This window comes from Thermobia domestica, chromosome 2, assembly GCF_964235325.1.
Source record: "Thermobia domestica chromosome 2, izTheDome1.hap1.1, whole genome shotgun sequence".
NCBI lineage: Eukaryota > Metazoa > Arthropoda > Insecta > Zygentoma > Lepismatidae > Thermobia > Thermobia domestica.
The window spans coordinates 299,302,897-299,447,075 of NC_137455.1; the positions used below are offsets into that span (position 1 = coordinate 299,302,897).

General features: G+C 34.1%; 2 protein-coding genes across 2 annotated transcripts; one reads left to right on the forward strand and one right to left on the reverse strand.

Moving 5' to 3' along the window:
- The first annotated feature begins 24,262 nt into the window (after positions 1 to 24,262).
- Positions 24,263 to 24,745, forward strand: LOC145679462 (uncharacterized). Its single transcript, XM_081750042.1, has one exon. The coding sequence runs from the start codon at positions 24,263 to 24,265 to the stop codon at positions 24,743 to 24,745; it is 483 nt and encodes a 160-aa protein (XP_081606168.1).
- A 9,115-nt stretch (positions 24,746 to 33,860) lies between these two features.
- Positions 33,861 to 74,733, reverse strand: LOC145679463 (uncharacterized). Its single transcript, XM_081750043.1, has 8 exons — positions 74,647 to 74,733; positions 68,485 to 68,509; positions 63,252 to 63,417; positions 61,712 to 61,865; positions 55,968 to 56,095; positions 51,263 to 51,365; positions 38,468 to 38,753; positions 33,861 to 33,955 (listed from the first exon to the last, which is right to left on the reverse strand). Exons 1-8 carry the CDS (start codon positions 74,731 to 74,733, stop codon positions 33,861 to 33,863), a joined length of 1,044 nt encoding a protein of 347 aa, XP_081606169.1.
- Between the last annotated feature and the right edge of the window lie 69,446 nt (positions 74,734 to 144,179).

The window sequence follows — 144,179 nt, forward strand, 5'->3', positions numbered from 1 at the left end:
AGCTTTGTTACAATTTTGTCCTTTTAAATGGTGTTTCCTCCAACATGATAATTCCACTTAAATTTTTATAATTGTGTTCATGTATAATACTATGAAAATTATTGTATTCTTTAATGCTTAATTTGAACGTTATTACAATTTTGCCTTGTTGAATGGTTAGTTATTCTTTTCCTCCAACATTGTCATTCCACTCAAGTGTTTATAATTATATCAGAATATAATAATTTAAGTTATTTTGAAGTCTTTAATGTTTATAAATAGAGACCGGATGTTTATTCACGAATAATCTAGAAAATAGACAGGCAAATAAGCACTAAAAATTTAAAAATAGGCAGTAAAATAGGCACTAAAATGTAGCTCGAAATAATGAAGATAAATACTCGATACTATTAGAAAATACATTCAATTTATAAATAATGCTCAAATAATATAGAGACATGCTGCTTCGTGAATATCTTGTCTTATTGTATGTATAAAAACGAAGCTTGTAATGCTTCCTTATATACTGGGTGAACCTGGAAGATGTGCACATACTTCGGGAGGTGATTCATGACATCAAAATAATACAAAAATCATCTTGCATGTTGTGGAATTTCGCGTCTATTCGAGTGACAAGGTGAGCAACTTGGAAACGAAAATCGAATCCTAACAATTAGAGCAAGACATAAAAGTATGCACATACTTTGGGAGGTGATTCTTCACATTCAAGAGGACTTTTTGTCTTATTTCATGTCACTAATCACCTCCCAACGTATGTGCACATCTATCTATTCCGTTCCAATTGTCAGGATTCGATTTTTGATTCCAAGTTGGCACCCCTGTCACTCGTACACGACGCGGAATTCCACATGCAACAGGATTTTTTGTCTTCTTTTCATGTCACGAATCACCTCCGAATTTATGTGCACATTTATCTGTTCCATTCCAATTGTCAAGATTTGATTTTCGGTTCCAAATTGGCATCACTATCACTCACACACGACACTGAATTCAACAAACTACAAGAGAACTTTTGATATCATTAATCACTTCGGAAGTATGTGCCCATCTTTTAAGTTCACCCTGTGTATATATTGTAACGTACCACGTGCTTGTGTTTACAAACACATAATATACTTATATATGTATGTATTATTTATGTTATATAAATTTATATTTTCCCAATGAAGGCTTATTTTGAAAAAAATGTATAGAATAGCAACATTAGGCACTAAAGCAATTATTTAGGCATTAAGGGTCGAAAATGGCAAAATAGGCAAAATAAAATTGGCTCAAACCGAAACTATAATCCCCTATATAATTTTAAAACGTTATTTTAGATCGTATCTTTAATATTAAAGAATAGGCATTTTGCCTAACATCCAGTCTCTAGTTATGAATATTAATTCATGTGAATAGATAATTCTTTTTGAAAAAAATTAAAATCTAAGAGTATTAAAAAAAAGAAAATATAAATCTCAAAAAATAATTCGCCCCTCCGTTTAATAGTTTTTTAATATTTTGGGTTCTAAGTAGGTCGATGTTAATTGTTGTTAGTATCTTGTTTCAGATCTCTTCCAGAGTATTCGAATCAATTTTTAGTTGATATTCTTTAATAGTATTAGTTGTTTAATGTATGTGTATGATTAGTTATAAGTATTATTTTCATATTTTGCTTTTATGCTGCTTCTCTTATTATTGTATGATGCAGAATGTTAGAAGCGAACTTGATTACATCAGTATAGATATACCCGATTCGGAATTTGTAACGATTGATGCTACTGGACAACCTAGTTTGAAATCAGATTTTGGTTCATTAAGTGTGAGTTTAACTTCACTTATGCGGAATAATACAGCTTCTAGATATTTTCCTACACCGGTTAGAACTAATTTAGGTTCATCTGTTAATAGTTCAGCGGGAACTTATGGCTTTAGTCTTGTAGCCAATCCTTCTAGTATGAATTTTTCGAGAGCTGGTAAAAGAGTAACTTTTACTGAACCGCCTTTTAGAAGCAAAATGGGAGTTTCTCCTCCGAATTTATTTTTTTCTGGAGATTTTCATTCTCGAAATAGATACCTAGAATTGGGAAATTATTATAGAAGAGTTTTTAATATACTAGGTTCTACTCCAACAGTGGGTCTTAATGATATGTATGATGGTAATACAAATTTTTGTTCGGAATTTAGAAATTTAAATGATGAAAATTTTGAAAGAGTAGTTCAAACTAATTTGAGTTCAGATTATCAGCATTCAGTGTTGAATTCTGAAAATAAGCTAATGGTAAAATACACCCATTCAAGATCTTTAGCATATTTATAAAATAGGTTTATCGGTATTAAAAATGTCAATGGAAATGATAGCTAACAAATTTTTGAATTGTTATTCAAGATAGAGAAAATCTTGTTGAGAAGCAGCTATTCACTCAATATGATTTTGTCAGTACTCATTCCTAAATGGGATGGTGTTGTACTGAGGGTAGTTACTTCTGCTTTACACGACCATATAGATTGGAATGTTTTTAAACGTAATTTATTAACTTGATTTGTTACTCTAACCGTCGTGCATTCTTTGGTGAGTGATAGGGTATACAGGAAACAAAAATTATCTGAGCTAATGAACGAATATGTAAAATCTGTTTTGATTTCGATGAACGTTCTAGGGTTGAATATAGAGGAAAGCGAATTAGAATCATTCTAACAGGAATGAAGCCATATCAGCGGAATAGAATGTTAGGAAGTTTTTTCCCTAATAACAGATTGGAGATATTAGATATAGCTGAACGATTTGTTATGAGTACCCGTGAACAAATAGAATACAATAGGTCAATGGGAATTAAAATTAAAAATCAGATGGTTTTGTCGAATAGTAAGTCTCAGGTGAGTGAAGATTATCTGAAAAAGCGTAACCATTCTTTACCTATTAATGTAAAATCGAATCAATTGAAGAGATGTTCTGAGATTTCGATAGCTTCAGAATTCTCTAACTATAATGGCAATAGAGATCATTTGGAAATAGTAGGAAAGAAAATTAATGACAAAATTCCGTCGGAGGTGGATGGTTTAGTGGCAACGTTTGTTGTTTTCAAGATAAATAATATCTTAACCAGTGCTTGTGTGGACGGCGTATCCAGCTTTAATCTTGTCACGAGATCTTTGGTTCGACGAAGTGGTGCTGGAAGTATACACGTGCTGTTGATGAAAGGACAGTTAATGCCCCTTCGGAATTGAATTTCTCTACTGGAGAAGAAATAACTTTGAGCGTGAATCTATCCGGATATTTTCAGACTGTGAATTTTTGAGTGGTAAATCAACACTCGTGTGAATGTTTATTAGGGATGCCCTTTCTTAGTTCAACGTCACCTGTGCTAGACTATAAGAACAAAGCTGTACTTTTGAATGGGGGAAGAAATAGAGTACGATTGACCTTTCAAAAAGATTTATTGAAAAGTCGGTCTAGATCTGTGGATCCTTAAGGCCAGCTGCAATTTGTAGGAAGATCTGCGGTAAGGACTCCAGTGAAACAGAATTCAGCAAGTGTCTCTTCTATTTTGATCCGAGCCGATTCCAATTCAGATGGATATTGTGAAAAGGGATTGGACGAAGTTGAGAATTTGGACGAAGTTGTTGATCGATCATCGAACTGTTCAAAAATTAAAGGTTCTTCCAAGAAGTCTTGGAAGAAAAGAAGTCGAAGAAGAAGACTATAGACCGTGAGAATAAGATGCTGGTCAAGTGTGTTAGGTTGATGAGACTGTTATAAATCTTTCCCCTGCATCTAAGATAAAGACGATACAACTTTAAAGTTCATCTAAGGCATCCAATTTAGGCATTGAGCAAGCGGAAAATTTCCACAAACTTGTGGACAGGAATCGGAAAAATATCATTAAGGATACTCCACAGGGAGAAACCATAAACAAACGATCTCAACAGGTGAAAGACCTGTTAAATATACAGGGAGAAAAACCAATTAAGGAATACTGGAGATATCGTGATCAAGAAGTTACCTCTTTCATTGATTCGATTACCAGGGAATATTCTGATGTTATTTCAGAGCGTGTAGGGTGTATTAAAGATTTTATTGGTCATATTTATCTTACAGAAAATAAACCTTTTAAACAGAATCTGTTTTTTCATCCCTAAAAGTAAAGGAAAATATTTGACGAACAAATACATGAATTGGTAGATCAAGGAATTTTACGGGAAGTAGACCATTCAAACTACGAAAGTAGTTGTTTTTTGGTAAAAAATAAAAATAATACTTATCGAATTGTTGGTAACTATGTTAAAGCTAATACACTAATTGTTAGCGATCCTTCTCTGCTCTGAACCTAGAGGAATGTCTTACAGGGGAATCAGGGAAGAAATTGTACTCTAGAATAGATTTACACCATGCGTACAACCAAATTGAATTGGATGATAACTCTAGAGACATTACAACCATCATGACTCCGAAAGGCTTATATCAATATACACGATTTCCAGTTGGTATTGAAACTGCAAGCAACTTGTTAACTCGTGTTATGAAGAAAATGTTAGGGGATTTAGAAAAGAATGGCCTTAAAACATATTTTGATGACGTGTTAATATTTTCTGATACGGTAGAAGAACATAAAAATACGATTAGAAAGGTTTTCGATAGGTTTACCAAAATAATGAAACGGTTTCTCCTGCTAAATTTTTATTTTTCTATACAAAAGTTAATTATTTAGGTTATGTTTTCTCAGGAGACCAACTGGAAATTGATCCGAAAAGAATATCGGCAATCAGGAATATTCCTCCACCATGAAACCGAAGAGGTCTCATGAAAATTGTAGGTGTCTTTAGTTACTATTCTAAATTCGCCCCAGAAATGCAAAAGTTAATGGGGCCTTAGTAGATAGGGAATGGGGATTCTGCAGACAAATTCAATATTAGCCCATTTAAACTATATGTCACCCTATCATCTCTAATAACTTCTAATCTACCCTAGTAATTTCTAGCGCACTTCCTATCCCAAATAACTTCTATCACATCTTAAATAACTTCTATCTTACTCATAATAACTTCTAATGCATTCTATCACTAAATCTAGTTATAAAAATCATTAAATCTGGTTACAAAAAATCACTAAATCTAGTTACAAAAACAAAAAATCACTAAATCTACTTACAAAACCTGGTTATAACCGGTTTTGACTTCAAAAAATCACTAAATCTAGTTACAAAATCTGGATATAACCGGTTTTGACTTCAAAAATCACTAAATCTGGTTAAAAATCACTAAATCTAGTTACAAAAACAAAAAAATCACCTAATCTAGTTAGAAAATCTGGTTATAACCGGTTTTGGCTAAAAATCACTAAATCTGGTTATAAAAAGTCACTAAATTAGTTAAAAATTAAAAAAAATCACTAAATCTAGTTATAAAAATCACTAAATCTAGTAAAATGAAATTAAAAAACACTTTTATGATATTACCATAAAAGCTAACTAAATTCTACATAATTACATAATAGTTACAAATTAGTATATTGATAGTTACAAATTAGGATATTGATAGTGAAATCTTCTGCTAACTTCATTCTCTATTGAAAATAATGATTTCTTAAACTCAGTCCATTGATCATAGTTCAAACTGAATAAACATCCATTGATTTCAAATACTACTTGCGTTTGATCTTGTACATCTTTCACAATCACATTGAATGAATTAGTAAGAATAAATTTCTTCTGAGGATCCATACTAACAGCTCACTTTTTTATAAGATTATTTTTATTTGCATCAATTTTGTTACATACAGAACTCAACAGTTGGATAATTGTCTTTTAAACCAGTGTATTTGATTTTTATTCCATCTTTAACGATCTCATCAATCATTTTATCTGTTAAGTGTTTTGTAAATCTAAGTGGAAGAAAAACCTTGAACTCCTCACACTCAACTAAAATGCTCTTTCCATACTTAGTTTTAATCTTTTCCATTTTCACAATCTTATAATCTGTATTTAATTCTAATTCTCTTAATCCAACAACCTGTTTTTGTTCAAGACTTCCAAATTTATTTAAAAGTTCAATATGACTCGCCATCGTATTTATTATATTAAACTTTTTAAAAATCAGTTTCTAATAGTCTCGAATTTCATTAAGTATGTCATTGATTCTGTTAACAATATTTCTTACATTTTCATCTGTTAATTCACCATTCATGAGCTTAATTACATTAAGCTTATCTTTAAACAGTCCAATTCGATTTACCATATTTTTATAATATTCTTTCCTTGAAGCTATATTAAACCGTGTTGATAGACCAGTGATAACAGCAGAAGCCGAAGCAAATGCAGTTGTAATAATTGAATATACTGTAACAGGAATAAACACATTGATGAACCCTGTAGAAGCTGATAATAGAATTGATAATGTAATAAGAGTAGTATAAACACATTTTATTCTTTTGAACTTCCTTTTGCTTTTCATTAATAACTTCTCAAGATTTAATATAGTATCTTCAATTAACGCAATTAAATTCACACGTGGAATGTTATCTGGAATAGTCATTTTATTAAATAAGTTTTTTATGATATTGTCATAAAAGACACTTAAAACTAAACACATCTAATAAACATATAATTGATTTATATCTTCTCAATTATTTTTTCTTTCTCAACATCATACTCTAAATTTTTCTTACCAATCATAACAACATAGCAAATTGTTTTATCTGGTACATCGCTTTCAAAATTAACAGTCAGTTTGAAATTAGTTCTATCACTTACAGTTACTGATTTATGCTTGCTTATGTTAATTACGAACATCGGCCTATTTTCTAAAAACTCTTTAGGATAATAAAACATCTCAGTATTTCCAATTGTAGATCGCTTATATACCGTATACATTTCATAAACTTTCAAATACTTATGTTTTGCAAAATCTAAGTTTAAAGATTCTAATGGGAATGATTCATTTCTAGAATTACGAAAATGGATATTCTGAACTTTACAATAATCAAAATAGCTAGAATCTCTTTCTTGATTATCATTCCTATTTCTCTGGAAAAAGGCAATTATGAAATTAGGCATATCAAATTCACCTGAGTTAAATTGTGTGGTTAAATCGAATTCTAAATACTTTCCCCTAACTGATTTCTGTAAACATTGATATGTGTTGAATGAAATAGGAATCTTACCTTCCTTTAACATATTAGATCATAGCAAGGTGGCATAGTTAGGTTCATAATTAACAATAGGCATTCTTAACTCCATATTTGTAATCTTAATTTTACCTGGATGCGGTTGATTATCTTCATATGTTCCATCCTGTTTTTTGTTTTCCAAATAGCAAATGCATTATCATCAGAACCACTTCTTTTAAATGTATATTTCAAACCTCCTTTCCACATAATATCTTTAAAATCTGAACAAAATCCTGGCAAAAGTCTGAGCAAAAATATTATTTCTTCATCTGTTCTTGCCCACGTAATTCCTTCCCATCCACATTCATCATAGTGATTTGCCTCTGGTTTTGAAATCGTACATGTATTTACAGCTGTTGAAGTTAAACCAGGATAATCTATAATATCTAATATCTGTCCATGCTTACTAACTTGAATTTGAGAAAACAAATGTGGGAAGAAATTATTAATAAGTCTAATATTTTGACCATTAGTATATTCTCCATCAGCATCTCTACCTCTAATTTCAAAAGTTACATAAATATCAGCATAATAAGGATGTATGAAGCCAACACGCACATCAATATCAAATTCAATAGACCTGTTTGGCTTATTTAAATTCTCGATTGTTTTTTGATTAGGTTTAAAGGATTGTAATTCATATGATTCTATCTTATCCATATTTATTATAAAAAATATTTGTAATTGTTTTATGAATTAAGCTCATAAAATAAACCCATAAAACCTAAATATAACTTCTCCAAATATCCTTATTCCTATTCATCTGACTAATAATTTCTGAAAAACTATACCCATCTGTAAACATTTTTACCACTGTAATGCATAAATGTCCACGTTGTATACGGCTGCTATTGTACTCTATATTATGACCAAGATATTTTACGAGTGTTTTTGGTGGATTACCTTCAAATGAATCAAACACATACTTTCTATTTCCTTTTTTCCAATAACAAATCCAATGCGTTCCTATATTTTTAGACGTATCAAAATTAAAAATACCACACTCATTCTTCCTTGGTTGTTTAGGCAATTCATCACTCATAAATACACCTCTAAAGTTTCTTATCTTAAGTTTTTAACAAGTTGTATTAGGTCTAAATTACTTAAAGGTTTAATTTCTTCTTTTTCTTTACTGTTTTGGAGTTTACGTTTTTTGAAAGCTTACCACCTTGTTTTTCTTCCATTGCTAAGTTATGTCGCTTTTGTTCCTCTAATTCCATTTTATTCTTTTCTGCATCATCTACAGTCTTAGCAATAGCAGCCGCACCTCCAGCAACAGAACCTAGAGCACCTATTAAAGCTAAAATCGTTGGAATAGTAAATATAAAACCACCATAATGAACTTTATTATAGTTTGTCTTCATTTCTTTCTTTATTTTCTTAAGTTGTGGTATAGAAAGAGATAGAGACATACATTGCCCTTTACTTAGTTTTGCTTCCTTTTGTTTGAGTTGTTTGTTAGTTAAAATGTGATCTATATTTAATTGTTTAAGTTCCTGGTTAGGAATAGTAAATGTAAAACCTTTTAACTGCATATTTATTATATAATTAAAAGCTTTTTATGAAAAATTTCCATAAAAAGTACATATAAACCTAAATCTAGAAATACTTATAAACCTAAACCAAATCTTACTTTCATTACTTATAAACCTAAACCAAATCTTACTTTTGTATTCATCGCTAAAGCAGTTCCAAGAGCAGGTAGTTTTTCATTTATTAAATTAGCATCTTTAGCAAAAACTCTTTCCCAAGCTTTATTTTCTAATTCCTTATCTGCAATATGTCTTGATTCTGTATCTTTATTATCCCTATAGTATATATCATGTTCTTTACAAGCCTCATCTAATGGGTTAATACCTTTATCACCTCTTTCTAATCTTTCTTGAAGTTTTGTACCCGGACCACAATACTGAAATCCTGGAATATGCAACTCAAATGGAAGTTTATTAATCAAATCATTTACTAATCCTTTTCCATACTTTTCACTATTCCAAAATTTTGGTGGTAGCGTATTCAATATCTTTATCAAATAACCTATACCTTTTGGATCATTAGGAATAAATTGTATAAGTTTAGAATTAATCATATCCATAATACCTACTTTCTCATTATAAAAGTTATCATTTCCAGATTTTTCTTCCCCATCAATAACAATCAAGCGATCAATCAGTTTTCTCACATCATCCATCGATATGTATTCTTTTGATAATTTGTTATATACCTTTATTCCTTCTCCAGATTTTGGTGTCTTTTTTGAAGGTGTTGTTGGTTTTTTATATTTATCCCAAATAGGTTTAATTATCTCTTTATATTTTTTACCTTTACTAGATTTTTGTTTTCTTGTACTTGGATCATTATTATGAAATGCAACACTAGAATCAATTACTATTTGTTTATATTTTTCTAGATCATCATCATTATAATTTGTTGGATTATGTTTTGTCAATAATTCCCATAAATCTTCTGTTCCTGTATAATGTCGATTATTAATAACTAAATCATCGCCATGTATTTTAACTTCTGCATTTCCTATCATATGCATAATTTTCCCATTTTCATCATATGGTTGTATTCCAAAACTTTTATCATCTCTAGTTGCATAATATCTTGAGGCGATCTTACCAAAATGAGTTGTTGCTAAAGATTCTATTCCTTCTACATTATATTTAATTTGTTTTTTCATGTGTTTTATTTCTTCTGTTATAGGCGTATCACTTTCACTTATAGGACTATCATACATAGGTGGTGTTTCTAATAAACTTGAATCCACTCTCGCACTTTTATGTACAACTGGAACTAACTCTTGAATTAGATTTTTCTTTTCTTCTGCTACTTTTGATATATCTTGCCCTAAATCTTTAATTGCATCAATAACAGGCTGATCTTGTTTTTTAAATTTCTCATACTTACTTCGATTACTATGTTTAATTTCCTTAAATCTTTTAATAAGTTCTTCTTTTAACTTAATATACTTCTTAGCTTTATTAACATCCATTTATTATATAAAGAAAGAATAAAAACATAACATAACATAACATAACATATACGTTCACCTGCATTCATATACGTTTAGTTTACACTTTTATAAATTCTTTAATTTTATCTCTATATTTACCATTATTCACCCTCCTAGTCATATCTATTGTTAAGAAACCATATTCTTCACTCCAACACTTGCTACATAATAATTGTAATTTTTCAAACGACATATCAGATGCAACAAATTCATCATATATATGTTTTAAATTTACATTGTCTTGTCTAAATATACAAAGAAAGTTTAAGTTGTCTCTAATTAATTGTTTTGCTACTTTAGAATATGTTTGCCCAAGATAGAAACAGTTCAAACCCTTATGACGACCTCGAGTAAAATATTCTCTAACGTGGTTTTGTTCTTCTAATATGAAATCATCAAATACTACCACAGAATAGTCCTCACATTCATCTAATGGAATAATCTCTTAATTGTTTCCTTTTATTATTGCTACTGTATCTTTAATATTACGTTCTATATCTCGAAAAAGTTGTATTAAGTGTTGGTATTTAGGTTGATTTAAACTTTTAGAATAGATATAAACATTTACATATTTTAACCATTTAGGTGCTAACAAAAAATTATCAATCATTAACGTCGTTTTACCACACCCACTAGTCCAATTATTAAACATCTTACATCATCAGGTAACAACTCACCATTCCTCTTTCTCTTCGCCGTTTCTTCTGTTAACCTTACTTTAATATCCCAATTATCCATATTAGTTATTTATTATATAATAAATGAAAGTATTTAACTTAAATGGTTATTCATCTGTATTAAACATGTCATTGAATTACCCATTTGAAAACGATTTAGAAGTAGCTGTTGCAGGATTTTACACAACATACTTAACTCCAAACATTACAGAAAAGAACAATAAATTAACATTTTGCAGTGAAGAACCTGAAGTTACAAGACAAGCCATAGTTCAACCTGGTCAATATAGTTTAAAAGAATTAGAAGAATATATTAAATCAAACCTTCCATTCTACACTGATGAATTCAAAGATACTTTTGAAATTACTGAAGACAGGAAGAGAAATAGAGTTAAAATATTTAGTGAGGTTTGTGTTATAACCTTAGATATCATTAATACTGTATTAGGTTTTAGTGAGAAAAAGTTAACTAATAATATAGATCATGTTGGAGATAAGCCACCAAAGTTTCACTCATTTGATACTATAAATATTTATTGTGATTTAGCAGAAGGTATGATTTTAAAACACAATGACACAACACACAACGAAACAGACTTAATTGCAACATTTAGAACAAATGCAGAGTTTAGAGAACCAATTATATATGAACCTAATGAAAAGATATTTTTCCCAATACATCACAATAAATTTAATAATTTCAAAGTTTCAATTAAAGATGAGAATGGTGATTTGATTGATTTTGGTGGAGCTCGTATAACTGTTTTACTTGCTGTTAAATAATTTGAATTGTTATATAATAAATATGGACATCTTTGGTAATACTAAAAGGAGGACTACAAACCTCAATCATGTAAGTGAACTTTTTACATCAAATAATATAACATGGGTTGATTTCAAAAATAAAAGACTTGTTAATGTAGGTGATGCAATTGAACAACATGATGTAGTAACTTTACAACAGCTAGATTTAATAAATAGTAATGTTAATAGTCAATTGGAAGGTGATAGAAACAAATTTGAAGATGTATTAAAAACATTACAAGACACATATATAAAGAAAGATGATTTTCAAAAGATTAGGATGGATACTACTAAATTAATTATGCAAAAAGAAACTATAAATTTATTATGTCGATTGAGAACTAAAAATGTTAAGGAACCAATCTTTAGAATATTTAATCTCTCTAATGGTTACAAATTTCTCTATAATGGGAAAATAATGCACATGGAATTAAGTTTGGATAAATACTTTCTAGAGATATATTTAGGTGATACTTTGATTGAAAATGTACCTGTAAACATTAAAAAGGGTGATATAATTACGTTTCAAGCAAATAAAAATTCAGCTATGGAAGAAGGACAATTATTGTTTGTTGTAATATACATAGAAAGAGAGCTTTCATAAAACCATTTGCTATATTCAATCTATATAACAACATTCTAACTCAATCTATATAACAACATTTTAATTTAATCAATATAACAACATTCTAAATTGAATTATACAGATGAATTATAAATTGCTATATAGATTGAATTATTGATCGAATTATAGACTAAGTTATAGAATGTTATATTGATTAAATTATATAGATGAACTGTGTTTGAATTGTAGAAGTTATTATATAGATTGAATTATACAGATGAATTATAAATTATTATATAGATTGAATTATTGTTTGAATTATAGTATTAATCAATAACAGCATTAATTATAGTATTAATCAACAACAGCATTAATTATAGTATTAATCATCAAATACCGACACCCGTTAATTATAGTATTAATCATCAAATACCGACACCCGTTAGTTATAGTATTAATCATCAAATATCACAACAGCATCAAACAAACATATGCTTGAATTATAGTTTGAATTAGGCTGATCTTTAGAATGATGTTGTTAGTTGAATTATAGTTTGAATTAGGCTTATATTTAGAATGATGTTGTTAGTTGATATAGTGTTTGAATTATAGATTGAGGTTAATAATTTTCCATATAATAAATAGTATGATGTATTGTGTTAAGTGTAAGAAATCAACAGATACAAAAATAGATAACATTAGAATAGAACAAACAAAGAATGAAAGATATATTAAGAAAGGTATATGTGTTGTAGTGGTGCTAATAAATCTCAATTCATTAAAAAGCCCGATTGACTATATGAAGGTGAAGGTATTAGAGAAGACATTATAGAAGAAATTCATAAACCATCTAGAAAAAATTATCCTAGGTTAAGTGTTATTGTTAAAGGTATAGATGATTTATGGCAAGCAGATCTTGTGGAAATGGATAGTGATGTGTTAAAAGGTGTTTCAAAATTAAATAAAGGTTATAAGTATTTGCTAACGATTATAGATGTGTTCTCAAAATATGCGTTTGCTGTTCCTGTTAAAGATAAGAGTGGGAAGAATGTTAGAGAAGCATTTGAATCAGTGTTAAAAGTAAGAAAACCCAACAATTTACAAACTGATCAAAGTAAAGAGTTTCACAATAAAGAATTTGAAGATGATTATGAAAAACAATATTAATCATTAATCAACATATAGTGGTAAAAAAGCTTCTGTTGTTGAAAGATTTAACAAAACACTTAAACAAAATATGTGGAAGAAATTTACTGTTCAAGGTAATTATAAGTGGTTAAAAATATTGCAAGGTTTGGTTGATGAATATAATAACAAAGTACATAGAACAATTGGTATGAAACCTGTAGAAGTGAATAAGAAAAATGAGCATGTGATATTGAAAAAAGTGTATAAGAAAGAATATAAGTCTGTTAAGTTAAAGTATAAGATTGGTGATTATGTTCGTATAAGTAAAATTAAAGGTTTGTTTGAGAAAGGTTATACACCAAATTGGTCAACAGAAGTATTTGTTATTAATGAGGTTATACCATGTAATCCACCAACATATAAAATTAAAGATTTAAACAATGAAGAAGTTAGAGGAAGATTTTATGAACCAGAATTATTGAAAACTAAATATAAGGATGAGTATTTTGTTGAAAAAATATTGAGAAAGAAAGGTAATAAAGTGTTTTTTAAATGGTTAGGGTTTTATAATTCACACAATAGTTGGATAGGTAAAAGTAATGTAATATTATAAATGTTATAATTTATGGTTTAATAATTCACATAATAATTAAATAAATAAAAGTAATATAATATTATAAATGTTATAATTATAGTATAATAATTCACATAATAATTAAATAATATACTATTATAAATGTTATATTTTATGGTTTAATAATTCACATAATAGTTTGATGAGATAAGGAAAATGTTATAGTATAAATTTAATGTGTTTAACTTTTATGAATATTTTCATAAAAGGTAACAAAGTGTTTATTAAATGGTTAGGGTTTAATAATTTGCATAATAATTAAATAAATAAATAAAAGTAGCATAATATTATAAATGTTAACTTTTATGTCTATTTCATAAAATGTAATAAAGTGTTTGTTAAATAATTAGGGTTCATTAAATGGTTAGGTTTAATAATTGCATAATAATTAAATAAATAAAAGTAATATAATATTATAAATGTTTTCATAAAAGGTAATAAAGTGTTTGTTAAATAATTAGGGTTCATTAAATGGTTAGGTTTAATAATTGCATAATAATTAAATAAATAAAAGTAATATAATATTATATATGTTTTCATAAAAGGTAAATAGGGTAAGAAGGTGAATGATAATTATGATGATGAGCGAGTTTATGAAAATGATTCAGTTTTTATCATATTAATAATGACTTTGATGGGGTGATCCCATAAAAGCCCTATACTAACACAACACTAATATATGTAGATAATGGCAGGAGTGTACAAGTATTAGCAGTTGTGTTAGGAAAAATAAGTATGCTAATGTAGGTATATATAACATGAAAAAAATATTATGAAAATGAACTTAAAAATTTGGTAAATATATAAATTAACGATACAGTATTTTTTCATATGAGTATAAGTAATGTTAATTTTACTGGTGAGTAGATGAAGGAGATGTCGATTACAAAACTAAAACTAATATGTAAAGTCAAAAAAATTCGTAACTATAGTTCTTTAAATAAGAGTGAATTAATGAAAAAATCGAACAATATCAAAATGAACCAGATGAATTGAAAGTTATATACACAATGAAAGTTGATGAATTAAAAAACCATTGTAAAAGGAAAGGAATAAAAGGTTATTCTAAATTAAAAAAGGCTGAACTTATTGACCGTATTAAAAAATATGAAGATGAACAAAACAGATCACAAATTAGAAACATATTTCCATTTAAACAAGATGTTTTTGAAGAATCGAAACCACAACGAATACCAATTAAAGTAGAAACAAAGGAAACAGCAATACAGAAACGATTACAAACTATCACAATTGAAAACATAGGAGGATATAAAGATCCAGTGAAGTTTTTAAATATATGTGGGAAAGTAGTTATTAACAAAATCAAGGAAGAATTAAAACACCACCCATTAAAAGTCAACCTTGTATTCATTTGTGATTATATTAAAGATAAAGAAGTACAAGAACGCAATTTTAAAACTATGAATGAAAGAATATTACAATCAACTGACTTAGACGAATATATAACCCATGCTAAACAAAAACTATGTAGAGAGATGGAGGAATTTCAAGGTAGAGGATCAGGATGGACATTACATGAAATTAAACATTTAGAAATCAGACTAAATAAATATGTACCATTACGAGCTTCTTCCTATATTGACCTTCCTAAACCAATTAAAGATAAGAAAGCAGTAATCAATATTAAAAATCAAGATAATAAATGTTTCTTATATTCAATTGCGAGTTATTTAAAACCTATTGATAGATGTTCTCAATATCAACGACCTTCACACTATCCAGAAATTGTGAATGAGTTACAAGATAAATATTGTAATGGTATTGAATTTCCTGTACAATTAAAAGATATAATAAAGTTTGAAAAGAGAAGTAACATATCCACTAACGTGTATAGTTATGATGATGAATATAATATATACCCACTTAAAATCACAAAAAATAAACAGGACAAACACGTTAATTTATTATATGTAAAAGATGAAAATAGTAGTCATTTTTGTTGGATAAAGGATTTATCGAGATTAATAAGAAGTCAAGTAACAAAACATAAGGAGAAATTGTACTTTTGTGATAGATGCTTGGTAAGACATTTTAGAAATGAGAAGCAATTACTACAACATGAGTTATTTGTAAGGAGCATGAATCTGTTAGAATAGAACTTCCAAAACCATATGATAATCAAATACAGTTCCAAAATTATAATAGATCATTTAGAGTACCATTTGCGATATATGCAGATTTTGAATGTTTGTTATGTAAAATGGAAGTAGACCATAATTGTTCTAAAACTGTGAAGTATAAAAAGCATTTACCAATGAGTTTCTGTTATTATATTAAATACTCAAGTGGTGTGTATAAAAGTCCTGTTAGTTATATTGGTTTAGATGCTGCAAAGGTGTTTGTGGAGAAGTTAAAACAAGAAGCAATAGAAATAAAGAAAATATATAACAAAAAAGTTGAAATGAATAACCTAACTAAAGATGAGAACGAGATATATAATAATTACAATAGTTGTCATATATGTGAGAGAAACTTGAATGATTTACCACCAGCAATTGAAAAACAAATAAATATGTTAAATAAGAAAATACAATTCGCTAAAGATAATGATAGCATGATTGAAAAGTTAGAAGAATGGAAACATGAATTAGGAAAATGTTTAAAGGATATAAATAAAAATAAAGCAAAAGTAAGAGATCATGATCATTTAACTGGGAAGTTTAGATGTGCAGCTCACAGTTATTGTAACTTAAGCTATCGAAATCCTAATTTTATTCCAGTATTTATTCACTACTTAAGTGGTTATGATACTCACCTGTTTGTTAAAGAACTTGCTTATGATAAGAATGAAATAAAACTAATTGCAAATAATGAGGAAAAATATATAACATACTCAAAATATGTGAAGGTTGATAAAAAGAATGGGATTAATTTACGATTTCTAGATTCATTTAGGTTTATGTCAAAGAGTTTAGCAGAACTAGCAAATAACCTTACAAAAGAACAATATAGAGAAACGTCAAAGTACTTCCCTAATGATTTGGTAGATTTAGTAATTAAAAAAGGTGTGTACCCATATGATTATATTGACTCAATTGAAAGATTAGAAGAAACAAAACTACCTTCAAAAGAAATGTTCTTTAATAAACTTACTAAAACCCACATCAGTGATGAAGATTATGAGCATGCGGAAAATGTTCGGAAGTTATTCAATATTAAAAATCTAGGTGAATATACAGAACTTTATAACAAGACAGATGTATTAATATTAGCTGATGTATTTGAAAGTTTTAGAGACGTGTGTTTAAAAGCATATGCTTTAGATCCTGCTTGGTATTTCACTGCTCCTGGTTTATCGTGGGATTCAATGTTAAAGATGACTAAGATCAAACTAGAAATGTTAACTGACTATGATAAAATATTAATGATAGAAAAAGGTATAAGAGGTGGAATTTCACAATGTAGTAAGAGATATGTAAAAGCAAATAATAAATATATGAAAAATTATAACAAAGACAAACCTTCAAAGTATTTAGCTTATCTAGATGCAAATAATTTATATGGATGGGCTATGAGACAATACATGCCTTACAAAGACTTTAAATGGGTTCAACCTTACATAAACATAATGAATATTCCAGATGATTCAGAAACTGGCTACATATTAGAAGTTGATTTAGAATATCCAGAATACTTACATGATAAACATACAGATCTACCATTAGTTCCAGAAAATATGTGTCCACCAGGATCGAAACATTCAAAATTATTAACAACGTTTTACAATAAAGAAAGATATGTTATTCACTACAGAAACTTAAAATTGTATATGTCACTTGGGATGATATTAAAGAAAATATATAGAATATTGGAGTTCAAGCAATCAAACTGGTTAAAGGAATATATTGATCTAAATACAAATATGAGAACAAAAGCTAAGAATGATTTCGAGAAAGATTTTTACAAGTTAATGAACAATAGCGTATTTGGTAAAACAATGGAAAACATTAGAAAGAGGCCATCTATTACCTTAGAATGTGATCCAGCCAGGGTGGAGAAGTTAATAGCGAAACCGAACTTTGATTACAGAACAACATTTACTGAAGATTTGTGTGCGATACATATGAAAAAAGAAAAATTGACCTTCAACAAACCTATATATGTTGGTATGAGTGTGCTAGATTTGTCAAAACTATTAATGTATGACTTCCATTACAATATTATAAAACCTAAATACGATATCGATATAGACTTATGTTACACGGATACTGATAGTTTTATATATGAAATTGACACAGATGACTTCTACAAAGACTTAAAGGAAATGGTTGATCTATTTGACACAAGTGATTATGGAAAGGATAATCAATATGGAATACCACTAGTAAACAAAAAGGTATTAGGAAAGATGAAGGATGAAAACAAAGGTAAAATAATGACGAAGTTTATTGGATTAAGATCAAAGATGTATGCCTTTAAAGTTGAGAATGGAGAGGAGAAAAAAGCGAAAGGGATAACAAAATGTGTAGTAGCAAAAGAGTTACAATTTGATGATTATATTCAAACCCTATTCAATGATGTGAAAACATATAAAAATATAAATCTAATTCGAAGTTGTAAGCATGATGTGTATACCATAGCTGTAAATAAGTTAGCATTAGATTCAAATGATGATAAAAGATATATACTAGAGGGTGGTGTAAGTACATTAGCTTGGGCGCATTATAAGATATAGTTAAAATGTATTTATGTGTAGTTTAGTTTTAGGTCATATTTAATTAACTTTTATGTATAGTTTAGTTTTAAGTAAAATTTAATTAACTTTTATGTGTAGTTTAGTTTTAGGTCATATTTAATTAACTTTTATGTATAGTTTAGTTTTAGGTAAAATTTAATTAACTTTTATGTGTGATGTAGTTGATAGGTGTTAGTGAGTAATTATGTATAGTTTAGTTTTAAGTAAAATTTATATTTTTAAGTCATAAAAGTTGTTTAAGTAATTTTATCCTTAGACATAAACAACCAGTAACGCGTTAGAAAAAAATATAAGAAAATAGAAACCATTTACCGTTTGAATTTTTAAAATCGGTTAATATTTGATGAAGTTACAGCAAACTCAAAATTTCGGGAATTTTTTGCGGGTTTATTTTTGAGTTTTCGGGAAAATGTTATTCTTTAAAAAAGTCTTAGAATTTTGTTTGACTTATGGTAGTTTTTCTATTTTTTCGATTTGTTGAAAGTTTGTGGAGATATTGAAAAGGGAAAAATATCCTGTGGGTTATGCAACCATTTGTGCATTCTAGAAAATTGATTATGTTGTTAGTATTCATTTGCCGTTTGAATTTTTGAAATCGGTTAATTAGGGACCGAGGTATTAAATAATAACGTTATTTGGGGGTGGGACTGCAAGTGTTGCCAACTCATTTTTAACAATTATCATATTTATTAGTAATGGGGTGAATTCATCCGTATATGTTTTAAAGCGATATCTTGAAAAATTAAAATCCTGGAACGTTCCGAAAAAATATATTGAGTTGGCAACCCTTATATGACGTAGTCTAACAGCTATTATACATCGTCATCGGTATACAGCTCCCTCTGTTGAAAACAAAAAGAGTGCTAGCTAAAAAGTTCCGTTGGTGTTAGGATAAGGAAAGAGAATCGTATTAGATGGTCCTGTGCTGGTACTGGAATCGTTCAAATGAATCAGTGACAGATCACCTGCTCCCGAGTTGTATGTATTCCTTCTCATTAAGTTTTTAAAGCTAATTATTAACGGACTTTCACGATTTAAGTGTCAAATGAAAGCTTATAAACTGGTGATTAAGATGCAATAAATATATTTTCTGTAGGATTCCATTGTAAGTTTTTAGATTTAAGTTTTTATGATTTTTGAAGGCAAAACCGGTTATAACCAGATTTTGTAACTGGATTTAGTGATTTTTTGAAGTCAAAACCGGTTATAACCAGATTTTGTAACTAGATTTAGTATTTTTTGTTTTTGTAACTAGATTTACTGATTTTTTGTAACCAGATTTAATGATTTTTATAACTAGATTTAGTGATAGAATGCATTAGAAGTTATTATGAGTAAGATAGAAGTTATTTAAGATGTGATAGAAGTTATTTGGGATAGGAAGTGCGCTAGAAATTATTAGGGGTAGATTAGAAGTTATTAGAGATGATAGGGTGACATATAGTTTAAATCGGCTAATATTGAATTTGTCTGTAGAATCCCCATTCCCTATCTACTGGCCTTTAAGTGAGCTTAAGTCAGTTAATAAAAGGTTTGAATGGACCTCAGATCATCAAAAGGTTTGGGATAAATTGAAATATGTATTGGTGGAGAGTGTAGTATTAAAAGCTCCTGACCTTAAAAGCGTTTTATTGTTAATGTCGAAGAGTCAGGAAAAAGTATTGCTGGGTGTTTGCAACAAGAAAACAGCAGGGGGCAGATCCAACTTGTAGCGTGCTTCAACAAAAAATGGTCAGAAGTTGATAAACACCGCAGAATTTACGAAATCGAATTCATTAGTTTAGTGAAGATGATTGCCAGTTTCCGACATTACTTGGTGAAAGAATTTGATGTGCTTACGGACAATAAGGCTCCTACATGGATCTTAAGAAATTCTAAGAGCCTAATGAAATATGGGCCATTAGTCGAGACACTCTGTCAATTTTCTTTCCAGATCAAACATGTTAGGTATTGCGATAACTTCGTAGCTGACACATTGACAAGGGTCTATGATCCATTTGAATTTCGAACTATAGATGGCTCAATGGCACTAGCTGCATTTAATGAAAATGTGAGATTAGCACATATGTGGAGGCTTCCATTAATTAAAGAATCCATAGACGTATTGCAAAGAGAAGATTCTGAGCTTAAGGAAATTTTAAAGAAGATCGAGGAGGGTGAGTCTGTTTTAGGTTATATTCTGAACAAGAAAATTTTAACGAAAAGAACTCTTTCAGTTAATAACCCTTACAAGATCGTAATTTCCAAGAATTTGTGGCATGTTTTAGTGGAATATTAACATAATGATAAATTGGTTGGCGGCCATTCTGGCATTTTTAGAACATTGAAGAAGTTGTCGAAAATATTTAATTGGGAAAATATGAAAAATGAAGTTTCAGAGTTTGTTCGATGCTGTAATCGTTGCCAATTAACGAAAGAGGAAAATCAAAAGAAACTAGATCATTTAATCTCCGAGTATAGCAAGAGAATAGGTTCTCATTGGATGATAGATATTATAGAAGTATTACCATCCTCTAAAGGTTTTAAATATATCCTAATAGGAGTAGACAATGCTAGTAGGTTTATGGTGCTGGAAAAACTGAGAACATTGACTTCAGTATCCATAACCGAGAAATTAATGGATATGTTTACTAGGATGGGTTTTCCAGAGGCTATATCAACGGACAATGCTTCAGTTTTCATTTCTGAGTTCTTCAAAAAATTTGTTTGGACTAGGCATAAAACACATAAAATTAAGTAACTGTAATCCAGAAGGAATAATTGCTGAACGTGTTATTTAAACCTTGAAAGCTTCTATTCGTGCTTCTCATAAGCAGCACCTATGCGCAAATCTCACTCCCGATTTACAGTACACTCTAAATACAAGCGAGCATTCTGGCCTAAAGATGGCTCCTATCGAAATATTTTTCGGCCGTCCTACTAACACCCCTTTGGGAAATCAATGGGACATCACTGAGTCGGATATAGGGGTAAATCGACCCATGATCTCCGGTTGAATGCCATGAAAAACATGGAAAAGTCGTGGAATAAGAGAAAGAAAATGTCTCAGAGAAGAAGAGAAGTATCGTTCGGTCTCGGAGATAAAGGTGTAATACGTGCCCACGTTAAATCCTTGTTGAAGACTAAATTTCAAAGTCCTTATGTTTAGTCCTAACTTGTTTATTTAAATTGTTTAGGTTTGTTTAAAGATGTTTGTTCAATGTAAATTGTTAGCTATAGAAGAAGAAGAAGCAAGGTGTAAATGCTTGTTGAAACTGTGCATAGCACCAATGTGTGTGAGTGAGCGCGTAGCTTATAGCTGCAACATCGCAGTGTTCAATTAGCATTTTATTTTAACTCGGAAATTGTAAGAAATATTAACAATATTATTAAACCGAATTATTAAAGAACGAACCAGCGTTTCTGTGATACAGTCCATCATAAAGATTTGGTCCTCTTACCCAGATATTAATACGTGTTTATGTGTTTTATGTTACCTACGTGCTAAGACTTGTGTGCTAACAAGAAAGAGAAAAACTGTGTGGGCGACAATGGAAGCTTACAATTTCCGAAAGCGTGTTTTAAAAGGAAAGGTCACTCGTGCTGAAAACTGCATATACAATATCACAGAACAGGAAGATATTAGTGTAGTTCATGTCTACAAAAACGAAGTGAATGAACTGTCACGTGAAACAAATGAGCTTTTGTTTCTAGTCAGTAACTTCTGTGCCGAAGAAGAAATTTATTTCGTGCAAGAAGAGGAGCTTGCTGCCATTGAAGATAGACTTACAAAGCTTAACGTGAAATTAGTGGAAATGCAGGGTAAATTATCTCACGCTTCTTCTAGTGATGTGAATAATCAAGAAAAGACAAGATAAATTCGACTTCCAAAATTGTAGTTGCCATGCTTTAGCGGGAACTAAAATGACTGGCTTTCGTTTCGTGATTTGTTTATCGCAGCAGTGTATAATAATGAAAAATTGACGGTGCACAATAACTTCAGTACTTAAAAACTAGTCTGCAAGGTGAAGCAGCAATACTTGTTCAATCTATACAAATAAATGGCGATAACTATAAAGAAGCTTGGGACCTGTTAAATTTAAGGTATCAAAATAAACGAGAATTAGTCACGTCTATCTTGCGGCGGTTTGTAAATCAAGGTCAAGTGCATCAAGAATCAGCTGGCGCGTTACGTCGGTTGTTGGATGCAAGTGTTGAGTGTGTGCGATCGTTATCAGTGTTGGACATAAAAGTAAACGAATGGGATCCTTTGCTTATTTTTCATATAACAGAGAAGCTAGACAGTGAAACAAAAAGACAGTGGGAACTTTCATTGTCAGACAGTGAACTACCAATATTTGACCAATTGGTGAAATTCATATATCATAGGTGTTGCGCATTAGAAAGTAGTACTTCAAATGCAAAATCAACCCCACTTAGTGAGCCAAACAAGAGTAATAAAAAATCAACAATAGCGCATCATGCTTCAGCTCCATTTTCGTGTTGCCAGTGCAAAAGCAAAAATCATCCTTTGCATAAATGTAATGACTATCTTTCGCTGTCAGTTGACGAACGTCTTTCTTTAGTCAAAAACAAAGCATTGTGCTTTAATTGCTTACAATCTAATCATAAACTGTCCAGTTGTAAATCAGCATCCTGTCCTAAGTGTGGCAAACGTCATCATACTTTACTTCATTTTCCAAATAAAGAGAGCTCAGGTGTTTCAGTGGGACTAATTTCTTTCAAGTGAAACTAATGTGCAACATGCAGTGTTATTACAAACTGCAGTAGTGATGGTGAAGGATTCATATGGTGATTTACAACCTGTAGATTAGCTAGTGAAAAAAGCTTTGTGTAAGAAAACTGCTCACAACGGCTTGGTTTACAAAACCAGCCTGTGTATGTACATGTTTCGGGACATAGTTCCAGTAATGTTACTCGGGCAAAAGGTGTTGTTAATATTGTGCTTACCTCAAGTTATGATGTTGAATCAGAATTTTCTGTAGAAGCGTTAGTATTGCCAAAGATAACAGGCATGTTACCAAAACGGTATATTCATAAAAGCAAGAAGTGGTCGCATGTTAACACGTTAACATTAGCAGATCCGAATTTTAATGTACCTGACAGAATTGTTCTGTTATTAGGTGCAGATATTTACCCTCAATTGCTTTTGGTGTGTGTGTGTAGTGGTGTTAATGGTTCTCCCGTAGCAGTGAATACCAAATTAGGATGGGTGTTGTTTGGTTCTATTGGCGACGATGAAGTGCGACGTAAAGAATTCACAGCATCAACATATCATATAGAGTGCAACAGTAAATGAATTTTGCAATAGTTTTGGGAATTGGAAGATATTCCTACACAAAATATAATGTTATCAGAAGAAAATCAGTGTGAAATTTATTTCGAGAAGACCCATCAAAGAGATGAGACAGGTAGGTTTCATGTGCAGTTTCCGTTTCGCGACAACAGTGCAAGACTTGAAGAGTCACGTGAAGTGGCAATTAAACGCCTTAAGCAAGTAGAAATTCGGTTGCAGAAGAGGCCTAAGATGCGTCAGTTATATGTAGATTTTATGCATGAGTATGAGTACTTGGGCATATGGAGATTATTCCAGAAAGTGAAATACTGAAACCAAACAGCGAAGTGTGTTATTTGCCTCATCACGCAGTGTTGAAAGATTCCAGTTCTACGACAAAGCTTAGAGTAGCTTTTGATGGTAGTTGTAAAACTTCATCTAATGTGTCATTGAATGATAAGTTACTTGTCGGACCTAGGTTGCAGTGTGACTTAATTCCATTACCTGTGCGTTTTAGACAACATAATGTGGTATTGACTGCTGATATTGAGAAAATGTATAGACAGGTGAGAATCCAACCAGAGCATAGAGACTTCCAGCGAATTGTGTGGCGTGAGAAACCTAATCCTCCGACCAAAGATTACAGACTTGTGACAGTAACTTATGGTACAGCTTCAGCACCGTATTTAGCAGTGAAGAGTTTCCACCAATTAGCGAAATATGAAGAAAATTTATTTCCTCTTGCAGCGGCTGTAGTAATGCAAGACTTTTTGTTGATGACTTAATCAGTGGTGCCAACTCAGTTAGTTAAGCTATTCAGTTACAACAACAACTCAGTGCATTATTGAAGAAAGGAGGTTTTGAACTGAGAAAATGGGCATCCAACAGTCCCAACGTTTTGGACTTTGTACAATCTCATTTGAAACAAGCGACGAGTAGTTTAGACTTTGATAGTAGTAATTCAGTGAAAACGTTAGGAATTCAGTGGTATCCATCAAATGATGTATTTTCGTATAATGTCAATCTTGTGTCAGTTAAGTCAGTTGTAACTAAGCGTAACATTTTATCAGAAGGTGCAAAGGTGTTCGATCCATTAGGTTTGATTTCTCCAACTACTATTATTGCGAAAATATTATTGCAAGAAATTTGGAAACTAAATTTAGAATGGGACAGTCCAGTACCTGAATGGATTTTGAGAAAATGGAGGAATTACACTCAGAGCTTTCTTCATTGAAAAACTTCAAAATCAATAGGTGTATCAGTATCACTAAGCTACGAGAAGAGAGTTAATAGGATTCTGTGATTCTTCCGAAAGGGCCTATTGTGGAGTGGTGTATATGAGGTCTGTATCTCAAGACGGCCAAGTGAGTGCGAACATTGTTATGGGAAAAACGAAGGTTGCTCCAATCAAACAAGTGTCTTTGCCACGATTAGATCTCTGTGGTGCATTGCTATTAGCTAAAATGATGAAACTCATATTAAATTCATTGCGTTTGGAAGTGCATGATGTAATTGCCTATTCTGACTCTACTGTTGTGCAACCGTGGCTGAATTCGGATTCAAGCAGATGGAAAGTGTTTGTCGCGAATCGTGTAGCAAAGATTCAAACTCTTTTGCCATCAGTGAAGTGACTCAAAATGGATTCAAAGAATAATCCATTAGACTGTGGTTTTCGAGGTTTATGACCTTCTGCCTTACTTGCACATCACTTATGGTTCTCAGGTCCGGAGTGACTCAAAAAACCCATTCTCCCAGAGTGTAATGAATATACAGTGGATTCAAAGTTAGTCAACCAAGAGGAAAGAAAACACATAGTTTGTATGCATGTTCATGTTGATACCTCCATTATTGACAATTGTTCATCGTTGGTGAAATTTGAGCGTATTGTTGCATATTGTAAGCGCCTTATTAATAATTGTCGTGTGTCTCAAGGAAAGAAGCACACAGATCCACTTACACTAACAGAACTTTTCCATTTATATATTGTTTCAATTTTTACCGTTCTTTCAAATATTACTAATTCATCTTTTGTGTGTATCTTGAAATAGATCGTTCAAGGGCGGGGCTATGTTTAGTCCTAACTTGTTTATTTAAATTGTTTAGTTTTGTTTAAAGATGTTTGTTCAATGTAACTTGGTAGCTACAAAAGAAGAAGCAAGGTGTAAGTGCCTATTGAAACTGTGCATAGCAGCAATGTGTGTGAGTGAGCGCGTAGCCTATAGCTGCAACACCGTAGTATTCAATGTGCATTTTATTTTAACTCGGGAATTGTAAGAAATATTAACAATATTATTAAACCGAATTATTAAAGAACGAACCAGCGTTAATGTGATACAGTCCATCACCCTGAGGGATAAATGGCTCGGTCCGTTTGTTCTACGTCGTTTCTTAACACGAAGTTCTGTCCTTATTTCGGACGAAAGTAATAATTTGGATTCGTTTAGATGAAGTGATGTTTCAGAAATTGAAGTATATCGAGAACCTAGACGAGAGAATGAATAGAAAACAACAGCTGGAAGATATATGAAATTTGTAAATATATTTTGGTTAGGATATGTATTGTGAATTTAAAATTATTAGTCATTTGTTTATATCTTGTTATTAATAATCTTATTAATATCTTGTATATAATTTGTTTGTATTAAGTATGATATTTATTTTGAAATGACATTTCATGGCCATGAAATTTCAAAAAAAAAAAAAATATATATATATATATATATGAAGAAATTAGAAATCTCTTTGTAAATAGGAATTTTCTAAAGGTATTTGAAATTTTTAATGTAAAATATATTTCAGAATAAAAAATTTAGAGAATTTGGATTTGATAATATTGGAGTTTTAAGGTAATTGTATATATGTAATTATTTATTAGATTTAAATATTGGTTTGTTTGTCTAATATTGTATTTCCATCATTTATTCTAAGGAGCGGTGGTGGAAGCAAACCATCTTTTCGAGTTGCTACAAAAAACGAAGAATGGATGCGTACAAGGAAAAAAATAAATAAAAATAAATATACATATTTATATTATTAATATAAAGTATAATTAGTTAAAGTAATTAGAAGTTCATTCTTGTCAAAAAATTCTGAAAGAAAAATTTCTTGAAATTTCTTGTTAAAGAAAGAAAAATTGAAAGGGAAAATGTGTGGAGGAATTGATTGAAATATACTGTAACTATTGACAACTGGAGAAAAAACGAGCTATGCACGCGAACCTTTTGGAGTGGGGCTTAACTCCCCTAATTTTACGTACCAGCGTGATTCTTGGTTACGTTGTGTAGTTTTTTTGGTTTGGAGATGTGGTGGTTGTTTCCGTTACGCGTTCTCAGCTTTGATTGCTTTGACAGCTAGGATATGTGGTTTAATAGAGTTAGTGGGGCAACTCGGTGTTGCATGCCAGCGAAGTCAATACTGTTCATTATTCTTTGTGAATTGAAAGTTATATTTTATTTCACAAGAAGGAATAAATTATTAGTGATTCTAGAAGAATTTGGAGAGAGAAAAAGTGATACTTTTGAAGCAAAAAAGTTACAGAGCCGTGAGGGTTTTTGGTGGGCAAAGAGGAATGTGAACATATAGTGAATACAAATCCCTCATATTAAGTCAGTTTAGGTGCTCTCAGAGCTACTTCAAAGTAAATTTTACGTCTGTTCTCTCATTTAGATCTTTCTCAAATATTTCTTTTCTTATCAAAAAAAAATTATAAAGAGAGAAATTTAGTAGTGTTGGACAATTCCCATATTGGACTATTAGAGCAATTGCTGGATTTGACCTTGTTTCAACCAGTATATCGAAAGAATTTTCCATACGTAAAGTTCTTGAAAGTCGTAATTTATTACTTGCATTGTTCAGAATCGCGATAATTTTGAGAACAAATTGTCTGGCACTGAGCAAAGAATTGCTTTCTTTATTAGTCATCAATCCACTCAAAAGAAGCCAAGGTTTCCATTGAAGGGAGACGGTCTGAAGGTGAAAATCAAACAATATAGATACAGATGAGTGACAAATTTGATTTATAATCAACAAGTAGTTGTGTCACGTGATCAGTATTAATATGGTGTGGTTGTCTGTAGAATTGGTTCCAAAAGGGGATAAAATTCGTGGACCTTTGCATTTGTTTCATTTCTTAACAAAATTCCTTCCAACTAAGTGGGAAAATACATTTTTATTCTGACGGATACCACGTGATTGAAACTCGAGCCATTCCTGGATCCAGTATTTCAAAATCTAATTTGTTTTTCTCAGCAGCTAATATATTCTGTTTTTATATTGAGACCAAATTAATAACTTTTCAAAGAAAACGAATATTCTCGGTTTTTCTCTCCGGTTTTCAAGAGGTTCAAGAATTGATATTTTAAATAAGAACTTAGTTAATAGTCAATTTTTGAATTAATACTAAACATGGATTTGTAATGTGAAATTGTAAGAAGGCTGATGTAGATAAACTTTTATTAGTTAAGATTTGACAACTGAGATTAGAATTTAGTAGTAAACGTGATAGAGAGGAACTAAAGATTTGATCTTTGCTAAAAATTCAAGATTTCATTAATTATTAATTATTAATTTTTCCTTCATTCTGAAGTATTTTGATAGATTGATATTTAAAGAATATTTGAGATTAAAGCCAAAGATAAAGTTAATTTGATTGATATTAGTCAAATTATTAACTGATCAGAAAATAGTAATTTCTAATAGTTATTTACTTAATGTTTTAATATTGTGTGTATGTATTATTCAAGCGTTTTAGTGCATATGCACCACCCTCATATTACTTACAATAAAATTGTTATTTTTCGAAAAATTGAAACATTGTGTTTGATTGTTTGATCTGTTTATGTTTGAAGTGTTTACCTTGTTTACTTTTTGAAAGTGAAATATTGGATCTGCGGAATATCCTGTGCATCGAGGTGGATTCATGATATGGGACAGCCCCACACAAGCCCGCTCTGCCTGGTTTTATCCGAGTGAGCCCATATTGACAGTTTGTGTTATTTATTGATTTTCTTTTTTTCTTCCCAAACTCTTGATTTGGATTCGAATGGACGTGGCTAGGCGGAAGTGGGCGTTACAAGCGCCAATAACACTTCCAATATTCTTCCACTACTGGTGAAGTGTCCTGACTTAAGGCTTGTCTTCATGAAATGAGGGCCGAAGACAGAAAGAACGTAAAAATATTTGAAGAGAAAACATAAATAAACATAGAAATTTTCAGCTTGGAGAAAGAAGGCTAAAGTAGCCAAGCCTTGATTAGGACAATTATTCTAAGAAATCTTGTGCGGTACCAGCAACTGGACAGCAGTTGGCTAAATCATACTTTGTTCTTTAAACCTAATTTTGAGATATTGGTTACCGAGAAAATTGGCAATGTATTTCACATACTTGCTGGGTTACTTAAGTTAAGAAAAATGTCGCATTAAGTCTTTTTAAAGTCCGATTTGAAAGACATTTCGTTATTAACACCGTGAAATTAGTAAATTTTAAAGCGTAGTGTTAAGTTGCTAGTAATTTAGAATCTGGGAAGGTCATATATAATCTAGAAGTTGGTTAGTTACAACCAAGTTTCGGTTTATTTAATCAGCTTGTATAAATGCTAAACCTCTCCGTATAAGTTGTCTTATTGTGAATCAATATAATTGTTATAATATTGTGAATTCATATACGTATATATATATATATATATATATATATATATATATATATATATATATATATATATATATATATATATATATACTGACGTCGTTAGGAGGGTGTACGGTGACAAGGGTTCACCGATTATGTAAATCTGTTCAGGTCCTTCTACACTCCAGGTTTTCGAGGAATATATCGTGTTCTTACAAATCCAATTTTAACCCACAAACGCCCAAGACCAGTTTTATTCGTTAGCAACTGCATTGAACAATACCGTGTTACATCGAAAACCTGAGAAGAAAACTAAACGAAATTCGTACAACAAGAGAACGGGTAGTGTGCCTGAAGTGGAACAACGGGGGTTTGGCTAAATGAATGATAAAGCCCATGTAACGTAGTGAAAAATAAAGTGGGTCACTGGTCGCACAAGAGGCGTTTGTGGGATAATCTACACTCCAGTGATAAATGTGGTGAATTATAAATTATATGAGCAAATAAATGCAGGTGGTAAGTGGAGTTAAATACTACTTTAGACAAAGAAATGACAAAAACCAATAATCCGGAGCAGATTTTGAATGTGACTCTTATCATAATATGTGAATGTGCCACAATACTACTTTCCTACCAGACAAACTTGTGTCTTCTTGGGGTTCAACTAATTACGCTCAAATCTAGAAAGAGAGCCTTGTGCAGTAGAATAGGGAATTACTATTTATTACAAGGATTTGTTTATCAGAGGTTCACGTTCTTTAATCCTTCATGAAATCCATGTTACGGAAAATCAGTTCGCATAATCTGCAATCCATTTCGTAATTAAATTAACCTTAATATATTCGAACTTTCTCTTCTAAGCTTAAATCAAAATGATATTACATGTACCAGATTTTAAGTATATGGCAGAAATTCGTCAGTGGGTCTTTGGTTCATATGACATCATATACTTGGTTAAGGTTCGAATCTCAGTCCTACCTGTGTGTATTTTTAATTCTTGATAGATAAAAAGGACGAGCAATAAATATAAGCATTTCAATCATTTGTATTTGATAGTAATCACGTAATTCTTTTAGTTCAATTTTAGTGTTGTTTTTGCAATCACTAAATTTCTTCTTAGACAAAGTAAGAGACGAAAAGTTATTGTATGTCAGTTTTGTATCCATGTGATCTAGATAGCAGTGTTTGCACTACCACTTTTGCATCCAAGGGCATCCAAGAAGAGAAAATATTAAAAGTCATCAATTCAGAGAATACAGAATGGTTTCGCACGTCATCAAAACCTATATAATGAATATCAATATTTGATTCAAAATTCGAATTTGTCTACTAATGAAAGAACTAACACTTGCGTTACTATGAATGTAATAAAAACGTAATTTACGAAACCTTTTTGGCTTTAGCACTTAGAGCCTATCTTGTGCTATTTATGGTTCTTTTCGCCAGACTACGTGCTGAACCACACGTAATCTTTACAAGCATCCAGGCTTCGTAATTACCAAGTGTAAGATGAAAACGTGTGAAAAGAGTATTTGTATATTTTTTCGCTTATCAAATGACGTTTATTTGCGATACCTCTGTCATTGCCAGACTTATGCATGCTTACAGTCTTAAATAATCTGTTAGTATCATAGAAAGGGTTGTATACAGAGAAGTATTAACTACTTATTAGATAGCCTAATTTCTCTCCAGATTTAACTACAGTCTTACGAAGTTATTTGAATTTTCATTGATGTATTGCAGTCATGTCTAAAGAGAGAAAAGTTATAGTAACTTTAACTTCACAAATCTAGTTCTAAAATTAGTTTCTTCATACACTTGCATACTTCCCCATTAATTTTCAATAATTAATGAATGTCTATAATATTCTTTCATGTTTTTACATGTCTCGGAATGCTTTAATATTTTACTCATATTTGAAATGTGGAGAGACAAATATTAAAGCTGTTCAAGTATATATATATATATATATATATATATATATATATATATATATATATATATATATATATATATATATATATATATATATATATATATAGGTAACATCTTTGTACTGTTAAAAAGTTTAATTTAAGATGTTTCTAACACAAATATTAAAGCTAAAATATATCGGAATATTCTCACCAGTTAAACGTTGAATGCAGGATAAATCTTTAATTTTGCATAATTTGAAGGTGCCTGCAAAATAATATGCATAAATTATGGTATGTATGAAATATGGAACACATAATCTCATATGCAAAAATATATTTCATAGGAAATGTGTATTAGTATTTGTTTAAAAAATCCTACATGAAAACTAAACATCTAAAAACTTTTACATGAATTGTAGCACTAAAATTGAGGCAATCGAAACATTAGGAATCTCAGAATATCAAAGTATATAATATTTGTATCTATATAACTCTCCTAAATACTTTGAGTAATACAAATAACAATTGAATCTTTTTGTAAAATATATTTAACAAACATTACTTAAAGGATACATTCAAGCCATTTTGTTTAAGAATTTCTTAGTTTCAGAAACTTGTGTAGGTGTACCTCACAAGTGATCATTAAGATTAGCTGATTTCCTTTGCTAAAAATGATTGCTAGCAGTAGATTGAGCATAAAAAAGAGAGAAAGAGAGTGTTTTGTGGCAGAATATATAGAGTGTGGGAGATAAATGAGCGCAAATTGCGAAGACAGAACGCAAAAATGTCTCGAAATGCAATCTTAATTTGAATCTAGTGAAGGGTTTAACGTTAGATGTTGGATATGAGGAAAACATGTAGAGCTCCAGCGAATACTAGTAACGAGAACATTGTTTTAATTGCCAATTTGATTTAACTGTATGTGAAAACGTTATAAGCGGAACGTTTTCTTTTAGATAGTCATTAATATATCAGAAACCTGAATGGTAGCAACTTAACATTCATCCAGTGGAAACACTTCTCATTCCGTTACACGTTGTTAATATTCTTCTTGATGTTCCAAGTTTCGATTCTATCTTTTTATATCACTCGTGCATAGATCGTAATGATGGACAGTACTGCAAGCTCTCTAGTTCTTCATTTACCCCACCCGTACTAGTGTTGGTACATTGGAATAGCGTTGAGCGCTTTCTATTACAGAGGTATGAAACTACATTACCCACCATTAATTTCAATAGATGGTGTAATTCAAAAGCTGTATGCCACATGTCCCATTTTCCGTATATTCTTCTTTCTCTAAGTCCAACTTGGCGGCTTTCTAGACGTCCCAGATGATTCGCATTGCTCATATTCAGTGGACCTCTACATCATTTCATCATATCCAACAATTGACCTTAGTCTCTCTACTCGTTTCAAAATTACCGTGGCATTTCTAGACCTTTTCTACGTTCTGTCTTTGCAATTTATCGTTACTTATCTCCCAGCTTGTATACGGTTTGCTATTAAACACCCTCGTTTTCTCTGTTTCTTTTGGTGCTGAATCCAATGCTAGCAATCATGCTCAGAAATTGAATTCACTAAATAGGAATTGCTTCTTGTCTGAACTGTGAACTTTATGTGAAACGGTCGCTTTTACATATAATGTAAAAAGAAACATCTTTCATTATGTCATACAAAAATTTTATTAATACCTGAAAAGAACATGACCAATTAGTTAAATAGTTGAACTATATCTTTGTGTGCCTATGCTACTGAGGCTTACCTGGGCTCAGAGGCACACCGCACACTAGACGCTCTTTTCCAGATGAGGTTTCCATACCTACAAATCTATAACGTATCCTCATGTTTATTCTCCGAAGGAGATTGTTAGAGTAAATAAAGGGTACACAAATTTCGTGGAGAAAATTGTGAGCAAAAGGAAATAATCATTAATAGCAAAAGTAGTGTGTGAGGCTCAATGCGAGTACCTTTGTTCTCTAAAATGAATCTAATTTGGAATTTAAATGCTAGGAAAAATTTTGATTAGTGTCGGACTGAAAACAACACTTAGCCTCAAAACAGACATTCAGACGGGAGAGCAGAGTTATAGGCATTTGTAAAGAAACTGCAATATATTCAGATTTATGAAATGAATGCTTACTACTTACGGACTTAAAGTTTTCCATTCCAGTTCGCCGTAATTGGCACCAACTCTCGCACAAACATTCACTACTACACAGTTTGTAGAAGTTGCTCGGTGGCACTTATTTAGTCCATAAGGTGGATGGAAAATCCTCTAATTCATTGGATATCGAAATTGCTAGAAGATCAATCCTGTGCGGTGACCAATAAGGATTCGGGATCCCAGCATCGTAGGCGGCTAGCAATCGTCTTTTCCCTTCTCTTCTGTGAGGGCGATCTTTTCTGGTGACTTCCCTCTTTTCGGGAGGATGTCGAGGGTATCTTCTAAATAATCTGAAGGATCCAAAGAATTGTAAAACAGTCTTTTTGCATATTGGCTATCGTCTTCCTCATATTAAATTTGTCTTTCGATGATTAAGTTAAACAAATAGGATGAGCTCGCACACGGAGATCTTGCGCGACTCAGTTTTAGAGGTAGAAGTCATCATGGTACAAATCGTTGGTCCTATTTGTAGCTTCGTATGGCGTTCTTCGAGCGCTGAAGCGTCCATATCTAAGCAAATTGATTTCCTGGCGATGGAAACGGTTTCTTCAATGCATTTCTATGTTAGGTTTGCAGTTTCGTTGATTTTTTTTCAATCTTCTGCTCTGTCTGCATGTCTGTTTCCCGGCTAATGCTGAAGCCCGATTGATTGAAGTAAGAAACGTAATTTAATTTGGAATAGTTGCGTTTTTCTCCGATTATTTCCTTTTACTCGTTCTTATTAATTTTTGCTTTCTTTCTATAAATTACAAATTCGATGAGTTTTACGATATTTTCATTAAGAATTGAGCGCCTAGAAACAATAGAGATTTAACCTGCAAATACCTAAGTGAGGACCAGAGGCTTAAAATTTTCCATCCTCTATAATAATGTACATTATTTTAAAGAATTGATGTTTAGTAGATAGTATAACGAATCTCTCATAATTTGTGCTGTACTATAATCTTATAACAGAATCTTTTCTTCTGCTTACAGTGAATTGTCAAATGTTGGCATCTTAGCAAAATAACCTTGCAAATAACAAATGAACATTTGTAAAAAGTAAAACAAAAATGACAAGGAGGAAACCAATTTTCTAAAGCAAAACAGGTTATGTAGTTATACAAGATCGCACCAGCGTGATCATCTAACAGCGAAGAGGCGCGGGTTCCCAAAGTGGAATTAAAGATTTTTGTGGAATGAGTGCATTAAATTAAGAAACTTATAATGGCTGTTGTCTTCTTCTGTCATAAAGAGTGACCACGTTTCATCAAACCTATTTCCGTGAGATAAGATTAAGTGTCTCGTGTACGAAGCTTATGTCGTACGAGAACGTCGTCCGAAATGTTAGAATCGCTGGCGAAACGATCTTCGATATAGCAAGGTTTGTTCTCCACGGACATTACCAGACAGGATTTACCGATTGCGAGTACCGGTAGATTTTGTTGCTATCAATATCGCCACTTTGTTAAGAGGGTACACAATGTGTACATGCCTGTTCATTGTTTCTTGACGCTTGGGAGTTCAACTGCTTAGTTGTGTGTGATTTTCTGAAGTTATTTATTTTCTAGCATCCAAACCCTAAACATGTTCCAACGTACGAAATGTTGCTGTGTCTACGTTTCATCTTCATTTCACTATTTTAAGACGACCACAAAGGATATTAACTTTCAAGTTCCAGAAACCGGTTGTTTCTACTTTTTTCTCGTAGCTACTTCCGTAATTATTTTTATATAACATAACCGTACCGAAACTGTTTGTTACTGTCATATTGTCGGTTTATTGCTAATGATGTCTTTGCTAACTTAATTTAATTCTATTACAATTAAATTACGGAGGTCGTATTACGGAGCTCTAATGGAGCTCGTATTATCTTTCCAGTACCAATGTTGGTAGTCTCAGTCTCTCCAAATAACAAAGGCAGCAATCTAAACTTCTGAATGTCCTGTTACACATCTCTTCATTATTTTAGTTAGAGTTAATATTAATATGTTTGTAGTCCGTGATTAAATCCGTATTAGCAACGTAATCATCTTCACAAACAGAAGCAGCCACCAATTTTTCTTCAGGTTATTATACTACTTAAGGAAATATTAGGATTGTATCAAATTGCTTTTCAAATTTTAGGAACAAATTCTCTTCAAAGAAGCAAGCACGCCTTTTTCATTTGTTCTGTAATATCAGATAAAAAAAATAAAAAGTTTTTTTTAGTTCTTGTATTTTTCTGTGAAACATTAAGCATCTCCACTATACAGAGAGTAGTAATACACACAGAAGAATTTGGATAGGAAGTAAAGTGTTCAAGAAAACCTCACAAATTCACAAGTTAATAAAATGATGATAATTTAATTTCTCTCATGAGAAGGCACTAACAACCAAAAAGGACGAAGACAATAAGCAATGAGCAATTTCCATTTCTGGTATCGATCACAATTTGAAGTTATTAAAGAAAGGAAACAAGACCACAAAGTAAAGGAAATCAAGCGAAGAAAAGAACTAACCAGGAAATAGAAAGAAACTTTGCGATTCGGTTTTCAGTGTTGCAAACAGAGATCATGCATATTAACCGAAGATACCATTATAGAATCCGATGAAAGACACCCAATATTCACGTGATAACATATCAGCGAACAAGTGAAGTATATTGTGTGTGAAGCACACTACAGTGCTTTCTCCAATACAGTGTTTTGTGTGAAACACTGGACACAAAAAATTCATCCGAACCAAATGTTATAATTCGGTTCGATTTATAATTGTCATTTTTGCTGCAGATTCTTTAAAATGCTACGCTGGAAGCAACTATAAATCGAATGAAGGAATTCAGGGAAAAAGGGTAAGAATAAATCTAAGAAAAATTCAATTTGGAACTTGCAACAGTTTGGTATTATACTGGGATATCACGTTCATTCCAGCGTTATCGGCGTGAAATACGTTGATAGATCAACTATTTTAATTTTTCACGAGAAATAGTCGTTATTAGATATCTATGAAATTACAACATCTAGGTAAATCTCTTGCAGGTAGTGAAATAGTTAGTTCAGCAGCATACAAATAGGGGCAACACGACTGATATGATTGAGTAAACAGTGGTTAATAAGTATTGGTTTATTTGTGTTAATTGACATAATGTTTCAATATTATTTTCTGGTTTCTCTATGCCGACATTATATCTTGGAACAAGTGTTAAGAAGTTGTTTTCATGTAGTAATTGATACAACTTCTAGATCTTATATGAACTACTTAAAAGAATTACGGGAGACTTTGTAATCCATATATAGTAAAGTGTATTGCGGTGTGACGAACAGGATACTTAGAATGTAAGTGTCAGTATACTGGAATTTATACATGTTCCATTAAGTCAGAAACAAGTAAGAGGTGATTACATCCATTTAATGGAATAGGAAATAATCAGTGCGACTACAGTGCGACTCTTCTAAAAGAGACTTTATCTTTTTGCTACTGCTAGCCTAGTCATGGATAACAAAATATTTTTGTCCCTTTAAATGTATTAGTTTCAAGATCAGTTGAGAACAAAAGGGAAACAATACAACAGGAAATTATCCATTTTCTCATCAGAAAATTTAAAAGCCCAGTCAGAACAACAGTGTCTGTGAAAGCCATATAAACGGAATTAAATCCTTTGTAAAAATTAATAGTAGTGTGGGAGAGTAGATCCAGAAATTAGATTAACCATGGTGGCTGAGTGGTAAAGCTATCAGTTCTGTTGTGTATTGTACTAATAACATTTACTTGTCTTAATCACCCGTCTCCCTTAGCTTAAAGGGCATTTTCGTTAGTACATAAGCAGAATTATTTCGTTCTCACCACTACCGTCTCCTATACTTTATAAGGGACTACTCTAGGACGTAAAACCAAAAAATTGTATTTCGGACATTATTTAAAATGATTTATCTACATGCATTGATTTGTGATTTAAAATTTATCATAAAGGCCAGGATATATTAAAATTTAATGAGAAACGTAATCATGATATCACAATTATAAATCAAGAAAAATAAGAAGATTAGTAGAGAAAAACTGAATTTGATAAGCAAAAACCTCTTCTTTCGTTTTACTAACTCAGAATCAAAAATGTTTTTCCGATATATTTCAGTAAATCAACATTTCTACTTGATTTCACTTGATCAAGAAGCGTCTATTAGCATGAAATGATAATGTCAAATCTAATGAGGATTGGATGCATTGAAAAGTATATTTGTCTTGAACAACGTTGCCGAGAGAAGAGTGAAGCTTATGTAAAAATGTCTGAACATTTTGGGAAAGGATAAAAGGAAGCAATCGATATATAGATAGCGTAGAAAGAAATGTTCATATGTTGCTGAACAAGGTCAAATAAGGGAAAAGGTTTGTGTTCCGTTAATTTTTCTTCTTCTTGTTCAAGTCAGTTAATTAGTTATTTTTTATATTTCTTTGGGTTCCACAGTTGGTAATAGAACTATCTTCAAATGCAATGGGATACTAACTTCCACAGTAAAATGGGGAGAAATTATACAAAATAATTAAATAGAATTTCTGTAGAAATTTTAAATGTTAAGTCTTCGGAGATCGGGCTTGAACAGTTAAATATCTATATATAACAAATATATAGCTATGATATATAAATAATATAACTAATACATGTAATACGTTACTAATATAATTTGTATGTGTCTTAGTATTCAGAAATGAATTATTTTCATGTGAATGCAAAACCTAAAGCTTCTCAAAAATTAAATATGTACTTATATTTTGAAAACTACGAAAATTACAGAAACCCCACTTAATATTGTAATTTCGGAAATACGAAACATGATTTTACTTACTTGAATTATAAAACAGCGGAGGCGAGCATCCACATTTCTCAATTGCTTCTTTATATTCACAGCTCCACTGGCATGACACGCGGGTGTAGATGTTATTTGTACACAATTTCTTCTCGTCTGAGAATAAGCAGTTCCTTTGTTTAACAGTCAATGTTCTTAAGTCTGGAGAGCTTACTATTTGAGAGGGGAGGACAAAATATGTTATTGAGTTAGGTTTCTTTCGAGGTCTGTATTTGAAATGGTTAACTAGCTTCTGAGGATATTCATATGGCGAGCTCACGAATACCTACGAATTAGATACATATTAGATATCAGTATACAAGACCTTAATTGTTAAGTAGTTAACTGCATGATAGAAACTTATTTATATACTACATCATTCGTTTAATTTCGAAATCCGCTAGGTTTATAAAACGTATAAAATATATATTCTCTAATTTTTATTTCCACCTTCACATAAACGCTATGTAATTATTCATCACCTGCCATCTCTCAAATAATTATTGGGGTCTTCCGAACACGTCAAACAACGTATAAAATGGTTGCTGGTTCAAACTAAAATCACACCAGCTACACCAGTAAATATGGATAGATGACGCGAATTATTGAGACGAAGAGAGTGATGATCATTGGAATCCACAGGTTTGGACATTGAATCCAAGAGATTTCCAAAACATTTCAGATTCCCCCGATCGACAGCGAGTGATGTTATCATAAATTGGAAGTAAGATCGAGTTATGAGATGCAAACTCGACAAATATTAACAGATCTTGATTGTTGATGCTTGACATATGTGGGGAAGTCAAATTAGCAAATTTCATTAGAGATTTTGCCATAGGAGTATCTCTCTACTTCCTATAATGCTGAAAGTGATCGTGCCATCCGCCGGGAGATAATCGCTCTTTCTCTTCATAGTTTAGCAACAGCTCACAGGCCACATATGCGGCCTGTAATTTACAGTGGCACAAGAAACGCCATCGTTAGACTCGAACAATAGAAATCATTCGTATGGAGTGATGGATCACGATGACAGATGTGGTAATTTGATAAACGTGAGTCGATTTTTCGTATGACCGGAGAACATTATTTTCACAATTGTATCATACCCAGAGTAAAATTCGCATGATATTTACAAATGCCATCATGGTGTGGTCCTGCATTCCGTTATGTGGTCTTAGTTTACTTCATTTAAGTAGGAGAAATACGAATTTAGAAGCATACGAAATAAATCTATACAATTCTCTGCTACATGTATTATGGACAAAATTGAGTAATTGGTTCATACCTGTTTCAGCATAGTAATGCTACATGACACACGACAAGCATTAAAAACACTTAGTGCGAGGATAAGAGCATGAACATACTTTGAACGTACTCTGGGCAGCCCAAAGCCCAGATCTAAACCCTCTTGAACACCTTTAGGGTGTGTTGGTCCACCGCTTGAGCCATGCCATCCTTAGATACTACTGACACGAAAAGGTTCCACAAGTTGCTGCTCAAATCTGATTGCCACATAGGACACCTGATAGAGGTTCACGAGAAGTGAAAATAAGCCAATTAAAGGTGCTATGAACGAACAAATAACAGCTACGAGGTTTCAAGATTTGAATACCCAAACAATTATATCATGGAAAAATTATATTATGTACGTTTAAAGTAAATATCTTAAAAATCTTTAAAGTATTCAAATCAAATTTTGCACAATATACTGCGAATGAAATGGTCTATCGAAAACCACAAATAGGGTTGCACTAAATTAAGCAGGTTTGCTTACTCAGCATAAAAACCTTTGTTCCAAATAGCACCATATTCAAGTGTGCACATATTTAAAATGCACTATTATCACTAAACATAACAGTGAAATATAGTGGTGCAGTGTTCAGCAACGTGGGCTGAAAATACAGCTACGTGTATCATTTTGTTTTTACGAGTTGTCTGCTTCTTCACCGCGATATATAAGTATAATGCAAAACCCTCAATTTATGTCAATGCATTAATTTATTAACATCTGTGGCCTCATATCAGACTTCTCCATTGAACACTTTCAGCACAAGTAGATCCAGTACTGTACAACACTGTACCATTACATTTCACTGTTATGTTTAGTCATAATACTGCATTTTAAATGTGTGCACACTTGTATATGTGCTCATTCAAAAAATATTTCTTCTGAGTTGGCAACACTGCTTCACCAACGGCACACTGTGATTTTCAATAGAGCATTTTATTCTCATTGTATTCTACAACACTTGTTTTGATTACTTTAAGAGTTGCAAGATATTTACTTTAGACTTACATTATTCCATTATATAATTTTTTGGATATTCAGATTTTGAAGCACCATAGCTCCTAATATTCTGGTCCGTAGGACATTAAATTTTGTTGGTTTTTATATTTCATGATCCTTTATTAGATGTGCTATGTGGCAATGAGGTATAAGCGACAACTTGTGAGACCTTTCCGTGCGAGTTGTTTGTCACTTTACAGGATGAATGGGCTACGATTACCGTCAACATGCATCGCAAATTAGTGAAAAGTCCTCTATATAGGATTCCGAAAGTCACTGCTGCAAAAGGTAGCTCTAGAACATACTGTATGATGACGACACAATTGATTAATATAGTGATATGGGTGTTCAGTGACGAATAGCATCCCATAGTGTATATATATCGGGTGATTCCGTTAGTCCGTACCAGGCCTTTAAATCGAAAACGGTCCGAGATATGTACAAACTGAAAAACACGTATCCCATTAGTTGCAAAGGACTATAGAGCGAAGTAAAATGTTTCGTCCCAGGATCCCCCGCAGGGTCCCAGACGCGATCCAACTCAAATTTGTCAAATACAAAGAGGGGTCAAGTGGTATTTCGCTTGAAAGCTCTTGTAAAAAGAAAGAAGCTACAACAAGTCCCGATTCTCTACGATCACCTATGCAACATGGCAGCGGGTCAAAATGTCATCAAAAGTTGCATTGAAAACAATATGCCCACCCCTATAAATCTAGAACGGGCCGCCAAACGTAAAAACTGAAAAACAAGTGTCTCAGTATTTCAAAAGTACAACATATCACGGTAACTAGTTCTAGATATGCTGTAGGGTCTACCTCCGAGTTAGCAGTTGTTTGATTGTGCTGGAGGGAAGACCCTCAACATTTTGAACAGCTATATTTCCTTGGTAACATACGTTTTCCGGGTGCAATACTACAGTGACTGTTCAGTCCTCTTTCGTGACACTACTGAAAAGTGTTGTCTTGTCTCGTCTCGTAGTCAACACTGGTGACATACACAGTATGGAAATGGAAGCGTTATGCTGGACAGGTAAGCATATTATATTGAAACGTCTAACGTTGTTCTAAGAATTAATTTACCATCGCATAACGTACAAAGGATATATCATATTTATCTTGGAGACGGCTGCTGTCCGTTATGTAACAGATGTGGACTTCACACAGCACGTTTTACATCACGTTTTACTGAAATTGTCGTCCATGTACAGCAAGACAACGGTCCAGACGGTGATAATAATTATAGCTCACAGCTTCAAGTTCTGCCTCTCCTATTCTTCAAATTGCGGTCATTATACGTTGCCTCATATTTTCTGGTGTAGTTGGTCTATTCGTGTAAACAAGCTCCTTGAGTCGACCCCATAAATTATAGTGCATGCACGTAAAATCTGGAGAGCAAGGAGGGAAAGGAGTATTGGATCCTTTTCCTAACCAACGGTGCGGAAATAAAGTATTTAATGCACCTCTGCATATACGAGCAGCATGTGCTCAAAAACCATCAAATTGCATCCACATATTACGCCGTACATGAAGTGGGATGTTTTCCAGCAGCTGGGGTAGATGTTCTGTCAAGAATTGATGGAACAGAGCCGACGTTAAATCCCCATCAATAAGCCAGGGCTCAATTACATGTGTTCCAATTATACCACCCCACACATGGATGCTCCAACGTCTTTTTCGGTCGACCTGTAGTGTCGGGTGCGGATTCTCTGGAGCTCAATGATGCACATTGTGTAGGTTGAAATTACCATCACTTGTAAATATTGCTTCGTCTTTCCACAGCACGTACATACTGAAAACGTTGGGTTGTCCTCAATTTCTGACGAGCCCAATTACAATAACGGAGGCGCTTATTACGGTTGGCATCTGTTAGCACCTGGCACAATGAGATACGATACGAGTGGCGTTTATGCTTCCACTGTATAGGCAGTAGTTTGACTAATTCCGCGATCTCGGGCAATATCTCTTGAGGATGCATTAGGACGTACTTCGACAGCAGCCAAAACATCAATAACGACATCGTTGTCATCTACAATTGGAGCATGTTTGTGACCCTCATATTAAGGAGGTATGCGCCCTGTTTGCTTCAGACGATTTTCTAACCGTCGAATTACATTATGGGAAATTGAATGTCACTGTGGGAACCTTGCGTTATAAATTCGGGCTACAGCTCTATAATTTTACCTACATTCCCCTAACACCATTAACATGTCAAATGCCTTTCCGTTCGTATATGGTATTGTTCCAATGCAATGCTATCTTTAGCCGACACTGCATTAACACACGATATTAGGGTAATACATGCCACTTTCTACAATGAAATGGAAGCCTTCTGACACACACACAAACACACACACACAACTCAATTCGTAGCGTGTATTACTTTTGCACAGCACAAGTATTTCACTACAATTCCTACTAACGACGCTTCAGCAAAGCCTGCTCAACTTACTGTGGAACAAACTGTGTTCCAGCGTACCTCACGTTCGTGCCTTTCAATTCAAGGTTGTCTTCTACTGTTTCTCTGCGACTGTTCAACAAACATAAACCAGCAAACAGCACAATCCAGTTGTAGTAATCGTTATCAAAGTTGTGTATGTTTATTCATTTCAGTATTTCATTTGAAGTTATACGTTTCGCGACATTGATGTCTCATGAATTGCACTTTTACACGATGCATAGAAGAAGAAAAGACCAGGTAAGGACAGGGCTGGAACCTTGAATCAATCCCATTATTAGCCAGTTGTTACTGAGGAACACTGAGCTTAAGATAGGTATACGGACGAACCAGGCTGTGACATCATTCAAACCAAGATCCGGAATTGGGGGAAAAATGCATTCTCGTTTGGAAATAACCCTATAACGCGAAGAGAGTCGCAACGTGACACTCGGAGATTGACAAGATTTATACGTCATTGGATAGGACACTGCAAGTCCAGCATACAGATTTATTTATACCGCCGTTTTAAGTCCTGGGCTGAATGCGGGCAAATGGTGCAAAACAAAATGTCCCAGCGGAATGTTCCGTAAAATTGCTGCACCCTGGAGAGTTATGGAGTGCATTGTGGAAACAAATAACCGCGTAGTGCACACAGCCGAAATATTTCGTGTAGCCAGTCGGGAGGATACAGTGTTCAATTTCCTTGATCCCATAGTGTCGGAGGTCTGGGAGGGGAGAGGCCACCCTAAGAATTAACAAAACAATTACCGACAAAGGGCTTTCAAACACACATCCTGTGCGGACACCAAGGTCAAGATCTGGGAAGATCCCCAGACGTCTTACAAAACAGATGCAAGAAATATTGCTAGAGCATGCTTGCCTCGTTCAACACCTCGAAGAATTCTGTGCAAGCAAAGTGAGAACAGTTGTTTTCTCCCGACCGACTACTGTCATTGCCTCAATATTTCGGTTGTGTGCACAACTCGCTGATGTGTATTTATGATGAAAAACACAACTCTCCATGGCTACCGGGCACTGTCCAGCAATTTTACTGCCAATTCCACTGGAATATGTGTTTTTTCACATTCATTTCAATGCAACTTTTGATGACATTTTGACCCGCGGCCATGTTGCATAGGGTGATCGTAAAGAATCGGGGCTTCTTGTAGCTTCTTCCTTTTTACAAGAGCTTTCAAGCGATATACCACTTGATCCTTCTTTCCATTTGACAATTTTGAGTTGGATCCAATCTCGGACCCTGGGCGAAACTTTTTACTTCGATCTGTTGTCCTTTCAACATAATGTGACACTTGTTTTTCAGTTTTTCCGTCTGGCTGCCCGTTTCAGATTTATAGGGGTGGCCATATTGTTTTCAATGCAAATGTTCATGACATTTTGACCCGCCGCCATTTTGCATAAGATGATCGCAGCGAATCGGGACTTGTTGTAGCTTCTTTCATGTACAAGAGCTTTCAAGCGAAATATCACTTGACCCCTCTTTCCATTTGACAATTTTGAGTTGGACCCGTCTGGGACCCTGCGGGGGACCCTGGGACGAAACTTTTTACTTCGCTCTATTGTCCTTTGCAACTAATGGGATACGTGTTTTTCAGTTTGTTCATATCTCGGACCGTTTCGATTTAAAGGTCTGGCACGGACTAGCGGAATCACCCGATATATATATATATATATATATATATATATATATATATATATATATATATATATATATATATATATATATATATATATATATATATGTGTGTGTGTGTGTGTGTGTGTGTGTGTGTGTGCACCGAGAAAGAAAGAAGAGGATCCTTTTAGTTAGAAACTTTTCTAGGGAGGAAAATTGGTCAGACACATCTTCCTATGAAAATACCTCCTCTATCCCACCATAGATCGAAAGATGAAGAAAAACTAGTAGTAGGAAGAAGAACACAGCTGATCGATTGTCTGAAAACTAAATGAAAGCATCGAGAGATATGAGAGGAAGATGAGGATCAACAAACGTTGAAGAAGCATCCCCAGCTATGAACTTAAGGCAGAATACATTATTATATATAATATCAATATATATACACTATTTATTTTGATATGAACATGTAACTTTAAAATTAATGGACATAAGACACGCAATTATCGTCAAGGGGACATTGTGTTACATACCATGCGAAACCAAAGGATTTAAAGTGTTGCCAAAATAATAGAAAGATTAATTTTTGAAAATTATTTCGCTAGGGCAGGTAATTACGTACACAAAATCTGCATGTTAAATAAAATTTTACAACATTATATCCTTATTTAGTGTTGCAAAGTAAATAGGACATAACATTAGATACAACAAAATGTTGGCTCCTCCTACATCAGTTATAACACAAAGCGGATAGATGTTGGAATGCACACCCAAGGATTGACTAAATTGTGATCGTGATGTAAATGATTTTAAATAAATACAAATAAAATTACAAGGGTTTAGAATTTTACTTTGTTTCGAAACATTGTTGAGACAAACCCTTCATTCTTTTCTGCAGTTGGTATTCAATAGATGCGAAAATCAGAACGACGTATACAACAATTATAAGCACAAACTGTTGTGCAGATATGATAAAAATTGTTATAGTTGGCGACAATGATTGAGAATTATGAAATTCCAAGAACTTATTGCAAAAGCACGTCTTAAAGCGTATTATTATAATGTTATAGATGCAAACAAGAATTTTACGAATGATGCAAGAAAATGGATCAAAAGTTTGCGATCTTGGTCAATAATTAGATGTTGGATCAGGATCCACAAAATTTTGAACGGCCTCTAAATCGAGTTTCTGTATATTTTGAGGAATAAGCAATTCATACTGAGTTAAGTGATAGTTTGCTTTGGATACACTATATGCAGTTCTCCAGATATATGGCGTACAAGAAAACGTTTGGTTGAATGAAATATGTTGTACTTTTTGGATTAGGGGCTACAAAAATTTTGAATGACCCCTAAATCGAGATTTTGTATATTTACGGAATAATGACATCATACTCAGTTAAGTGGTAGCTTTGGTTTGACTGCACTATAGTAGTTCTCCAGATATAAGAAGTACAAGAAAATATTTGATTGAATGAAATGTATTGCATTTTTTGGATCAGAGGCCACAAAAATTTTGATTAGACCCTAAATCGAGATTTCATATTTTTTACGGACTAATCTCATCATATTGAGTTAAGTGGTAGTTTTGATTTGGCTACAGTATATGTAGTTCTACAGATCTACGCCTACAAGAAATTTATAATTGAATCAAAGACATTGTATTTTTTGGTTCAGGGCCCACAACATTTTTGAAGGGCTCCTAAATCAAGATTTCTTATATTTTGCGGAATAAGCACATCATACTAAGTTAAGTGGTTGTTTTGGTTTGGCAACACTATATGTAGTTCTCGAGATATAAGGCGTACAAAAAATGTTTGATTGAATGAAATATATTGGATTTTTGGATCAGGGACCACAAAAACTTTGAATGTACCCTAAATCGAGATTTCATATTTTTTGTGGAATAAGCACACCATACTGAGTGTAATAGTAGTTTTGCTTTGGCTACAGTAGATGTAGTTATCGAGATATAAGGCGTACAAGGAGATTTGTAATTGAAAGAAAAACTTTGGACTTTTTATATCAGGTGCCTCAAAATTTTGGACAGCCCCTAAATCAAGTTTTCGTATTTTTTACGGAATAAACACATCATACTAAGTTAAGTGGTAGTTTTGATTTGGCTGCACTCTATGTAGTTCTCAACATAAAATAGAGTACAAGGAAGTATTTGATTGAATGAAATATATTGGATTTTTTGGATCAGGGCTCACAAAAATTTTGAATGGCCCCTAAATCGAGTTTTCGTATTTTTTTTCGGAATAAGCACTTCATACTGATTTTAATGGTAGCTTTGGTTTGGCTGCACAATATGTAGTTTTCGAGATATAAGACATAGAAGAAATTTTTTGCCTGAAATATATTGGATGTTTTGATCCAATAAAATCAAAAATGATTTTAAAATGTTCCCACAACAGCGTTATAATTTTAAGCAATATATAAATTTTAAAGATTTTTTTCATTTCTACCCAACAACTTGAGATGTAAAATTCCTGTTAGCGGCATTATGCTCTCACTATCTATTATGAAACACGTACGTTTAGTGTCATTTTTATCTAAATACTTTTTTCTAAGTAAAGTAATTTTCAAAGCGTTAAATTTCCAATTCTTTATATTTAAATAGTCACCGCATATAATGACCGTAGTATTCACCACTAAGTCCCTTCAAATGTACATTACCCTCTCTGTCTTACTTGCGTTATCACTTTTGTTATATCACGTGATCAGCTCACGTGGCGTCCCTCAGCAAATCAGAGAAAAGTAAGGCAAAGTCACGTTAGTACTACTCTATTGCCCTGAAATGTGTGAGTGTTCATACATTTGATAATTTCACTCAAAATTTAGCACCCTCCAGCATGGGTGGAGATTAGGGAGACAAAGGGGGCAAATTGTACCCCCCACTTTTTTTTAAGTAACGCATTAATAGATATAGCTTCATTTGAAAATGTTGAGTTTTGTATATATTACTGGTTCTTAAAAAATGGTGCCATATAATATTTCCCGTTGCGTGAGTACGTATTGGTTCTCTTCTCGTGGAGTTAAGCAAGCTACAGGAATCGCGTTTTAATTGCAATTCAAAGCAATTATTATTGCAATTGCGTATTTCTTTAAATATAGTAGCATATGCTTGTAGTATTTACTGTCTTTCATTTTCTAACAAGGTACATTCGCGAAGTGTACCCTCGGGATTTGTGTAAAATTGATTCAAATGCAAAGTTCTCTTCTCAAATATTGTACAAATTTTAGGGGCCCATACTGATATTTACGTACCTTCATATATCCAAAATTCAATCATGTAATAGTATAACCCTCAGATATGAGATTGCTTTTAGTTTCTTTAGATGTAACTGGACATGAATGTGGGCATGTGCAAAACAAATTTGATGAAGTACTGCTTATCTGACACACGCTACCAACCCGAGCTGCCATTTTGGATTCAACTTTCGGTTTTTCAAAAGAGAATAGGTGCAAGTGAGACATGAAATTCATGTACAATTTTCTCAGAAACTCACTGATATAGAGGATTTTACTGTAGCTTTTACCGTTTGCAAGGTATTGCATGTTAAATCCTTCCAGGCATTTCGCGAAAAGACATTGCAGAGTAATATCAGTTACACATTTTTTTTTTGATGTTGACAAATCAAAACAATTTCTAACTGGAAAAAATATTGTAGGTATTAACAAACTCTTTACATCGTTGATGTCATAATCTTATTACATTTCTGTGAGTGATTATATTAGTTCCATGATATTCTACAACAAAACTGTACAGTATAACGGCCAAAATGCTTAATGTAAATTCAGATACGACCATATTTAAGTGAAGACCATTTCCGTATTGACGTCTGTGTTTCTGTATTATGTACGTTCAGAGAATATTTAGTCAACGATAAATCATGTAAAACATTACATATACACAGCGGGCCCTGCACAACTTTCTATTTGATTCAATATTCATGAAGTGTCTGACATTTAACATGCAATAGCTACGATGAAACTCACTTCATTAGTGAATTTCTAAGAAACTGTACATGAATTTGATGTAATTTTTGCACCTATTCCCTTTTGGAAAAACGAAAATTGAATCCAAGATGGGAACTCGGATTGGTAACTTGTGTCAGAGAAGCAGTACTTGGTCAAATTTGTTTTGCACATGCCCGCGTTCGTGTTCAGTTACATCTAAGGAACTAAAAGCAAGTTTGTGTACGAGAGTTATACAGCGTATGATGGGATTCCGGATATATGGAGGTTTATAAATACGCAAATTACCAGTATGGACCACTAAAATTAGTATAATACACATTTTGGCGAGGAGAACTTTGTATTTGAATCAATTTTACACGAATCTTGAGGGGACACTACGCGACTTTCCTTGTAAGAGCAATAACATATATGTAATGTCATGTGTGGGATTATACATTAAGTTGTTCTATAATCTCCAGTTTGAACATAACTTTTGCAAAACAAGCCTCATTATTCATTACTATAATTAATATTGTCCTTTCTATTTACTTGTATCGTAAATTTTTTATTAAATAATCTGATCACACAATTTTCCAGACAAAATTTTAAGATGTTCGAAATCTTTTCTTACACCTTCGTTATTTAAGAGTACAAAGGGCTAGTATCTACTTCCGTTGCTCTTGTCAATTTATTTAATAAAATATGAAATACGATATATGGTATTTTAACCAAAGAAGATAGTATCCTATTAGTTATACAACCTTTCGTCAAACAAAGTGTTAGAAACAACCAGATAAACTAAGATTGATATACAAATATTCAGATCATGCTTTGCCCCCCCAGTTTCAACGTCCAATCGCCGCCACTGCCCTGTAGTTGCGATTCCTGAATCTAGAACTTGAATAATCGTTTTATCTTAGGATTTTTGAAATATATCATATTTTTACCGATGGTCTGAAGCTAACACAAGCAAATCTGCACTTGCTATATATAGCTGCTTCCGTAGTAATCTTAGAGAATACATCAGCTGGCATATGACCATTTACCAGCTAATATCTGCTTTCACGAAAGTTGTTTTGACATTACATAAGTTTTATTTCACTACAGTATTTAGTGATGCAGTTAATATATTGAAGGCCGCACATCGGGCGCTGTAGCCCTTGCTGTTCTTTGCACTTTCTCACTCATTTTCATCCTATAAAAATAAACCTTCGGTTACAAGCAGTTGCAGTACGAGCTCTTCATTTAGATTGACCGCCATCTTCTTCTTATATTCACCTCGTGGTGAAGCTTTTTAAATCTAAACTCAAGAACTTTAACGTGAATATGATAAAATACACTAACAACAATTAATTTTGTGTTCATGAAAGAGATTATGTTTTACGTCCTCTTCTTAATGTTTCAAATATTTTCCAGCTAATCCCCCAAAGTGTTTCCCTCTTTGCTGAACAAGAACCATCACCTCTGCTCGCATTGATATTACCGTATCTTTGAATGATTCTTTAATCTGCTAGGAAGTGGTTGTGAAATGTATCTTGCACTGAAGCTTGAAAACATCACATTAACAAGGCGGATATCTTTATATTGGGATTTATTATTTTTAAATTACCTTTCTTTATTTGTTTACCTAGGATAAGTGGGGTTATTTCGAGAAATCATCATTGCTACCAATGTTATAAACATGATTGGTAAAAGACATATGAAATATAGTTTTCAAACTTTCGTGAGCACTTGTCAACATTGGTATCATTTATTCTCAAGACATATTTAGTTGTTTAGTAAAACAGTCACATATGTTATAAATGCTTGTTATTTTTTATTTAAATCGTTTTCTTATTGACCGATTCCAATAGTTTCCGAGAATTATTGAAAAAGAAAGGATCAGTAAGTGAAATCTGTTTATTACATTTATAGGCTAATGATTCTCTCCCGAAAGATCTTTCAGCACAATTTTGTTAGGTTCCTGTTTACGATCCTTTACCAGGAGACTGAACATAAGTCTTATGTTAACATATTACGTGCAAAATCATTGTCAAATTGTTACTGATTGGAAGATTTCTTACTTTAAACCCATGACACCTTCCTTCAATTGTCAGGAGTATTCGTTCACTTCTAACTATTGAATGTTTCTTTTAATTCACAAAGTGGAACGTTAGGATGAATCCAGATCATTTTATTCATTTAGAGGAAAAAAAGAAATCAAATCTTTCAGTTTTACGTCCGACGATTATGCTGGTTAGACTAAAGGAGACAGTGATTATGAGAAATGAATGAAATGGTGGAATGAAGAAAGTAGGAGGAAACGTGAGAATCCCTAGGAATCCCACAAGCACAGTGTTTGTCCACCGCAAAGTCCACACGCGCGAGCTGGGATCGAACGAGGGACCCTAGGCACCGAGGGTGAACGCTCTATCTCTTAGCCACTGCACCCTCTTTTCATTTTTAGAATTGATCAACATAAAATAAGCACACCTACCTCAGATTGAGCGGGTACATATCCTGCAAGGAGTTTTACTTGCTCACTACTGCTTTCAAGGGACTGGCTTTGAATCTTCTCCTTAGCAATTTCATAGCCGTCACTAGAACAAATTAAAGGTGTTTCAAGAATAGCAATTGAAAGCATTTCAGACATCATTGGAACAACTAGTACATAAATTGCAGTACAAATAGTACTTCTTTGTTTTCATTGTCACCAATCCAAGTTGTAGTGTAAGAAATTAAAGCTTTAAGTAAAAATAATTCGATGAATATATGCAGGAAATAAATATTTGAAAGATTTTCAATATAGCAATATATACAGTATTTAAATGTATATGTTTCAAAATCCTGTATAATAATTCAAGAAAAAAAAGTAAGAATTGGCTAGCGATCGTTTCGATAGTTAAACCTTAACATCAAAAAGCAGTATGTAGAAATTTATAGTCATGATTTGAATTATAAAATGAGAATAAGAACTTTACTCTAACATTACGGAATCTAATTCCTGTATTAATATTTATTATCTTTCACATATTTCTATTAATCCTAGTTATCAGCATAAATAGAGTGATGATAAAAAGATAGGAAATGCTCTTGACAACTGTCCTATACACGGATGTAAAGTTATGGTGTACAAAATGCATCCAATTCACAGTCCAAATGTATGATTATGTAAGCTAATATACGTTAACTCCTTAAAATCGTTAAAATTAGATATTTCTAGTATATTTCATTGTTTATGTAACTTTGATGGAATTATTTTATACGAATTTGATTGAACAAAACAAAATATTATACCAGGATACTTGCTGAGTAGTTCAAACATATTTTAAATGTTAAGGATTTATCCCCACTGTTTACAAACCCTGTACGTGTAAATGATTGCATCAACTTCAGAAGATAAGTTAGTGTAGATATTTCATTTTAAAAACTAATCACCATTCTTTAGATGTTACACACATATGCAGGTTATCGGATCCAATGTTTAATCAATTTCTGATTATTGATGGAATTAAAATTGACCTTTCTCGTATTGCGCAAATTTAAAGTACAAATGAAAATTACTGAAGATGTTGTTAGGTAGGAAATTATTTCTAATATTACATGAAGAATTGCGAGATCCTACATATCATATCTTCCTTTCCTTAAGTGATGAACTTTGTATATCTTTGACTTCGAAACACTGTGTTCCAACATTCTTTACATATCCCCGTTTCTGAACCTTCCCCACCCATCTTCGTTGCCTCTTAATGTATCATTTTTCACGATTTCAGTTGCGACATTGGGCTCTCAAATGTATATTTGCTCACTAATTTATATTTACTTACTGAAAATCTTTTACACTATTTTAGTGCAACCCTTTTATCAGCTTTTTTTTTTAATTAAACACATTTCTCACTCAATTTGCCTTTGTATGTTATTTAATTTAACGACATTTTGTTTTATCATTCGTAATACGAGTATTTGTAATTTCGTAGTTCGCTCAGTAGCTGTTTATTTATTTATTTATTGTAACAACACAACAGGCATCCTGCTCATTTACAATGTTTGTTATTCCCTTATACTCGCTTTTTACGATCTATAGGCAAAGACCCCTTAGATTGGAAACTACTACTTCAAATGCTTAATATCTATTTGTTATTTTTAAGTCTTCATTTGTTCATTTTCCATATTTCAATGCTTAACCAAATACATACACAACTCGCTTATATGTACGTTTAACCCTTGCACAGCCAAGCTCAAAATCATGACAAAAGCTATGAAATGGGGACCTAAGTGACCGCATTAGAAATTTTATTAAATTTGCTCTTATTGCCTTACTTTTTAACAGAACTCCTGTTAAAGTGTCGATATGTCTATTTTGGCTTGATAATGTACTGGTAAGATATACATGCAGTTCCAAACATTACTTTCATAACAAAGCTTTAGTAATACATTTTTTGTGTTACTATCTATATTGTACACCTCGCTGCATATCTTCTTCGCAATTTATCCTTTTTTCATTCAGATCTTATGCACAGTTGTCTTCGCATCTGTTACAGTCTTCCTGTACCTCCTACATATCCACCCCTTACAGGTTTTACATTAACATTTGACTTCGTATTCTGCTTTCTGTCGCACATGAAAAACCTTGCTCGTTTAATTTGCTCCTGCTTTTGTTTCAGTGTCATCATCAGACACATATTTTATTCGTGTTGCAATAAAAGGTATTATCAAAGCCTGAGGAAAGCGTTTCTATGTCTCTTTTGATAACCCTAATATAGAGGGTGTCTCAAAAGCTCTATAACAAAGAGTAACTGTTATTATCAGATTTACAGCAACATGTAAGATGAGAAACTGTGTCCAAATATGATGTTTTGAATCTAAAGAGAATTTTTTTTTTTTAAATAGGATGAGTCGTTTGGGCTGTGTACTCTTTATACGCTCAATGATTATGAAAATGCAACGTTGCCATTTACCTGGGCCCACAACATAAGTGAATCAACTTAGTATCTTTTGCGATAACGTGTTGACAGCAAGTCCCGTTTCATACTGTAACTTAATCCACTTATGCTATGGGTCCTGGTAAATGGTAACGTTGCATTTTCATTTAACATTGTGCGCATAAAGAGTATACAGCCCGAACCGGAACGTTGAATTAGACTTTTTCAAAATTCCGTTTGCTATCTCAAAGTGCGTACATTGGATCCAACTATTACCTTTGTAAATTTGACCCAAATAGTTATGGACACCCGGTATAATAAGCTTATTTACTCACATTTGGATCATTACTTGAACTTTAGAATCCATGTTCGTCTGTTTGTAATGATGGATTTATATGCTGAGCTTAATCAAATAGATTCACCCACTCGTGAAATGTCCTATTTATTCAGGAAATTTATATCTTATAATCCCCTTATGATATGTAATCGTATTAAACGAAAAATCTTTTTCTGCCTCCCTTTCTTTAGAAATGTTTCTGCAACATATTTTAGTTACTGTAAAGTACAATGGATTGATGTTGACGTATGTTACCTTTGCCTTTTAATATCCTTTTATTCTTTGTTAATTTATGGGACTGATATGATCTTCTGTAGCATTAGCACTTGAAGTAGGTCCTTTTTATTATTTCGTGCCTTCCTAGCGAAGGAAACTTAAGGCAAGAATATCATCTTTCTAAATATATCACAATGGCTTCGGCGATGATGAATTAGTTACTTTTGTCTTTCATATAATAGTTTAGAGATTCCGCTTTACCCCTTTAGGAGATTATTTTTGTAAACGTTTAAACACATAGTCTCTTATTTTTATTGCCGAATATCCTATCACTGACTGATGCAAAACCTGCACTAGGAATGTCCAGAACATGGAATCGAGACATTCAATGTTGAATTAATAAAAACGGACTCCTTAAGTGAACTTTAGATGACGTTGAAATGCAATTTCACGAGTTGAAAAATTAGTTTCCCATCTCTAGCTTAATAGAATACTCTCATGTTTTATTACACACTGGGAAATTCGAACATTATATAACTTACTTCCATTGCTCCTTCCTTCTCTATTTACTTCCATGAAGTAGTTTATATGCTCAATTTCCTCAATTTCCTCAATTTGCTCAATTTGTTCAATTTTCTCTTCGCAACTAAAGGGATTTCCCTTTTATAATATTCGTTGTGAAAAAGCGAACCCCATTTTCCTCTTATTTTTAGAATAGTTATACCTCCAAATTTTTTTGTAAATCTTGCTGCCTTGACAACATGAATTTTCGTAGGGAATTTTATATTACTTCTGATACTAATGTTAACTAGCTACTTTCTTTTACTCTTTTGTGAAGTAGTACTAATATATTACCTTTTCATTAGTGACAAGGTAACAGGTTTTAAAATGCATGTGTGAATATTTCCGGTCTTAATTTTATTTTAAGTTCAATAAACTTATATTCGTTATTTGTTGATGCATAACAGGCATCTTATGATGTTAATGAAAAGTAAAAAATTAATATTCGTATACGATATTGTAGCATAAAAACAAATATTTCATTTACTATAAGCATGAAATATGTACAGTTTTATTATAAGAAAATAAGAACCAAATGTTATCTGTGGTGGGTAGAGTTGCAAAAGATTTCGTACTTCCTAACTTAGTTAATAGATTATTTAAAATCTTATAATGCAGTTTCCTCGGTGTTACAAGTACAACATACTACAAACTGATCATTGTGGTTCAAAACTACAAAAATGTACTTTAAATTTATAAGGATTGGTTGCGAATAACAAAGACAATTCATGAGGGGTATCAGTAAAAAAAATAACGATAGGAATTATCAAAACCAATGGTTATACTAATACTAACTTTTACAGATATTGCATTCGTGAACAAATTGCATCTTGTTGTTCCGAATAAAACCTAAACATTAAATAAATAATCATTTTTAGAATATGACTTTCATTTACAGAATCTGAGCTAATCGAGCACATCTTCACAAATTACAATATGATATAACTTACAAGGGAACAAGTTTCAACATCATTCAGTCAGTTTCTAAAAATTACTTGATATATGCAGACCTATGTGTGCTGACGCTCATTTTAACCAGTGGCTCTAATATCACAGGTTATTTAACTTATCAGATATTGTGTTGTAGAAATGTGTTTTACAAGTAAACGGCATTAATTTTTACATTTAAAATACAAAAGTTTATTTATTACTTTGGAGTGCCTTACCTTGCAATAGCTGGTAATGCAGAGTAGTAAGTTACGCATAAACCATATTTAGTATGTATAAAGTCAGCTTCAATAGTGTTAGATATGTTTTTCAGCGGAATGAAAATCATTTTCGGTGCCATTCTCGCCTAAGATAACAAATAATTAAATGAATATATATAGTATAACAAAGGTCAAAATAAATGCTAATGGACATAACTTGAAGAAAATAATTCCAGACGTTCAGCGAGTTTGCGTATCCAGTATTTTAGCTGCGGAAACATTTACAACCCTTCAACCCCAATCGTTTCACAGGTCCAACCTTCTTTTGCAGAATTTATTACAGCATAAAATAAATTGCGAGAAGTGCACAAAATACCTATGTAAATGGGAAGAGATGTAACTTTCAATTTTTCACTGCAAACTTAGTCGGATTTAACTGTAAACAATATTAGTATGAAACTGAAAGGCACTTCATGTAAAAGTTCTTTCGGACCCAGGTGGCCAAAGGAGCACACACGGATGTGTCACCTTTTTAATCTGCCCCGGAGTGGACACTAATTAAGATATCGGGATAATTTTTCGGTCAAATAAGCTTGGATATAGTTTTGTCATATTAGTTTCTTTTTTCCTGGGTATCTAATTTTCTTCCCATATTTCAGCCCAAAGAAAAAAATTCGAGAATTTTCGTATTTCGAATCTACTTTTTTTTTCTTTATTCCATGTAGCTTCCTTCGTTGTAGAGACCTCCTTAAGACTTGTAAGGTAGATATTGATACGTAATTGTTGACACCAATTGGTCCGGCCTGTGCGCAGTGTTGCCAACTAGAAAAATTAAAATTTCCATAAAGTTGCACAAAAATTCGAAATTTTTGGAACTTTTTGTTTATAAATCCGTACGTCTATTCCTGAGCGAAAGTCAACTTTCGCCAGTCGAACAAAAGTCCTTAAAGTACAAAGCGGGTACAGATTGTTACAAGGGTTAATTAGGGGGCACACGAAAAATTCGAATTTAGGTTCTAAATTTTGTTTTTTTCCTTTGTTTACTATAATCTATTTTTTAACTACAAGCTTTGTTTCTTAGATATCGACATGATATTTTTAAGATATATTAGTGGTGTACCAATGTTTGTTTTACGATAGTCTGTATCTGCCAGCTAGCAGTGTTTTCAGCCACGGCTAATTCTAATTCTCTATTAATGGGACAAATTCGGAAAAATACCTTCTTCTTTCTTGTTAGCTATATTAGAAATATGCACCAGTATCTGAAAGTCTCGTCTTTAGCCTACAGAAAGGTTGGTAGGTTGCAGTACTAGGAAAGGTTGCAGTACGACAGTCGCGGGAAGTATAGTTGGGGTTTATAATAAAACATGTTCTATAAATGGTAAGAAAATGGTGAATTTTTCAGGTAGAAAGGCATATGTTTAATTTCATGCTTACTTTGTTGCATATCGCCATTATATTTCTAGAATATATTTGTGGTATAACAAGGTTAATTTAATAAAGTTTACATCTGTCTGCTAGCAAACTGTCAAAATATAATTCCCGGTTTCAGGTGAAAAATTAGCGAATATTTCTTTTTTCCAGATGTTTTTCTTTCTCTTTCTACGCCAGCCAGCGACGTCAGGCTTTGATTGTATTTTGTCAATACACAAACAAATGATTTTAGGAGACATGAACTCATGTAACAACAGTGGTGCCAACTACAAAAGATCTTCAATTTCAGCTTAGGATTTTTTTGTAAATTTTCACCCCTACGTCTACCTCAATAATTTCCCTGTTGTTGATAACACTGCAATGTAACTTATATCAAATTATATCAACATCTCTCTTCTAAAAATAAATTCTTAGTAATATCAATCAGGTAAACAGGTTTTGAGCAATAAGTCATTAACTGAAAGCATGGGAAAATGAGAAAAGTGACTAAAGTCCGAAAGGTTTAAAGGGAGATGAGAGCACAATAAATAACAATGCAGTTTAAATTAATAGGTTGTAATAAGATGTTTGCGTGCTCACGCCTTACAGAAGATTATTATTATTATTATTTTTTGTCCTTATTACCTTAGCCCGGAGAGTAAGAATTTTTCATTGCTCTGAATATCTCATTTGCTACTTCTTTTGTTTCAACTTCTCTTAGAAACAAACTACGACATACATGGAATTACAGATTTAGAATTTTATAGTTGAGACCAAAATGCACGAAATATGTTTTTTTTCTTGTATTCCTACCGGTATACTCTAATTGTAACAAAATTAAGTAGTATTTTTCTTAACAAATATAATGTTTATTTGTTTCTCTTTGCATGACTACTTTTTGAAATGAGAAAACCGCATCTTCTCTGTGAATGAATGGGGCAATTAGATAATTAAAATAATGTATTTTTCTGCGTATGATTATATTTCCAATATGAATACTTGCTTCGGAATAAACTTCGGTACTTTTGCGGATTGCGTTGTAAAGTGGCTCACGTCTTATATAAGCCTAGTGCTGAAAAGATATATTAAGCCTCAATTAATAAATCTACTGATCAAATAACTCAACAGCAAATTGAATAGAACATCGTAAAAAGTGTTAGTAATATCGAGTATACATAGTTATGGTGTTGTGATATTTTAGCTATTTAATGTTGTATACCTGTGTTATGACCTGATTTCTGAGTCTGCATTAGTGGCTTCTATAAGAGATTTATCTGATGTTGCGTGTACGACAAACACTAGATATCTGTGAAGAGGTACAGTGAAACCTGTCCATGTTGGCCATCATTGGTTCAATTGAAAAGTTGCCAACTTAGACAGGTGGCCAACTTACCTAAAATAAGTATGATTGATGAACTTTTAGAATAGGATTTCTAGTATTACTTGATTGTAAAGCTTTAATAACCAATGGTACGATGGCTAGTTTTAAATTATGAATATAGAGTAATCATAACAATATACAGTACTAGAAAAAACACTACAGTATTTTAAACATATGTACCTTTATCTTCCTGAAAGCTAGTCTGGAACACTCAGTTTTTCGGATTGCAAACACAACACAAACAACCATAAAATAGAAAAGTATATTGACAGTTCTTTTGAAATTCATATTGTAGCAAACTGAGTTTTTCAGATTGAAAACAAGAAAAGCTAGATTATAAATTAAATTATTTTTGTGCGAAATATTATCTACCTTTCGAAAAAATAGCAAATCAGTTATTATACAAATTTATTCATGGTGGTTCATTTTAAACGTATTTCTTTTATTCTTTTTGGCACATATGGATGTTCTAATTTTGTAGTTAACGATTTTTGATACCTTTTGTTAATGAGATAAAAGTGTTTCCCTCGGAGCAAAATATGTTTTGAGAAAATCTTATGGGAATTCATACCTCACAACGTCCGGTACCACGACGTCAGTTACCAATAGTTTACAATTGAGATGGTTAGGTTTACCCTTAAGAATTTTTCGGAATTATTAAAGCTCCCCACTCACAAAAGGAGCTGATATAGCTAATGGTTTTACCAAAACAGACAGAATAAACAAATACGTACAACCATTTTCTGAATTTCTGCTTTTTCATAATCACATCATCCTTCATCAAACTTTCCTTCTAAGGATTCTGTTCTGGTCATTGACCTCCAAGAACAAATCGTGCTAACCTATGCTTCTTTGTGTTCAGTCAGAAATACAGAACATCTGCCTTTCATATGGGAATACGAAAGAGTTAAGAAAAATAACAAAACGGTATTTTGCATGGCCAAGATATGAAGGTAAATTTATCATTATAATCATTAGGGTAAGCATTGCTTCAGTATGACCAACTTCCAAGATAGACAGGTAGCCAACTTACAGAGTAATAAGTAACGAATAGCATACGGGGAAATGCAGATTCAAGCCGAACCAGGCCGAGATAAGCTGGTGGCCAAGTTCACAAGTTTTACTGTAATTTTCATCCACTGTGCTCAATGTGAGAGATGTTTCTGTTTGACTACGCATTAATTATCACCCTCCACGCCAACGTAACCTAATGTAAAATAGGTGTGTGCTATTTTTATTTTATCCATCAGTTATCCCTCATGTGCGATATTCAAGTATGAATATACTTTAGCCTTTTCACGCGTATGCAACCAGTGTTCCCTAATGTATTTTATGCTACTTGTCCGTATTCCTACGTCCGCATCTCCTGATGCCTGATGTCCGTATTGCTACGTTATTGTTTTATTTCTGACATACCAAAAAAACTGCTGCCTTGGTAACGTTGCGTTCCAGATGGCAGCAATGTTTTGTGTCTCTCACAGTGTTAATCTTTACATGATATTCAATTTCATCGTCATTACTGACTTACTCTCATTTCTGCGCATTAATTTTTTTTCTCTTTCTTAGCTTTTTTCCTTACAGTACATAGTAGATTAAATTTTGGTAATGTCTTTTTCTTTTCATGTTCAATGAGATGCGTTATGTTTGTGTTGGATTTACAGGATAGTCATATGACTTTTATTTGTTAGCTATTTGAGTGAGCTACTTGTTTTCGTTTGGTGGGGTCTCTCATCAACTGGTATCTATGCACGGACTCAGGAAATATATTTTTTCCAAGAAGAGATTGAGATGCCAAGAGAGGTGGTAGTCAGTAGAGGTAATACAATTGGTGAGAAAGGGTACTATTCTGCAACACATAAAGTAGTTGCACCGTGCTTTGAGCAACATGGGGCTTAGCATTGACGTACAACATATACATAATTTGTCTGTACGCCATTTGTAGATATTTACAATCATTTTGAGGAATATTTAATGGGAGATGAGCATTGTAAAGATCTCCATTGATGAATTCACTTTCCTTTAGAAATAATACATCAACACCATCATCAACCACATGTTAGAATCAACGCATTTGGCGAGTTTTGTAATCTGTTCTAATGTAATGTATGTTTAACTCATCTACAATGGACAGAACTGTTCAGAGATTCGCTTCGACGATGTTACTGAGGAGATCGTTCAAATATTATTGTGGTCAATGCCAACGGGAATCATTTTACAATTCTATATGAACGGGAGAAAATTCACAGTCCATTAGTGCATTCGTTCCATTCTCCTTGACCAAATGCAATATTAATAGTTTATGCGCTTATTGTAAAGAATATATCAGGTGAAATTTATAAAAGAGACAAATTGTAGTTATGTTTTAACAGTGTAGTTGTATCATATAACGCTGTAATACAACGCACTTGTTCCTGATTTTCCGGATAATTTAGGTTTTTTGCTGTACTTGTTTAAAATTTCTGATAATAGCTCGTTAGCCCATCTTGTATTTCTGGGATTACTTTCCCACCGTATGTCTAAAAAGATTTTTCATTCACAGTATAATAATGAAACACATTTAGGGACCATTTAAACTCACTGGGAACAACGTAGTTCTTTGGTAATATCTAATGGTCGAAGATGTCTTAAGCATTAGCTCGTTATTTATGATTAACACTATGTTTTATATTGTAAATGCAGATGGACCTTCATACACTCGACTTAAGATTTCAGAACATGGAAAAGTACACTGCTCAAAAAATTAAAAATTCATAATGGGTGTGCTACACCAAAAATATTAAACCACTTTTTTATCATTGAAATAAACGTCCATATAGAAATATTGAAATATTCATATCACAAACTTCATTTAATAATGATATTGGTATATGTACAGTACGTTGTTGTTCTATACAGTTAAAATTTCTCATTCGCAATAATAATACGTACGTAATGATGCAAGTATTATTAGGTACATCATAAAACCTACCTCACTCTGCAGATAATTCACATTAAGATCACCAACTGTTTCATCTTCTTCATATTTAGCCATATCACCTATAGTCATGTGATTCAAATTCACAACGGATTTCAAGAAATCTTTGTAATAAGTCTGCTTCTTCTTGTTAACATCCCCAAAATTTCTTTGAAGAAAAATTAAGGCGTATTGTTTAAATTTTTCATATTTAGCTAAACACAATAACAACTAAATTAAGTAAACAGCTCTATAAAATAAGACAAACATCTTTCAAACTTCGTATGACCAGAAATCGCTTCATATACCAAAGTAAAGAGTATCGAATAAATGCCAGTATATACATTTAATAACCTTAAGCTCTTCCTAACTTAAAGACAAAAAAGTAAAATAAGATAATTTGAATTCGTGTTACTTATAGTTTGCTTTGGGAAATTTACAGTAAACAATTTCGATTAAATGTTTGTAAAATCCATGTTAAATATCAATGTATATAAGCCACAATTGTTCGAGGAATGTGATTTTATTCGAGACTTCTGATAGACTTACGACAACCAACCAGCATATAGAAACAAGTTGTAACTCGTTGTTTACAAAGACGAACTGGAATGAAATATATGTTATTTTTTTAAAATAGTAATAATGTGTGCAAGCTATATAGCAATACACGTTTATAATTATGTATCTCAATAACAGAATTTCGTCAGGGAATTGTGACCTCATTAATGTCTGGCAACTTAATTAATTTAGTGCACAATTGAATAAGATAGAGTCTGATGAAACAATTGCACATAGAACCATATCCAATTTTAGTACGATGTATCCGATTTTAGTACCTTTAAAATGTTTACATCAAGTAGATAATCTACTGTCATGACGACTCGATTGTATGCTTTTTTCTTCTTCAGCCTATGGTAAGTTATTAAAGTCAGGAAAAAATATGAAAATATGGGTTCTAATTGCAGCTATATTTTGGTCCAAATCTCTGATTTATAGAAGAATAGCACCATAAAGTTTTTTTCTTTAGATCACTGAGAAATTAATTTCAATTAAAACGACATATTTAATATAGTAAAATACAGGTATTTCAATTCAAAATAGATTTCCTTTAAAATATTAGAATTAAGACAATAAATAAGCAACAATATCAACTATTCACTTATTGCAATAAATTGTTTTTTAAATACCTAATACGTAAAAATAATAGAAAATTTGTAATTAGTATACAATATCTGATACTTCAGAGCTGTAAGTTGTAATTAATTTGTAACTTCATGCATCACAGCGCAGAAACTTTTTTCCTCTGTAGTCCTCTGCACTCAATATACTTGTATCAGCCGCGTTTTACTATGATGTTTATTGAACGTGTTTTGAGTCTTAGGCTTAAAGGAACATTAGGGGGTAAGCATATTTCTAAAACTCAATTATATGTCCTGTTTCGTTGTCATTCTTTCAGAACACATTTTAAATCTCAGAAACATGATAATGGATACTAAGCTCCAGTAAACTTGAAGTTGCAGATAATAAATATTAAATTTTGTCAAAGAATACTCACCTTTTGAGAACAGGTTTGTACTGACGTGTCAACATGTTTGGTGGACATACTGTGACTGCTGGTTTAGGAATCTTCCATTCGTTGTAATTCCTCTCGATTGTTACAACTACAGGATTGTCCTGGAACTTTCTCCATGATTGATAAATAAGGAATGATGTTAGTACAACTGCAACGAAGAACAGAATAAACCACATTAACCTGAAAATTGTGTAAGTAGAATTATATGATAATAATATTTTTACTATTGTCAATAATGGAGAAAATAACTATTAGACTCAATATCTGCTTTTATCAAACTTTGTATCAATTATTTAGAAAAAATATTAAGCACTTATTTTATGAGCTGATATTACCTTAATTTAGTTGTATATAAGAACCAACACTATTTTAATGTTCTTCTTAAAATTGCACAACCCAGTAACATTACAGGACAGGGAGTATTATTTTTACCCTTCACTATAACTCTGAAACTACAAGTTGTATAATGCTTAAAGCCACTTTAATATTCTTTTTGCATTCTCTGCTCCAACAATATTAGATTCTATAACATATAATTTTTAATATGTTGGGGGGGTTGAATGATTTTCCTTTCTTTTATTTTTGCTTTTATCATACGTACTACACTAAAAGGCAGGCGTTAATCATTGAAATTGTATGAAATGATTTATATATATCCTAAGCTCTTGTATTTCCTGAAACGCCAATGGCAAAGATTCTTTCAGAAGCTTTTTTCTGCTAGAATTTACGAATACTGAAGAATGATTGGTATTACTCAGAGGCGTATTTACAAAGTTTTGTAAAATCATGGATTCCCTCCCTACACGTTCTTTCCCATTTGATAAGCAATACACAATGATACTGCTATTTTGGATTTAGCTGGATCCTCAGAAACTTGTGTTACATTTTTTATAAAGAGGAGAGTTCTATTCTACTGATACCGCAAAACATAACAATAAACAATAAAAATGTATTTTGTTTCAGTAAAACGAAAAGGGAAAAATGTTTATTAAAAAAGCAAAGAACTAAGCAAGCAATCAACTGAACACCATCTCCTCTCAGTTTGCTTGAGAATGGGGACCGACCATAAAGTGGTTCTTTTTCTTAGATGGTTTAAAATAATGTACTATTATATGCAATTACAAAAAAGTGAGAAAAGAATGTGCATAATTACAAAGAAGTACAACAGGCATATACAACTGCGACTAGACATACTATCTATACAATAAAAATAAAACTAAAAATCGTAACGAGAATCAAATGCTGAGAGTCCAACACTATGCTAGTCTACTTATATAGATCGTAACAAATATCTCGATTATTCTGTACAAATCCAACTTGAAAGTAGCTTCCGATTCTGAAAGCTCACACAACTAGTCAACTCAATCTGTTCCCGCTCATTGTTGAACTGAGGTAGTTTTAGTCAATGTTAGGATGCTGCTAGAAGTTATAAACTTTACAACATCATAAGAACATGTCAAAACTTTTCATCGGATGATTTTGGAACCAATGTCTCAAACACAACGCTCTTCTGTAATGTTCGTATATGTGTTTACACAAACGAATCCTAACGCCATGTATTTCGTTATCTCGTAATCGACCAACACACTAGAACTATCTTGGTACTTTTGCATTCATTTAAATCTGCCTTCAAATCAATACATGATGGAATCAAACTTTATGTTGAAGGCCTAAATTTCATTTCATTTTTGAGGGGAAAGATGGAGTTCAGCAGGAGTACATTTTCTGGCATAATCTTCTTTCTCCATATTTAAACAGAAACTTTCATCTAATTACATGTCTATTCGTTATGGTTTGTCCTATGAGTATAAATTGCTGAACTCATCGGATAACAAATATCGGATCTCTCTAACTTAGTTAATTAATCGAGTAAGAAGCAGGTCACATTTCTGTCACTGTAAAAATTTAGTAGTAACATTTAATTCCTTTAGAACTCTCCTCCATATTACAAGAAGGAGGAGAAATTCGAATTTTAAAATTAAATAAAGGAGGAATTCGCTCTCGGCCTTTTCCTATAAGCTCCAGTTGTTCTAGGTAATATTTTTTCAGAACTTCGCGCACTCCAGGGAAGAACTTCAGTGCATTTTTTATATTTACTGGCCTTACAATCCTACAGCAGTAAGTTTGCATTCTTAAATTTACTCAAAATATATTTCGTGAAAGCCTGCAGCCTAGCAGGCCGTTTTAATACATCAACAACTCCTAAAAGAACCGACTGATTTTAATTACTCCAGTTTAAACGTAAACCTCACGAAGATCGGTATTAGTATGAATTATTTAGTAATACTGTTATTAAGTGAGAAGTGACTTAAACATACATTAATATAAGGCATTGAAATTTTAAGAAAGAATACAATTAGGCCAATCGTATTTTTTTAGGGATTGGGCACTGTTAACTTACTATCTTTAACGTTTACTTTAACATATATAAGACAATCATTATTCTTGGTTTAAATTATTCATACTTTTCTTTCTGACAAAAGGTAAAATCGCTATGGAATTTAGCTTAAAATAGTTAACTTTGTCCTAATTTATAAATATTTGAACATTTGTATTTAATGTTCCTCTATTATGCATCAAGACTAAAGACGATGGCGATAATTATATACATGATAATGACAGAATAAAGAAAATGGGAAGAAACGTGAGAACACCAAGACAATCAACCCTCATTCTGTTTCTTCGCGATGAAGTTCATTGGTTACACTCAGGAGGAATAGAAGTAACAAACAATTCAATGATTTTAAAGATTTTTCCCATCCTGGTCTATGTTAATTTTCAATAGTAATTACAGACTATCTAGCGGTTTTCCGAACAAATCAACAGTCTTCATCTACGTTGCCGAAAAAAATATTTAAGGGCTGAGATTAAGAAAGACAACATGAAAAGTAACTCGACTTATGCAAAGCAGTATTTATTCAAATTTGCATTTACCTTTGTTTTAGTAACTTCTAACATAATGTAACTTTTCAGTGACATAAAGAATGTAATACCGACATTGCAAGTGAATATGGTTTACTTTGTTTCTCTTAAAGTCCAACTCCTTTGAAAAGAGAGACTAGTTCCCTCTCAACCTCTTATTGAAACTGCCTGTGGGAATAGTCGAGTACTATAATAAAATATTATAGTATTTTAAAATACTCTTTTGTTTACTATGCTTTTTCACAAATTATTTCTCAGTTGTTGCCCGAAGAAAAGGCATGTTTCCGGCGCACTGGAACTGGCACCAAAATAACTAGCAAAACGATGAAAGCAGATGGTTATCATTATATTATATTAGTAGTTATAATATTGTCCCTATTAGCATCGAGTTTTAAATCGATCCAGATTTAAAATATAAATAATGTCAAATTTCTGACTTAAATTATGAAAAGGGGGCGCGGTGGCTCAGTGGTAGAGCGTTCACCTCCGGTGTTTGGGGTCCCTGGTTCGATCTCAGCTCGCGCCGTGTGGACTTTGTGGTGGACAAACACCGTGCTCGTGCGTTTCCTCCGAGTTCTCCCTGAGCTCTTCCGTGGCTAAGCGGTTAGCATACGCGCCTTTGGCGTGGGAGACCCGGGTTCGATTCCCGGCGGGAGTTCATGTGGTTCGGATTCCACGTTAATCAGTAGGTCCACGTCTCATATAGCCTCGCTGCTGAAAGGGACGATAAACTCAAAATCAACTCAACTCGGAGTTCTCCCGTTTCCTCCCACTTTCTTCATTCCACCATTTCACTCTTTTCTCATTATCACCGTCTCCTTTAGCCTAACCGGCATAACGGTGGGACGTTAAACTTAAAGATTTCATTTTTTAAAAATTATGAAAACAGTTGTATGGTAGCTATTGGTTTCTCTGCAACAAATTTAGCATAATCACGTTGCCATATTAACGTTCAATTCGCACCTCTGACTGTGGCAAATAAGCAGAAAAAATTAGCGACAATTAGAGGTTACTATTAAGGATCTTTTATCACACTTTTGAATTTTGTCTCTGGAAGTACATAATTTTCTGCCAAGAAGTAATATAAGACAAGACAAATCGTAAACTGTAGCACAATTAACAGCAGACTTTGGTACACTCTTACATTATGGCAGTGCACAAATGTATCTGAGCAGAAGTTCGGGGTCCATTATTAGACACGAGCTTCTACAGCCGACGTCTCACACGTGTATCGTGTTAACTCTACATCATTGATAACGATTGGTAATAAATACCATCGATGACTGGGTCAAAATCAATCGTCTCCTAGTAGGATAGTTGTTCAAGATGTATACAGTAGTATGACGACGAACTCTGGTGGCTCTATTACAATTCGAGGAGCCCTTATGTGGTCATCCATAGCCGCAGTAATACTACCATAAGGCACCAAGATGGCTTCTAGCAATGGATTAATTATTCCTAATCACTTCCACCAATTAATGTCAGCTATACTTCCAACAGGAAATGGTACATTCCGACAGAACAGCGCTCGTTGTAGCGAAGCCAATGTTATGCTGAAGTATTTGATGAGAAGCATTATAATAATCAATTACTAGAAAGACCCTAAAACTCACTCAATCTTAACACAAGTCAAAACCATTTGGAAGTCATTGAAGTCAGATACAAGCTTATCTCTCCTCCACAGGATTCATATGAATCAATTGACTTGTATGTGTACTTGTGCCTTGTATGTGTATGTGTAAACCATACCACCTGCTGCTTACTGAAGTCTCATTGCTCCCGTGATATATCTTATTAGCACTTATCTACAAGCCAAAAGTGGATTTGTCAGACGTTAGATAAGGAGCATAACGTTCTGGCTAATCAGTGTACATTTGCGCCTTGATTTATTACTTCCAGAAAACCCATTAAATACAATATGAAATATATTAATGCACCATAGCAAGTGTCGCAAGAGTTTACAATAGATTTGGAGTTTTTATAATTTGTTTCCAGGGATGCAGCCTCTACAAGTGAAACATGTAAACTTTTATATTTAGTTACTGTTCCATTTTGTATCTTGCTTTAGAATATCGCCGTTAATAAGTAATTATTTATATACCTTTAAATACATTAACCAGAGTTTTATTATGTTATATTTAAGTGTATTTAAATCTCAGAACAAATTCATAAAAGGAAATAATAAAAGTAAAGAAAATAAGTGTACCGTTCAGCAACTGAATTTTGTTTGTTTGAAACATGTGGCAAACCATGAAATGTTGTTTTCGATAAAGTATCCTCAAAACATTCATACATTCTGCTAAGCATTCTTTGCGTTCCTGCAAATAACAAGAAGAATAATATGAAATATAATATACCAGTAATTGCATATCTAAAGTTCTAAGAATAGCGTTAACCTGGCGCGACACTTTAATATATAATGTGCAATATACTAAAGTGCAATTCCAAAGTGCTGTAAAGTGTAATTATAAAATATTATAGTTTAAAAATAGAGTCTAAAATAAATTGAAATGAACGAAACCTTCTGAAATAGTTTTAATCACGACTATTAACTTTAAAGAATGCTCAAATGTTCGTGTAAATATAAAAATTACTGTTAAAATAGAAGCACATACTAGTTAAACTAGACATCAATTTTATATTCTTTTGTTTGCCACTTGTGCGACGGTAGGCCATTCTAACTAAACCAATGTTTTGAAACTGGAAATGATAATAAAAATTACTAAGATATAATGTGATGCTATGAAAGTTGAATTCTGACGATTTTCTCTCCTCAACACAGAAATAGTAAAAACAAAATTCTTAACATCTAACATTTTCCTGTGACAAAAGCAAGTTGCATTCTAGTGAAATCTACAAATAAATTTTGTTCATACATAATTTTAATTATGTCATTAATACATTAATTTAATTGAAAAGAATTAATTGTGTTTTAACATAACACATATATAAAAAGACAAAGCTATAATTATTGGTCTTTATGTATTCTTGAATTAGTGTATGAATGGTAAGAAATGATAAAATAAATAAGTTCGTTGCCGTTTAAAAAGGAATAAAAATAATTAAATTTTAATTAAAATCATTTGTTATATTTCATAGCTGTAACTTATTTCACAGGAAGTGAAATATCACTAGTCTTTTGACTAAATTACTCAATAGACTTGCGAACATTTGTATTTAATTTTGATTAAAAGACTTTCAAATATCTAGGATCAATATTAACAGAGGAAAACCATATTCACGGAGAAATTAAATGTCGAATAAAAGCAGGGAATTCGTGTTACTATTCGGTTCAAAATCTCTTGTAGTCGCGAATTCTGTCGAGGAATTTGAAACTTAAAATATATTTGGTCTAGGAATTAATTCGTGCGGTTGGTACGCACACATTGAAGCTGTAGTACAAACACAAAATACATAAATACCTTAAGAAAAATATTGTCCATCGCTAGCCACCACTTTCGCCCATCTGTCAGGCAATGTACGGATTCCGTGGCGAAAGAAGTCCTCATCCTTGGAAGCGATCCAGTCAGAGACCCATGTTTCGATATCTTCTGAAGAAGTAAACCGCTGTCCAATCAAATCGTTGTTCATGCAATCGAACAAGTAGTAGTCCGAAGGAGCAACGTCTGGTGAATACGGCGGGTGGGGTAAAACTTCCCATCCGACATTTTCTAAATAGGTTTTGACCGGTTTTGCGACATGTGGGCGAGCGTTATCATGTTGAACAATAAGTTTATCATGTCTGTTCTCCCATTCTGGTCGTGTTCTGGCCAGAGCTTGCTTCAAACGCATTAATTGTCGTCGATAACGTTCTCCATTCATAGTTTCACCCGGTTGCAGCAGCTCATAGTACACCACACCTTTCATATCCCACCATATGCACAGTATAACCTTTGCACAGTGAATATCTCGTTTTGGTTGTGATGGACCTGGTTCACCTGGTTTCACCCAGGCCTTTTTTCGTTTAGGGTTCTCGTAATGGATCCACTTCTCATCACCCGTAATAATTCGATGCAGAAACCCCTTTCTGCTCTGTCGTTGAAGCAGCAATTCGCAAATGGTTTTTCGTCTTTCAACGTCTCTGTCTTTCAATTCATGTGGAACCCAATGTGACATCTTTTGAATCATTCCCATGGCTTTCAAGCGTTTGGAGACTGTTGTTTGATCAACGCCTAATGCTGCTGCAAGTTGTTCCTGCGTTTGACACGAATCCTGCTCGAGCAATGCTGTCAATTCTTCGTCTTGAAATTTTTTTGGCTGTCCAGCTCACTCTTGGTCTGCCAAGCCGAAATCACCACTTCTAAACCGTGCAAACCACTTCTGACACGTTCGCTCAGCTAGAGCATGGTCACCATACACTTCCACCAAAATACGATGACTTTCAGTCGCACTTTTCTGCATGTTAAAGTAATGCAGCAGGACACCCCGCAAAAACACTTTATCAGGCACAAATTGCGCCATGTTCACTTAACTACAAACTGGTGTTGTTGACGCTTTAATCCACTGCCCTATACTATGAACGATACGCGATGACAGGGGTTTGCAACACATGTGTGGATACACGGAACTGTGGGACGCTCCGTTCGTTGCGCCATCTCTTGTCCACCCGCACGAATTAATTCCTAGACCAAATACAAAACGATAATCATGCCTGTAACTTACTCTGAGGGAAGAACATAGACTGAAAGTATTTGAGAACAAGGTCCTGAGACGAATATTCGGACCCAAGATGAACGGGAATGGGGAATGGCGGAAACTTCATAACGAGGAACTACATAATTTTTATGTTTTACCCAACATTGTTAGGGTCGTCAAGTCTAGGAGGCTTAGATGGGCGGGTCATGTAGCTAGAATGGAAGAAAGTAGAAATGCTTTCAAAGTCTTGACTGGAAGACCAATCGGAAAACGACCATTAGGAAGACCTAGGCGCAGATGGGAGGACAATATTAATATGAATCTCGCAGAGATTGGAATACAGAGTAGAAACTGGATGCAGTTAGCTAAGGATAGAAGTCAGTGGAGAGCTTTTGTGAACGCGGCATTGAACCTCCGGGTTCCATAGGCCATAGAGTTTGTTAGTTAGTTAGTTAAAAGACTTAATTTAGATTAAAAGATTTAATTTAGATTGAGGTATACAACTGCAAAGACACAATTATATGTCTTTTTACATTAGAAGTAAAAAAGAGAAAATAAAGTTAAGAAAAAGGAAGAAGGCGGATGAGAAGAAGAGGGAGGAGAAGAAGAGGAAACAACTGGAATGACTTCCCGAAAAATAGTCTATGAAGAAAGAATACTAGACAAAGGAAACAATGAAGAGAAAAGTTTGCATGTAAGATGTGGGATAGAATAGCAGAAGCGGTTAAGAAGAAAGGGAAATAGAAATATAACATTATTGAAATATAGTTAAAAGCCTATTAATACATTGCATATGTAGTTTATTCCTGTTGATCTCCATGCCAGAAAAATGAATGTTAGACAATTGCAGCTAGATACATGTTAACCCATACAATACTAACCTAGATTCAAGTCAATACTGAAAATTGTTTTACTCAAAAACAGCTCAGCTGATGGAAAAATATTTTAATCCATGTAGTTTCGATTTGCAAGCAGATTCGTTTTGAATAACCGATTTACAGTTCCTCTCTTAACTTCGTATAAATATCGGAAATTAAGAAGAGAGAGGAAAATCCATACTAAGTGTTGTGACACTAAGATGCAGATCTAAGATCTCAATAAATTTTTAGGATTTCGCTACCCATTGTCACTGGTTTCTATTTACTCACCTGTGTTAGTAATTGACCGACGATAAAAAAAATTCATATGCTGATGAAGAGTATATTTATGTTCAGTAATAGTTATTAATGACATATGGCTTGTAGTAATATCGTAACTTCTTTGTTCAGTGCTTACATAATAAATAGTTACATATCCCTATTACTGTCTTAGGTTCTCATGCTCAAAACTATGTCACACCCATACTACTCGCCATTCCACATAAAGATAAACATTTGCATATATATTTTTTACAACTCTAATGGAAAATCAATAACTATATTTCCATAAAGTTTTTTTATTACTAGTAATGAAAGAAATTAAGAAAGAAATTAAGAAAAATATAAACAAATAAATATTTTCATTACGAAATGACAATATTATTATTGGAAGGTATTACAATATATCATACTGTTAGTTCTTTACATTAACCGTTCAAGACTTTAAATATATTTAAATATACAGACATGACGCACTACGGTTGCTGCTTTTGAGTCAGTTAAAGTCAGATCTAAGTATGACATGTATATATAGAGAAATGTGTTGAGGTACTGAAGGTATCTAAAAATTTAATTCTGTTATATTACAACGAGAATACAAATTCATTTTTGGTCCACAACATTTAAGAACTTTACATGGTCGAACCATCATTACAGGAAGAAACACTTTTATATGAGCTTTCAATATATTTACATAGGCATAGAAGAGTCAATAGTTACAACAAAAGCGTAATATTTTGTAAAAGGTGATTACGGATTTAGTTCCTAATCCTCAAAGTCGTTTCGCTGCTATTATTTCTCCCTGATAATATAACTGTACTTTCCCCGTTGTTTCATATTTGCGGATTGACCTGACTATTGTTACTGGCATGATTGTTATTGATGTTAGTACTGTTACTACTAGCACATTTCGAGTCTTCTATCTTCAGTATTTGGCCCGTTAAAAGCTACTCGTTAATTGTTACTATTATTTGTGTTCAACCTCATGTTTGGTCGGTTATATGGTCACTATCTTCTACGAATATTATTTATGTTATTAAATTGTGTCGGTCCACTATTCTTATTAGTTCCTGAGTTATATCTACCCGGAATGTATACCCTGCCTGAGTATAGCACACAAGGTTTGGTTTGACAACTCACGGCGACCTGGCTGGGAACCATTTTGATGATTTTCTATTGCCGTGCAAAATTCTTCTTTGCTGGCTGATTTATCTCCTTATTATAAAGCTATGAAAACGAAACGAGATTTCTCTCATTGTTCGGCATAAATGTGATGCAGTTACTCGAGACTCTTCTTGGGGCAACGCTTTTACTAGAATTCTACTAGTTCCGCTTAAGAAGGTTTTCCCGAAATTTGATAATACAATTCGATGATCATCCATGAATAATCCAGAAGTGACGCGTACTTCGAGCGATCATTTCGCATGAACGTCAATGCTCTTCTCTGGACAAGATTTATATGTTTGTTACGGTATTCTTCTTTAAAAAGAGCAATGAAATCGTATGGAACTTGATAGATCGTTACCAAGCTCCAGATGTCGCTATGAGACATTATTCTACCGTTTACAAACTTTCGTAATGTGTTTGGTGATACATTTCTAAGTACTGTTGAAGTTTTCTTAGGAATACTAATGGCAGCCCATTTGCGATATTGTTATCAAAATTTGAAAACCTATTTATGTCCCGTAATGTTACCTTAGCGCTCATACTCCACGGAGATGAAAATAATATGTGGAAACCATAGCGCTATTGGAGACAGTCGGCGTCACGACTGTATTTGTCATATACGATGTGATCATCATAATAGACACTCGAGAATATTCCGGCTGGACGCTAAAGTTAGTGCCTGGAGAATTAATGCCGAGTTCCGGACCGACAGCACCAGCGACCAAATATCCGAACGGACTTGTTTCGAGTCTTTCCAATGACCAAGTAAAATTTCTATTTACACTAGATAAGGACGGATCACTCACTTGTAACACATTAGTAGTAACTACGCTAGTCTTAGAAATACCATCGTACATTTTTGTAGTGTTGGTCGAAATCAACATTGGCATGGGATACCGTATCACTGTATCCGCCGCGGATGTTGATATTCGACTTTCGGTTCTCACGCGCTTTCTATTAATTTCCCTAAGATGAATCATAGGAATATTGTTTTGCGGTACTTCATATATTTGTACGGTTTTCTTACATTCCTTAAAGTCCAATGGTTTTGTAAGATGGTTACCAAATCCTGTCTCCCACTGATTAAATCGTTCACAACCTTTAATTGTGATTCGATGTGGCAAAGGACCTCATTCTTGTTTTCTAGTAGAGAGGCTAGACTGTTATTTGTCTGAACCTCGTGGAGGCGAAGGCGCACTTCTCTCTCTATTGCGTCAGTCCGAATAATAATTTCCTCTCTGACTTGCTGTAAAGACGTGAAATCATGCCTAAATTTGTCGATTTTGTCACTTAATTCTTAGAATCGAGTATCACTATCTCTATTCGAAGTGTCAAGTTTTTTGACCTACTGTATATCACAACATATTTGATTGCATTTTTGACTTATTTTATTCATTTTTCTTTTCATTTCATCGTTTTCGCCACTCATTGTCTGATCCGTCCTAATTCATATTGTGATTCATCTCCTGAAACAGAATTAGAATATGATCTTCACCTTATAGTGTATATGCATTTACTCCCACTGCCCTTTCATCATCATTCTTCTTGTCGTGTGGAGGATCACGATTTTTATTCTTATTTACAGTCATCATTGTTATCGTCATTATCTTATGCGTCTGATATCAAAAGAGAAGCTAACGGATATTGCTTTTTTTGTGTGGAATGACCATTTAGCGTTTCCGGCTCAAAATGAATGAAATTTGTGTCACTATCTTTATAGTCGGCCACATTCATTTCCTCCTGCGATTTCCCATATTTTTCACTACATTCATCAAAATATCTGATAACCTCCCTTTTTGAAACTTTCTCTCCCACCTCATTAGTGTCGTCGAGGTTAGTGTATAGGAAATGAATCCACTTAATTTTGCACCCACTACAACGTACTAACCTCCGAAAAATAAGGTTTTGCATTCTCTTTTACTTAATCGTCATTGGTTACAAGGACACTCAGTTTTTTTTTTTTTTTTACTTCAACCGATTTTATATTTGCTGCCATCTTACATGGTCAGATTTAAACTTAAACAAATAAATAAACAAAACGTAAAAATACACCTTATAATTTATCTTCACTAGTTACGTTTTAATATATATATAATTATATGCCTCCTGCCTATATTGGTCAGTTTAGCTATTTTGTTTTACTAATTTTTCTCCCCACTAATGAAAATAAACGAAGACAAGTAAACAGAAACAGTGACAACATCCGAAGAATTGTGATGAGAACTTTCTTTATTTTACTGATCTTCCACGATATTAGTTGCAACTAAGTGTTCTTTAATTTTATTAATATTTTGAATTTAATATATTCATTGCACTCAATTCTACTTCCAATGATAATTGTTTCCATGGTAGTGTCCTAAGTCATTGGTCGGCAATCTGAGAAAGACAAAGCTATAAATGAGGCGTTATATATTTTGGGAATCGTGTACAAATGGTAAGAAAGGATGAAATAAATAAGTTCGTTGAGCTACAGCCTCCGAAAATGTTGCAAAATATATCAAAAATGAATAGTACTACAGAACGAATTCCGGAGAAACCTCGGGTTAAAGGAAATATTTCATTATTTGACCTGAAGATTCGATTCAGGTACAAATCGACTAGGAACAGTGGCGGCGCAAGAGAAAAATTATAGAAATGGACTGTATTATTACCGAAGTGTTGATAAAAGTGCCACGAACAATTGACAGTGATTCTAGAGGTCATAACAAAACAGGCTGCAATTTGCCGGTTTCATGAAAGCGGTATAACTTGTGGCATTTATATGGGTATGGGAGAATGTAGGATCTCAAACCCCGGATATCACCAAATGATGAGAGCGATCCTTGGAAGCAGGATCCTTGGTGCAAGAAATACGTACGGCATAAAGGAGAACGGAGTGACGTAGGAGCTCGGGTTCAACAAACGTACAGTGCGTGTATAGTAATGGAGGACGACACATACTAAGGCTAGAAAACACTAAAAGTTATAGTGGTAGAAAGACCAACTGTACTTACATTCACAGCAGATGCTCAAAGGGACCCTGGTTTCAATGCAGTAATGGCATCGGAGGTAATAAGTTATGTCTCATCCTCTCGAATATGCCTGTTTTCGTACTAATGGCATTTTTCGTACTAGAGATTTTTCATAATCTCGCAAGAGAAATTAATTGGGTTCAGATCAGTTTATCATGCCGACAAGAAATAGGTCTTCCCCTTCCGATTCACCTAGTCAAGGCACTTACAAACAGCTACTCCAAAGTGTACAGAAGCCTCGTCATGCTGAACCTACATACATAGACAAACATCAAGGGGTACATATTCTAATAATTCAGGGTGTGTTTCTTCAAATCCAATGATTAGACAGGAACAGTTGAGCGAGGCGAGAAGTGATATTCTACTATAAGCTTCTCACCGATGATGATTGCCCAAATATTTACCTCAAATCTCTGTTGATGTCCACGCACAATAGTACCATGCTTATTTTCGTCGGCAAACACATGACTATTCAGGCTATTAAACACACCCTCGCTTGTAAAAGAGGCTTCATCTATGAAGAGTATCGCGACATGGAACTGCGGGTCGTGCAAAAAGCGCTGCACTAATCATTGGGGGTGGTGAGTCTGTAGGATGAACATCATGAACTTTCTGTGGATTATAGGGGTGTAGTTTTTGTTCATGGAGTAATCTCCAAACAGCACTGTGATCACCCTGATTAGAAACCCTCACAGAATTCCGAAATTTAAAAAAAAAAAATCACAGTTTCAACGTGCAAAATCAATGTTCTTCCTCAACTTAAATTACGGAAAAAGACAGAAAATGATTATTTAAAATTTTAATTGTTAAACTGCACAAGTAGCGATGCTATTAGCAATATTAAAATGCATTATCTCATAAGTTGCATCCGTGGCCAAGCTAGTTTGGTAATTATATTGAAATTTTAGAATCAAATGTCGGCAGTTCGAACCTGACTATGGGACGTTTTATCTATCTCAATAAAGGGAAAATTCGTTTTAATATAAAGTTTTATTTTGAAGTGTTCGGAAAAAACAATAAGATGCACTGTCACGTTTGATGGTTCAGTCACATGTATTCTTCATTTCAATTATTTGCATATGAAAGCACTGAAACTAGGAACATTAACACTGATATAATGATAGAAGATTTTAAAATTGAATACCAATCTGAAACCACACGCGTAAAATAAAACAAAATTCATGTACCTGATAATACATTTCTATCTCTCTCTCTCTCTCTCTATATATATATATATATATATATATATATATATATATATATATATATATATATATGTGTGTGTGTGTGTGTGTGTGTGTATATAGATATATAGATATAGATATAAAATTTCTTCAATCTTGATATAATGTAGTTATAATATTAATTAAACTTTATTATCAGTAGTCCAGTCTATTAGTGAGAACTTATATCTAACCTAATATTATCCTGGTAGTTTTCCACGAAATGGGAAGCGTAATATATATTTCAGCTGTTCTTTAGCCTCCACAATAACTAGCCAATGTTTTGTATTGGTTACACAAATAAACAACGATAAGTTTGCAATAAATATCTTTTGCTCCAGACAAATCATGAAATAAAATGATGTTACACATGTGGTAATGTATATGAAAAATATGAATTCTTGATCTCCTATTAAAGTTTCTCTCTGTTTTAGTTAGAAAGAAAGAGAAAAATACACTGCAAGATTTACAATAAATTTGTAATATTTACTCCTATTATAAATATGTATATTTTATTCCTGGAAAGTACAATGAATCTAGGATTCTTCAAATAGGCAATATGTTTCTATTTGTCGATTCGAACTTGAAAGTTACAATTTTGATAGAGACTTATCGATGAGTGAGAGTGTCAATGAGACCCTCCCGTGTAAGTATAGCACACATATTCATTACAAACTATTTATATAATCACTAACATGGCCAACGCTAGTTCTTGAGAGGTATACAAATATTTCTATGCGCTGTCACACACTCAGGTGCCTTACAAAAAAGGTTTTCTAGGTAATGATTCTCAATTCCTTTCGAGCTGTGGAGTCTATTTTAATTTTAAGGCAGGCTACCGACCCGTGACTTTTTAAATTTTTGCATCTGTGCACCAGTAGTACTTGAGAGGTAAGTAACGATGCTAGCAACAATTCATTGAAAAGCTTTTTTTTAATTTGATAATATACAACATTTATTCAGGGGTTCATGGTATAGTTTATATTTTTAAAATTATAAGACATAAAGAGTGCCAGAGATCACTTAATAAGTAATACGAATCCTTTGTTGTCTGCGGACCACCAGTGTGGAAACACTTTTCTACATTATTTTATTATTTATACCAAATATTTAGAATGTGGGCCGGGACTGAAATAAAATTGAGTTATTATAATTGAGTTATTAAATATACATGATAAAGTGTTCATGTATATTTTATGATGGTTTTCATTGCATATTGGAATAGTATATGCTAATAATCATTTGCAGAAATGCACAGCAAATATTCAGAATAAGTTACTCAACTCACTTTTGCATAATAAATATAAATATAAATAATGCAGAACATAGATACAAACTTAACTCTAAAACGAATATCAGGCTAGTGAAAGCATAATGGAACCATGGTGTATGATTTTTTAGTTATACTTACTTTCAGAACGAGATCAATTGTTGCTGGTATCACTCCGTCTCACATACTCATATTCGCCTGTATTACAAGGCATTTATCTCTTCGTGAAAGACCGCTACCAGGAATTAAGCGAGATGGTATGCAAGGACCGCGAGTGTATGTATGTTAAGAGATGGACACAATCAATCTATTTTGATAACAGAATGATCGCGCATTAGGTATGAAAATTATCGAGTAATTTGCTCGAGTCATCTGCTCTGAATTAATGCTTATACCTTAATCAATAAAACAACTTGAGGTGTGAGATTATAAACGTTTAAATTGGAATAATGAATGATGCATTCAGCCTGTTTTTGTTATGCGCATGCGTTTTCTGAAATTTCCTTTCCAAAGGTTTTGTCTCGGAATGGGCAAGTTATCATTGAGTAGAACCCGAGAGAAAGCATAACAGAACTGAATATATAGCTTTGAGTTTGGGCGTAGAATGCAGCGAAATAATTTTGCTTAGAGTGATCCAATAATATTTCAGATAATTTCTTACTTAAGATAGGTTTCCACAGTTGAGAAGAAAATACTTAAGAAAGGCAATTGCGGAGAGGCATACAGTAGGTACCATAATGCAGTAGTGGGAAACTTAAAATATTTAAGAAAACCGGTATTTCATAATGGAAAATCAGGCTCTCAACGCATGTGGAACTTTGGATCACATAACAAGATTTTGTAATTGAATGTGTGATACAATGTGTAATATAATTAACGTAGTTAATGAACCGTCCAAGCTAAGTGAATTCGTAAAATGTTCCTTAAATACGAGTGGAGTATTACATTTACTTTTTCATCATATACAGTAATTATTTATTAATTAGAAATACTAGTGAGTGATCTTCGTTTACTCGAGCGATTTGCTCGTTTCTGAGGAAGCTTTTGTGGAAGTTATTTTAGTGATTATATATACATAGGAACAGAAACAGCTCAAACACTAGAACGGCCCTGGTTTGACTTTCATGGCTATAACTTATCAATTATGTCCCAATGATTAACACACAAATATGACGTTTTAAAAATATCATATTCTAGAAACTTAATTTTGTTGTCTATAAATATTTCTATACACTTCATCTGTCTTAGTGAACTCACCACATTCTATATTACATAAATGAACAATCATTAGGTCTGACCGTACATTATCAACATATATAACACAGGTATGACCTCGAAACAATAAAATATAAACACAACCGTAGCAAGAGATTTCGGCGCCCGGGGCGAAGTAGAATTCGGCGCCCCTACACTCACCTCATTAAGCTTTTACTTCTCTTTCTCTTTTCTTTTTTTACATATACGCTGAATTTTTATCAAGGTGTTTGGACAGACCATTACAATAGCCAAAATCAATCATTACGTATTCTTTTGTAGATATGGTTTGTTTCAAAAGGCTTGTTTCATACTTTTTATTAGCACTGATGAAACTAACTTTAATTGTATAAAAATCTGCTTGAAGAAGAGTTAATGGACATTTACAATTATCTACAAAGTTTTATACCAGCGATAATAAATGAAATATAAACGCATTAGAAACTATATTCTTTTAAAATGTTTGAAATGGGTGGCAGCATTAATTTCCAGTAATAATTGTAAACATTTTGTCATTTTGTTCTGTATATGACCATTCAAATAGAATTTGAATTTCGATCCTTTTCATGTAAAAATATTTTGTGAAATGAAAAGGAAAATCAGAATAAGCCCTCGATAAGAATTTCTCAAGATTTATCTATAGAGGTGAAGAATATGTTTAATGTTCGTATTTACAATCAAAAATATAGTATGGCTACTACATATATTTTATTGATTAATTTCTTAATGATGAAAGTTCCGAATTTAAGGTTATTTATTATTATACCATAACACACACACACACACACACACACACACATTATTTCATTTATATTATTTTTTCAAATCTTATTTCGATACAATTTATTATATTTTATTTAATTACAGAAGATAATGTACTTTCAATATTTAATGTACAGTTATTTCGTTTGTTCCAAAAAGGAGTATAAATTAATTTCAAAACTATAATTAAGCTGGTGTTTATACTGATCCTCAAATATGGTTGTTCTACTGAAGCCAACACACATCTGCTATACAACGTAATGTTTATTCTTCTGTTCAGGAATGTATATTATATTAAAGATTTTTTCTCAAACAAATCAATGCTAATTGTAAACTCATAAATAAAATCATGTTCTACCTTGTCATTATTAGAAAAGTATAGTCAGACGACCAAGTATCTTCTTTATTAATTTCCAACATGAATTGATAACTACAAATTGAAATATACTAATAAGTATCTACAGCATCTAGAACTAACTAACTAACTCTATGACCTATTTAACCCAGATTTAGCCAACTGGAAATTTTAAATTGCCATTTCTGATAATATTAATGTCAATTCAGATATGTTCATAATTATTATAAAATTAAGTATGAATATTATCAATGTAGAATCATTACAGTCTACTTTGTAACTTATTTAAGGTTCTCTATTATGGTTCTCAACGAATGACAACATATTTCCTCTTTTCTATATACAGAAAAATATATTCATATTATTAGAGCCATGATTCAGTATTTTGTAAATCTTCTTAGCAACTGGGGAGACCAGATTCGATCCTTGATGGCTGAATTAAATGTAAGAGGATAGACAGTTTTCATTACTCATTCCAAATATGTCACTCTCGTTCCAAATTTGCTAATTGGTTAACTAACCTCTCTGAAAGAAGTATTTATATTAAATTGGGATATTAAAAACAATATAAGCGTGGTTCCAACGTCTTATCCTGTATGCGCAACTTTTACCTCTATATTTGTATTAATGAACGATACAGTTGCCTACACCACAGTGCGATATCCTGAAGGTAAAATAATGTAATTCCCAGAATATTTTTAAGGAGGAAATTCCTCGTTACTAAATACTTATTCGAAGGAGAATAAAATGATACTATTATCAGATGCTTGTAAATCAATTTTTTTTTTTTTTTTTTTTTTTTTTACATTTACGGCTACTTAACACATACTTCGCATGTAGGCCTTATTGATGTGTGAAGTAGTGTTTAATACTATACTTAATTTTAGAGAAAATAGTTTGATAATTATAGATGTTCAAATACGTGAATTACGCATGTCAAAACATGATGGTGAAGAAAAGGTTTTTTCACACTTCTTTCTCCTTTGTACTTCTACTGGTATGATTTCGCACCCTGACCAAAAATAGTAGTGAAATAATTTCAAAGCAAAAGGCGTAATATTTGTAAGGTAGACATGTATATACAAATAGTTTGAGGGAGAAAAGAAAACATTGTAAAATCAGACTAGCATACAACATTTAACAGTACCTGGCATTAAGAAAAGTTAATGAGACATCTGTGTTTACACTAATATTAAGTAAAACGTCATTTCTGCTGTTAGTTTACACTTACATCATTGAAGGAGTCTCCAACAACGCTACTAATATCTACTGTAGGCTCAAAATTTTCAGAAAGGTATTTGCTGTCATTAGGCTCTCCTTATCGATTATAAATAACACTAAGAAATATGTATATAATGATAATAGGAAAATGTAAGTAATGCGCCTATCTTTTTCTTGTCAATAACTGGTAAACGGACTTCGACAAAACAGTTGGCGCCATAATACCATACCCTTACAAACGGATAGCTTATCAAGATATAGCACAAAGTGTTTCTGCGTACTATTCTTTGCACCACCGTATATAAAGTTGATTCTTCATTTTGATCAGTATATTCCACCCATTTTCTATTCAATATACCATTAGTATAATGGATTTTCGTGGTTGCATAAAACATCATGCAACACCTTATTGGAAAACATGAAAATAAACCTATAATAGTTCAAGCGAGCCCTGACGAAGGTTCTGCTAGTTGAATCGATAGGCATTTGTGTTTCTGTCCACTTGGCCGTCTGTTCCATGATAACTCTCGCATGACTTATTCGATTTTGATTAAATTTTGTACATGGTTTACCTCTACTTGCAAAACATTCGTATTTTGTATCGCAATCCACCAAGTGTAAGAAATATAAAATCTACCTCTTGTTGCACACTTACATTTGTAAGGCAAAATTTCATCTATGATTAATTTATTGTATTTGGAATATGCCCAGAGCTTAGGGCAATAATCTGCCAAGTATAAGATTCGTAATACGCTTCCCGTAATTTCGAAAATTTCTTGTACAATAATTTTCGTTAAAAAATTCTTCGATTTCGGCATTACATTTCTTATATTTTCTTTAAAGCATCTCTATCATCTACTATAAAAGAAGATTAAAACAATAAACTATTAAAGTAATGGATTCACCTTCTGGTCCTCTCACCTTTGCTCAGTTTTTTTTTTTTTTTTTTTTTTTTTTTTAGATCCAAACCTTTCTTGTAGTTAACCTGTTACTGTACGTGACTTCGACATGGATAAATGGGGTTACCTTCACTCAGGTGTTTATGTGGTTCAGATGCAATGTAATGCTACACAGGGTGGCCCATTTTAATTTTTCCAATCGATATATCTCGAAAACAGTTGAACATAAATGAACTGAACAAAAACTCAAATAGGAAATACTAAACGTCAAATCGAGTGGTGATATCGCGGTGCTCATCAGGGCGGCTCTTTAAGTTGCCCAACTCTAAAATTTTAAATGGAAACATGTGGCGAGTGATACCTCGTTCGATAGATCTTTAAAACTAGAAAGCAATGTGGCAAAAGATTAGTCATATCGGTCACCGTATTCAAAATGGCCGCCAAGACATATTACCTGTATCAGATAAACGTCCAGTACCACTAATATGAAAACGGTTGAACATAAATGAACTAAACAAAAGCTCAAATAGGAAAGCCATAGGGCAAATCGAATGGTGTTTTCGCTGTGCCCTCCAGGACCGCCTTTCATAGGGGCCCAGGCCCAACTTAGAAATGTTAAACGAAGTTATTGGTCAAGTGATACCTCGTTAGAGAGATCCTCATAAACTAAACAGAGTTGTGTCAAAAGATTGTTCATATTGGTCACCATTTTTAAAATGTCTGCCAAGACATGGTGACTGTATCAGATAAAACATCAAGTACCACTAGTATGACAACTGTTGAAGATAATAACGGATGAACAGAATAAAACTTCTATCCGAAATCACAGAGGGAATTTATCATTCCACTTTTCGAAAATGCTCCCCCAGAGGTGAAGATGATTAGAGTTAAAGTACCATACTGCAAAGAGGGAAATCTAATTCCTAGAAAGTCATCATTACAACGTCCTTCGTAAGTAGTTGAAGTCGGACGGGAAAGAACGGTGACATTTCATATGAAAACCTTAGTTTTTTTCATATTGTATTTACAAAACATAATTATTTGAAATGTGTTTCTATAAGAGATAGATGTTTGTAGTATAAATAATAGTTAAAAATATTCTAAAATGGTACCTTCCAGTTTGATTACAGATAATGATTTGTGGAAAAATCAAACAACTGCAATGCGAAACCAATTTGTCGAACAATGCAATTTTAGCACATTGTCTACAAACGTTGTTTTGCTCAAAAGCTGTCAGTACAATATTGGTTCATTACAGTACCAGTCACTTGTATACCCAATGTTTCAGGAAACCATACCTATTGATAGTAAAAGTAGGCTTCTCATTTGAGATTTTACCATTCTTTCCTGCTTCACCCACTTACGGAGGGAGAGCGGAGAGATAATTTTCTAAAAATTAGATTTCCTCTTTAGCATTATGTCACTTATGCTTTAATAATATTTTTCTCCGTTGGCTTATTCTCGAAGCGTGAAATGATAAATACTTTCTGTGATTTTCTATACCAGTCTTATCCTGTTCGTTTATCTCCAACAATTTCATATTAGTGGTACTGTACTTTTTATCTGATACAATCACCATGTCTTGGGGGCCATTTTGAAAACGCTGTCCCATATGAAAAATCATTCGCCACAACTCTATTTAGTGTATGAAGATCTATCGAAGGAGGTATCACTTGACCCATATTTTCGTTTAAAATTTCTAAGATGGTCCTGGGCCCCATGAAAGGCGGCCCTGGAGAACACCGCGACATCATTCGATTTGCCCCATGGCTTTCCCATTTGAGTTTTTGTTTAGTTCATTTATATTCAACCGTTTCTATATTAGCGGTGCTCGACGTTTACCTGATACAGGTAGCATATCACGGCGGCCATTTTGAATACGGTGACCGATATGACAAATCTTTTGCCAAAATGATTTTTAGTTTTTATACATTTACTGAACGAAGTGTCGCTCGCCCCGTGTTTCAGTTTAAAATTTTAAAGTTGGGTCCGGGATCTCCTTGAAGAGCGGCCCTGGGGGGAACAGAGACACGACCATTCGATTTGTCATATGGTGTCTCCTATTTGAGGTTTTGTTCAGTTCCTTTACATTCAACCATTTTCGAGACATTTCCGTGAGAATAATAAAATGGGCCACCCTGTATATCCATGTTCACGTAGCCTTGCGTTTGGGTACAAAATCTCGCGGCCAAACAAATCTCCGTGTGGCCAAACCACGCCGCCTAAAACCTCGCGGGACAAATTGTCGCCTTGGCATATTGAACTCTGCAGCGACGCACAAATGACAGTCAGTCGTTTGCATTTGCCTATGCGCAATAACTTGCAACGGTTTCTCGCGCTTTGTGTCCTACAAGTACACAATCGTTTAGTAAAAAGGAGCAACAAATGCATCACATTTGGAAGATGAATTTCGAAGAAAGAAGTGACATAACTGGTGAATAAAGATTAAGATGAATCTTTCGTACATGTGTGAAAAGTTATTTACGTACGTAGTTAGAGATAAAGGATTGTACTTTTTAGATGCCAACTGTCGCCGATCATTTGAAAGTGAATATGGAAGAACCATGAAATAAAGTAAAGACACTCGCATCGTTTTGTTATAAAATTACATGGTAAGCGGACTTTATCTGATCCCAAACGGTTATCGCCGAATATACAGAGATACAAGAGCATTCTGATTACCCAAATTAAAAAGACACCAAGAATTTATCCCTCTACAAGCAACGTATCCTTTATCGCCTCCTTGGCCGAGTCGGAAGAGCAGGCGCCTAGTAATGAAAGGGTTGGTGGTTGGTGCCCGCCTTCGGCTACTTTCTTTTAATACATTTTTTAAAAGTGTTTTTTGTACTAACTTTGATGTAAGCAAATTAAGCATAAAATGATATAATATATTTTGTGGGAGTTACTTTCGCTTACGGTTTGGGGAACAACGTACCTAGAACATTCTCAGGTACATGTCAGGCATGATTCTAGGGGCGGACATAGACTGTGACTATCACTTGCCATTCATGTGATTTCTCTCTCATAGGTGCATAAGGCACATACTTTGAACCATGTACCTGAGGGAACATGATAGGCTTATGGCTGCTATGTAATTGTGCTGTTAGGGTCTTTCATTTAAATTCATTTTTAACAACTCTGCGTCTGTTGAAAATATTTAGTAGACCTATTGTTTGTTGTCCTTAACAGTATGTATAAAAATAAGGAATATACTTATCAGAACATAATAATATCTTCCGCTTCTCTTCGCGACTCTCATGAAACCCTCTCGCGACTCTCAGGTTGATAAAACCCTGATATAGAATATATAGGGAGAGATAGTAGATTGATATGGATAGGTAGATAGGTATACTCTCTTTGGAAGCAAACGATACAAAGTAGACAAAAGCAAAGTTTTTACTGGATACCATAATTGACAAGTAGTGCTCTCAAACGGGTCGGGTTGACCGGACCCGACCCGGCTCTTCAGCGGAATAAGTCAGGTCGGGTCAGGTCAACTCGAGTCAGCTCGGGTCGGGTTGTCGGGTCAGACTACTCGGGTCGGGTTGTAGGTTCGGTTCATTCGGGTCAGCTCGGGTCGGGTCAATCAGGTCAGCTCGGGTCGGGTTATCTGGTCGGGTCAGTCGGGTCAGCTCGGGTCGGGTTGTCGGATCAGTCGAGTGGGGTTGTCGGGTCGGGTCAGTCGGGTCAGCTCGGGTCGGGTTGTCGGATCAGTCGAATGGGGTTGTCGGGTCGGGTCAGTCGGGTCAGTTCACTTTGGTCAACTGAGTTTAGGTTGAGCTTAAACTCGGCTGGACTCGAAAACTGCTGTTTTTCAGTAGCTGCCTAATTAAAAATAGCAATTTTCAATTGATTTTATAGAAACCATAAATCTATTTTGAACACTGGCAGCTAGTGTTTTTATGGTAAATGCTTATTTTTGTACTTGTGTGTACTTTAATTTTTAAATGTGGAAGATTGATTTTACCAATCGACTGTGATATTTTCTCTGTTTCACATAAGCTTATAGGAAAAAGAAGTCTTTTCCCCCACCACGCTAAAGTACAGGCGAATGTTTGTGTTTCGTCTTCCACCATCAGCCCCCGCACACGGAGGTATAGAGTATATCTAAATATGTCTAAGCCTAAATAATAAATTACAACTTTCATAATAACATTACGTATTTTAAAGCATTTAATTACATTTATCTGCATTAGTGAGTAAGTAGCACATGTGTCATTATAATGGAAATTTTACTGAACAGTTGTATTGTTTATTTTCCTTCATTTTTTTCGCGGTCGGGTTTGTGACAATGTTGGAATGGCAAGGGATGGCAGAGTTGGTAATTGAATGGGTATTCACTGCATTGATACAATAATTTCACAATATAAAATCGGAAACCAAGTACAATATGTGACTAAATTATGATAGCGTTAAGATGATACACACAGAACCACAGACGCGTTAGTTGACACAAAAAAAATGCGTAACTTTTGTGACTTCAGCGAAACGTTTAGATGCATAATTTTTAAGGATACAACTAAATGCATAATGAAAACTATGTTAATTGATGCACTTGTGTGCATAAAATTCATTATGCAGATAAACGTTTTGCTGAAATAACAAAATGTTATGCATTTTTTGTCTCCTATTGAAGCATTTACATGCATTAATTGAAAGAGTGGTTTGTATCGCTGGTTGCATATTCCCTAAATATACAGGATTTCCAAGGGTGTGGAAACGATTAAATAAATTTAGAACACTACTAAAAATATGTAATCGAGGCTTTTTGGGTGATGCAGGACAGAATTCAAAAATTCCATATTACATGAGAGCCTCTACGGCCATTTTGGAAGGAGTCATACTGGATTTGAGTTAATTAGTGAAATATAGACTTTACCATACACTACTATTTTTGAAATCAAGTGTGATTTTTAAAGACATTAACAAGATTGTTTTCTATATTCTTTGTTAACGAAATTTTGATCACATAGGTCTAGACTCTAGAACATATACAAAAAACTTGTCATTGTAAATTTATGATCATAATTTTGTTCAGGATGCAAACTAGCAGAGAGGAAACTACCATAATATCGTTACGAAATCACACCTTATTTCAACAATAGTATCGGATCGTAAAGTTTCCATTTCACTGAATTAATTAAAATATAGTATGATACCTTCCAAAATGGTCGCAGAGGCTCTCATGTAAAGTGGAATATTTTCACTCTGTCATGCATCACACTAATAAACCTCGATTTCATAGTTTTGGTAGTGTTGTAAATTTATTCCATCGTTTTCACACCCTTGACAACCCTGTATATCAGATGTGCAATATACAATTTAGGCCACTCAATTTATGAGATCCATCTAAACAATGTCACAACCATTATGAGAAAATAGTTACAAAAATAAGGCCTTCAAATTGTATATCTTACAAGTCAAAAAAGGAAAAGAACTCAATTTATTATACCTAGGTAGACCCCTACATAGCTTTTTTTACAGGTTGCTCTACAAGAGCAGTTTTGCCATTTTCACTAAAGCTAAAATCCCAAATTATCTTTGGTAAAATAAAAGAACATGGGTCAATGTTAGAAAAATCATAGCGATAGCAAATCTAGCAATGGGAAACACAATACTTTACAGAGAGAAAAAAAATAAATAAAGTGGAAACTACCAACTCAGATTATAAATCAAAGTTTGTATGTCTATGTTCTCTGAATCGTTCTATCGCTTTTTTATAATATATTTTAGTATACTAATTTATGCCCGTTTGGCCTTTTTCCGTTTCGCCTTATGCCCTCAAAACATTTTGCCATACAACCGATAAGGATGTTATCTTAAGGCGGAAAGGGAATTCCCGTTTGGCCTTTTCCTGCTTGACCTTATAACATACAAGGGAATTTCCACTCTGTTTCTGTAACAAAGAGGGATTTATCTTATTCTCAACTGCAACGTCTCTTCTATTCCAGACAAATTAAACTCAAATATCTTAGAAGAACATAAATTTTATTATCACACCCGAAATAGCATATCAAGTTTCTATGTGGATATAATATGAAACAGCATCAGTATATGAAATTACATCAATTTCACTGTTCTTAAGTCTATCTTTTAGGCGGTGAATCCTGTCGTCAAACCGTCTCTACTTTAGCTTTCTAAGTGTTTTCTGATAACCCACTTGAAGAAGTACTCGCAATCTTTCATTTTCACGTTGCCTGTCTTTCATTAATTCAATGAAACAATGTATGTCTAAGTGATCCCTTGATGCCTTTCCTCGTAATTTGACGTGCCACTGTCCTGCATTGTTAGTAATTTGTTCTTGATTATTTTCAAAGTGATTCCACAAGTCACTGCAAATAGGTAAAAATACATCATTAGCACATTAAAAATTCAAAAGATTGCAGGAGAATCTACGTTGGAAAGTCGATGGCAAAATTTTGGGTGAACCTAATTTATTTCTTTTGCATGTGTTCTTTTGATAATTTACAAATCAGTGAATGTAGAATCTTCAATACATGCACGTCGCAAGAAAATCTATATTACACTTTACATGAGGTATTAATGGAAAAAATGCTATACTGTAGAGTGCTCGGGATAACTTAAAATGATTTAATAATTTAAAAAACTTAGACTAAACGCCATCTATTTATGTAGGAAAGAAAACATACTTACAGAGAAAATAACGTGTCACCATCATCAAGCCAAGTGTCTATAAGATAATCATGGAACTCCTCCTTAGAACGTCAGGCGCATCTTCTTGCAAACGTACAAACACTACATCTAAATGGGAAGTTGGTACCAGAGGCAGTGCTGCTGCATGTCAAATCCATCTTTTTACTTCAGTGTTCTCTTTGTACAATTGAGAAAGTTCTAACTGCTAAACCTTCCTCCAAACAGACTGAGAGAAGTGGAAGGAACATCCTGTGATTTTAACCAGGAAATACTTTATTTATAGCATTGATTGCTACTTTCTTAAGATCAATAGAAACTTCTTTCAATTTGAAACGCAGTCCAAATTTCTCAGTTTCTTCCCTGATTACCTCCAGTAATCTTACATGTGTCTCTTGCTTTTTACTGGGCAATATGCAGAAGAGGAGAACAAATACCTGGCCGAAATATTTTCCGTGCAGGATGTACATTTGGGAGAAAAGGAGAGGTACAGTCTTAAGTGTCCCATCCATTACAATCCTGTCGCACTGACACATAATTTCCAAAGTTCCAATAGTGCCGAAAACCTGTTGAAGATAGAAAGAATAGAATAAATAACACAGACATTCTAAAGAAAATGCTTTAATATTAATATTCTTACTCCTGTTACTGTCATAACAGATTTTCACGATTTCAAAAAAAAAAAAAAAAAAAAACGTAAGAAATGATAAACTATTTTCTTGATTACCAAAATATAACTTACAAGAATTCTACTGGTGTCATCGCCTTCATCCCCCAATAAAAGTTTTTGCCGCCCTGCATTTCGCTCCACGATCCTTCCACATTCAATTTACTCAATCTTTGCGATAGTGGTGCCCGGTGCATGCTCGTACGCTATATAGAGAGTGTTTGACGGCACCAAAAATAGGGGCAACAGATGCAATTTCACCACAGTAATTTCCCTTAGCAATCTTCTTCTTGGAGAGAAGAAAATAAATTCATTTTAAACATGAACAGCAAAAAAAAAAAAAAAAAAAAAAAGTACTTTCCCTCGAGAAAGTAAAGACAGACGGAATATTGCTTAACTACGACCGGTTAATTGTGTTACACTATAAATAAAAAATTGACAATGTATTTGTGTGCTAGCTAGGATGCCATTTAAGAAAAGTTCCACATCTAAAGTTCTAAAATAACTTTTGGGGAAGTTTCAAGAGTAAATATTAGAAACATGCAGAGAAGCTTCAGTGTCAAAATTACTTATACCTTTATGTCTTAGTAATTGTTGATGTTCGTTCTTCCGCCGCTCTCTTCTTCATATGTGAGGTACAAATACAAGGCTACATGAGCAATTTTTTAAACTGTGACGCAGATAACACAAAATTCTGAATACTTGCTTTGATTATACGCTATTCTGTTCGTTCAAACGTAAATACTACTAGCATTACAAATGTTTTCCAAAATGACACTAAATTTCCCTATCATAACTTGAAAATCCCCTTCGCAGGTGTAAGGCAAAATGGAAAGGGCAAACGAGAATTCCTGTTTCGCCTTACAATCAAAATACTATCTTAGCATCATAGCCTGAAGTAATGAAAACAGGCACAAGGCGAAACGGGAAAAGGCCAAACGGGAAGACATCCAAAGTTTCAATTTAAAATCATCTGAAAGAATTGTTCACTTACATTTCCCTGTTTTTAATTATTAACGATATATTTTGCAAACGGACAAATACGTGGACGTTTCGAATTAGGTACGAAAATATGAAAACTGTTCTTGTGATGTATAATTACAATATTCTAAAAAAGTTATATTTCTGGGATAAAAGTCTGTAGGTCTATAGTAATTTACCATGTTAAATTCAAATCTGAAATCAGAATTTCGCTATCAGGTTTACTTTCTTAGTAATATAGGATGTTACGTAAGTACACGACGCATGTTCTTAAAAAAATACCTGAAAATGGAACAGTAACTAAGACGTTACTGGTTTAGCCTGTAGCATGTTTTCTAGTAGATGTGTCTCTTGTCTCTACTGACACATCATCAGTAGCCTACTACGAATTTTAATTAAAAAAGAAGTAACAGTCAGTTTAAATCTCATAATAAAATTGAATTCATTGGAAGAACACAACACTAGTAGAAAGTCCTGTTAACCTCTGAAAAGTTAACCTGATAGTGATACCAGAAATTACATTTGAAATTTCCTTTCCTTATTATACGCTGTGTTAAAACGGCACCATTCACATTTCCCTATCATGTCCCTGAAACAGAAAGTTTGAGGGAAAAAATAAGGCTTTTGGTAGAAAAAATCCCATGTGTTAACATACAGATCTCAAAATAAACTGAAAAATACTAAATGGTGTACGAAACGTTGTACAAAATTTCAAGCTTCTATCTTGAATAGTAAGGATGGGAGAAACAAATGACCAATCAGCTAAGAACATCCCCACAGTGGCCCAGATGACTCAAAAAGATTCCGATGTAATATAAAAATTTTCTGAGACCTCCTAGGGTCATGTTTTACACTTCATTCTCATCAGAATAGAACAGTCTTTCAAACGGTATCATTCATATGTTTCTGTCATGTATCTGAGGCGGGAAAAATTGCAAAAAATGGGATTTTTGTTAAAATATCCCTTTTTTAGCATTTCTGGACCCCTGTGTTAACACACAGATCTCAAAATCAACTGAAAAATGTTAAGGGCATAGTGAATATGTCTACAAAATTTCAAGCTTCTATTTAGAACAGTAAGGTAAAAACAAATATATATTAACACATGTGCTGAGAATATCCCCACAATACCCCAAATTCCCGCATAAAACGGGAAATTTTCTAAGACTTCTCTATTTACCCTAGGATCATAGTTAGTACCTCATTCTCTTCAGAACGGAAAGTACTTTCTAACGTTACCAATCACATGTCTTCGTCATGTATCTGAGGCGGGAAAATCTCGATAAAGGGATTTATTAAAATATCCCTTTTTAAAACCTTTTCACCCGTTTGGACACAACTTGGGGCACCGCAGAAATCTGAAATATATCTGTAGAATACTAAGGAGTACACTGAATGTATGTGCAAAATATCAATCTTCTAGGTGCAAAAGTAAGCCCACCAAAAAATAATATGCCCACAGTACCATAAATTCCCGTTTAAAACAAGATCTCAGGTAAAAATTTCCTGAGACATCCTTATTTATACTAGCATTATGGTTCGCACCTCATTCTCTTCAGAATAGAACAGCCTTTGAAACGGTACAATTCGCATGTCTCCGTCGAGTATCTGAGCGGGAAAATCGAGAAAAAGGTAATTTTTGTTATAGGTGCAAAAGTAACTAACTCAAAAAATAGTAAAAATAGGCCTAAGAAAAAATTCTTTAGTTTTAAGTTATGACGTATCACACCCTATGTTTCGACCCAGAAAGGCGTAAAACCATACGTAACATGTTCTAGAACGCTTCCACTCTAGAAAAAAAAGCTTTATTAGTACTTTTTAAATAGAATAATGAAAATACAACCCTAACGTATAAACATATACGATATATATATAAAGGTTAATGCTGTGTTAATGTTTTTAACCTTCAATTTATTTCCTGCTCAATAGTAGGCATACCCGTGTTTTGTCAATATTTACTTCAATATCACGAAATCGGGTCTTTTGGCCCGAAACTCTAACCAAAACATCACAATTACGTGACCATGTGTGACTTTTAGTAGATACTCTACTATTGGTATGTACAGGACAAGAGCGCCGTTTTCTGTGTATCTTTGGAGGGCCCTATGAAAGATATGCATTACTAGAAAGGAAAAATGAATTACCATGTACTGTAGTAGGAGAACCTGCTTCAACTTAGCAATTTGGCCCCCCTCGTTAGAGGGCCATTTCAACTTTGGGGGTCCCAGACCACTAAACCCCCCAGGATCGGCGCCCTTGGTGCAGGAGTAACAACTTATCCGAGCTACATGAAGTTTTTCTAAATAATCAACCTTCACCTAATAAGAATATTAATTTTTATTATTATTATTATCAATAATAATAATAATAATAATAATAATAATAATAATAATAATAATAATAATAATAATAATAATAACAGCGATTCGGAGTTCACGCATGCATCGGATATATTTAATGAGAACCAAGCGGCTAGCACCATTTTTGTTTTAAAGCTGAAATTATTTTCGAAATAATACGTACTTATATGTAAATTGGTAGCATGAGTCACTTGCATGCACTCGTCACGAATTACTGATGATTTTTGTTAAGTGATTTTTTTTTTCAGTCCTTGGAAATGAATCACAAGCAAGTGAGATCCCTTTCAGCATACAGTATGTACTGTAGTTAACCTAAAAATTTGTTCACTCCTTTGTGGATTTGTGCAGGAACGAGTTCCTTCTGAGAATCCCTTATGTCTTTGTCTCTTTTCTTATTGCTATTTTTGTTTTGCTAACGGTACTGTTTCTTAAAAACTACATACTTCCACTACATAACACCATAATATCTTATTTTAATATACACCTACCTCCGTTTTTCGTAGCAGTTCTCTCCAGCACTAGACATACAAACACACACAATAACAAGTCAGAATTCGCTCCACAACAACACAAAAACCAGTCGAGCATGCGCAGTAAGTGCTGGAGACTAGCTTCAAACAAAACACGGCAGGTGACGCTCACATCAAGAAGAAATGCATCAGTATTGATGCAAATATCTGCATCAATTGAGTAATCTTAAACCATAATGCATTTATATGTCTCAAATGACCCATTTTTTATTTTTGATCGTTCTCTCGGGTTGAAAATGCTGCGCATCAGTGACAAAAACGAAATTTATACATATTAACGCGCCATTTGATGCACGTAAATGTTTCAAATTTTCTATGATGCACTTGTAGTTCTGTGTGTTACAACAGAACCTAAAATAACAAGAACAAAAACAACAACAATAATATTAATATTAATATTAATAATAATAATAATAATAATAATAATAATAATAATAATAATAATAATAATAATAATAATAATAATAATAATAATAATACACTCTCGCCCCGAGTGCCTCAACTCAGGCGAATGCCTTGTTTTCTATTGATTAATTTTCAATTAAATCATTTTCCTACGTTTTTTTCTTCGTACGTGCACCTGATCTAATGGTGGCGAAGTATCTTTTTATTTGTTTGTTTGTTTGTTTGCTATTTACTAATACGCGGCTTTACAGTAAGGCATCACATATATAAGATTAATCAACATTGAAGTCTTCTGAGTTTATTAAGAGACGAAGCATTGTTATGGTAGACTTAGAAAAAGAATTCCAAATTGATTGAAGCCTGACACGAAGTAGTAACTACAGATGCCACGTAATTTGAACAGGCCATGTCTGAGTTTGCCGTTTGCAAGCAAAATTATAATTATTGGAGCTTAACCATCATATTGAATTTGACGACCCTCAAATCTCCTAAAATTTGACGCCTTGTGAGGTTGCAATCCTCGCCTAGCCCTTTCGACGGCCTTGAGTCTAGTCAATTGATAATAGAGGAAATTGACTTTTGAATTGTTACTTGACTATTTTAATAAAAACGGAGTTGTCAATAGTGCTGACGACCGTTGTTGGGAAGGGAGAGTAACAGAAGTTTGGAAAGGAATGGAAATCTTTGAGTTGTACATATCGCAGTTATGCCGAGTAAGCTAAAGGAGACTGTGATGACGAGAATGAATGAAACAGTGGAAATAAAAAAAAACTAGGAGGAAACGGGGGAAGTCCGAGAAAATCTGCGAAAACAGTGCTTTTCCACCACAAAGCCCACTTGGCACGAACTGCGATCGAACCAGGGCCTCATGCACCAGAGGTGAACGCTCTACCACGGAGCCACTACGGCTTCAACAAAAGTTTGGAGTTCTCATAGAACACTTGTCTAGAGGCCAATGCAATTAATGGATACTTACTTGCATTGACTTCAAATTTTCTATAAAATCAAATACAAATACACATGAAAGGACAAATAATACTGAGTAAAAGGTATTAGTATCAGTTGCTGCTCTCCAGAGGCTCTGCATTCATATTTTGGTCACTCTCGTTAGAGTCGTCACTGTAGTCTCCAAGGTTAACGAATTTTTTCTGTAACTTCGTCAGTTATCCTGTCCAGTTCTCGGTATTTCGTTTCTTCAATCTCCACTATATGTTGCACACAATATTTCCACTTTTCACCTGTTACCTTTCTAACCCTTCCTCCAAAAGAGTCTTCACTTCACTAAGTGTAAAACGTTTATTGTTTCGCGCCACACGTCCTTTTACTTAACCCCAAATCAGTTCAATTGGATTAAGTGTATAGTAGTAGGGGGGTATTCTGAGAACTTCCCTACCTGAGAACTTCGCCGCCATTTTGTTCACTTTATATTTGCAGCATTTACTTTTTTTCTACAAGAGATATAAGATTAATTAACTCAGTTTTAACGAACGAGTCCTCATAAGAAATGCTTTTATTTTGCAGCCATTCTTTTACTTTATTTTTTGTCCAATACATGGTGGGAACCCCGTCTACCTTTACACTGTGATAAGATGCGTTATCCATGACTATAACGCAGTTCGGTTCTAGATGTGGAAGTGTGTTCTGAAACAAAGGTAACATTTTACCTTTACCGGTAGGATTCTTAAGTCCATTGGAGAGTCCAGAAAGAAAGGCTTGTTAACTAGAATTCACAGTTTCATCTACCATTACCCTTGATACAGTATGAGAAGCATTTGTCCATATATAATCAAGAGAGTAGATTTTATTACTCTCTACTCTATATTTCTTAATTTAACTAAGACATTTTCTCCTCCATAATACGATGCCGTCCCTATCTACTACAACAGACCTTTTATTGAGCGATACATACCTGAATTTCATTATTTTCAACAGTCTATGGAGAGTTGTGTGAGAAAGCAGGCAGTTCATCATCGGTATTTACAGCTACCAGAATTTTATTTAACGTTGGCAATTCATTATGTATCTTTGATCGAATTGCCGATTTCATGAAGTCATAGTTTTCCGAGAAGGAAATACTTGTACGCGTATTTTTGGAACTTTGAAATTTATTTTCATTGATTTTAGCCTCCCGCCTAATTCTACAACCAGTTGCCTTTCCTACACTTGTCTGTTTCCCAATCATGTCGGCTAATTCTCCAAAGGTTAAATTAGGGCGTTGTTAACTTAAAGCCAAGAAGACATCAAAATGCAACGCATCTCACCACTTCGTAACGCTTTCCCGGGCTCATGTTTTGTCACAGAACAACTGCAAACATCATGAATTGTCGCTTCACAAAGCACTAAATACGCTATTATTTACAATTTAAAATGGACTAAAATTTGTTTCAGATAATATAAACTAAACAAAATATAATGGATAGAAAATACAATTTAATATGCATTAATTTCACACGACACTATATGTAATGTAGTCGCCACACACGCTAAATTCATACAATATTGGCACAGGTCGATAGTCTGCGTACTCGATTAGACAACCAGAAGAGTACCTTATTTGAAATTGTAAATAAAGACAGAATGTCGACAGGATTGGTTTGCTTCCTCTCCCGATTTTTAAGTGAAACAATGATGGAAATTAACTTTATAACGAATTGGTTCTTATTTCTAGAAATGCAATTTAATAAATAGGACTCAAACCAAAACTTTAATACATAAATTGAAAGAAAACTTTTCTTAAAAACAAAAATTAAAAACAGTAATTGTTTGTTATTCAGGGTTGACAGGTAAAAGAAATAGCAGTGCTTTCTTAACATCAGGTGCGAGCGAATTGACGTACAAATTTAGAGTGTACACGATCCTGTTTATTAGAAAAGCTTCCATCCCTGTGAAGGTCAACGGCTTGCTTTCCCCTCTGTACTGGAGATTGGGGGGAGGGAGGGGAGTTTCCTTTCAGGTTGCCTGGAATAAATAATAATATCTACGCCAATATGGAGTCTGGATATAGAACAAAACTAGAAGATGTTTAAGTAAGGCCAAAAGAAACATTGGATATGGACGACCAAGCCCAAGCAGGGCTGCGGTGGCTCAGTGGTAAAGAATTCATCTCTGGTGCATGGTGTCCATGGTTCGATCCCAGCTTGTGCTAAGTAAGTTTGTGGTGGAGAAACGCCGTGTAGTGGGTTTTCTCGGGGTTCTCCTGTTTCCTCCCACTTTCTTCATTCCACCATTTCATTCATTTCTCATGGTCACCATATCCCTTAGCCTTGGTGTAGAATCGAGAGACCTTAAACTGAATATTTCATTTTATTTCACCAAGCCCAAGGACATCGATACAAGAACAAGATAGAGATTGGATATACAAGACGAATTGCATAGTAATCTTGCTCGCAGGTGTTTTCTAGTTTCCTCAACCCTTATCATTGCAGTTAAACGATTTCCTTTGTCTCCGCCAAGAGACTCTTGCTACTGCTTTCCGAGAAGACCCCTGCCGTCCGAGAAGGTGAGAACACTGATCTTGAAGACAAATTTCGTCACATAGAACTAAAGAAAGAAAAAAAATTTCTCCGACGTCGGACATTGGTATCACTTATAAAAAGAAATAACCAAACCTTAGAAGTGCCAAATATTCATTAAAATGTATACACAAATCCCCCGCTTGATCTAGCTAGTGGTTAACGTGTAAGACTTCGGTACACGTGGTCCGGGTTTAATTCCCAATGGGACTGCATTTTGGCGTTCACCCAGTGTCGTGACCATAGTGCTCTCATACGGATAGGGTTGACCCGACCCGACCCGTGACCCGACTCGGATCGGGTCAGCTCGGGTCGGGTCAATCGGGTCAGCTCGGGTTGGTTATTCGGGTCGGGTTGTGGGGTCGGGTCAACCGGGTCAACTCGGGTCGGGTTGTCGGGTCTGGTCAATCACGTCGGATCACGGGTCGGGTCAGTCGGGTCGGGTCAGTCGGGTCCGGTCGGGTCAGTCAATTCGGGTCACGGGTCGGGTCGGGTCGGTCTTCAACCCGACCCGACCCGACCCGTTGAGAGCACTAGTGACAAGTACCAACTTACAAAACATTCTAATATTACAAGGTAGTGTGACTAAATTGGGTAGCAATGCGAATATCTTGGAAACGAATTATCCAAGATAGTTTGTTGTCAAGAAGAATTGGAAAGACTTTAATCCAGCCATAGATCATCAATTATTGATAATGGTATGTACTCGTTTGAAATATAAATAACCTTCAGCGCTACATTCATGCGAACCCAGTTCTTATTATTGATATCTCAACCATGGTCTGAAACTTTGAGATGAAGAAATAAACGCTTATACCTTGTCCTGAGAGGTCGTCTATTTAACCTAAAGTTGTAAGAATTTCTTAAAACAAAGACAGTTAAACTAAATTTTACTGTTCCTGGTTATTACTGAGTAAAACTTATTGTTATGTCTGGGTATAACAAACGGTTCTGCGAACTTGAAATATTTTAACAACCGGTCCTAGGGAACATGTACGAACCTGTTGAATAGCACCACTGTATTTTCCTACAAAATGTTGCCGCCATCATCTTGTTTCTCCAGATACTGAATGAGCCGAAAATAAATAAGAAATAAAAACAAAAAAGAAAGACCGCAAATACTTGAAGTTTATAAAAATATCTATGTTGGTCATTTTCCGAGTCTTCAGAGGAAAATTGACGAATGGAAAGAAGACAAAAGAAAGGAAATTAAAATTGAAGAACAACTGAGATTCTTATATAAATGCTTAGAAGAAGGTGTAACTCCGAAAGGACTAGTGGTAAAGAAAAAAGAAGTAGAGTGCAAAACAGTGAGATATAGAAACTTGATTAGAAAGATACAAAAAGAACTCATATGGGATGTGATTAGGAGGAAGAAAATGGAAGTGAAGACTTTAAAAGAGCGTAATGAGAGAAACAAAAGCCAATTTGAAGAAAAACTAAGTATATTTGTCAGAGAGTGGACGATAGAAGGTCTCAGACGTTAGGAAGAAGGCTACAGGGAGAAAGAGAGGAAGAGGTTAAATGAAAAAGGAAGAAGAATAGGATGGAAGGAAGAGAAAAGAGAAGATTCCAAGAAGGTAGTAGTTATTGGAGGAGCTGTGATTACGAAAGAAGGAGAGGAATTTTTAAGTCTAAGATACAAGTTTAATGTGGTAAAATGTTAAACGGACATAGAAGAATTGGTTTATGGAGCAGAAGAAGCATTACAGGAGATAGAAGATAAAGAGAAGGTGAAAGAAGTAAGAAGAAAAATAGTGAAATTAGTTGAAAATGTATCAAAAAAGAAGAAAAGTAATCTACATGAAAATGAATTACAAGGCTTAAAGAGAATTAAGAACAGGAAAGATGTAGTGGTAGAACAAGCGGATAAAGGAGGTGCAATAGTGGTTATGGAGAAAGGTTGGTATGAAGAGAAGCTTAAGTAGTTGAATGACAGTACATATGAGGAAATAGCAGAAGCAGGGAAAGAAGAAGAGAAGAATATAAGAAGACAGGTGATAGAAGAAAGTAAGAAGAAAGGATTATCAAAGTTTATTGATGAAGAAGGAAGGATACCGAAGATGAAAGGTTTTCCTAAAATTCATAAAAAGGAAGTAAAACTGAGACCGGTTTTAGACTGTGGAGTAATTTCATGGAAGCATTGGAGAAAAAGATTAAAAAGATTGCAGAAGCTCTCAGAGGAATTCAGGATAGCAAGAGGGTAGTTAATTCAGCAGAAGTGAAAGAATTGATAAAAGGTTTAGGAACCAGAAAAGAAAGGACTGTTATGTTTAGTGTGGACGTTAAAGGTATGTTCCCCAGCCTCAAGAGAGAAGAAGTTCTAAGAGTAGTAGACAAGGTGATGAAGGAGAGAAAAATTGAAAACTGGGATAAGGAGAAAATGAAAAAAAGCTTTAAGGTTTGTGTGGGACAATAGTATCTGCAAGATAAGTGATAAGATAGTGAAAATGAAAGATGGATTGAGTATTGGATCATGTATAAGCCCAGTAATAGCAGATCTGGTAATGAATGAATGGGAGAAAACTGTGATAGAAAAAGGTGGTGATAAATTAATATTGTTTTGTGGGTATGTGGATGATTGTTTTGGAGTATGGAAAGGAACCAGAAGGCAATTGGAGAAATTTATTGGAGAATTAAATAATGAAAGAAAAGGTATCATGTTAGAGACGGAAATAGAAAAAGAAAGTGTAATAAATTTCTTAGATATCAAAGTAAAGAGAACAAAGGAAGGAAATTTTATAACATCGTGGTTTCAAAAAGAATGTGCATCAGAAGTTTACTGCAATAAAAGAAGTGATGTCGATGAAGGAACAAAAATGAATTTCATTAGGAATATGGAAGAGAGGATCAAAATGATAAATACGAAGGAAGATCAAAAGGAGAAAGACATAGAAATACTATGGGAACAATTGAAAGACAGTGGTTACAATGAAAAGGACAAGAAAAAGAGCAGGAAGAGAAGGAAGAAAAGTGAGAAAGAAGAAGAGAAAGAAGAGGACAAGAAAAAAAGATGGCATGGTATTGAAAGTGCAGGGGTGATATCAGAGAAAATAAGAAGAATTCTTAAGAGAGAAGGTATTAAGACGTACAGGAAAGGAGGAATGAAGATAATAGATATCATCAAGAAAAAGAAGATGAGAAAGTCAGCGGAATTATGTAAGAAAGGAGTGATATATGAAGTACCGTGTGGGATGTGTGATAAGGTGTATATAGGAGAAACCAAGAAGAGAATGAAAGAACGTTTAAAACAGCATAAAGATGATGTAAGATTGAAGAGAGACACGAATGCCATTTACAAGCTCGTAGAGGAAACAGGCCATGAAGTAAACTGGGAAGGAGCGAAAATATTAGAATATGAAGGGAGACAACTGGTTAGGAAGTGGAAAGAAGCGAAGAGGATAAAAGAAGTGTACGTTAAAGCTATGAACTTGAATAGTGGTTTGAGTATTAATGAAGAATGGGAGGACATTTTGAAAAGAGAAGAAAGAAGAAAAGTAGAATATAAGGACAATATAGGGTTAAATTTTATTTATATGTTTTTCAGTATTCATGTAGTTAATTAGTAATGAATATTCAGGTAGAAAATTTAGTATTCAATATTAGGTAGAAAATTTCTATATTTAGATAGTTAATTAGTATTTAATTTAGTTAATATATATTAAAAAATATAAAGATTAGGTAACAATGTATGATTTCTGTTAAGAGTTTAAAATTGTCACAACAATGGGCATATATTTTGAATTTTAATGAAAAAGGTGATTCTTGATTGGTAGAGATAACAAATTATGTTATGTTATCTATGATTTCAGTTGAAATAGTAGTCTGAAGAAGGAAGTGATATACTTCCGAAACTGTTACATTTCTCGTTAATTTATAATAAAGAATACAGACAGCCTTGTAAGAAAGTTATGTTTAATTTATGTTGAAGTTTACTGTAAAAGATTAACAGCACAATTACATAGCAGGCGTATGCCTATCATATTCTTTCAGGTACATGGTTCAAAGTATGTGCCTTATGCACCTATGAGAGAGAAATCACATGGATGACAAGTGACAGGCATAGTCTATGTCCGTCCCTAGGCGCATGCCTGATATGTACCTGGGGAACTTACCTAGTATATTCTAGGTATGGTTTTCCCCATAATGTAAGCGAAAATTACTCCGCAAAAATATGTTAAATCGCCTTATGCGTAATTTTGTTTATATTAAGGTGAATCTAAAAACACCTTAAATCTATGGAGGCTATGATGAAAATGTCGCTTGTGGAGGGATAAATCTTTGGGGTCTTTTTAGTTTGGCTAATTAGAGACCTCTTCTAACCCTGTATATTAGACAACAACTGTTTGGGATCAAACAAAATCCGCTCGCCATGTAATTTTATAACAAAATGACACGCGTCTCTTTACTTTATTTCATGTTCTTCCATATTCACTTTCAAATGATCGACGACAGTTGGCATCTAAAAAATACAATTCTTTATCCCTAACTACGTATATAATTAACTGTTCACATATGTAACTGTTCAGAAATTCATCTTAATTTTTATTCATCAGTTATGTCATTCCTTTCTTCTAAATTCATCTCCGAAATGTGATGCATTTGTGGCTTTTTTTCTCTAAGCGACATGTGTATTAGAACAGAAATTGGTGAAAAAAGCGCGAGAAACCGTTTTATGTTACTGCGCATGGGTAAATGCAAACAGCTGACTATCATGCCTAGCATATCTTATGCTGCTAGGGAACATATGTAAATAATGTTCAATTTTGATACAATAAACTGTATTTTTCTATATTTACTTTAGAGAGTTTAAATTACATCCATTTCTTTCAGTTGACTTCTCTTTACCCGTTTATTCGTGACAGATAAACGAATAAATATCACGTGCAAATAGCTTCTAAATGCTCTGAACTTCAAAGTTTGTTTGCATATGATCATTTTCCGGAAAATCTTATGCTCAATCAATTAACTTTGACACAAAATGTTGTATATTTCCTTTGAAAGTTTCCAAACATACGCACTTTTTGAAGGTATACTTGTGTCAAATATAAACGTCTGAATTTGTATCTCTCCCAATTTAAAACTGAAGGTCCCATGTTAATTTTGCTTTCTTAAAAAAAAAAAAAAAAAAAAAATGTGAACTTTCCGAATTATATTGATGGCATGAAATTGAAATCAGTCAAGCGTAACGAGATGCATTTACTCATCCTGATTTTTTTGTACGTTAACATTCGATTTTGATGCAATGTTATGCATATCTTTTGAAGTTTTTTGTTCAGAATGTGCACTTCTAGGGAGTGAGGGGTGAATTATACTGTAATGAAGTTTAAGTTATATCCTTACCGATTAAAAAAAAAAAATGCACAGAGCCGTAGCGAAGAATTTGGAGACCCCCGCAAAGTAAGTGAGAGGCTTTAACATGGATGGATATTATATAGTATATCGAAATACATAAAAAGAATTGATACCGAATAAAATGCTGGAATAATTTAATTTATAACAAAACGAAATATTATTATTATTATTATTATTATTATTATTATTATTATTATTATTATTATTATTATTATTATTATTATTATTATTATTATTATTATTATTATTATTATACTACCAAATTATACTTCCAATATTCATGGCCATAAATCAAAAATGATATTAGCTAATGAGAAACAGTGTTAGGGAATCGATTGAGGGTCTCAACTAAATACAAGAATTTGAGTCCATCTCTTTATTAAAACCAGAACTGATAGAAATTTACAACCATTTCCGGTTTCAATATTCATTAAAATAGTAAATTAAATGAAACCTGAAGGGTTATTGAGAAGCGGTTTTTTTTGGGAATCGTTTCAGTAGCTCAAGAGAAAGTTACATTTTCTCTGGTTTTAACTGTAATGGACATAAATGAAAACAGAAATGGCTAGCGTCAATCGGTTTTTGGGAATCGGTTGAGTGTCTCATGTAAATACACTATGTTCATTGTATATCTTCAATAAAACCGAAAGTTGCAGAAATTCGCTTCTACTTTTGGTTCTAATATTGAGTTTCGTAGAGCAAAAGCTGTATGAAATGTTGGGAAACTGCTCTATAAAATTGATTTATCGTGCTTAGAATAAGTTTTATCTCTGACAATATGACTTTACTGCAACCGAAAGATTTATATCTACTATTTCCGGTTTTTGTGTTGAATTTCCAAAAATAGGAAATATACTATATAGTTTCACACCGTGAAACGAAACACATTTATTATTATTATTATTATTATTATTATTATTATTATTATTATTATTATTATTATTATTATTATTATTATTATTATTATTTTAGATAGATGTAGAACTCGGCAATTTTAACTGAAGACATTGAGAATTTGACAAGAAATTATTTCTGCTTAACTGATTTTATCTACATTGTATTTTAGTTATATTAGTACTCTCCTTCTTATTGTTGTCTTACTTATTATTATTATTATTATTATTATTATTATTATTATTATTATTATTAGCAGTAGTAGTAGTAGTAGTAGTAGTAGTAGTAGTAGTAGTAGTAGTCCCACAGAGCAAGGAATATTTCCTCAATCAAAAGAAAATATTTTCCTTGGTATCCAAAAGGTTCTCCTTCTCTAAAGATTTCAATGCTGGTTTGCCCAATGTATTCCGAATGTTTCCCGAAAATATTTTCCCAAAAATGTTTGTAAAACATTTTAGAAATGATCAGGAGTACATTTTGAGAATGCTTGCCAGAAAGTAAAACCAGGAAAATATTCACAAAATATATTAGAAATATTGTTTTGGATCTAATTTAATATGTTTTCACTGTTGAGAAGGGAAATATTTTTGAAATGATACTAAAAATGTTTTCCGTATATGATACGGAAAACAATGAAAGGAAATATGTTCCACATATTTAAAAAATGTTTTCTAATACGTTATTTGCAATATTTTGTATTTTTACGAGAAAATGTATTAAATATATATTTTAAAAACATTTAGAATATTTTAAAAATAAATTATTTCGTAATATAAGAAATATTTTTCACAAATGTTTTAAAAAGGTTTACTTAATTTTTACGAAAGTATTTTGGTAATCTTGTCCTGTAACTTAAATTAAATATTTTCGTATCATATTTTAGTAGGTCTATTATTTCCAGAATATTTTATCAAATTATGAATATAAAACTTAAAAACAGGTAAAAGAAAAAAAATATTAAAAATGAATAGAAAATGTTTTCTATTGTGCTTTGGAAGATATTTTGTGTCTTTAGTGAAACATTTTCTGGTATAGGTCTATTATAGAAACATTTTTACATTGTTTTCAGAATATACTCTTCCGTTACTGGAGAAAACATATTCCTTGTTATATCTGAGAACTATCCCAAATATTTGCCGGAAATATTTTTTTTTTAATGTGTTTGGAGAACATTTAATGAAGTACAGGAAGCAGTGGCGTTGAATAAGCTTTTTTGGGCTTAACTCCCCCCGCCCCGAAATTTGTTTTACTATATTAAAGTAAATGAAATATCCTACACAATTTTCATATTTTCAGGAATAACGTTACCAAAATTCCCTCCACGAAACAAAATCGAAAATACGCTACTGAACAGTATGTGCATTTTTAGAACGTTAGTAGGAAAATAATGTAAGGAAAATTTTCACAAATTGCAATAGAAATATTGTGTTGAATGTAATGTAATATGTTTTCAATTTTAAGAGCAGGGGTAAAAGTGGATCTGAAAAGGTGGGGGACGGTAGGCAGGGGCGTCATTTAGGGGGGCAGGAAGGGGCAATTACCTCCCCCAAGAGTTTGAGGAATACATATTCTTTAATAAATTGTCTACTAATATACTAGTACAAAACGTGAAAGTCTTACGTCTGTGGTGCTCTGCCCCCGTCAAGCAAAGTCTGAAATGACGCCCCTGAGGGAATGCGGCGTAGGATCGACACTGCGTACGACTGAAAAATTCAGCTCAAAACCTGTTTCGATCCTACGCAGTTTCGATCGTACGCAGTGCAGATCCTACGCAGTGTTGATTCTACGCAGTTTCGATCCTACGCAGTTTTGGTCCTACGCAGTTGCCCTGAAATAATTTAAGTTTTAATCATGCGTTCAAAAAATATATTTTTTTTCTCTCTCTTTAATTTGTTTAACCTGTGCAGCTATAAATTAGGGTTATATTCCTGGACTCCACACGACCTAAACTGCGTAGGATCGAAACTACGTACGGTCGAAACTGCGTATGGTCGAAACTGCGTAGGATCGAAACTGCGTACGATCGAAACTGCGTATGGTCGAAACTGCGTACGATCGAAACTGCGTACGATCGAAACTGCGTAGAATCGAAACTGCGTAGAATCCAAACTGCGTAGGATCGACACTGCAGGTAGGATGGACAAGTTACAGGCGGATGGATTGAGAATCAATTATTATTTGTAATGATGACAATGTCAGAAGTGTAATACTAACTTTGAAACAGCTTCGACGGAATATAATGTAAATTAGTTATGTAATATGAAGAATTTAAAGTAATGAAGAATATGATGTATGATGAATATTGAAGGATAAGAATAATAATAATGTTTAACGAATATTTCGATTGTAAAGATATTATTTCGTAAAGCCTGTGAGAAAGTTAGAGAAACAAAAGTCAGATACAGATTCATATGCTGTTCTGTGTGTACTAGTCTGCGTAATATGAATGAAAATTTATACGATTTTATGTACAGCTTAACGACCTAATCACCAGTTATTCATATGTATGTCAACAACGTTACAATATTGTACTTCGCTTTGGGAGTTTCTCATTTGTACACTAAACCTCAAATCGATTTATAAGTGGAACACGTACCCATGGGAGTAGGAACACTTCAATGTATTCCGTTACATTTCACAAAAATATTTTTAACCGCAAAAGGTTCGAAATTAAACTAATATTCTAATAGAGAATAAAATTACGAAAGTTTACAATTATTACTGGAAATCAATGCTGTCATTCATTTTGAACATTTTAAAAGAACATAATTTCTAATGTATTGAAATTTCATTTCTTATGAATAGTTTGAAACGTTGTAAATAGTTGTAAAGAACCTGCAGAAAAATCATCAAAATCCTCCTACAATGGGGAAGCCGTGTTAGACATGGAGTTAGTGGATGCAGATGGTGGCATTCGAAAAGTCCGGGTCTCCCGAGCACAGTGGTGATATCAGAAACCGGGCCCCAGCCATGAGGCTCCAGAAAAATAGGGTCCCGAAGTTTTGGGCGCGGGTTCTTTCTATACGCCTATTAAACATGGAATTGTACGTGGGTGGTGAAGTTGGAAATGTTCGGGTCGTCTGAGCACAGTGTTAACGTCAGAAATTGGGCCCTTGTTTCAAAAGTCCAAAAATGGTGTCCCGAAATTTTGAGCTTGGCTTCATTCTATTTTTCTTTTAAGCATGGAGTTATTGGATACATATTGTGGTGTTGGAAAGCTCCGGGACCTGAGACTCCAGAAATGAGATCCCAAAAGTTTGGGTTCAGGTCTCTTTTATTTGCCTATTTAACATGGTGTTGTTCTATAGTGTTAGCGTTTGAAAGGTCGGGGTAGATTAACGAAAACGGTAATGTCAGAAATTGGGCCCTGGCCTCGAAGCTCCAGAAAATGTGGTTCCGAAATGTTGGGCTCGAGTCCACTCTATTTCTCGTTTAAGCATGGAGTTGTTGCATACAGATGGTGACGTTGGAAAGATCCGATTTCCCTCAGCACAGTGGTGGTCAGGAACCGGGACCCACCATGGGATCCCAGAAATGGAGTCCCAATGTTTTGGGCATGAACCCCTTCTATACTCCTATTAAACATGAATTGTTGTACGAAGGTGAAAAACTTGTATCTTCCTAAAAAAAAAAAAATGATATCTTCCTTATAATTATTAGATAATAATCGCAGCTCCTAAACACGTATATAAGATAGCGAAGTTACATTTCAGCAAAAAAAAAAAAAAAAATGCCATGAAACATCTCTTTGCATGTGTAATGACTGAAATGTATTATACTTTGCTTCCCTTCCAAATAAATAAATAAATAAATAAACGATTACAGTCGATAAGCGTAAATCTGGCAGAACCTATTTTCCGAAATCTAAAACAAATCACGCAGATTGTTTATTGCTTGTTCGAGATTGTCCACATTACATTTTCGGTCGCGATTGTCCACAACATATTTTCGGTTTTCCATTGTTTGTAATTAACTATACCATAACACAAATTCCCACTACGAACAAATTACACGTTAGGTATACGCCTATGTGTCTCGTCTCGAGGACTTCTGGGCCGCAGTGGCTTAGTGGCAGAGGGTTCACACAAGTGCCGGGCCCTTGTTCTATACCAACTTGCGCAAAGTGGGGTTTGTGGTGAACAAACACCGTGTGTGAGGGTTTTCTCGGAGTTTCCCTTTCCCACAACTCTTTCATTTCACCATTCCATTTATTCTCATCATCTGCGTCTCCTTTAATCTACCCAGGATGACAGTCAGACATAAAACTTAAAGATTGCATTTTCATTTTCACATTTGGAGACCCTCTATCTGTGTTCCTTGAGTGCCCCAATGCTAAATAATAATGGGTTGGAAGGCCCATGAAGTTTAGTACCTGGTACACCCATTATCTCAACTTGCCCAAAAAATTAAAGGCTCACGTTAAGTTAACACCCCAAAACTTTGGTTTTCACACCTTATTAACTATATTGGCCCAAAAGATGAAATTTGTTAGCCCATCGATCTTTATCTCGACTAGCCCTGAAAGTTGGGAGGCTCTGGTGAAGTTAGCCCCCAAATTTTCGGCGCCTATATCACATTAACTATGGGAGAACGAAAGCTGAAATTTGGTAGCCCATCCAGCCCGTAGACAGTACTATGTAGGCCATTCATTCTCTGGACTAGCCCAGAAACTTCAAGAGGGGGGGGGGGGGCTCACGTTAAATTAGAGCCCGAAATCTTTGGCGCGCATATCTCATTAACCCTTTCGGGACAAAATCGATTTTGGGGTTTTCGTAGACTTTCAGATAATGATTTATTGCCCAAACACTGTTAGCCCGATTGATATCGTTTTCGTCTTGTATTTTAGAAGAGGGACATGGCTATTTTTTAGTGTAAGTTAGATTGCAGTGTTGCTAACGGGAGGGATTATTGAAAAAATGTAGCAGTGAAATTTAAAAAAAAAAATCCCTAGCCGAAATTCATGATTTTTTCTAGCTGCCAACACCGAAGCCACATGGGTTCAAGTCACCTAAGAAGAATTTTCTGGTATGTTGACAATGTACAGTAAAAACCTGAAGTCGCTGGCTGCCATACAAAGAGAGAAAGAAGAAAAAAAACTCTCTCATAATACACATGAAATTTTGGCACTTCTTACGCGTCAGAAACAAAAATAAGCATACATGGTGGTTCACCGGCTTCCCTAATTATCCAATCGTGCTCCTCTATGGTGCGTTTCGTAGGCCAAGAATGATTCCAGACAGTTGTACGTTGGTCTGAATATAGCCAACGACACTGAAATAATAGGGGGGAAGGATAAATTTCCCAAATTTTTCACAAACAATTACAATTAACATTTTCTGTAGCTGGCAACATTGCTACCAGTCAGAAGCAAACAATTTTAAAATAATCTTTGGCCCACCAATAATAGATTCAGTTAGTATCAAAATGATATCTCTCAAATTAAGCATGTAATTTTAAAAATATATAATTTTTCCTAGAAAGTCACTATTATCCTTAAAATTATGTAATATGGTATACTGTAAGACCGGAATTGTAGTGTCCCCAATTATCCAAGTGGAACTTTTTATAGTGCGTTCTGTAAGTCAAGGATGAGGTTTCCAGAATCTGGTATGTTCGTTCCAATGTAGCCAATAGAAGAGAAGGAAATAAGAGGCAAATTTTAGAAGGGAAAAAAGGGAATTTTTTTACCAAAAAAAGTCTGGAAATAATAGTTCTATGGCTGGAAATACTGCTAAGAGACAGACGCAACTATCTTAAAATAAACCTTAGTACACCACTAATATATATTGAAAGTATCATGTCGATATTGAATAAACGAAGCTAGTAATTTAAAAATAATAGATTATGGTAAATATAAAAGTGAGAAAAAAACAAGGATTAGAACCTTAACACGAAAATGAAATGAAATGAAATCTTTGAGTTTCACGTCCTATGGTTATGCCGGTTAGGCTAAAGTAGACGGTGATGATGAGAAATGAATGAAATGGTGGAATGCAAAAAGTGGAAGGAAACGGGAGAACCCCGATAAAACCCACGCACACGATGTTTAGAACCTAAATACGAATTTACGGTGCGCCTCCTAATTACGCAATTGCAACGATCTGTGCCCAAGTTTGTTCAGTAAGGACCTATGTTTGACTGACGTAGTTCACTTGCGCTCGGACGTATAGGTACGGAATTATAAACTTCGAAAATTGACAAATCTGAAAATAATTTACCTTCGCATTGAATTTGGACCCCTCCTCCGAAGTAAATTCATGCGTAGGGTACGTACCACCATACTACGATTTTTAATTTCAGTAAAAATCCTTTTTTTTCTTGCCCCCAGGATAACTATATACTCTGCCAGTTAATGTTTTCTAAACGTTTGGAGTGATGTATCGTTGTATGTATAGATTAACCTCTTGCACACAGAGAATGTTTCTTTTCCAAGATTAAAATAAAACTGAAATGTTTTCCATTTCCATACAGAATTCAATTCACCTAAGATGTCCAAAGTTCGTGCGCTCACCTGCTCAGACAATTCCTTCCTCCATCAACGGTTGTACTCGATGTGGCTGCCACAAGCCTAGACTATCGCCCTGCAACTCAATTGCCACTGAAGCATTGCGCGTAGAAGGTGTGAGGGGAATTGTAGACCACACCGCTTGACAAGCTTTCCAAGCCCTCTATGGTAGTGGAATGCCTTTGTGTGAGTCCTTGTTTCAGAAGGCCAAAGGCGCAGAAATCCATTGGCTACGCATCTGGTGACTCCACAAGTTTGAACTAGAAGCGTATAACAGACACATCAGCCTCCGTGGCCATACGCCAATAACACACGACAGAACTGCGAACATTATATCTGGATGCTTTCTCCATGTGGATCCACACCTTCTGGATGTCCCTGCCATACAACTGTGGGATGTGCGTTCTGTATGAGGGTTCCACGATGTTCGTTTGAAAGAAGTCTGCATTTACCTTGCCCTCGAAATTGACACGATGCATTGGCAACTTCCCACTGGAGCAGAAACCTGCCACCATCACGAAGCAATTCGAAAACTTCTCGCGGCATTCACGAACGGACTCGCCGCGGCTCTTCGCATCATGTGGTGAATAAAAATTGGCCCTGGGCTTATTGGTGTCATCAAGGTAGATCCAGGCTTCATCCAGAGTGACAACCCACTACCATTTGCCATCTGAGAGGTACTGTTCATACAACTTTCTTGAATCTCTCTTGAATGTACCTTGGTGATAGCTTATGGCCCATCGCCTTATGTCGTTTTTTTTATTTGCAAATTGTCCTTTGTGAATCAACACATTGTGCTCTGAGACTTCCTGCATGAGATGGCACGTTTGCTTTGGGTGGGTGGGTTCTTCTTCACAACTGCTGCCCTGATGTTTCTCACAACGCTTGATGATGTTGTTGCTGCTTCCCGCACACATTTTCACAATCACTGACTCATTGCATTTTGCATCGGGAAGTGCATATATGTGACCTTCGCAATAAGGTATCACTTTAACAGAAATACTAGCTGCTCACCACAACAACTTCCACAGCGGTGTATTTGACTCACTACTGGATTTACGGGCTACTGACTTCTGGTTCCTTCTCCTACGCTGTGCTCGTTATCAGCTCTGTAAACCACCTTGGGTAGTGTATGAAGGACTCAATGGGAGAGGTTAGAAAATTGTTACAAAATGGAACGAAACTTTATTCGGCAGGCCTGTACACGGCATTGAACCAGAAAACAGAAAGTCAACACCAATATCGAATGGTAATATTTAAACTAAACACATGGGAGCATTGACATTCATTTATGAAATACTAGCTGAAATGCCCGGTGTGCACAGAGAGTTAAAGGAAGGTCTCAAGATATACTTGAACTTAATTTCTCCTTCCTGAAATATTTTATTTTTGACAAAGTTTAAACCACTCCCCATTGGACCCCGCCCTAGGATCCGCACCCAATAAAATTAAATATAGGCCTACTACAGTCTTTTCCAGACTATTATGTCTTTGATGAATTTACCTAGAATGAACTTATATATTAAGTTTAATCTTCCTAACATAAGTGTCTCGACAGATATTCTCCCGAGTTCGATCTCCGGTGGGGTAGATCCACGTCTTACATAGAGTCGCTGCTGAAAGAGACAGTATTCTATACATCACCCCACCTCGTAAGATAATATAATTTTTCATTACTTCTTACCCCCTTTTCCGTTTTTAACCTTTTCCTTCCCCTCTTTCTCCCCTCCCCGCAAGATGCGCACCAAAAGTTCTATATATTCTACGTTTTCTTCCAGACTACGATATCTTTAATAAAGTTAGTAGAAAGGAGCTTATATATCAATTTTCATCAACGCCTTAACCTTTGACCTTGAATATCTCAAAATACCTCCTCTTCAATTTATTAAAAAAAAATTATAAGTCCAATATAGTAGCACCGACATGACAAATATAAAGATGGCAGACCAGCGGCATCGTACAAAAAGTATTTATCCACATCGCTGCATCACCGAAAATCACGAAAAGAGCACCTTAATGCATCTTAAGTACCAGTTACTCATATAAGCTTGAAAATTAATTTTACTAACAAGGGATATATCTGGACTCGAACGGAAGAATCTAAATGAAACCATGTAGGTTATATAAATTATTGGACACAAAAACCGTGGGGTCAGCCATTCCCATGTAAAAGTCTGTGTTTGTCGATAGGGGGCATATTTGTGTTCGGATATGGGGTGAACTATTCATCTTGATATGCCTTTATAACTTTTAAGCGAATAGATATATAACGCTGAGATTTTGCACATACTAATATCAGCAGGGTGACATTTTCTGGCATACTCTTCAATACCACCAAATTAACAGTGTTGCCAACCCATCACAAAGTAATTTTTTCTAATGGCACTACGTCAGGTTATTATAAATTTCAAATCTACATTCAAAGCAAAAACAAACCAAACCAAACTTGTTTTTCATTGTTGCAAACCGAGGACGCTACAGCATCACCAATATTCAGGAACGTGAAAATTCTGGAGGCCTCTACAACACTAAAGGTTGTGAGGATCTTAATACTGTTTACGGCTATTTGATAATTCAAACCATTCTGGAGGTATAATAGTTATTGTTAAAGTTACCAATATTTCCTAAAATAACGTAGTCCTAGTTGCGAGAAATTTTGAAAATGACATTTTCTTCCCGATCAAAATGTAATGTTGAAAAGCCTGTCAATAATTTTCAAAATGTACCAAATATTCCTCTCACACACAAATTCCACATAAAAGTTGTGCAATTCATATTTCCTTTTCTCAATTTAAAAAAGCATTACATTCACCACATTAATAAAATATTGTTCCCGAAGCCAGTCAATTAAAAAAATAATAAAATTTACAATATAATTAACCATGTTACAGTGTAAAAAAGAAAAACATATTTACAATATTTCCCATAGCCAATTACACTCGGCATCATTGCTCATAATTAGGGATGCGCACGAGACGAGTCGAGACACGGCTCTTCTAATAGAGAAATATACATTTTTCGAGTCAAGACATCACTTTTACAGCACATTTTCGAGACGAGACAGCCACAAATCTTGTCTCGTGCGCATCCCTACTCATAATTCAAATACGTATTAAAGTAAAATAAATTGAAATGTCTCTTAATTTTTTTTAAAAAATCACATAAAATATACATTCACTAACACAATGAAAATGGCAATTTAACATTTCAATCGTTGACTTCAAAGCAGCAAAAGCAATTTTCTTTTGGGTGAATTTAGGCACCCCAAGTTTTGTAAACACGTTTCTTGTAATATGTGTTTTAGCTCACCTGGATCCTATGACCAAAGGGAGAACCTCAAATCGCTTGTTATCATAGACCTAATGTTTAAGTCTTTCATACTTACTTATTTTCTCTTCTTTTGCCCTTACATCCATGTCATTTCCTTCAAACCTAATGATAATGTCAATTACATACTAACACAGTTATTCTCAACAATTAGGTCTTGTTTCAATTGTACATTCTCAATATCAAACTCTAGCTCTTTACCCGTCTGATACCCTCTTAACGTACAATGTCTTTCAGCAATTTGAACAATCTGGTTATGCCTGACTATACGTCTGTTGGCATGATAAGTAATTTGGAGATACGCTCAATTTTTTGAAATTCGTAGAACCCCACTGCCTCCACCTCTTCCCCATCGAATTTCCAAAAACCCTTCCTTAGTGGTACCCTACGCCATAAATTATACATACTGTGGACATTTCAAGTTCCTACCTTAGCGATTTGGCCTGTACGAGGATCAGTCAGTCTGGGGGGGGGTTCTTCATGCAGAACACGAATGTAATGTATTTCTATAAAACTGCATATAAGACAAAACAACTGGAAGTTCCAAACAATAAGTAGAAGAGATTTAAATTCAAACTGATGTACTGATGCCACTAAAAATTAAAACAACATTACACTACTACAATTATCCATATTTACAGTGATCTGCGGAGCGCCCCAATGTTAGTAATATATGGGAAGATCTCCCTCAATATTAACGGTGTCAGAGTAGGGCCTCTTAATAAATTTGTTTAACATATTATTTCTCTTGTATTATAAAGTTTACTTTGAAACGTGCTACATGAATTTAACTTTAAATACGCATTTGAAATGTTATTAGGGATGGTATCGAGACGAGACGAGACGAGACTTTGTACAGTTTCGGTCTCGTCTCGGTTGAAAAATAGCTGTCTCGGTCTCGATCTCGACTCGAGTCAAAAATCGCCGTCTCGGTCTCGGTCTCGTCTCGGTCAACAAATGCTTGTCTCGATCTCGGTCTCGGTCTCGAGGGCAAATCTCGGTCTCGTCTCGAAAGTCTCAAAATAAATAGGTGAAATTAAAATTGTAAAAGTATTATTATCGTACAGTCTGTCGTTTCTGATTCTTATTTTTGGCCTTATTCTTGACTTAGAATTATGGTGTACTTCTTCAGAGCTAATTTTGCTAGCGCTGATGCCTTTCATGTGTGTGTTCCAGGTTCAATCATCAGTGGGGATATAACCCATATTTAACTTTCAGCAATAGACTTTCTCATATAGCCTCAGGTCAGAACTGCCTATACAATTAAACTCTATTAAATTAACTTCAGTACTATAAAGTAGCAGGGTTGAAAAAAAGAAAAAATGATTTTAAAAAAAACGATCGTTTTTTATGTTTAAAACATGTTTTTTTGTGTAAAACGTTTTTAACGTTTAAAACGAAGTACTTAGTTTTAAACAAAAAGAACATTTTTAAAATGTTTATTTTGTTTAAAACAATAATCTTAATAAGCATATATATTACATTTTTACACTCTTAGATATTGCTTGCCATCTATATTCAATCGCTAGATCAAATTTCGGGAACTTCCCTAATCTCGATCCGCCCAAATGTTCAATTCCAGAGAAAGAAATCGGGAATTTCCCGATCTTCGTTCACAGAATATATAGTTTAGTTTCTTTGTGTTACGTTCTATCAGGACCTTAAACCTCAATGCCTCAGTTTTAAACCTCAAATTAAGGCTGGAAGATGGTTTTGGTACCAATTCATTCCTGAAAGATGCAGCTTTGATGATGTTCATTTTATGTATGTGGGAGGAGGGTAAATATCGTGTTTTTTTTTCTTGCTTTTGTTTTTTCAACAGTTTTCTGGGGACCATTCCCCCTCTTGGGAGATGAATTCATAAAACTTGTTACGTGAACCAATGAAGTAGGCCACTACATGGTAATATCGTGAATTTGTACTTCTTGCATATATGGGGCAGCAGGAAGGGGGCAAAGTTAGCCAATTTGTGGAGTTTCTTGACATAAATTACATTTATTTTTAGAACAATCGATAGCTCAGTCCTTAATTAAGCTAGAAAGATGATTTGGTAGCAAAGTATTTTTGAGGCATGAAGCTTTTCGTCAGTTGAATTTATGTATGTACGGCCGAGAGAGGCAGGATGAAGTTTTTTTTTTTTTAATTTTTCATCAATTTTTTTTCATCAGGTTTTGGCGGGTATTTATTCCCCCTTTGTGGTACATCCATAAAAATTGGTATGTGAAGCAAAGAAGTAGCCCCTACATGATATTAACCTGTATGTGTACTTGTTGTTTATAAAGCAAGAGAGGGTCAAATTTGGTTAATTTACATTTATTTTAGGGACGGTCCCATCTAACACAACATATATTTCACTGAAGTGTTCTAGAAGCATAATTCTTGTTCGTATTCATGATGTGTGCAGCAAAAATGATTTTTATATGGACATGGTACTTTAGTGGGGGAGGGTAGAGAATGTCTAATTCAATGAATGTTTTTCTACGTATATTTTCTTTAAATATTTCCTACATAAAACAAATTCATTACGCAATGGCAGCAATGGCTACCATTTCTTATATTATTGTCACAAGTATGTGGCCTACACATTAGCATCATTTTGTCAGTGTAGGGAGACTGCAAGGGCTGCCAGGGCCCCGCAAAGTCAATATTTTCATATTTTTAATGGTTTTTTATGTCTTCTTTTCCTACGAATACGGCGGGAATTTCACGAATGTTACCTCGTTGGAACTTGTGGTCCATAAGTTTTCAATGGTGTATAACTCATGACTCTGTGATAATTAGGGGAGTCACCAGAGCCCCGAACATGAGAGTCTACTGTTTTGTTAAAATCCCTGGCGGGTGGTTAGAGTTAATTGTTATATCGTAGACACTAATCATTATTAGCTATCCACGTTGCAGATAGAGATGTATCCTGAAAACTGTTTAGTTAAAATGTCATTTGCTCCTTCTAGGCTAGTCACTGCTCTTTTCTATGAGTTGTATTGTATTTGTCAGAGTATTTCTTCTAACTTATGATGTGAGAACTGTTCATTATTGGAAATTATAGTGATCAAAAAATACTCAAGTTTTGAATTGGTGAATTTGGATCTTGGAATAGTGTAAAAAGTGTGTTTAACCTCCATTATTCTTGGAAATTAAGAAATGTTCAAATACTTCACTTGAATTTCTGTTGGTTTAGTTATACGCACATTGATGTGCAAAGTTTCGTTTAGTAATTGCTGTTATAATAAGAATATAACTCTGCCTGTAATTTACTCCATGCACAAATCCTGCGGAGGATGGGTTGTTTGTTAGAAAACTAAATTAGCTTCTTCACTCTGATATTTTAGTTGTTTTAAACATGTCCAACCAGCATCGAAAAAAAATACGTTTAAAACAATTTGTTTAAAACGTTTAAAACAAACTGAATAAAACAACATCCCTCGTTTTAAACATGTTTTAAACACTTGTTTTAAACATATCAACCCTGTACAGTAGTTTATTTCCTTCCTTTGAATCAGAATTGTTCAATACCGGTACCTCGTAATGGATAACGCAACACATAGCAGGACGAATGTATTTAATCTTACCGTACCCCCCCCCCAGAAGAGGAAAACTTTCTTATTATATATATATAAATAAAATCCATTTCAAAGTTTGGAGCCCTTAAAAGTTGCAGAATGACAACCCACCCCCCACCCCTAGAAGTCAGTTCTGGATCCGCCCCTGTACCGAAATTGAAATTTTACAACTTCTCATTTATCATCCAATACATTCTGCTTTGACTGTCAACTTAAAAACAGAATATAACGTTCATTATCTTAATAAATAGGGTAAATTATTACTACAATGTATTTTGTTTAAAATTGATCAAATGCTTTATTACCGTTTCACATCTACGTGTTTAATCGACACCTTATAACATGAAATTCCTGAACTTTGTGGTGGGAGCTACGGCACTTATCTTTGCTATGTGTGTTCTCGGGTTGCATCACGAAACAAGTTAGATTCATAGTCCGACGATTCGCATAGTTCGCGTCTAAATTTATGTATATTCTGTTTCTTATACAAGTTCCTAAAGTTGTAATGCGTTACATACGCATATATCCATTGCCGTAACATAGATTAAGCTTATTCTTGAGCTCTTAGCGGTGCATGTGATCTTTATTCGAGAAAACCAATCGTGTGTTCATTACGTTTAAATTTTATATTGATTGAAAATTACTTGCGAAACATGAACATTCATATTATATAAGTATATAGGTAATTCGAGCTATCTGTATCTATTTTCTCTCGCGCGCGAAAGCAAGTGATTCTTTACTTTCTAATTTTCTTTTTATTAATTTTCGTAGTTTTGCAGCAACATGAAGTATTAAATAGTCAATTTTTTTTCGCTGTCCGACTTTCGTTAAATTTTGCATCCAATTTTACCCTATCTTACCTAGTAAATTTATACAGTATATATATGAACATTAGTGGTAGACAATTCTAAGTCACTTTTTGGTCAAATTGAGCTACAATACTTTTTTCATAGACTATGTTCTTTCTAGTGCTATATTAATGTAAGTCTAAAAGCATCCTATTACTTTGTAACTGCTTAGTATAGTTTGGAAAACAGTACTATACCTACTATAACTAGATCTTAATCAAGGAACCGGTTTTTCGCTTCTCCTGTAAGATTAGGAAATTATGACTTGGTTTAGTTTAACTCTGAGGTCTCGATATAAAATCAACACATTCATAACAATAAACAATTATCAATCCACTGCTGGATGAAGGTCTTCCCAAGTTTTCTCTACAACTATCTATCTTGGGTAATTCTTTTCCAGGTTACTCCCCAGTGGTTCCTAATTTTGTCACAATTTCTTGTATGCGGACATTTCCTCGGCTGTTTTTGTCACGTGGTATGCAGTCTAGAATTCTTTTTGTCTATCGATCATAATTTCGTCTTGCAATATGTCTATCACATTTTCAAGTCTATTTTATAAAGTATTTCATTAGTACCAGTCATTAGTTGCCAAATAATTCATTTCTATATATTTGGGCTACAAATAGTTCATATCCTCTACTTTTGGAGCACAGACACGCTATTTTTTTATCTTCCGATCTGGCAACACTGACTCAATTATTTAAATTAACACAAAGTAAGGACCCCCATTTGCTGTAGTGGCTAATACGCTTGATTTTGGTTCGCATGGTCCCGAGTTCGATTCCCGGTGGCGGTAATATTCAACGACCGAAGTTTTTCGGATTCCACATCATCAGTAACTCCACGTCTCCTTTAGCCGCCCTAGCATAACCGTGAGAAATTAAACTAAAACAAAACAAAACAGAAACCAACACAATATGTATTACTAACTGTAAGTCCTTGAATAATTGCATATAGCTATATGGTATGGATCGATTTTGAGGTGGTCGGTGGTCAAACTATAACAAATGAAATGCATTTATGGTGTAATTAAAATTTAAATAAAGCAATGTTTTAATCTAAAAAATACACCAGGACTAAGGCTTAGGGAGAACAACTAGTGCTACTGAAAAGTTGTCACTTACGTTTAATTTCAGTTACAATTTGCTTTTACATGTATTGCTGGAACGAAAACTTTGACATTAACATTATAAATAGCCCAGAGACTACGAAAAACATCGTGTTCTGAAAACATTCTTGCACCATAAAACAAATTACAAGTAATATTAAAATGTTTTGCACTTTAGCTACGTTATTTGCACTATATTTATAATAATATTTAGCAACTTACTCAGTTCGCAACCACTGGCGCAAATCCCAGGGCTTACGAGGGGGACATGTCCCCCCAATCCTGGATCTGGGGGGGACTGTCTCCCCCAATAATCTGACTTAAAAAGTGCTTGGGATAAGATTGATGATTTGTGTTCGACTGCCACAAAGGAATGTAAGATGAAATTGATTTCTCTAGGCTTTTCCATTTTTTTAAAAAGAATCGTATTCTGTAATATTTCAAACTGAACTTCGTGGTGTAGTGCGTTTAGCAGTCTCATCAATATGTATTAATTCCACTTCCGCTACTTGGGCACAAATTGCAATAAATGCCCGAGGAGGATATGCCCTTTTCCTCATGCTGGAAAGTTGTCTCAGCTGTAGGTACGGGCACACATTTCGGGAAAATGGGGAGACATGTCCCCCCAACATTGGAACTGGAAGTTCTCCCAATGATCCAATTTATAAAGTGCTTTTTGCAGATAAATGTGATGATTTGTGTCCGTATGCACAAAGGAAAGTGAGATGAAATTGGTTTCTCTTGGCTTTTTCATATTTAATGAAAATGAAGGTATGCGACTGTGCGTGACGTAACCTGATATGACATCTTATCTCCTCCTCTCCCCTAGGCCCTAGCACTCGAAGAGTATATAGACTATCCAATGTCAGTAGAACCCATCTTTTCAGTAAATGCGCATTTAATCTATTTGTAGTTTCAGCCTACGCATCTACTCATGCTTCGTAAGGTAACTAACTCTATATCCTATGGAACCCGGAGGTTCAATGCCGCATTCACAAAAGCTCTCCACTGACTTCTATCCTTAGCCAATTGGATCCAGTTTCTTCTTTGTATTCCTATTTTTGCGAGATCCATCTTAATATTGTCTTTCCATCTGCGCCTAGGTCTTCCTAATGGTCGTTTTCCAATTGGTCTTACCGCTAACACTTTGAAAGCGTTTCTACTTTCTTCCATCCTGGTTATCTGTCCTGCCCACCTAAGCCTCCTAGACTTGATGACTCTAGCAATGTTTGGTAAGCCTTATAATTTATGTAGTTCCTCGTTATGAAGTTACGCCATTCCCCATTCCAGTTCCTCTTGGGTCCGAATTTTCGTCTGAGCAACTTGTTTACAAATACTTTCAGTCTATGTTCTTCCCTCAGAGTAAGCGATCATGTTTCGAAACCGTACAGAACAACAGGTATGATTATCGTTTTATATATTTTAAGCGTCAAATTCCTGGACAGAATTCGCGACAACAAGAGATTTTGAACTGAATAATAACACGAATTCCCTGTTTTTAGTCGACATTTAATTTCTTCGTGACTATGATTTTCATCTGTTAATATTGATCCTAGATATTTAAAAGTATCCACTATATCAAAAGTATTACTTAATATTTTAACGCATTCATAATTTGCCGTATTACGGTCCCGACGCACTTCCATGTATTTAGTTTTCTCTGCATTTACTTCTAAACCCATGTCCCTGCAAGCGTTTAATAAGATCTCTGCATCTCTTTCTATTGTTCTCCTATCATCCAATATTGAATTTACATCATCAGCGTACGCATAACCTGGTGAACACCTTTCAACTCTAGGCCCAGGTTGCTATATTTGATTTTCCTTATAGCGTATTCCAGAACAAAGTTGAATAATAATGGCGACAACGCACCTCCTTGTTTCAGGCCATTCTCGACGTGAAAGCTCGTGGCCATAAACTTTCCTACCCGTACTTTACTTTGGGATTCATTTAAACATGCCTTAATTGATCTAATTAGCTTTTTCCGTATTCCAAATTCTGTAAGAACGTTGTACAATGTTTCTCTCCTAACCGAGTCGTAAGCCTTTCTAAAATCAATAAATAGTTGATGTACCGGGCTACTGTATTCCCACTTCTTTTCGAGTATTAGGTGAATGGTAATTATTTGGTCGATAGTTGATCGGTTTCTTCTAAATCCACATTGATAACCTCCAATAATTTCATCTGCGTGTGGGGTCAATCTTGCTAATAGAATATTTGAAAGGATTTTATAGGATGTTGACAGAAGAGAAATGCCTCGATAATTATTAGTCAGTTTTGTCGACTTTCGTGTGGATTGGAAAAATGATTGATTCTTTCCACTCTTGTGGCAATTCTTTCTTGTTGTAGATAAGGAGAATGAGTTTATGTATCTTGTTTCACAATTTTTCGCCTCCAGCTAAAATTAACTCAGCCGTAATTTCGTTTACACCCGGATATTTGTGTTTCTTTAATTTCTTTACTTATTCCGATTTCTACTTCTATTCGGTTGGGTTGTGGAATATACGGTTCTGCAGTGTGTATCACCGTTTCTTCACGCACATTAGTTTTTGACTGCGTGTTAAGAAAATCGTCAAATAAATTTTTCCATCTATTTAAAATGCTATCTCTATACCTATCAGTGAGAACTGTTCCATCAGCTTTCGTTAATATAAGCACGAGGTTGATAGGCTTTCTTAAATTCGTTGATCCCTTTATACATGTCCCGAATGTTTTTATTTTTACTATTATATTCAAGTTCCTAAATTTTAGCTTTCAAAAAATCGCGTTTCTTTGTTCTAAAAGTTTTGGAAGTTTCCCACCTGATGTCTACGAAATTTTGTGTATATATTTCATTCCGATTTTGTAGCTAACGTAATTTTGCCTGTTTTCTCTTCTCTGCTAGTTCGAACCATGGCTTGTTCCTACGTGTTTCCGCGTGTCCCAATTTTTCTTTTGAGAGAGGATGTTTCGTAAACTAAGAAAAGAATTCAATTGCTGGAATATTTTTCTCCATAATCTTAACGTTACATCTGCTAACTAAAGAGTATATGACATGCGTCAGATTTCTGTAACGATTCCTGTAATGATATTGAGATTATCATCATTTTGCTCAAAGAGTATTGTTGCGTCATACATAATTGATACAGGTATTCTTTCTTCATAGTTTTGGGGAAGTCATTATTTGGTGAAGTCACACACCAGTTTCGCTTATCAACTCCTCTTAGTTTTGGTGTGACTGATGATGGCCGACGTGAATCACAACTGACAACGGCCGATAAAGTATGATAGGCGAATTGAAAGAAAGTAACGTTAAGATAAAGAAACAGAAAAATAGAAAGGACGAAAGAAAGAACAGAAGGAAGCAGTTCTTACATGGAATGAAATTTGACAAATACATTATTATTTCTGAACAAAGAGCATAAGAAAATGGAAAGTCAATAACATTCTTAGAAATGGTAAGAAGGATTATTGTTGTACGTGGAATGCGAAAAACTAACAAATTTATTTCGGGGGGAGCTTGAGCTAGCCTCCTAAATACGCCACTGAAGACTATTCTGCTCCCCTGATCCTTAACAGCATTGTTTTTCAACTTCATAAATATTTTCAACATCGCTTCTATATATATATATATATCGGGTGTTGCAAAATAAGTGTTACAACTCTTGGGAGGTGAATCCTGCCACTGAGACAAGAAAAAAAGTTCTGTTGAACTTTCCGCTATCGGACATAGTTTCAGATCTACAAGGTGCCGAAAGCGTGGGAAAATGACTTTCGGACGCCAATAGTTCGGAAACTATCCAACGTAAAGAGGGCGGGTAAAAAATTCACTGAAGAAGTCATACCTGCTGTATTGAATTTTGCATGTTTCACAATCCTACCATGCACGCGCAAGGGATTCCCCAAAGGAATGTTGGGAGTCCCGGATAATGTGCTAAATGAAAGATGGTCTAAATGGATATGAATTGATGGGTTTCTACCAGGTAACAATAATTCGTTTGTATTAAATCGATATCTTGAACAAATACAAAATGGCGGACACTTTCATACTCGTTGTGTGTGGTTGTATAATCACCATTTACGGATGATGGCCAACAGTGAAGTTCTGGGTATTAAGTGTTGCGAATTTGTACTCAAATGCTCTAGAAAGACATCTGGAGTGTCGGTAGAGCACAACAGATGGAGCAGGGTGATTCACATGTGTGGAAACACGTAACGAAAAATGCCCAGAAATACACTCATACTCAGTAAACGTGAGTTCAAAGCGTCGGAAATGTAAGGATTAGCGTCAAGAACATGAAAGTCAATTCACCAATAATATTCCCTCAAACCGACGCAATATGTTGTGTACGGTTGCATACCAATAAGGATGCAACTACTGAGGATAAGTTGAAATTGTGCAATGGAACTCACTAAGAAAGTGGGTAAACTAAATGAATGTCTCTAGTGGGATCGCATGATCGATATTAAAATTTGGCCAATGTGTGTGTTGATATCGACATGTAGCTAATGGACAAATGTCAACATGTGCTACTACTGCTGGGACACCGTCCCACGTGCGAAAACTAGGAAAATAACGTTGTACATTCTGCTATTATATCTGGTGCACTTTTTGGTAGAACGTAACTAGAACACGATTGTATCAATGTCCCTCTTTCTTTGGGACATTGTCCCACATGTGACACATATGAAAAGAAATATCTTAATCCATGATTCAAATTCTGATAGGGCGTGAAAATAACAAACTTGTATCATGTCCCACGTCTTCTGGGACATATGACGTACTCGAAATATAGGGAAATGCATCCAGAAATTCGTATCTTACACACAGTGCATATGCCAAGACAAAGACGAAAATGAACCAATTTAGCACATGTAACACTACTGCTGGAATACCATACATATGGAAAATAAAACGACATGAGAAATAGGAAGAAACGTCTTAAAGCTCTGATTGTTTACAACTGTGCAGTAGGAATAACACAATGAAACACACGAGGCCGTACAAGGGAGGCTGTACAAGAGCGCTTGCCAAACAAAGTGGGTACTCCTCAAAAAAATAAATACAGAGGAAGTGAGGCTCCCTCAAAGCCTCAGGGCTAGAGCGGTCGCTTTCGCTCGCATGTTCGCAGTTTCCAATCTTACTGGGAGCCCACGTCCTTAGATTCAAGAGCCGAGTAATTATATTCCTATTTATCGCACGTGGGACGGTATCCCAGCAGTAATGGCACATGTTGACATTTATCCACTAGCTACATATCGATATCAACACACAAATTGTCCGCATTTCAATATCGATTATGTGATCCCACTAGAGACATTCATTTAGTTTACCCAGTTTCTTAGTGAGTCCCCTTGCACAATTTCAACTTATCCTCAGTAGTTGCATCCTTATTGGTATGCAACCGTGCACATCATATTGCGTCGGTTTGAGGGAATATTATTGGTGAATTGACTTTCATGTTTTTGACGCTAATCCTTACATTTCCGACGCTTTGAACTCACGTTTACTGAGTATGAGTGCATTTCTGGGCATTTTTAGTTAAGTGTTTCCACACATGTGAATTACCCTGTTTCATCTGTTGTGCTCTACCGACACTCCAGATGTCTTTCTAGAGCATTTGAGTACAAATTCGCAACACTTAATACCCAGAACTTCACTGTTGGCCATCATCCGTACCTGGTGATTATGCAACAACACACAACGAGCATGAAAGTGTCCGCCATTTTGTATTTGTTCAAGATATCGACTTAATACAAACGAATTATTGTTACCTGGTAGAAACCCCATCAATTCATATCCATTTAGACCAACTTTCATTTAGCACATTATCCGGGACTCCCTACATTCCTTTGGGGAATCCCTTGCGCGTGCATGGTAGGATTGTGAAACATGCAAAATTCAATACAGCAGGTATGACTTCTTCAGTGAATTTTTTACCCGCCCTCTTTACGTTGGATAGTTTCCGAACTATTGGCGTCCGAAAGTTATTTTCCCACGCTTTCGGCACCTTGTAGATCTGAAACTATGTCCGATAGCGGAAAGTTCAAGAGAACTTTTTTTCTTGTCTCAGTGGCAGGATTCACCTCCCAAGAGTTGTAACACTTATTTTGCAACACCCGATATATATATATATATATATGGGAACGGTCTTCCTCGTTCCCCCCAATGTTGAAGAGAGATTTGCGCCGATGTTCGCAGCACTGCTTAAAATAATGAAACTGCGACTTGTTGTAATGAAAACTATTGAACACTAATGTTATAATGTTCCTGCCAGTTGAGTTATTAGAGATCTCCAAAATGTTGATGTTAGTGATATGTATTGTCCTTTGTTACACTGAATAATATATGTGCTTTTGTGGTTTAATTTAATATCTAAATTAGAAATATGTAGAGCTCTTTCGTGGCTAAGCGGTTAGCCTATGGCATGAGAGACCCTGGTTAGATTCCCGGCGGGAGCTCATGTGGTTTAGATTCCACGTTAAACGCTTAACTTTTTTTTTTCACAAAAGTCGTTCCAAATTTTATAATTTTTTAATTTGTTATTTCTATTTTACGTTGAAGGTAGAGGTATGTGGAAACAAACATTACTAAAACTGTCCAAAATTTAGGCCCCAATTAGGCACTTGAAAATCACCTATTTTAAAACCACGAATATATTCGTTCGTAATAAAAGCAAATGAATCTTGTTGTTAGTCTTAATTTTTAATTTTTTTTGTGTGTACAAGAAGCTGCAACGAATCTTTTAAAATATTTTATGCAGTTCGTTGGATTTACTTGAACTTCAAGCTGATCAAAATTTAGATTTAAATTTTCCTGCAAAAAATATTAAAATCCCGAATATGTACGTTCCACAATAAACATTACAAAATTACACTAGCATATTCAGCACAAGGGAAAGAAATATAAATTCTAATACGTTTTTATTTATTTAGGATATTTTTGAATAGAATGTTGCAGGCTAATAACAATAAAATGACAGAAATTAGAAAATATCTATACATTTGAGTTAGTTTGAAATGTTCGGAAATGTATGGAAGGCCTTGAAAAAGGGTAAAGAACAAATACTATGTCAAATATCTACCTTCCAATGCATGACAAAATATTTATGAAAATCTACGTCAATTATAAAATCTTGTCTTCCAAAATACTAAAAGTATTTTTCAACAAAATTCAGTAGCCTAACTATAGAACGAAAAATTCTACTAAGTTCTCAACACACATTTACACAAAAGTAATCTTTTTGACGTTCAAATATTGGTTGACAACACAAAACCTTTGCAATATAAACAAAATGGAATACCGATTATATAGAAATTACAGTGTGTCCAGAATTTGAATTACAAAAAAATCTAGGATAAGGCAGCGACTGGAAAAATGAACTCAATGGTAGTTTGATTACTTATCATGTTGTCTTGTTATCATGTTGTTAACTACTTTTTAAATAATATTTGTATTTATTTTGTGATAACTTATTTATTTAAAAAGTAGTTGACAAAGAACTAAGACAACATGATAAGTAATCAACTGCCATTAAGTTCATTTTTTTAGTCGCTGCCTTAACCTAGATTTTTCCGTAATTCAAATTCTGGACATGTAGTAATTTCTATGGATGGCAACACTGATAATTCTTCCAATTTGTGTTTTCGGATGTAGAATAACATTATCTATTATTGTGGTAAGTTACATTTCATTATCTCTTTTCACTTATGAAAAACGGGCAAAAGAAAAATTGTTAGCTTTTCAAAAATATTTAGTAGTCTGGCCCCTTAATTTTGAAACGAAACGCACAATCATTGTTATCGCACTAAATATGTTCAACATAATTCAAACCATTTTTGAGAGAAATATCTGTGAATAAACGTTTACAGTGGATGCATAACTTACATTCGTTGAGCTTAATAAAGCTCAGTTGATTAAGTTGAACGAGGCTTATGAATGGAGAATCAATATTAATTTATAATCTGAATCAGATCACTTCCCACTGGTGATGACACCACTTCTTCTGAACAGGAAAAATAATTTAGTTTGAAGATAAGTTTGTATTACTTAGAAGCATTGCTAGTTCTTATAAATTTATTATTAAATATTTAAGTTTGATATTTTACTTTTCTCTTAAGAAAAAATACATTGAATGTTATAAGAAAGAAGAGATTAGATCAACTTAATACGATAATGAACAAGAAGTACCGGTACTTATAATTTTCTACATAATCATCTTCGTCTTTCGGGTGAAAATCATGGAAACTAGATCTTAAAATAAGTTTCTACTCCAGATTGAACTATAAGTCTCGATGAGGAAAACGATAGTTTGAAGTGACGCCCCTTACCGGTTCAAAGCATCTAATTTGAAAAGAAAATCTTTGACTTTTACGTCCACCGGATATGCCGGTTAGGCTAAAAAAGATGGTAATGATGAGAAATGAATGAAATGGTGGAATGAAGAAAGTGCGAGGAGACGGGAAAACCCCGAGAAAACCCACGAGCACGGTGTTTGTCCACCACAAAGTCTACACGTTGCGAGCTGGGTTCAAGTCGGCGACCCCAAGCACCGGAAGTGAATGATCTACCACTGAGCCACCGCCCCCACCCAATTTGGAAAGAGTTTTCCTATCTACTGCTGTGGCATTTAATGATAAATATAACATGTTTCTGATTTCCGAAATAGAGGATGCTCGAAAATAATATTTTTCAGTACAGAAAAGGAGATATGGCTTCATACCAGTAACTTTATCGAGTTTTGTGTAGTAGGCATGATGGAAGTCAGAATCTAATCAGTAATTTGGAAATTTGAAGAAAATAACCATGTTTAATACCAGCTGCCTTCTTTGAGATTTCCCCTCATGTGATGAGGAATAATTTTTAAAACACCTAACTTTCACCCTGCTGTTGATTACGAATCTCCAAGCCTAATCTGCCGTAAACAAGTTAACATCGAGGGAAAAAATAATTCAAACTTTTGGATAAAAGTGAGTGTGAAAATGTGAAATATCTAATTTATCTGTGAATGTATGAGATTTTGAGTATGATACAAATATCGTATTTTAGTAGGATCAGTCTTTCTTCAAGAGAATTTGGAGGGGGAAACATCAAAATGTTAAGGGCTACACTGGGACACATTTCCTAAAACAACGTTCACAAAAGTAAGATATGGTCGCAATTTATAATTTATCTTAGTTCCGGGGACTTTGTCCGAACCCCACCCGCGAAGTGTATCTGGAACACTGGAAGAAACACTGACGTGAGTAGCACTTGGAGCTCAGGAAACATAAAGGAAGAACTAACAAACTTATTCCGCTCTGATATACCACCATGTAGATAAAGAGGCTGGAATTGGAAAGAAAAATATGAGTTCCATAGTTTTGAATGCGCTACCGGTTTCTAAATTAAAAACCGATAAGTAAAAATTCGTAGTCATCCCCCACGCCCACTACTATTTACTGAAATCATTGGCTTAATCCCCCACGCTTAATATTACCATGAATATGTTCTGATAAAATTTGAATAGAAATTCCTTTACATCTTTCGATTTCGTTTCGTAAATTTTGTAGAAGTCTCGTCTTGTCTTGTCTCGATTCTCAAGGACTCACTTCCGGTCTCGATCTGTAAATTTATGTACAAAATGTATTCCCTCATTTAGAAGTTCTCAGATTCCTTCTACGCCACGGGAAATCTAAGAAGGGTATAATCTAACAACATTTAAACCATATTACTTATTGGAGTATATTGTGTAATGATTGGAGTATCTTGAAACGTTCATAAATGTGTTACTCTTCATTGCGGTCGTATAATTACTTTTATAATTTATAGGTTTTATATACGGAGCGTTTAGCACTGAAATGATGTTTGAAATCTAAGATTTGGGTGAATTAGTGTTGCTCACAAGACTCGAAAAAATTCTCGTCTCGTAATGCAAATTATAGGAGTGATAATGGTGACGAGGTTCAAAAAGTGTTGTTTTCGACAGTAACTTTTAACATATTGTTTATTATAATTATTAACATATAAGGAGATATATAAGATTTATTCACAAAAAAGCAAATCACCCGGAAGTACCCTAATGGTGGGGTAAGACCAGGTGTACATGCTAATCGGGTTTCACCCCACATGTATCGAGTATGAAAAACGTGGCATCGCTAAACCAATACAATTTTATAGTTTATTTTATGTATGTATTAGTATGTTCATTTGTGTTACGTAAGTCATCATGAAATGTGCAACAAGGAGTAATAATTACCTATTCAGTCACTAACAATCATTGCAATCCCGTCGACCACTGAAAGAAAAACTACAGTAAACACGATACAAGATGCTGACGGTTGTAGCAGCGGGGCGAAATGGCCGCTCCTTTTTTACGTGTTAAAGGCTGCCGAAAACATGAAAAAATGAATTCTAAAGGTCCATAGCTCCAAAACTATGGGATCTACTGTTGTCGAGTCAAATACTTATTCAGGATAAGTGAGTGCGTGAACTGTGTGAAATGCGTGCAAGACGACGAATGAGGTGCCCTCAGGACCGGAGCATCAGCTCCTGGAAGTGCAGGATCTCCGCACGGACAGAGGAACACCAAGTGGGATCAGTTGCATCTTCCGTGGCTAAGCCACAGGTGGGAGTTCCGGATGCGGCTGAAGCGTGAAAGAGAGTGAGTGTGGTGAAGGGCGTCAATGGGAAGGGCCCCGATGGGCGATGAGGAGGGATACTCTGGATCAGGTGAAGCACTAAGTACTCTGAGTAGACCCTGAGCCCCATTCATCGTTATGCGGTACTCGTTAAACGCCATTAGAGCTAATAGTGTAGTGAGAGAAGTGATGAGATGTGAAGTGTGTTTGTCGTTGGGGTGGGAGAAATGGCTTTGTTACACAAGTTAATGTATAAAATTCATACAGGTGAAAAACAGTATAAAATCATCAAGTATAGGATAGATGGTGATAAGTGTTAATTAAATGTGCAAAAATATAATTACAGGTGAAAACCATACCAAATAGTGAAATAACATACAGGGAAAAATCTTCATACAGGTGAAACACAGCAAAAGGAGAAAGCAGGAAGAGACATCAGGAAGAGGGGAGAAGTTAAGGACAATAAAGACCAAAAGATGCAAGACAAATAAGACGGACAAAGGACAAATTGGACTAGAGTTGAGCACAGTAGGGAAACATCAGCAAAGATGACTAGAAACAATGTTAATGTTTTTTCTTTCTTTTGTTTTGTTTTGTTGTTTGTTTGTTTGTTAATGTAGTTGTAGAATGGCTGTGGTTTCGCCACACACAATTCCTTAATCCTTATCCCAAATAAAGAGAATATAAACAAGGCTATTGAAACATTTTACTATGATGAGAGCCTTGATCAGCGTTAATTATAGATGCTGAGAACAAAGGCAACTGAGTGAAATGTCAATGTTGTCGAGTCAAGACTTCACTAAGGAACTAGTACGTGGTCTATCCAAAAATACATGTTTTAGATTAGTAAAGTACTCACGCAACAATTTTTATGGAGGTAGTTGGAGAATACTTTATATCATAAGCCCGTAGTTAAACTCCCTCTATAAAAATTGTTGTGGAGGCACCTCAGGATTCTGACACACGCATTTTTGGATAGGGCACAGTTCCTAGTTTCTAAGTTAAATCTTGACCCGACTGCGGTAGGTCCCATAGTTTTGGAGCTATGGACCTTTAAAATTCATTTTTTCGTGTTTTTGGCAGCCTATAACACGCAAACGATGGGGTTTTCCCTCTATGTTTATTGGAACGTTTTTGTTTGTTCTACTCTGAGGAATAATTCCTCTGCTTTTGTACAATGAGTTTAGTGCCATACTGTATATATATATGAGTGCACCGAAAAAATATTTTTTTCTTTTAAACGCTACACTGCGGAAAACTTGCCACTATGGTAGATAAATAAAATGCAAAGGAAATATATTTTCTTGTTTACGTATGACGGTACGCAACGACCCTAAACTTTGAAAAAATATACGATTTTCATAACTTTTTGAATACATTGAGAAAATTCAAATAACTTCTATAACAAGTACCTATAGTAATATATCAATAGAGAAAATTATAGAAAAGATAAATAAATGGAAAAGGAATACATTTCACAATTGATTAGTAGCGTATTACAATTATAAAAACACTTTTTTATATACAAAAAATGACATTTTCAAATATATGACTAATTGAAACCTACAAACTGTTTAGTGATTTCATTATATTAACCACTGTGTCGTGGCTGTTCAAATAAACAAAATAAAAGGGGGTGTGCTCTCAGAATAGTGATATAGCTTTTAAACAAACTCAAACTAGAAAACAGTATATTTTGTTACGCAACTATTGCAATACTACCACCACCACTACTACTACTACTACTACTACTACTACTACTACTACTACTACTACTAATAATAATAATAATAATAATAATAATAATAATAATAATAATAATAATAATAATAATAATAATAATATCAGCTCTTCCCAGTGGTAGGTTCAATAAAGTAAGTTCACACATTTGAGCATTTTTTTTTATTATTATTATTAAACTATGTAATACAGTGAAACCTCTAAAAACGGACACCGATGGAACCGATTATTTGTCCGTAAATGAGAGGTGTCCCTAAAAGGAAGGGTTCTCTCTTTTTTATAACACAACACCACACATATTTATGGCATGGAAGAATAAGAAAGTTTGTCCTCTTACGAAGATGTCCACTATTGAGAGAGGCCCGTTAAGAGGGTTTCACTCTATTTGGAATTAACCTCCACTATTTTACCCAGTAGTAACATGTGAATTCATTACATACGAATTATTGTAGTCTAATTTATTTGCAAAATTCTGCTATTATTTCAATTTGTTCCCCCCAGCAAGTTTTAGTGCGTGATTTTTTAAAAATATTAATTGGGAAAAAATTCCCTCGTCCCATGCTGAAATCACATTCGTTTAGTAATTAATACTGTACATAGTTCCAATTTCATTATTTTAATATTCTAACCCTGTTATTAACGTTAATTGTTGTAATATTATTTGATCTCTTAATCTTTGTTCCTGCCCCTTCCTAGCTACCTTATTGGCTCTGAATATCTTTCATAAGCAATTATTCATTGATTTAGTTATTTTCCAGAAATTCAGTTTTTCGATTAACAAATATGTTGTATCTGTCTGATTTGTCTTCTTTAATATACCCTAATTTTTATAATCCCAGGTCTCATAGTGGTCTGAGCTCTTGTAAATAGTTGACAAGTGACCAAAAATGTCCAAAAGCACACGAAAAATTGACTAAAATCTCATCATGCCTCTTTTTCCTTTGTCAATTTCTCGAACACCTCTCTCTTTGTTTGTTCTTTTGTTTCTTCTTTACTTCTTCTTTTTGAACTTCCTCCTTTCTTAGGTTTTCAAAGTATGCTTTGTAGTTACGGTAAGCAGATTTAGCAGATGTAAAAAGCTTCTGAGTAAGTGAAACCAGTTTTGGCCTATTTCCGAATTCGCTCATCCCAGACATTATATTTAACTTCGCATTAAAAGTTCTCAAAAACGTGATATATTCGAATTCATCACCTACTCTTAAGAAGAACATACAAGAAGCATAGCACAAGACGAACATGATGAACCACACAAACACACACGCACAACGTTGAATGGGGCATTAACTATTACGAGAGAAAACTAAAAGATTATTATGATAGAAGAAAGAATAGATACAGAGGAGCTCTCAACCTCACTTTGAGAGCTTAAGCACTCACCAACCATCCACTGTGCTTTAGAAAGAATAGAAGCTGAAGTGAGAATAAAGTTGACTCTTTCACATGTGGCAGCAAGTACTGAAACTTTCAGAAGAGTAATGAGAAACACGTCTCTGCCTTTTTCCATTAGTTTTTATATTTTGCTCTTAGAAAATTGCCAATGCGAAACATAAATCACACGAAAAATTCACCTTACCTCTCTAAAAAAGTTTCTTTTAGTGACAAATTTGAAATAAAAGTAACTTTTAGTGAGGAACTTCAAAAAAGTAAATTTTATTTTAAAAAAGTGACTTGCTATGAGCCCTGTTCCGCTCAATGAATTTACGTAAATAAAAATATACTTTAGAAAAATTAAGGTAGCGCCAAATTTGTTCCTGCATAACACTAGACTCAGTCTAAAAAATACATAATTCTTACTTTGATCGATCTCTTCATTTCCAAAAACGTTTCGACTACACCCTTCTAAAGTCCGCCCGTTGATACACCACTTGCAGAGCAGGCTCGAGACCAGCCACTGATTTTGGGGTCCATGAATATGTTAGGGGGGGCTAAGTCATTAAAAATTCTCTTACAAATATCTAAATTGTTCATTTTGTATTAAGGTCTGGAGGGGACATGAAAAATTTTGAGGGGCCAGTCCCTCTTTAACCCTCTCTGTTTGCGAGCCTGTTGCAGAGTAGCACTTACCAACTGAATCTGGTATAGGCTTATTGTCACATTTTTCCTTATTGAGGAGGAGGTAGGTGAATGACCGCTCAAGAAGTTGCCAATTTTTGTTTTGTTTTTCAAGTCCAGGGGCATTGTAGAAGACCTTACGTATGGTTTCACACCTTTCTGCGTCCAGACATAGGAGGAGAAGACGTCATAATTTTAAAATATATATTTTCCCTTATTAAGCCTATGTTCATTATTTTTTGGCAGGCTTATTTTTGCACGTAGAAGATTGAAATTTTGCACAAACATTCAGTCTACCGAGTAGTATTTACCAGATGTTTTTCAGATTTCTGCCTTAAAAAAAGGGGATCCAGAGGAGCAAAGAGTTGAAAAAGGGATATTTTTACCGAAAATCCCTTTCTTCGGGATTTTCCCGCCTTAGATACATGATGGGGACACAAGCGTTATACCGTCTGAAAGGCAGTTCTATTCTGAAGAGAATGATGGGCGAAACATGACCCTAGGGTAATTAGGGATGTCTCAGGAAATTTTTTACCTGAGATCATGGTCTTTTGCGGTAATTTGGCGCATTGTGGGGATTCTTGATAAAATTTTTCCCACCCTTAGTATTCAAGATAGAAATTTGAAATTTCGCACACAGATTTAGTCTACCAAGTACAATTTATGAGATGTTTTTGAGATCTCTATGTTCAAACAGGGCCGCTCCAGAGGGGCCCAAATTGTGAAAATATTCTTCCTCCGACATATTCCGTTTCGCATCAATTTTCCCTCTTCTGGTATACGCTATGGGCATGCAAGTGGTACCATTTGAAAGCCAGCTTCATTCTGAAGAGAATAAGGTATGAACCATGATCTTAGGATAAATAGAGACGATGCAGTAGCTGCTTGACTCAAAGTCCAAAAAAATACCCCAATAACCCCGGATCACGTAAGGGATAACAGACTTAGGGTTCAGAAGAATTACAAAGGCTAGAAACAACTTCTAAGAGGAAGTCAATAAGGAGTTCCCAACTACCTAAGATCAATTTCCTAGCTAGAGACTACACCGAAATGATTCACTGGAACACTGTTACACTTTCGAATCAGCCTTTGCTGCGAAACTTTACCGATCACGAGATTTGATCTAAGGTCCAATCAGGTGAAAGAACGGCTGTGTGGAACTTTGATAAATTCCCGTGTCACACCAAAGCATTAGAACGATGCGTGTAGCTGGTAACTGAGTCGTCACAAAAAGTTGTCGGTTTCAATTCCAGGGATGGTTTTATAAGATATTTAATGCCAAGTTTTCAAGCAAATCATTTTTCAAACTAACAAAAGAAAGTAAAGACAAGTAAAAGACTGTATTTCATTACAAACTTAAGTATTACACAATCAGGAAAAATGTCTATTTCAATGGAAATTTGTCTTTTTTAAGTGTTTTTTATAAGTGTAATACGCTGCTAATAAATTGTAAAATGTATTCCTTATACATTTATTTATCTTTTCTATAATTTTCTCTATTGAAATATGGCTATAGGAACTTGTTATAGAAGTTATCTGACTTTCTCCATGTATTGGAAAAGTTACGAAAATCGTATATTTTTTTCAAGGTTTAGGGTCGTTACGCTACCGCCAGACGTAAAAAAGAAATATTTCTTTTACATTTTATTTATCTATCATAGAGGCAAGTTTTCCGCAGTATAGCGTTTCAAACAAAGAAAAAAATATTTTTTCGGCCCATCCTAATATATGAGGATCACTACGAAAGTTTTGAGATGTGAAATAACTTACATACTTAAAATCAATTTAACACTTACATTTTCTCAAAGTATTCACCATTACACTGTATACACTTTTGCATCCTTGAAAACCACTCTTGGAAGCAGTGTTGACAGTATTTTTCTTCAAGTTTTGAAAGTTCATTCTCGTAAGCCACTACAGCTTCTTCAGGGCTGCAAAATCTCTTCCCACGCATGTGATCCTTCCTTAGCCAAAGATGATCATGAAGAATTTTTGTTCTGGCTGGTGATCCAACGTTCACTGTAGATTTAATATCCTTGAAAGTTGTTTTCTCGAATCGTACGGTCGAACTGCGTAGCGTCGAAACTGCGTAGGATCGAAACTACATAGGATCGAAACTCCGTACGGTCGAAACTGCGTAGGATCAAAACTGCGTACAATCGAAACTGCGTACGATCGAAACTGCATAGAAACGAAACTGACAAATAAAATAGTGACAAATATAATTAAATAATCATACAGGGGTGTACCCAGGTTTTTTTTCTTGGTGGACTATGACTTATTCAGGAGGACCAAAAAAAGCTAAGTCTTGTCTCAGGAGGGAGAAAGGAGAAGCCTCCCCCCAAAAGCCACTACTTCTGATCAATTTAGCAAATTCTTTGTTCAGAAGATTGCCGTTAAGTTCAATTGACTTAGCTTAACATTTTCTTAGCTGTGAATTGCTGTGAATTGTCACTTCTTTTATAGACTTTGCAGATGGCAGAATCGAAGGTTAATGTAATTAGTTCAAGTTTTTGCTAGTTTGGGCTTCGTCCCAAATTTACTAACTTACAGGGTTGTTTTGTTTAAATCAAAATATTTAAAACAAATGATTAAAACTTCTTTTTAAACAATTAATTTTGTTTAAAACAAATTTTGTTTATGTTTTAAACATTTTGTTTTAAACACGTGTATTTTGAAGACTTGTCTTGAACATATGTTTATTTGCATTTTATTTTATGTTCGTAAAAAAAATCTTCCAGAGCAAGAGAACTGTCCGAAAGTGCTCCCCAATCAGGTGACTATTTTCTTCCCATGTGAATGGTTTGATTTTTCGTGGCTACAGCAGGTCAATGTGGTGATCTACAATTTATTTTGTCTCTTTTCCCCCTTATTTTTAACGTATATTGTATTGTTTAAATGCTTCTCAGTTAACTTGCGAGAAAGTGTCGTAGTCGAAGATTGGACTACTTATAGAATTGATATTAAAAAATAAATAAAATAATTATCACGAAAACCAACTGTTGTGTTATATTCATTGCGACTTTGAGGTTCTGAAATTAAAATATCGCAAGCATTCGTTTGTACCGTACATGTTAGTTCTGTCTCCGTACAACATGGAATCGTTTAACATGGGTTATACGTGAAGAAAAGAAGGACATGATTTGGTACAAATTTGTTAGAGTAACTCAAACTCAATCAGGTAAGTAAACGATCAAACGAGTTTGTTGCAAAACGTGTAAGAAAGAAATGGGTGGTTTAGTTCCAAGAACGAAAATCATTATAAAAAATGCAATGCTTGGTAAAAATGGAAACCCAAACAAATGGTAAAAATGTTGATCCGAAAATTGCTTCTGATGAATCTAACGTCAGTAGTGTGGCTGAGATGCAACTGGAAACTTCAGGTAACAATTAATTTTGTATCAACAATATCTTTTTCATTATATTATGAAAATTTTATTTCGTACCTCTTCCCCACCACAGTTCTAAATTTTCTTTGAAACTTTACAACTTGGCATAGCTTGTATAAAGAGACGAGGTGAGAAACGCAAGGTATGGCAGTCGATCGTGTAACTAACCAAGTGTGATACTTATTATAACGTTAGTGCTGAACGTCAACGTCTGGGACAATTTGATCTCAATTTGTTTGTTTGTATGTATGTACCACGCTACAGGCTGCAATATGCAATCTTTTAACATTAATGTTTGAAGATAGGGACACGAGGCGTCGGAATTTGCTGTATAGATTTTGACTGCGATCCCACGTAAAATTTCAAAATGAGTTGGTCAGATCCCACTTTAAACAAAACGCCCTGTCTCATATAGCTTTGCTACTGATGCAAGTTGTAATCAATCAAAGTAAACAAACTAGTTTTATATGTTTCGAACAAGCTTGGGTTGCAGGATAAGTTTGGCTTCAATTCAACATTTAGAGCACAAGGGATCCAAGTTCATTTTCAGAAAGGTTCAGATTGTGTGTTTTAAAATCTCATATTTTAGGTACCGTAATTGAAATCGGAATAAAACTAGGAAGTTTGGTATTTTAGTAGGTTTATGAGGCGCGAGGCCGTAGGATGAGAAATTTTGTATCTGGCGACAAATTCCCACCTACTTAAAACCAAACTGATTATATAAACATTCAATTGTGCTAATTGCCAAGTTCATAAAGAAATTGAAAATCACAGCAACTGGGTAAGTAAGAAAATGCTAATCCAAATGTCAATTGAAAGAAACGAAAGTCTTTTAAGTAAATATTGGCAACAACGCATTCTAATTTTCCAACTTCGTCAAAAGTTAGCAGGGTTGAAAAAAAAACAGTTTGTTTTTAAAAAAAGAACAAAACGCGTGTTTAAAACATGAAAAAAGTGTTTAATATGTTTTAAAGATGTTTTAAAACACACACGAAAAAATACATGTTTTAAACATTTTGAACAGTTTAAAATATGATTTTAAACATATTTCAAAATCGTGTAATCACGTATTTATTAAAACTGTTTGCTCTTTCAACCGATCTTTTCATTTCTTTTATTCTCTTTAAGACTACATAGTGTTGGGTACAGAATATTTCCGTATAGATTAGTAATTCTCAACTTATTTCATGTAACGACCCCTTTTATTACACCCTCTTGCCAGTGACTCTCATACAGTAAGTATTTTATTGGATATAGTAAGCTTTTAAGGTAGATTTTAAAATTTACCAACTATAGAGGTTTCACACAATCTATTAATATACATGGCAAAACAAAAGCCCTCACCATCCTTGTGCGTTGAAAACGGGTTGAGAGAGAATGATGAAACTTGGAAGTGGTCTGACACATCAGATGGTGCTATCAAGCATCATGGCGAACATCTGTGCTTAGTATTCGAAATTTCAAATGCAAATGGTGTCATGTTACATGAGGGCTAGAATTTTACCGGAAATGCTGTTGTGCGGCTATTTTAACCACAATAGATCCAAATCAATTTTCAATAAACTTCAGTTTTCCTCAGCAAATGAATTCTATTTCAAATAATAGTACTTCGCAGTCAAGAATCCCAAACAAATGTAACTTAAACCATGCGAAAAGGCGTGGGATAATTTCATATGACAGCCGCTAGTAGGGGCGTCAGTGGAACAGGAGGGCAACCACCCTCATCCGCACCCTGCATTTCAGATTTTGGGCACGGTAAGACAGTTTTAGAAATCTTTTGATAAGCAAAGTCCAACAGAATAAGCCTGAGGTAATTACACCGAATAAATACGAAGAACATGCAGATGATTAAAACTGGGAAGTTGCTTAGGTCCAATTTCCTGAATTTTAAGCAGGCCCGAAACTCAAAAGTAGAGCCACCTTTGAAATCCTTGGGTAAAAAAAATACAAGAAAGCAATATAGGCCTATAGCTCCTTACGGCCAATGATCAAAATCCGTATTTATTCGGTTCAAGGACTTCAATTTTTAAATGTTGGACTTTGCTAAGCAAAATGTTTCTAAATCTGTATTACTGCCCCAAAAATCTGAAATTCACGGTAGAAGACGGATGACTTCTAAACGAACGCCCCTATATAGCGGCAATCATACAAAATTCTAGATTCCTTTTTTTTCAGGTAGTTTTTCTTTCTTTCATCTCGGATTCTTGGTTGTGAAAATATGATATTTTACGTCGATGTATTCTTTTGGACACATTCTGCATTTATGTAACGTAATTATGCATCATTGACTATGACATTTGGAGCTTGATTTGTTAATCATTCCAACGCTGCAACATACATAATACAAGTATAATGTTAATATCTTAAATGTATGAGCAAGGAGGGAGAAGGGAAAATTAGCCCTCCTCCCCATTCCGTCAACGCCCTTGTCTAGCGGTTGTCCTATGAAACTCTAGTCTTTCCCGTGGTTTTTGTTTCATTTATTTCATATCCTATGCTACGAAGGTATAACGTTTGATGAGCAAAAGTGAACCTTTCTGAAAATGAACTTGGATCCCTTGTGCTCTAAATGTTGAATTGAAGCCAAACTTATCCTGCAACCCAAGCTTGTTCGAAACATATAAAACTAGTTTGTTTACTTTGATTGATTACAACTTGCATCAGTAGCAAAGCTATATGAGACAGGGCGTTTTGTTTAAAGTGGGATCTGACCAACTCATTTTGAAATTTTACGTGGGATCGCAGTCAAAATCTATACAGCAAATTCCGACGCCTCGTGTCCCTATCTTCAAACATTAATGTTAAAAGATTGCATATTGCAGCCTGTAGCGTGGTACATACATACAAACAAACAAATTGAGATCAAATTGTCCCAGACGTTGACGTTCAGCACTAACGTTATAATAAGTATCACACTTGGTTAGTTACACGATCGACTGCCATACCTTGCGTTTCTCACCTCGTCTCTTTATACAAGCTATGCCAAGTTGTAAAGTTTCAAAGAAAATTTAGAACTGTGGTGGGGAAGAAGTACGAAATAAAATTTTCATAATATAATGAAAAAGATATTGTTGATACAAAATTAATTGTTACCTGAAGTTTCCAGTTGCATCTCAGCCACACCACTGACGTTAGATTCATCAGAAGCAATTTTCGGATCAACATTTTTACCATTTGTTTGGGTTTCCATTTTTACCAAGCATTGCATTTTTTATAATGATTTTCGTTCTTGGAACTAAACCACCCATTTCTTTCTTACACGTTTTGCAACAAACTCGTCTGATCGTTTACTTACCTGATTGAGTTTGAGTTACTCTAATAAATTTGTACAAAATCATGTCCTTCTTTTCTTCACGTATAACCCATGTTAAACGATTCCATGTTGTACGGAGACAGAACTAACATGTACGGTACAAACGAATGCTTGCGATATTTTAATTTCAGAACCTCAAAGTCGCAATGAATATAACACAACAGTTTGTTTTCGTGATAATTATTTTATTTATTTTTTAATATCAATTCTATAAGTAGTCCAATCTTCGACTACGACACTTTCTCGCAAGTTAACTGAGAAGCATTTAAACAATACAATATACGTTAAAAATAAGGGGGAAAAGAGACAAAATAAATTGTAGATCACCACATTGACCTGCTGTAGCCACGAAAAATCAAACTATTCACATGGGAAGAAAATAGTATCCTGATTGGGGAGCACTTTTGGACAGTTCTCTTGCTCTGGAAGATTTTTTTTACGAACATAAAATAAAATGCAAATAAACATATGTTCAAGACAAGTCTTCAAAATACACGTGTTTAAAACAAAATGTTTAAAACATAAACAAAATTTGTTTTAAACAAAATCAATTGTTTAAAGAGAAGTTTCAATCATTTGTTTTAAATATTTTGATTTAAACAAAACAACCCTGTAAGTTAGTAAATTTGGGACGAAGCCCAAACTAGCAAAAACTTGAACTAATTACATTAACCTTCGATTCTGCCATCTGCAAAGTCTATAAAAGAAGTGACAATTCACAGCAATTCACAGCTAAGAAAATGTTAAGCTAAGTCAATTGAACTTAACGGCAATCTTCTGAACAAAGAATTTGCCAAATTGATCAGAAGTAGTGGCTTTTGGGGGGAGGCTTCTCCTTTCTCCCTCCTGAGACAAGACTTAGCTTTTTTTGGTCCTCCTGAATAAGTCATAGTCCACCAAGAAAAAAATCCTGGGTACACCCCTGTATGATTATTTAATTATATTTGTCACTATTTTATTTGTCAGTTTCGTTTCTATGCAGTTTCGATCGTACGCAGTTTCGATTGTACGCAGTTTTGATCCTACGCAGTTTCGACCGTACGCAGTTTCGATCCTATGTAGTTTCGATCCTACGCAGTTTCGACGCTACGCAGTTCGACCGTACGATTCGAGAAAACAACTTTCAAGGATATTAAATTTACAGTGAACGTTGGATCGCCAGCCAGAACAAAAATTCTTCATTATCATCTTCGGCTAAGGAAGGTTTCATCTCGTTGGGTACCTCACACTTTGACTGAACAGCAGAAACGCATGCGTATGGAATGGTGTGAAGAAATGCTTGCAAGATTTGATGGAGGCATTTCTCGACACGTCTGTGACATTGCTACTGGTGATGAGACTTGGATCTATCAATTTCACCCTGAAAATATACGCCAGTCTACAGTTTGGATATTTCCAGACGAAAATCCACTCACGAAAGTGAAGCGACCGCGATGTGGGGGAAGAAGATGGTCACAACTTTCTTCTCCAAATGTGGCCATGTTGCAACTGTTCCACTTGAAGAACAAATAACTGTTACTGTTCAGTGGCACACCACTGTTTGCCTAACAAAAGTGTCCAAGAACTTCCATCCAGAAGCTTCCAGAAGCTTCGGGAACGGCGTCCAAGAACTGGATTGCGTGGGATCCTGCTTCATCATGACAACGCGTCCGCACACACGGCCAACATCACAATTCAGTTTTTAGAATCTACGGAGGTCAAACTTATGACTCGTTCGCCGTATAGCTTTGACCTCGCCTCGTGTGATTTTTTTTATGTTCCCCAGGATCAAAGATCACATGCGTGGGAAGAGATTTTGCAGCACTGAAGAAGCTGTAGTGGCTTACGAGAATGAACTTTCAAAACTTGAAGAAAAATACTGTCAACACTGCTTCCAAGAGTGGTTTTCAAGGATGCAAAAGTGTATACAGTGTAATGGTGAATACTTTGAGAAAATGTAAGTGTTAAATTGATTTTAAGTATGTAAGTTATTTCACATCTCAAAACTTTCGTAGTGATCCTCATATATTAGGATGGGCCGAAAAAATATTTTTTTCTTTGTTTGAAACGCTATACTGCGGAAAACTTGCCTCTATGATAGATAAATAAAATGTAAAAGAAATATTTCTTTTTTACGTCTGGCGGTAGCGTAACGACCCTAAACCTTGAAAAAAATATACGATTTTCGTAACTTTTCCAATACATGGAGAAAGTCAGATAACTTCTATAACAAGTTCCTATAGCCATATTTCAATAGAGAAAATTATAGAAAAGATAAATAAATGTATAAGGAATACATTTTACAATTTATTAGCAGCGTATTACACTTATAAAAAACACTTAAAAAAGACAAATTTCCATTGAAATAGACATTTTTCCTGATTGTGTAATACTTAAGTTTGTAATGAAATACAGTCTTTTACTTGTCTTTACTTTCTTTTGTTAGTTTGAAAAATGATTTGCTTGAAAACTTGGCATTAAATATCTTATAAAACCATCCCTGGAATTGAAACCGACAACTTTTTGTGACGCCTCAGTTACCAGCTACACGCATCGTTCTAATGCTTTGGTGTGACACGGGAATTTATCAAAGTTCCACACAGCCGTTCTTTCACCTGATTGGACCTTAGATCAAATCTCGTGATCGGTAAAGTTTCGCAGCAAAGGCTGATTCGAAAGTGTAACAGTGTTCCAGTGAATCATTTCGGTGTAGTCTCTAGCTAGGAAATTGATCTTAGGTAGTTGGGAACTCCTTATTGACTTCCTCTTAGAAGTTGTTTCTAGCCTTTGTAATTCTTCTGAACCCTAAGTCTGTTATCCCTTACGTTATCCGGGGTTATTGGGGTATTTTTTTGGACTTTGAGTCAAGCAGCTACTGCATCGTCTCTATTTATCCTAAGATCATGGTTCATACCTTATTCTCTTTAGAATGATGCTGGCTTTCAAATGGTATCACTTGCATGCCCATATCGTATACCAGAAGAGGGAAAATTGATGCGAAACGGAATATGTCGGAGGAAGAATATTTTCACAATTTGGGCCCCTCTGGAGCGGCCCTGTTTGAACATAGAGATCTCAAAAACATCTCATAAATAGTACTTAATAGACTAAATCTGTGTGCGAAATTTCAAATTTCTATCTTGAATACTAAGGGTGGGAAAAAATTTATCAAGAATCCCCACAATGCGCCAAATTACCGCAAAAGACCATGATCTCAGGTAAAAAATTTCCTGAGACATCCCTAATTACCCTAGGGTCATGTTTCGCCCATCATTCTCTT

Bases quoted from the DNA above. Each gene is read 5' to 3' on its own strand.
- LOC145679462 (XM_081750042.1), top strand. From the start codon at position 24,263: ATGGAGATTATTCCAGAAAGTGAAATACTGAAACCAAACAGCGAAGTG.
- LOC145679463 (XM_081750043.1), bottom strand. From the start codon at position 74,733: ATGACGATAACAATGATGACTGTAAATAAGAATAAAAATCGTGATCCT. The intron at 68,510-74,646 runs GTAAATGCATAT...TGTTATTTGCAG, and splicing joins ATGATGAAAGGGCAGTGGGA to GAACGCAAAGAATGCTTAGC. The intron at 51,366-55,967 runs GTAAGGCACTCC...AATTTGTTCTAG, and splicing joins GCATTACCAGCTATTGCAAG to TGACGGCTATGAAATTGCTA.